This window comes from Macaca fascicularis, chromosome 1 (assembly GCF_037993035.2).
Source record: "Macaca fascicularis isolate 582-1 chromosome 1, T2T-MFA8v1.1".
Lineage (NCBI taxonomy): Eukaryota > Metazoa > Chordata > Mammalia > Primates > Cercopithecidae > Macaca > Macaca fascicularis.
The window spans coordinates 18672782-18816110 of NC_088375.1; the positions used below are offsets into that span (position 1 = coordinate 18672782).

The 143329-nt window shown below is 48.1% G+C and overlaps 1 protein-coding gene across 4 annotated transcripts; it reads left to right on the forward strand.

The window, feature by feature from the left end:
* The first annotated feature begins 10193 nt into the window (after positions 1-10193).
* PGBD5 (piggyBac transposable element derived 5) lies at positions 10194-117055 on the forward strand. Of its 4 annotated transcripts, none has more exons than XM_065547782.2 (7): positions 10194-10651; positions 78632-79059; positions 84881-85015; positions 100575-100755; positions 104704-104901; positions 113301-113406; positions 115081-117055. In XM_065547782.2, exons 1-7 carry the CDS (start codon positions 10378-10380, stop codon positions 115274-115276), a joined length of 1518 nt encoding a protein of 505 aa, XP_065403854.1. In that variant the 5' UTR covers positions 10194-10377; the 3' UTR covers positions 115277-117055. The 4 variants fall into 4 exon arrangements, with proteins under 4 accessions (XP_065403854.1, XP_045247772.1, XP_073855132.1 ...); XM_045391837.3 differs by lacking the exon at positions 10194-10651 and adding an exon at positions 11239-11710; XM_073999031.1 differs by lacking the exon at positions 10194-10651 and adding an exon at positions 13844-14166.
* The last annotated feature ends 26274 nt before the right edge of the window (positions 117056-143329 follow it).

Sequence of the window (143329 nt, forward strand, 5' to 3'; positions counted from 1 at the left end):
TAAATATAAAAATGAATATTATTTGGAATACTGATTCGCCCTCTATTTTGTCAAGATAACATTGTTCCCAACTTCATGACGTCAATGTAACATTCTCTTTTTTTTTCTTTTCTGAGACAGGGTGTTGCTCTGTTGTTCAGGCTGGAGTGGTGCCATCGTAGCTCAGTGCAACCTTGACCCTCTGGGCTCAAGTGATCCTCCTGCCTCAATTTCCCAAGTACCTGGGACTGCAGGTGCCACCCTACCTGGCTTTGTTTTTTCTTCTTTTTGTAGAGGAAGAGTCTCAAACTCCCAGGTCCAAGCATTTCTCCTGTCTTGGCCTTCCAAAGTGCTGGTGTGAGCCACTACATCCAGCCACATTCTCTTAATTAACCCTCACAACACCCCTACCCTTTAGATGTTACAATTAAGGTTCAGTAAGGTCCAGTCACTTGCCTAAGGTCATACTTCCAGTATGTGGCCTCCAGCTTTGGTTAAGCAGCCCCAGCAGCACTGGGGGATTTGGCTGGTTCTCCTTGACCAGGAAGACAAAGCCAGAGGATGAAGGCAGAGGCAGACACAGTAGAGTGGAGTTGCTGGGGGGAGTCTGAATTGGTCTTCTTGGGCTAAACGAAGGTTCCTTAGAAAGAGTCCTGTCACCCAGAGGAGGAGGCATCCCACTGGTCCAGAGTGGGCAGGAATCTAAGAGCAGAACTCTCCAAATTGTGGATTGGGAGTGGGCCCTCCTGGGAAATGCTTGGCCAGTAGGGAGCACTGCCTTCTCCATTCTGCAAATGTTGTAGGCTCTCTCCCACCTGATAGCTTTCTGCCTACTTGTCATTCTTCCCCTTAAACAGGGTTCTCAGGAAAAGGCCTGACACGTGCATCCAAACTGCAGAAATTCTGCAAATGGCATGCCGCATTGACCTATGCCCAGAGCTGTTGATTATTATGAGGGCGCAAGTAACCTTAAGAGAAATTAATACATTTTGAGCACCAGCAAAATGACTCCAAGAGTAATGTAAGGGCTGGCTATCATTATTGGACCAGAAATACTTCTGGGAGTTGCTCTTAACAGCGCCCCCTTCATTCTTCCTTCTCATCTGCGAGTGAATGCTATGATGTTTAGGTTTCCTGAAGGAAACATGGTTGACAGTAAACCGTGGGTGGCCTCTGCAGCTTAATTCATCCTGAACAACAATTAATACTAATGGTTTGAAGGATGGATATTTTCTTGGGCAGAGGAAAAAGCTGAAATGGAACATATGAATCAGCCCTTCTACCCTGGGTATAAATTATTAGAGCCAGCAGTTACCCCTCATGTGCAGCCACTGTGATTTAGAGATCGCTGATAGTCCCTAAGTAGGATAGGGAGCAGGTGACAGTCAAAAAACCATAGGTAGCCTCCATTAAGAGCTCAGTTTGGAACTGGACTGCCTATGCTCTTTTCTTTTCTCTTCCTTTTTTGTGACAGGGTCTCTTCGGTTGCCCATTCTGGAGAGCAATGGCGCAATCATTGCTCACTGCAGCCCCGACCTCCTGGACTCAAGCGATCCTCCTACCTTAGTCTTCCAAAGCACTGGGATTACAGTCTTGAGCCACTTTGCCTGATCTGAGTTCTAATTCTAACTCCATTGTCTACTAGTTGAACAACATTGGAAAATTGACTTCATCTCTCTTAAGTGTAAGTGTTGGCATCTACAAAATGAGGGTCATGAGCATATTGATCTTACAGGGTTTGTTGTGAGGGTTAAACCAGATACTCCATGTAAATCATTGGGCACAGTTTCTGGTACACATAAAGCATACATAAAACTTTACTTTTTTTTTTTAAAGCAACATCCCACTATGTTGTCTGGGCTGGTTTTGAACTCCTGGCCTCAAGGGATCTTCCTGCATTGGTCTTCCAAAGCCCTGGGATTACAGGCACAAGCCACTGCCTCTGACTAAAGATGATTATTATGTTTATGGACCTCCATTTTTTAGCCTTCAGTAAATAACCAAATGTTGTTTCTAAAAAATACCCACTACTGGCTGGGCGTGGTGGCTCATGCCTGTAATCCCAGCACTTTGGTGGGGCAGAGGCAGGTGGATCCCCTGAGGTCAGGAGTTCAAGACTAGCCTGGCCAACATGGTGGAAACCCCGTCTCTACAAAAATACAAAAATTAGCTGAGCATGTTGGTGGGTACCTGAAATCCCAGCTACTCGGGAGGCTGAGGCAGGCAAATTGGTTGAATCCAAGAGGCGGAAGTTGCAGTGAGCCCAGATCAAGCCACTGCACTCCAGCCTGGGCAACAGAGTATGACTCTGTCAAAAAGAAAAGAAAGAAAAAAAAAAAAACACTACTTAGAATGTTATGAGAAAGAGGTATCTGTGTTGACCTTTTTAGAATAAAGTGAGACATCCTTTTTGTTTAAACCTTGATGAAAATGTCCTAACCTCTGTTAATTAGTAGTGCTGCTTTGGTAATTAGAACAAACATTAGAGAGCAATGTTTTTCTGATAATTGCATTGCTCATTGTAATCAGGGGCATTATTAATCCCAACATTAATGCCTATAAAAACAATTACCGAATTGTTTATCAGTAATAGAGAAATAGTTGGAGGTTACACTAAATTTGATGAAATCCCTAATATGAGTGTTTCTTCTTGTGGTTCTATTCTCTTTCTCCCACCACGAGTGCAGTTGTGTTCCACCTAAGTGATGGCTCAGGTTTGCTACATGCGTTTTGTAGATGTCTAGCCTTTTGATGATGATTTTGTAGGAGCCATTCTTCAGTATTCTCACAGTAAGAAACCTGAGGGATAGATGTGACTTTATACTAAGTCCACAACAATATGTCAGTTCAAACCCCAGTGCTGGTCAGGCGCAGTGGCTCACACCTGTAATCAAATCACTTTGGGAAGCCGAGGTGGGCAGATCACTTGAGGTCAGGAGTTTGAGACCAGCCTGGCAAACTTGGTGAAACCCTGTCTCTATTAAACACACACACACACACACACACACATTAGTTGGGCGTGGTGGCTCACGCCTGTAATCCCAGCTACTCGGGAGGCTGAGGCAGCAGAATCGCTTGAACCTGGGAGGCGGAGTTTGCAGTGAGTGGAGATCACGCCATGCACTCCAGCCTGGGCAACAGAGCTAGAATCTGTCTCAGAAACGAAACAAAACAAAAAACAACCAACCAACTAAACAAACAAACAAAAACAACCCAGTGTTGACCTTAAGTTGCATTTGTGTCATCCATGGGGTCGTGAATTCATGAGTGCTATGAAAGGCTCCCAGCTAGAAGTATCCCTCTCTGCTTCTTAGAATACCTGGGATCCTACTGCTAAGCACTTTGTTCATTCATGTTAAGCACCAACCTGCAATTTCTCCTTTACAGGCAAATGCACTTTAGGGATGGTACTTGTATCAGATCCCTTTATTTTGTTGGAGAACAAGTAGAGTGGGGTTGGTGTGTTTAAAGTAAGAAGATGTAGCCAAGGGGACAGGGAAGAGACAAAAGACAAACTTACAAAACTGGGAAAGGGGCTTTGGAATCATCACTGACTCACTAAATTATCCCATTTTCTAAGAATAGGAAGATCTATAATAACTTCCAAAATGTTTTTTTTTCTTCACTCTAAATGTCTCATGATGTTTGCTTGTTGGAAAAAAAATTAATTTCAAACCCTGGGGAAAAAAAGATAGGTTGAAACATTAATCAGAGTTATTTGTGCTGCTTTGCAGGTGTCTAGCTGCCTTAAATTACTTTGTGAAAATGTTAATTATCTAAACAACTTAAAATAGAAAAAAAAAATCCCATGATAAAAAGCCATTTATCCACCTCCCAACAGTTTCCTTTTTTTTTTTTTTTTTTTTTTTATTGAGACAGGGACTGGGTCTGTCACCCATGCTAGAAGGCTGGAGTGCAGTGGTGAAATCATGGCTCACTGCAATCTTTGTTTCTTGGGTTCGAGCCATCCTCCCACCTCAGACCGCTGAGTAGATGGGACTACAGGCATGCATCACCATGCCTGGCTAATTTTTGTTTTTTGTTTGTCTGTTTGTTTGTTTTTTGGTAGAGATGAGGTTTCACCATGTTGCCCAGGCTGGTCTCGAACTCCTGGGCTCAAGCAATCTGCCCATCTCAGCCTCCCAAAGTGCTAGGACTTCAGGCATGAACCACTGTACCCACCTCCATTTTAATGTACTTTAATTCTTCCCCAAGTCCTCACTTCCTTCCTTTGCTGGCACAGATTCCATGCCCATCATTAGGATCAATCTCTCAAACACTCCTGCTCCGTCATACATATGTGTCAAAACCCCACTTTGGCAAAACCCAATCCATTGTCAACCCTATTTCTGAGCCTGACAACTGAATGTAGTTGGAGAGAAACATAACAATGGTGGCCCATTTAACGTTAAATTCTCAACCACAAACCCAGATATGTTTCTCTCTAGTCCATTGATCCTTGAACTCTCCTAGATAACTATTTTGACTATTCCACGCCTTTCCTCAAACTCCTAGCCCAGGGATCCTCAGTTCTGGCTGTACTGTTGAGTCACCCAGAAACCTTATAACACACCAGTGCCCAAGTTCCACCTCCAGAGACTCTAATTTCCTTGGTGTGTCCAGGTGCAGTGGCTCATGCCTATAATCCCATCACTCTGGAAGGCTGAGGCAGGTAGATCACCTGAGGTCAGGAGTTTGAGACCAGCCTGGCCAACATGGTGAAACCCTGTCTCTACTACAAATACAAAAATTAACCAGGTGTGGTGGTGGGCTCCTGTAATCCCAGCTACTTGGGAGGCTGAGGCAGGAGAATCGCTTGAACCTAGGAGGTGGAGTTTGCAGTGAACTGAGATCGTGCCTTTGCATTCCAGCCTGGGTGACAGAGTGAAACTCTGTCTCAAAAATAATAGTAATAATAATAATTTACTTGGCATGCATCAGACCCTGGATATAAGTGTGTTTTTGAAACTCCCCAGGTGATCCTAACATACAGCCAAGAATGGAAGCTAAACTCCTCGCCCTCCCTTCATCAGGTAGATCTCATGACCTGGCTTCTCACTTCACTAGAAAATCAAATCAGTAAGGAAAGAACACCACAGCAGACTTCCACTAAATCAAGGAATGTGCCTGCATGGAGTCTTTACTCCACTGCCTTCTACAAGAAGACAAACCTTCTACTTGTGCATTCCAACTCGCCACCATTCAAGCAATCAAGGATTTTGCTTTGGCAACTGTTCCCTTTCTCTCCAGCATCTCTCCTATCCTTTCTATTGAATTGTTCCCACAATCGTTCAAACATTTGATTTTTTTTTTTAAATCCCTCCCTCAACTCATTAGCCCTGTTTGGCACCTCCCCTTTCTTCCTTCCTTTTCAGCAAAACTCCTCAAACTTTATGTTGACTCAGTACCCCCATTTCTTCTCCCATTCTCAGATCCACTCCAGTCATAGTTTTGTCTGCTCACTGACAAACCCAGCAGTTAATTCTCAGTCCTCTTCCTATATCTCTTAGCAACATTTGACAGTTATTTGAAAGTATTCCTCCTTGAAGTACCTTCTTAGCCACCAGGACTTTACTTTGTCTCAATTTTACAGCCTTCTCAGTCTCCTTGAGTGATTCATCTGCTTCATGTTTAGACACCATGTGCTCTGGGAATCCCCCTCAGACCCATTTCCTCCGTATTTATACTCCGTCCCTGGTGGTTTCATCCAAGATGTATCTACTGCTGGGTCCGGTGGCTCATGGCTGTAATCCCAGCACTTTGGGAGGCCGAGGTGGGTGGATCATTTGAGGTCAGGAGTTTGAGATCAGCCTGGCCAATATGGTGAAACCCCGTCTTACTAAAAATACAAAACTTAGCCCGGCGTGTTGGCAGGGGCCTGTAATCTCAGCTACTTGGGAGGCTGAGGCAGGAGAACTGCTTGAACCCAGGAGGCAGAGGTTGCAGTGAGCCCAGATCAAGCCACTGCACTCCAGCCTGGGTTACAGAATGAGACTGTCTCAAAACAACAACAACAACAACAACAACAACAACAAAGCAAACAAGATGTATCTACCGTCTATCTGCTGATGGCACTCACAATTTTATGTCCAGCCTAGACCTGGATGAACTCCAGATTCCTGTTTTCAACTACCTGCTTTCCAGACCCACTCAGATGTGTTAAACTCTACATGTTGAAAACCAAGCTATTGTTCCTCCTCTTTAATCCTGCTGCTCTTGCAGTAGCCCATGAAAACAACAACAGCAAAGCCAAAACCATGGAGTCCTTCTCAGCTCATCTCTTTCTCTCACCGTCCACATTTAATTCTTTCATAAAAGTTGTGGGTTCTACCTTCAAGACATATTCTGATCTGACCAATTCTCATCACTTCCATCACTACCAGTCTGGTCCCAAATACCCTCTTTTATGGCCTGGACTATCGCAATAGTATCTGAACTGGTCTTGCTGATTCCACTTTTCATCCGCTCCAGTGTATTTGCCTCTAAGCAGCTAAAGTGAGGCCCTTAAAATGCAAGTCAGATCTTATTTCTCTGCTCGATGCTCTCCAGTGGCTTCCCATTTTACGCAAAATAAAGTACAAAATATTGCAAGATTTAACATCCAACTCTTCGATTTCATCTGCTACCATTTCCTCTCATCTCTGTCTCAACCACATCTGCCTTCTCATTGCTGACTGACCACAGCTAGTGCGCTCCTGCTTTGGGTGCTTTGCACTTGTTTCTCATCCTTGAATGAACATGGTTTGCTTCTTTAATCCATTCAAGGTTCTGCTCAAATGTCACCTTATCAGAGCAACTTCTCCCGACCAATTTATACAAGCTTGTGCACACACACACACACACACACACACTTCACCACAATCACAACCACCATCAGTCTCTGTCCCTCTGCTTTTTATCTCTTGTCAACAACAGGTATATACATACTTCCTGGGTTGTTTATTTTTTGTCTCTTCTCTCCCCACCAACAATTTGAATGTAAGTGCTATAAAAACAGGGTCTTTGTTCTCTTTCTCTGATTTATTTCCAGTGCCTAGAAGGGAGCCTGGCACATAATAGGACTCAATACATATTTGTTGAATTAGTGAGTGAATGAGTGAATGAATCAATCAATCAATGAAAAAGTCAGATCATCTCAATCTGAACACAAGGGAATTTTCTCTAGAGTTTCCCAGAGAATTGTCCTGTTTCCTTCTTTCTGCCTCTCTGTGTTGGCTCCTAGACAAATTTACTACATAAAAGCATTGTGAGAGAGGTTGGACCCTTAGGTCCCTGAGTTAGATATGACCCCAAATGTCACACTGTGCCATGCATATTCTCCTCTGACCTCCTCCCCAACATGTGGGCCACCATCCAGCAGCTGCACTCTTTCTCCCCCTACCCTCTCTCAGCCCCAGGAGCTTCTCCTTAGCTGTAGCCCCCTCCTTTTGGGTGATGAAGGCGACGTGGGGAGAAGCAGCAGTTCCACTGACTCCATCTCTGCCTTCTCCATTCATAGTGACTGGCAACATGCAGACTTCCCAAGCCTCATCTGGCCTGTGCAGTCTGGAGCTGGCCAGGGCACTCTCTGCCACATTAGCATTCATGTTCTTTTCTGTGTCCTGCCACAGCTTGACTATTTGCAAAATTAAGACTTGTAAAACTACCAAGGAAAAATATATACTGTATCCTATGGCTTCTAAGATGCCCTCTTCCTTTTTTTTCACATTTCACATCTCTAACATCAGGAATGTCTTATAATTGGTGCTGGGCAAGTGAAAATCCCTGTGCAGTTAACAGAGTCTGAGTCTATGCCAACTTCACTGCTATTCCTAGGGCATGCCTGACCTCATATACCCACAGGCCTTCTGAGAACCACTGGAAGAAGGAAATTGAATCTAGTTATTGTATGAAAACCTTGGATTAGGTAAAACAAAACAAAACAAACAAAACACCAGCATCAAGATCTTATTTCTCTGCTCTATACTCTGCAGTGGCTCCCCATATCACTCCAAATAAAATCCGAAATCTTGCAAGATTTAACACCCACCCAACTTCCTCTTTGATTTCATCTGCTACCACTTCTCTCTCAGCTCTGTCATCTGCCTCCTCAGTGCTGACTGACCACAGCTAGCATGCTCTTGCTTGGGGGACACACAGAATGGGAGGCCAGTAGCTTGGATGAGTTAAGAGTACTTGCATAAGAAATGCAGCATACCAAATGCTCTGAGTGACTTGGAGGAGCATATTGTGGAGAAAACCTGGGCATTGACAGCTCTGAGTTAGAAAGTAAACAAGGGTAGTGAGATTCTGAATGTGAAATTCGGAAAACTTTAACCAATTAACTTATATTTTATCTGTATGCATGCAATAAAGTGATACATAATAAAAATCTGTCCAAAAATTATTATCAAATAGCTTTTTCAATAAGTTTACATTATAATCAGAACAGAAAAGAAACCATTGTATCATAGTTTCCTATGGCAGCACTTTTTCCTTTTTGGTGATACATAAAGCAATGGTTCACTGTACCATGAAAGGAGGTTTAGACTTAATGAAATATGGTGATTAGCCCTAGTTACATAAAAGCATGAACCATTGGTTTAACAAAACCTAAGGAATCTACTACACAAATGAATGGCTTTTTACTACCTTGAGCTGTTTGGGAAAACCATAAAACCAAAAGGTCAATATTAATCTAAAATTATTTAATTATATTTTATAATTAAATTATTTGGAAGATGTTTTCAAATGACTCAAAGTTAAAAGATCTCAGTATGATATCAATTCTATAATTACTCTCAGAAATGATGCTACTAATAAAAGTTAATGATGTAGAATCAAAATGGTAATTATCAAATAGGAGGATGCCAGCCAGAGGAGAAAGTTTTTTGTTTTCCAATTGTTTTGTCCCCTCACTCCTTCTCTTACCACAGTGAGAAGCAGTCATCTGTTTTTAAAGGTTGGAATGTTTTTACTTTTCTTGTTTGGAAACACTGGCTTAAACACATGTATGTACTATATAATACTTCACTGTAAGTTGAAATATTCATCTAATTTTTATTGGACAAGTTTTGAAGTAACAATTTGATTTCTCAGTGTTTCCTTTGTGACCATATAATCCTCTCCTCAGTGTTGCATGCAATGTGAGCTACAAGCATTTGTGAGCCTAGGAAGCACAAGGTCTCAAGGTTTCCTGGGGATTAGTACTATACAAATGCAAATTAGGGACACTGGAAGACTCTGTCCATCCTTGTCACTGCTGTTGTTTTGTTCCCTGGTTCCTTACGGGTAGCAAAGCAATTCATTGTTTTTAAAACACATACCTTAGCTGTTGACTTTTTCATTGGCTAACTGGAGAAGAAAAGAAGGAACTCTTTCCTACAGATTTTAACTCTCTGAATCCCATTCAATTATTTTTTCCATTCAACTATTTTAAATAGATAACATGAAATCTTGCAGGAGCCTCACACGATTCCTAATTGTAGAATTTGAACTTGAGCTATGGAGTCTTATTCTTCTTCTTGCATCTCCAATCTATGCTTTACTATCACCCTTTTTGATAAGTCGGATTACCTGTACCCTCTTCAACATCTTTCAGCTGGTTAGCACAGTATATAGGTATGTTGGAAACCAGATATTTTCTGTGGCTTAATTCTTCCAAGGGAGTCGAAATGCTTTGCAAGCACTTCCACATTTTTCAGCCAATCCACATAGTAAGGAATATTCCATGAATCTTTTCCTTTTTATATATTTTCTATTAGTCATGATCATGAATCCATGCCTGTGCAGAGCCCCTGATTTGGAAGGAGGAACCACGGGGGCTGGGGAGGGGAGGGGATGAGTGAAGGTTCCTGCTCGACCCTAGAACTGACCCCACTTGGCAAAATGGTCCTTCACTCTTTATGCATTCTTAGAAATCGCAACATGCCTTCCCGTTTCATGTAACGACAATTTAGTTAATGCCCAGTAGGATTTGTAAGCCCTTCACATCTCTGAGGATTTATTTTATTTCAGAGTGAAAGTGACTTTATGGCCCATTTACCATTAGTGTGACTTATTGCATTATTCGAAGAGGGTGGAGGGGAGCAAGAAGACAAGGCAGTCTCCCTTACGTGTATCGCCATCAACAGGATGACCACCACACATTCCTGCCCAAGGAGGAGGGGCGGATGCAACCTTTCTGTGCTATTGTTTATGAGAGCACTGAAGCCTGGGTGATCATGCAATATTTTACCAGATGAGTGTTTCAAGTGTGTGTGTGAAGGAGATGTTAAAATAGAGATGTGAGAGTAATCAATATTTGGAAGTAATGGATATTTTGAGTTCAAAAGATGTCACACGTCAACGATGATGAGGAATGACTAGCTACTTAACTCCAGTGCTGGCACCCTTAAATTACAGGGATACTGAAGCGAGATGGAGTTAGCATCTGACCGGCGACCAGCAGTGGACCGGCGAGGCGGGCTCCTAATTAAAGCTAGATTCCCAGAAGCTGGACAGCCCCTGTATTTATGGGAGCATGCGGTGCAGCTGGCGGTGACCCCCTGGAAGCTTCGATCAGCCGCCGCGGGAGTAGTGACCTCGGGCCCGCCGCCTACCTGGAGCGTTTCGGCGGCGCCTGGTTCAGAACCACCGGGGCGGACAGCTCCCTGGAGCCGCACGCGGACTGCGGAAGCGGACCGTGAGCGGGGTGGGTCAGCGCTTTGTCAGCGGACCCGGACCGCTGGAAGCACCCGAGGCGCCCTCCCCTCCTGTTCCCCAGTCCCGCCCTTCCCACCCCGCGCTGCGCGTGGCGGTCCCGGGCTGCGCGTCCTTGCAGGAGGAGACCGGCCCTGCCGCCGGCGGCCCTCCCCCTTCCCGCGAGCCCCAGCTGCGCGCCCCGCCCCGCCCCGCCGAGGAGGGTGGGGGCGTTCCCCGGGCCGGGCCCGCCCAGCTCCCCCGCGGTCATCCGGGCCCGGCTCCCCATTGGCCGGCGGGCGGGAGGTGCGAGGGGGCGGGGCCCGCCTCCGGCGGCTCGCGCCCGGGAAGGTCGGCAGCCCAGCGCCGGAGGCCGTGGGGAGGGCGCGCAGGGACGCGGCAGGCGCGGAGGAGACGCAGCCGCGGCGGTGGCGGTAGCGGCGGCGCCTGGTCTCGGCCGCAGCCTTTGCGTCCCGCCCTCGCTGGGTAGCCCCTGCCACCCCCGCGCGCGGCTCGTCTCCCGCTGCGGCCCGCAGCCTGCGGCGCCCGAGCTCCGAGGGCGCTTTCCCGGGCGCTGGGCCCGAGGCGGCCAAGACGGCGGGCCGGCCGGGCACGGGGCGGCGGGCGCTCTGCTGCGGGCTGCGCTGGTGGGGGGCGGCGGGCCGCGGCGCGGGCCCGGGGCCCGGCGCGTGCGGCTGGGAGGCACTGTGGGGGTCGGGCGCGCGGGCGGCGGCCGGGGCCATGGCCGAGGGCGGCGGGGGCGCGCGGAGGAGGGCGCCGGCGCTGCTCGAGGCTGCCCGCGCGCGCTACGAGAGCCTGCACATCTCGGACGACGTGTTTGGCGAGTCCGGCCCGGACAGCGGCGGGAACCCCTTCTACAGCACCTCGGCCGCCTCGCGCTCCTCCTCGGCCGCCTCCTCGGACGAGGAGCGGGAGCCCCCTGGACCCGCAGGGGCCGCCCCACCGCCTCCCCGCGCCCCGGACGCGCAGGAGCCGGAGGAGGACGAGGCCGGCGCGGGCTGGAGCGCCGCGCTGCGGGACCGTCCGCCCCCGCGCTTCGAGGACACCGGCGGTAAGGGGCGGCCCGCGGGTGGGTGTCGGGGGCGGTGCTGGAACCCGGCGCGGGGGAGGCGTGGGTACTGGGGCGGGCGAGTCCAGACGCTCCGTGGGCTGGCTTGTGGGTGTCTCTCCGGAAACAAATGAGTCTGCACGAGTGGGGATCGGTCTGACTGCGCCTGGGGGCTTCGAACCCTTGGGTAGAGAGGGTGAGGCGGAGGCCGTGGTCAGCTCTTTTCCAGTGACAAGGTCGTCGGGTACCTTTTCCTTCACTTCCTGGGAGCACCCCAGCCCCTGCACGGGAAGCCTGTCACACCTGTGGGTCGGACTTTAGGGGTGGATTGAAGTTAGGCTTTCCTAGTTGAGGGGGCTTTTCTGAAAGCCCGGCGTGGCTGGTGGAGGCAGGTGGAGTCGTTTTTTCACTAACAGCCCAAGAGCGAGCCTTACGGCAGGTGACGGGGGCGAGGCAGGTTGCAGATGGCCCAGTGAGAGTTGAGGGAGAGGCCACCCGCGGTGTAGTTTTCTCCTTAATCGGAGAAACTTTCCCTGTCCGCGCTATTCCAGATCTCTTGTTAAGAATGGGGAGGAGTGAAGGAACCGATTGGGCAGCATTAAGGTGTTTGCTTTTCCGCCAGAAGGTGCTTTCAGGTGTGTCCTGCTTACCACTGTGGTCACAGACAAGGCCCGAATACCTGGAGAAGGTGGCTGGGGTGCTGGAAGCTGCTGCGGCTGCCCCACTTCTCTTCACTCTCTGTTTTTGTGGGAGTTGGCTGTTGAAATATCACCACTTCCTCTGCAGAAGCTCCGCAGCCTCTGCCTTCTTTGAAAGCTGCAGACCAGCCGCCCTCTCATGCTGGTGTTTCTTGTTCCACGGCCTTCTGTAGCAGGCCCGTGCTCCTGCATGCTGTGTTCTTCCGTAGAAGTGCGCGCAACCGGTGTTGATGAGGGCCAGGGAGTGGCCGCGGTGGGCATGATGCGGCTTTTCCTGTGGCCTTCTCTGATTATTGTCCAACCGGTCAGGAACACGGCACGGCACATGGGAAGGCAGGCCCAAGGGACCTCCAGCTGGTGCCTGGACTTGGATCTGGACATCATGCTGCAGCCTGCTGGGAGGCCGATAGGGTTAGCTGGACTCTCTCAGTAGGGAGTGGTCTGCAGACCTCTGGCAGGCTGCGGTGTGGATGCGTGGAGCTAAAGCTGGGCTTGCAAAGTCACAGTTAGCTGTGCATTGCTTTGGGGGTGGGTACATTTTAAAGCATATGCATTTGGGCTGTAGTTAAGAGCTTGGGAATTTTCAAAATCATTGACTCTGTATAGTCCTTTTATACTGTCCTGTATTTTCCAGGATGTCATTAAGGCCTCCTGGCCCTAGACAGCTGTTTTCGGTATTGGCTCTTTAAGAATTGTACCAGTCCACAGACCTGGTTTGGCAGACTTTATGCCGTGAGCATCTGTGATCTAATTTCGATCCTGGAAACATTTGAGATACAGGTCCACCTGGGACTGCACAGCAAGTCTCTCCGTGTCTCAGGGCAAAATAGAGAACTTGTACTAGGTCAAGCCTAGTTATGAGTAAGAATCCTGAATGTGCTGATTTGAGAAGGGTGGGCACACTGAAATAAATTTTAAATCCATTTTATATTTCTTAGTAACCTTGAAATGGGAGAAATTCTGCAGCAGAGCCATTTAATCCAGCCACCGCAGCACTTACGGTCATGAAGAGCAGGATCGTGTGTCATTTAGCATTAGGTTCAAACTCTGCTTCCTGCAGATGCCCACTGAGTTCACACCTGTACCAAAGAATCAGTCAGGCCCTTTAACCAAAGACATTAGTGGTTATTGCTGGTATTTTTACCCAGTTTTGTTTTCCTGCCCTGTGTGGGAGCTTGCCTTTTAAGTCCACATCTGATTTAGAATTTCCTCTTTGCAGATTTCACCCTGAGGGAAATTTGGAGTGGTGAGGAATGGAGGGATGAGGTTGATGGCCTGTTAAAACTTGAATTTGGATTTCCCCAAAACAATGGAATATGATTTATGGGGGCTGAAAATAGATGCAGAAGCGTGGGTTTGGTCAGAGAAAATCCTTGCGCCTACCAGTGTGGAGGGAGATGGATGTGTTTATTAAGAGGCTGAGAGCTGCACCCCAGCCACTCTGAGAGCAAAGAGGATCAGCCTGCTGGGGTTTGCCAGAGCACAGTATCTAAAACGCTCCGACAAGCGTGCGCTCCTCACTTGCAAAGAATGCAGCCTGGATCTCTCTTCCATCTTTGTTCCCCCGTTTATTAACAAATCTCACTGGATGGGTAGAGTGGGGTGGGGAGGAAAGCAAGCAGGTGGCATTTCTATCTCTAATCAGGCTTTATAATGGAAAATTTTTAATCCAAATTGCTCTTGCTGCTGGAATCAGATGAGGAAAAAACAAAATTCGAGATCTGATAGAGGCTTCCTGCCTTGCTTCTACTGTAAAAACAGGTATATGTGTATGTACATAAATGTGTATTTTATGGAAATGTGCAGGTATGTAAATGTGTGCATGTAACTGGGTATTGTATGCAAATGTGTATTGCTAGTGCTAGGTTTTTGGGTTTTTTTTTTAATCGGAAGGATGACCTAGAAACCTTTGCAGAGTGGCTGTGCATGAGGGAGGTAGACACTGGGGACCATTATGAGTTGTAGTGGGAGCTGCCACATCCCCCCACACCCACCATAAGGGGAGTGCACAGGGTAGGAGATACTTGGTGCCCAGCTGAGAGGAGGAGGGGAAGGAAGGGAGCAGTGCTAGTTCCTGCGCCAGCCCTAAAAGCACCATTTCTGTAGTTCAGGTTGGAAATCCTAGCCATTCTTCAGGCTGTTCTTGTCTTCCCAGCCCTTTCCTTCTATTTTTCAGTGTATTTAGCTTCCTGGATCAGCCTCTCCAGAAGTGCAGCCAGTAGTTATGGGTGGAGAGGGCCCTTGCTCACTCCTCTTGTCTCCTCTCTCACCTCACTTAGGTTCTGGTTGTGCATTGAGGTGTGGATCCTCTCGGGATGACTTAAATGCACACGCTGTGCTTGCCAGGCTAGCTGTTGGGCTCTTAACCCCTGTGGAGATGCATGATCTGCCTGGGAGCTGAAATGCCTACTGGGAGTGCAGAGCCTAGGACCTTCTCTTAACCAGACTTGCAGCATATATCCCCCCAAAATAGCCCCCTCAAGCTGTCAGCCTGCCTGCCCACTGTGCAAATAACCAACACAGCATGTGAGCTCACTCTTTGGAAACAGAATGAAATTCAGGCCCGGCTGCTTTTTGAGCCTCTGCCCTTTTGGTTTCTTATTCTGAGCAGTCTTGTGATTCGTTTCTCGGAGGAGGCAGAGGAACAGACAAGATTTCACAGATGCTCCAGGGCTTCCGTCTGGTTTGTCAGTCCTTTGTCCTGGCTGGCCGGTATCTGAGCTGCTCGCTCTTTCTATTAGAGGTTGGACTTCATAGAAGGGGGGTGGGGGAGAGAGGGAGAGGGAGAGAGAGAGAGAGAGAGAGAGAGAGAGAGAGAGAGAGAGAGAGTGTGTGTGTGTGTGTGTGTGTGTGTGTGTGTGTGTGTGTGTGTGTGTTCTCCCCCCATTTACCATATCAGCAACCCTCTAATCATTCAGTGGGGAGGTATGACCTTGAGCAGCTGGAGAGAAACATAAGGCATTGGAAATTAACATTGTTGAATGTTTTATCTTTAGAGTTTGTTGTTGGTTTAGAGCCTTTTTAACAAACAAGAAAAGAAAAATCTTTCTCTCAAAACCAGAAATAAACTGAGACCCTTGACTCCAAAGGGGTTTGTGAACTCAGAGACCTGGAACCCTTTCTATGGGGTTAAGTATAAGAAGCTGCTCCTACCTTCAGCGCTGTACAGGATTCTGTGGCTCCAGGAGGAACTTTGAATCTTGGTGCGCTGCAAGATAATCTTAGGCAAAGCTACATATAGTAATCAAGTGCAAGACTGGGTGTCATCTTGCAGTAGCTGCGCAGAAATCAGAGAAGGGAGCTTCCTGGGAGAGCTGTTTTGCTCTTTTCCCAGGAGTCTGTTCAGGTAGGGGGTGAAACTGGAGCTGCTACTGCTAACCCTCAGTTCTCATTTGTAACTTGTGTTTTCATGCATTATTATCAAACTATCTTCACAAGGACTCTGTGGCCGAGAAGTTGCCACTGCCATGTGACTGGGAAAGGAAGTTGCTGCCTCCACTTTCCTGGGGGTGATGAGATTACTGGGTTAAGTGATCACCATCTAACTAGTCAGACTCAATAAATCAGGGAATGTAGTGCCTTTTCTTTCTTTTACTAGAACTTTTTTCAGTAAAAAATATTTTTATAGTTATATATGAATTGCTTTTAGTTTTGGGGGAAAGGGGATACAGTTCTATGAGTTTTAACTCATGATTTGTGTAATCCATACCACAACCAGGATACAGAAGAGTAGAATCTTGCCAGGGTGTTTGTGGTATAGTGGTTGGCGTAGCTACTTTCCAGAAGAGGAGAATCTAGATTCTTCTCTAGCTCCCTGTTTAATCCTTGCTGCCCTGAGTTGTCCTAGGGAGTACTCAGAGCTGTTTTTCAGGAGGTGGGGCTTTGAATACTGCAGTAGCAGCTCCAGTTTCACCCCCCACATGAACAGACTCCTAGGAAAAGAGCAAAACAGCTCTCCCAGGAAGCTCCCTTTTCTGATTTCTGCGCAGCTACTGCAAGATGACACCCAGTCTTGCACTTGATTGCTATGTAGCTTTGCCTAAGATTATCTTGCAGCTCACCAAGATTCAAAGTTCCTCCTGGAGCCACAGAATCCTGTACAGAGCTAAAGGTAGGAGGAGCTTCTTATACTTAACCCCATAGAAAGGGTTCCAGGTCTCTGAGTTCACAAACCCCTTTGAATACTCTGGAACAGGTGGTGAGGTCTAACCCAGTTTTAGACTCTCAAACTCACTTTTTAGACTTCTTTTTAGAGGCACGGTCTCACTATGTTGCCCAGGCTGGACTCAGACTCCTGGGTCCAAGTGATCCTCCCGCTTCAGCTTCCTGATGAGCTGGGACTGAAGGCGCATACCTTGTTACACCTTTGTTTTTAAGGACTGTGATTGTACATTATTTTCTTATTAACAAGTTACATATATTCATTTTAGAAAATGAATAAGGAAAAGGATAAAAATTGTGTTACTCCATTTTCATGCTGCTGATGAAGGCATACCCAAGACTGGGTAATTTACAAAAGAAAGAGGTTTATTGGACTTATTCCACATGGCTGGGGAGGCCTCACAATCATGGTGGAAGGTAAGAAGGAGCAAGTCACATCTTACATGGATGGCGGCAGGCAAAGAGAGAATTTACCAGCAGGAGAAATACCAGATGCTTATAAAACCATCAGATCTCGTGAGCATTCACTCACTATCATGAGAACAGTATGGGGGGAACTGCCCCCATGATTCAATTATCTCCACCTGGCCCCGCCCTTGACATGTGGGTTTTATTACAATTCAAGTGAGATTTGGGTGGGGACAGAGAGCCAAACCACATCAAAAATTGTAAAAATCAAATTATCTTCCTTTTCCCGGAGATAATCGTAGTTGACATACTGAATATGTGCTTCATATATCTTACATGTTGTTGAGGGACCGGATTTTTCATTGTAATTAATATATTGTGAACATTTCCCATTTAAATTTTAGAACAATATTTTCATTGACTCTGTAATACTCTAGGGTTTGCTTTTGTTAGGACTGAGCTTATTACCCTACTTCTCTCTCCTCTTTTTTTGCTGTTAAATTAGTGCTGTGGTGAACATTGTTGAGACTTAAGTTTGTTTTTTTGTTTGTTTGTTTTTGAGATGGAGTTTTGCTCGTTTTGCCCAGGCTGGAATGCAATGGCACGATCTTGGTGCACTGCAACCTTTGCCTCCTGGATTCAAGTGATTCTCCTGCCTCAGCCTCCCGAGTAGCTGGGATTACAGGCACACACCACCACGCCCGGCTAATTTTTGTATTTTTAGTAGGGATGGGGTTTCACCATGTTGGCCAGGCTGGTCTCGAACTCCTGACCTCAGGTGATCCACCTACCTTGGCCTCCCAAAGTGCTGGGATTACTGGTGTGATCAACCATGCCTAGCCTGATGCTTAAGCTTATATACCCATCCTCAATTTACTCCTTAGCATCAAATGATAAAGCAATATTGAGGTAAGGATTTTGCACATTTTAAAGGCTTTTGATATCTTTTGTGAAAGAGTCTTCCAGAAATGTACCTTTTTATGCCCCTGCCAGCAGTACCCCAGAGAGTCCATTAGAACATCCTGTTTATAAGGCAGCAAACCAATATGTGATGCCCACCAGTAAGATGGCTCTTAGAGGAGTATTTTGTTTTATTTTAATTTGTATTTACTTTTCACCTTTTATTTTAGACTCAGGGGATACATGTCCAGGTTTGTTATAAAGGTATATTGCGTGATGCTGAGGTTTGGAGACTGATTGAGCCTGTCACCCCTGTGGTGAGCAGAGTACCTAATGGGTAGTTTTTCACACCTTGCTCCCCTCCCTCTCTCCTTTAGGAGTCCCCAGTATCTATTTTTGCCATCTTTATGTCCATGTGTACCCAATGTTTAACTCCCATTTCTAAGTGACAACATGCAGTGTTTGGTTTTCTAGTCCTGCATTAGTTCACTGAGGATAATGGCCTCCAGCTGCACCCATGTCACTGCAGAGGACATGATTTCCTTCCTTTTTATAACTGCGTGGTATTCCATGGTGTATGTGCACCATATTTATCCAGTCCACCATCAGTGGTCACCTGGGTTGATTCTACATCTTTGCTATTGTCAATAGCACTGTAATGAACATACGGGTGCATGTGTCTCTTTGGTAGAACAATTTATTTTCCTTTGAGTATATACCCAGTAATGGGATGGCTGGGTCAAATTGTTCAACTATCAGTTCTTTGAGAAATCTCCAGAGTTGCACTAATTTGCATTCCCACCAACAGTGGAATGATTAAGTGTTCTAGGGAATTACTTTATATAATGAAGCTTGTGTGTGTCATAGCACACATAGATTGCATGAGACATTCGTGCACAGCACAGTGCATTTTTACATGGGTATACCTATGTCACCACCACCCAGATCAAGGTAAAGAGTGTTCCTAGTTCCAGATGCAGTAGCTCATGCCTAGCCTGTAATCTCAACCAGCTGGGAGCTGACGTGGGAGAATTGTTTGAGACCAAGAGTTTGAGACCAGCTTGGGAAACACAGAGAGAGCTCGCCTTCCCTAAAAAAATATTCGGAAACATTAGCCAAGCATGGTGACGCATGCCTGTAGTCCCAGCTACTCTAAAGGCTGAGGTGGGTGAGGCTGCAGCGAGCTGTGTTTGTACCACTGCACTCCAGACTGTGGTACAAGCTGACAGAGACCCCATCTCAAAAAAAAAAAAAAGAAAAGAAACATTCTTAGCATCCTGAAGATTCCTACCTACCCCTTCCCCATCAGTACCTCCCTGTCCCCAGAGGTAGCCATGATTCTGAGTTCATCACCATTACTTAATTTTGCCCATTACGTTGTTTTATCTGTAAGATTCATCCATATCACATAGAGCAGTACTATCTTTATATTGCTGTGTAGTATGCCACTGTACAAATATACTAGACTTTATTTACCTGGTGTCCTATCAGTAGACTTTTGGTTTGTTTCCAAACCTGAAAGCTGCTACAAATGTTCTTGTACCTGTTTTCTTGATGATTGTATACATCACTTCCTTGGACATATATACCTAGGAGTGGGATTGCTAGGCCATAGATTCAGTGTATATTTACCCTTAGTACAAGGTCTTTCAACTTGGGCCAGATAATTCTTTGTTGGTGGAGGGCTGTCCTGACCATTGCAGGATGTTTAGCGGCATCCCAGGCCTCTACCCACTGAATGTTATTAGCACCCCTCCTCGCCAGTTGTAGCAAACAGACATGTCTCCAGACATTGCCAAATGTTCCCTGGGGGGCAAAAGCACCAGGTATTGAGAACCACTGCTTAGGAAGTGCTGCCAAGCAGTTTTCCAATTTACACTCCCACCAGCAATGGATGAGATGTGCCTCATATTAATTCAGCCAGCACATTGAGCCCTGCTGGGATAAAACGATAAGTTAGACATGTCCCCTGGGGTCCAATAGGAGAGACAGAGTGAAGGAAAAGAGATAAGCGTCTCTGGTGAATGCTGTGATCAGGGTAAACATGGATTTCTGCCGGATTCCAGAGGTGCCTTACTTCCTCCAGCTGGGCTGGAGAAGAGGCGGCGTTTCTGGAGGAGGTGGCCCCTGAGCTGCACCTTGAAGAACAAATAACTAGTCAGGTGAAGAGGAAGGAAGAGTATCTCAAACAAGAGAGCCATTTGAGCAAAGGGGAGAGAAGGCATGCATTTTGCTCATGGGCAGTTGCACTGGCCCCTAAACTGAGCTTCCTTGAGACTTTCGTAGTGAAAATATCTTAACATTTAACACCTGTGATTGTTACTATTGCAAGTAACTGTAGCTAGAATCCAAACTCCAGGTTCAGGCATGGATGTAGATTTACTTAGCAAACCTGGATCCCACAGGGAGGGGGATTTGCCAAGCATGTTGAGAAATGAGTACTTAGGGCAGAATCCATGGAGAAGCGCTGGGGTCCTTCCTTTAAGGAAGGAGGAGGGAAAATGACAGCAGAAGGGAATGGGATAAAACCTTTATTGGTGACAGGAACTACAACATGATCTTGGGGGTGGGAGAATACTGGAAAACCTGAAATTATCAGACTGTGGAGAAGTAATGCTTGCCTATCCTCCCACAGGGTATAAAGAGCTTTCCTTGCCCTCATTTGTGAGTTGCAGAAAGAATTATTACAAAAGAATGAAAAACTGGCCACATTTAGGTATATATTTAAGAAGTTACTTTCATGAAAAAGTTTAGAACTACAGATCCTTCCACTTCTTATATCATTGCCATTGCTGCCAACTTTAGCCAAGACAGTATCACCCCTTGGCCAGGCTGGTGAGGCTTTCATCCACTTGGATCCTCAGCCTCCACCTTTGTTGATTGTCCCTGCCCCAGTTTCACTTTCCCCAGGCTGTGCTGGAAAAGTGATGTTTTACAAACATGAGTTAATATACTCACTTCTCTGCTTAAACTCCTCCAGTAACTTCCCATCCAAACTGAAGGGAAATCCAGATTCCTTAGTGTGGCCTCCGGGTCTGTAGGTCCACCCTGGTCTTCCTCTCCATTGTCACCTTGTGGCACGTGTCCTACCATTGTCACCTTGTGGCACTTGTCTACCATTATCTCTGGCCACATGATCTTCTGTCTGCCGGGCCCTTACGTGGAATGTTCTTCCTGACTCTCGAACGGCAGCCCTTGCCTGCTGGCTTGGTCTTGGTTCCAATGTCACTGTCTCTACCCGTCTAAAATCACCACCTTCCCTCTGGTCTCTCCTAGCGCTCATTGTCACCTGCATAAGCTAATTTATTTATCACGTGGGTGGAGACCTTGGACATTCTGGTCACAGTATTTGGTAAAAATGTGGCAGGTGCTCAGTTATTTTTGAATGATTGAATGAACAAAGGAATAGATGGACGCAGAGGTAGATTTTTAAATGGGTACGGGATTCAGTGCCAGTAAAAAATGTTCACAAGCTGAGCATTTCCAACATCCAAAATAGTGGGACAGTTGATCAGGCAGCTCCATGAAGGAGTGAGTTTCTTACGCCGGAGGCAGCAATGCCGCCAAATACAAGGATTTCTATCCTGGATGGAAGACCAAACTTGATGGCTACTGAGGAATTTAATACAATCTTGGGCTTCTACAACCTGCTCACTTCCTAGTGGCCCAGAGACACCCAAGATAGGCAGGAATCTATTAGGAATTTACAGGGAAGCCAGCTGCTTGCACCCCTTTATTCATTTAGCAAATGCTTGTATATCACTTATTATATGCCAGATGCTTTTCTAAGCACTTTCTAACTTATGTAATCCTCACAACCATCCTGTCAAGTGAATACTGTCGTTATCCCTATTTTGAAAATGAGGAAGTGAAGCTACAGAGTGCTCAAGAGTAAACGGGTCCCTTTGGTTAGGGGCTAGGAAGAATCATATTAGAGCAATGAGTGTGGAACATGGTATATGTGGGTCAGATCAACTAATTTATAACAAGTCCCTTGCAAAGGGCTCTGAACCAAAGATGATCACTGCATAGCAAACCTGTCTTCCCCCATTGCCTCGTATCCTGGGCAGTGGCTGCACCTCTTGCGGTGAGATGGGACTGCTGCCTGGTTTCTGAACAGTGCAGTGTAAGCAGAAGTTCTCACCGAGGTCTGTCATCTGCCTGCCCATGGGAGAAGAGAGACCCCCACGGGCAGATAACAGGCCTCAGTGGGAAGTGGTCACTGCACTCATCTCTGCCAGGCAGCAGACAGGAAGCCAGTAGATAAATTCAATTTTGATGTTTCAAAGCCTCCAGCAAGCTCCCCTGGCAAAAGCAACTGCAAGTAACCAGAGGGGGAAGGAGAGACCTATTTTCTCAAGTTTGAGAAACAGGGTTACAAAGAGAATATAAAGGAACAGGATACAGGGAGATTTTCTGGGAGGAAAGACTGTCAACAAGTGGAATCACCCGGAGAGTGGTTAGTGGGCATCTTTCTTATTTGAGCACTTTTTTTTTTTTTTTTTTTTTGGAGACAGGGTCTCGTTCTGTCACCCAGGCTGGAATGTACTGGTGTGATCATAGCTCACTGCAGCCTTGAACTCCAGAGCTCACGCAGCCCTCCCACCTCAGTCTAAGACTGCAGTCTCAGCGGAGACTACAGATGGGTGCCACCATGCCCACCTAATTTTTTTTATTTTTTGTAAGGACAGGGTCTCACTGTGTTGCCTAAGCTGGTCTAAAACTCCTGGCTCAAGCCATCCTTCCACCTCTGCCTCCCAAAGTGCTAGGATTGCTTGCATGAGCCACTGCACCTGGCTTGTTTGAGCACTTTATGCATTTGGGGAAGGTGACATCTTCTACCAGTGCCATCTTAAATAAGTGTTCCCAGGAATTCCACTGCTGAGTTTGTGGGGGTGAGTCACGTGAAGACGTTAGGTTCTGTGAGTGACATTCACTTCAGAACACACATGGAAAGCAGTCTCCATCTCCTTCCTTATCTGATGTAATGACCCTTGCTTTCTTCAGGTCCCAGCATCGAAGGTAAATACAAATGTCCTATTTGGTTTGCTCTGTAGTGCTGGTATTTCAGCTGAATTGCCTGTGTGTTTTCCTTGGCTGCATTTTCTTAGGCGAGCTGGGGTGTTGGAACACAGCCTGTGGCATCTTAAGGGGATGTGCATTCAGAATGCCAGTGGAGACCTGGAACAGAACCTCACTGGAAATTGAGACAATTGTTTTTCTTTAAGATCGAAAGAGGTAAATTATAGGTAAATAATAGCAAAGGTAAACTCACACCTTGTATTATAAATGCATAGACTCAGTCTCCTTCAGAAGTATAGCAGAGAAGAAATACAAACATTTTGAAAAAGATTATGTAAGTTTAGGAAGAAGGCAAATTACATTGGGGAAATTGGAATAGTTGAAAGAGTGCAGCCCCCGTTTCTGAAGGTGGTGTGTGGGATGCTTTGGTGGGAAGGAGGGAAGCTCTGCAGCTGTCTTTGGTTCTGCCTCTCAGAAGGCATTGTGATGTGCACAGAGCTTTGGAGACACACAGACACTGGCCCCAGCTCTGCCTCTAGATTGTCGTCTCCCAGAGGGGTGACTCCAGGCACCGGATGGGATTATATAGGGTCCTACACAGGACACTCAGCCAAGTATCCTTTGCACGTCTCTTTTGGGCTCCTAAGAGTGATCCAATGTTTGTGATCCCACAGGACTAACCTAAGTCACATGCACCTTGGGGTGTGCCAACATTCCCTCACCCCATCAGTTGATTAGCTGCAGAGGTAGAAATTTTAACATGAAACTAAAGTAGAACAGCCCTGAAAAGAAAAGTTTTTCAGTGTAGGCTTCATATCTTCTTTCAAATACATTTCATACATTTGGCAGATATTTCTAGAGTGCCTACTCTGCACCAAGGCACTATGTTAAAAACTGGGGATTGATAAGAGGAAGAGGTTCTGGCCCTCAAACAGCATAACTCCTGGTGGTGAAGACAAACACCTGATCCACAAGTAATTGTGATGCAGTGTAAGAGTTGCTGACATGACCAGGTTGTCCTGGGTCCTAAGGGAGCACCTGGGAGGAGACAGTGTGAAGGCATCTTCAGAGCCACAGAAGACCTGATGGATGCAGACGGTACCAAGGGAAACCAAAAGACGACATGAAGTTTCATGCAGTGTATGTTTTTTTAATGATTTAAAAAATCTCTACTGCATTTGCTTTTTTATACCTGCTCTCCATCATAATCTTGCCTGTTTTTACACATCCTCCCTGTCTTCCCCTCCCCGCCCTTTTTTGAGATGGGGGTCTGTGCTCTGTTGCCCAGGCTGGAATACAATGGCGTGATCACAGCTCACTGCAGCCGCTACTTCCCAGGCCCAAGCAATCCTCCTACCTCAGCCTCCTGAGTAGCTGGGACTACAGGCGTGTGCCACCATACCTAATTTTTTGCTCGAAATTCTGCTCCTTAACAGCTCCAGAATATCTCCCTCTGAGACAGAATAGGGAGGTTGGCAAGCCAGGAGTCTGGCTCCGGATGGGAGTGTGGATGGCTGTGCCTGAGTTCTGACCTGCCACCAGTAGTCTGATTCATATTTCCATTAGGGAGTGCAACTAAAGGTAATATGTACCACAAAGTACAGTAAGTCCTCACTTAACATCATCAGTAGGTTCTTCTGCAACTTTAAGCAAAGCAATGTACAGCAGGCCCTTGAATAATGTCTTTTTGTTAGACTTATGAGGAAAAATACTGGTTTTCTTACATTATTTTGCTTGAAGTCACAATTTCCAAGAACCTGTTAATGCCTTACTGTATGTTACCCTGAAACTTGGACTGGGAAGGCAGGTGGTGGTTGTGCAGTTCAAAACAAAAGGAGGGCTTTTTATTAGTAGTTGTAATATTGCATGCGATCTGTTAAAAATTATGCATGAGAAAATATATACAGTTGATTCTTGAGCAATACAGGTTTGCACTGTGTGGGTCTACTTATACACAGATTTTCTTCCACCTCGGCCACCCCTGAGACAGCAAGACTTGCTCTCAGTCATAATCTTGTCTGTTTTTGCACATCCTCCCTCTCTTCCCCTCCCCGCCCTTTTTTGAGATGGGGGTCTGTGCTCTGTTGCCCAGGCTGGAATACAGTGGCATGATCACGGCTCACTGCAGCCTCTACTTCCCAGGCCCAAGCAATCCTCCTACCTCAGCCTCCTCTTGTGTACTCCTCCTCTTATGTCCTCCTCCTCCTCCTCCTCCTCCGCCCACTCAGTGAAGATGATGAGGATAAAGACTTTAGGATGACCCATTTCCCCTTAATGAATAGTAAATACATTTTTTCTGCCTTATGATTTTCTTGATAGCATTCAACAGTAGGCTATTAGTAGTTGAGTTTTGGGGAAGTTAGAAATTATACATAGATTTTCAACTGTGCTAGGGGTCAACCCCTCAACCCCTGCATTGTTCAAGGGCCAACTGTAATTTTATTGATAAGCATTAATATAATATTATACGTGGTTCTTGACTGGAGTCCTTTTTCTGACCCTTTTCCCTTTTTTGTTTGGAATTTCCCTCCATTCTCCTCTATCTCTGTCTACATAACCCATGTAGAAAACTTGGTGCTCATACATGACACATTTTTGCATACATGTGCGTGTGTAGGGTTTTCCTTTTAGGGGGAGTTCATTGTTTAACAAATACAGGTTCGTTTTATATACCTTTTGTCAAGCTCTTCTCATGAATAACTTCTATTTCTATTTTACTTCATTTTTAAAAACTCATTAAATGCCTTTTTAGCATTTATTGCTGTTATTGCTATGATTCTATAGTTTTTTCCGTATTTAATTTGTTGATGAAGTGAATTTTATTGATTTTCTGGTACTGAGGTACCCTTATGTTCCTGGGATAAACCCAGGTTGGTCTCAGTATGTAGATCTCTTTGATATACAGCTGAATTCTGTTATTTGCTAATATTAGTTCAGAGTTTCTGTAACAAATCAATCATAAGCCAGATTTGTTAATAATTTCTCATCTCTCAAGTTTGGGAATTAAAATTATGCTTGGTTTCATAAATTGGTTTATTCTTTCTTAATTGCCTTTTGCCATTTAATAATAGAATTACGGGTTAGATAAAACTCAGCTGTGAACCTGTCTGGTCATAGTACCTTTTTCTGATTTTTTCCACTTATTGAATCTGTTTGATGATTTATATTTTCTTAGGAAATCATCTGTTTCTTCTAAGGCTTTCAAATTTGTTGACATGAAGTTCCATGCAGTATATATTTTTAATGGTTTAAAAAATATCTACTTTATTTGCTTTTTTATACCTGCTCTCAGTCGTAATCTTGTCTGTTTTTGCACATCCTCCCTCTCTTCCCCTCCCCGCCCTTTTTTGAGATGGGGGTCTGTGCTCTGTTGCCCAGGCTGGAGTGTGATGGCGTGATCACGTCTCACTGCAGCCTCTACTTCCCAGGCCCAAGCAATCCTCCCACCTCAGCCTCCTGAGTAGCTGGGACTACAGGCATGTGCCACCATACCTGACTAGTTTTTTTTCCCTTATTTTTTTGTAGAGACAGTCTTGCTATGTTGCCTAGGCTGGTCTTGAGCTCCTGGGCGCAAATAGTCTTCCCACTTCAGCCTCCCAAAGTGCTGGGATTACAGGTAGTGTGAGCCACTATATCTGGGCTCTCCCCCTTTTCCTTTACTCTTTCCCCTGCCTTTCCCCTCACCACCCCCACCACACTCACCTTTTCTTTATCTTATCCTTAATTGGGCATTTGAGGGGTTTTTCTGTTTTATTGGTCGCTTCAGAGAGCCAGCTTTGGGCTTATGTGTCCTTTTTTATTTTTTATTAGTTTGAACTTTTATCTTTTTTATAAAATCTTCCTTTTGAAGTAGAAGCTGTCCTTTTCTAATTGCTTAAGATTAGTGCAAAGTTCCTTTTTATTTGTAAAATACCTTCATTAATATTGAAGGCATTTGACACTAAAGTCTCCTCAGAGAAAATCTTCTGGAGCGTTCTATAAATTTTGATATGAAGTGTTCTCTTTTCCATTGCTTTCAAGATATCCTCCAGTTCCCCTTTTGATTTCTTCTTTGATCTAAGAATATGTTTCTTAATTTCTAAGTAGTTAAGATTTTTTGGTTACCTGATTATTTAATCCTAATTTTATTGGACTGTGATCAACGAAGTATCCTTTAAATTTTTAATTTTAAAGGTTTGCAAAGGTTTTCTTTGTTGCCAAATATGCAGTTAATCTTTAAAAATGTGGCATAGGCATAAGAAAAAATGTATATTCTTATTTGAGGGAAGTAAGGGTATCTGTTGATCTGTTTCTCTTCTTCATGTCTTTATTGTTTTCTCTTTGGGAAATATTCTCATTTGAGAAATAACTTTTTGTCATGTTCTTGAATTTTAAGAATTTTTAGTTGCTGTATTATTTGGTGCATACATACATCTACCTTTTATATTTCTTCCAAAACCATGAGTTTAGTAATATCACTCTATCCATCAGTGCCTTTAAGCTCAAGTCCAACTTGTCTGCTGTTAATTTTGCCATCCCTGTCTTCTTCTTTGCATTTGCCTGGTATCTCCTTGTTTTGTGTATTATTTTCAACCCTATTTGTCCTTTTAGGTATGTCTCTTGAACAGCATAGATTTATATATATATTTTTAACACAACCTTATAGGCCCTTTAGTTGAATAAATCAATCTGTACACATTTAAAGTAATAAGAAACAGGCTTGATTTATTTCTTGCATCTTATTTTTATTGATTCAGCTTTTATTCTCATTTCCCCATTTTTGATGTTTTGATCAAGTTATCCTTTTTTTTTTTACTTGATAATATGGAAGTTCTTCACTTTCCATTTTTTTAGTAACAGCTTTATTATAAAATAATTCAGCCATTTAGTGTGTACAATTCAGTAGCTTTTAGTATATTCACAGTTTGTGAAACTATCACCACAATCAGTTTTAGAACATTTTCATCACCCCATAAAGAAACTTTAGCCATCTAAATTACCATCAGTCTCCTTTCTGTGTCTTTAGCTTTGCCTATTCTAGACATTTCATATCAGTGGAATCATATCACATGTGGATTTTTGTGACTGGCTTCTTTCAGTTAGTGTAATGTTTTCAAGCTTCATTCATGTTGTCACATGTCTCAGTATTTCATTCCTTTTTCTTGTTGAATAATATTCCATTGAATATATATACCACATTGTATTTATTCATCACTTGAACATTTGGGTTGTTTTCATCTATTGGCTATTATGAATAATGGCAAAACCTTTATGTACAAGTTTTTGTGTAGACATAGTTTTCATTTTTCTTGGGCATATACCCGGGAGTGGAATTGCTGGGTCATATAATAACTCTGTGTTCAACATTTTGAGAAACTACCAGGCTGTTGTCCAAAGTGACTGCACCATTTTACAATCCCAGTGGCAGTGCATGAAGGTTCCAGCTTCCTCATATTCTTGCCGGCACTTGTTAGTGCCTGTTGTTTTGATTCCGGCCTTCCTCGTGGGTGTGAAGTGGAAGCTCATTGAGGTTTTGACTTGTGTTTCCTGAATGACTCATGATGTTGAGCATCTTCTCATATGCTAACTGCCCATTTGCATATCCCATTTGGAGAACTGTCTATCAAAGTCTTTTGCCCATTTTTAAATTGAGTCATTTATCTCATTTTTAAATTGAGTTCTTTATATGTTCTGAATATTCCTTATATAGTCTTATCATATCTATGACTTCCAAATATTTTCTTCCATTTAGTGGGTTGTCTTTTCACTTTCTTGATGATGTCTTTGGAAGCACAAAAGTTGTACATTTTGTGACATCCCATGTATCTGTTTTTCTTTGTTTGTGTGCGTTTTTGGTGTCCTAGCTAAGAAACCATTGACAAGTTTCAGATCACTAAGATGTAACCCTATGTTTTCTTCTAAGAGCTTTATCATTTTACACTTAACATTTACATCTTTGGTCTATTTTGAGTTTTTTTGGTATGTGATGTAAGGTTTCCATTTTTTCTTTTGCATGTGGATGTTCAGTTGCTTCAGCACCATTAATTGAAAAAACTGCTTTTCCCCCATTGAATTATTTTGACACCTGTGTCAAAAATCAATCGATTGTAATTTATTTTCCATTTTAATAACTGTCCCTTTCTTCTTGACTACTTCACAATAAAATGTGTATTGCTCTAGAGTCATTTGAAAACAGTATGCTATTTCCCCAGGTAAGACTACTGTCCCCTGAACAAGACCTTCTATGTCATGAGTTCTTACTTAACTTTTATCATACTCAGTCCCAGAGATTGACTGCTGTTCTTTTACATTACATGCATACATACACACAAGATACATCAAATATACATTTTGTCCAAGTGAGTAAATGTTTGCTTAAGTCAAGATGAAGCCAATTATGGAAGGAATTTCTAGGATACAGGAGTACTGCCTGAACTTTTGTTTAAAAAATTTACACTGTATTAGATCCAAAATTATAAAGGTTGACAAGGTAGTATAGGTATAGTAACCTCTCATGCTGTCAGTGGCTTGATTGTACCTGTAGTCACTCTGCCACGTATTTGTGAAAATTAAGGGAAATTCAGTTGGGACTGGGGACTGGGCAAGGCAATTTGGGCTACAACTGTGAACACAGGGTGCTTCTGCCAGTGACGTCTCCACCATCCTCTCCAGCAGTAGCTCTCTGAGGTAAAGATTTACCTTCCTTTCATCTCCTAGACTTGAGGATTTGACCAGTCCACAGCATGATGCAGTTTCATGGACACAAGCCCATGAACAAATCCTTGGTTCACTGCTTAAAGGTATTCTTTGAATATTTTTAGGAGTAAATTTCAGGTGTTGCCCCCACTATAATTTTTACTTGTGATATTTCTGCATGCAATTGTTTCCTCTCACAGTCACTTGAGGAAAAACTAGGAATGTGGCAATGGAACAATACATCTCTCTTTCAAGATAAAATCATTTTTGAACTTCTGATTTTTTTTCTATGAACATTAGTTTTGGTGTCTTCCGTAAAGAGACAATAGATATCATGTAAGAAACACTTATGCTCTCATGACACATCAGTTTGGTTACCCAGAATTCCCTGGGCCAGCCAACCAGAAAGGGAGGGAGAAACATGGCTGATTTCCTCATTAATCCAGCAAGCAGGCTGTCAGACTCAAAGGCCTGGATGTGTTTGCACAGCCAAATGTCTGCTGTACAAGACACAGAAGGAGCACATTAATTCAAGGAAGAGTATTTTTTTTTTTTTCTGTAACATGGTTTCCAGGAGGAACTTAATAATCAGGATTCATAGCTTGGGCAGATCTCAGCAATTCTTCATCTTCTAACTACTGAAAATGATAATTTGTTCACGATAATCATTTTAACAGCCATTTTGAGTGTCGCTTTAGTCTCCATAAACTTAAAACTACAAGGAATTGTCTTAAGACATTGAGGTCTATTATTGAAAACAAACATTTTTCTGTAACTCTTTTCTTCAAGCTCTGAATATTGTTTTTTAGTCCCAGATTGAAAATGATGTATTTTGGGCTGGGGCATGGTGGTTCACGCCAGTAATCCCAGCACTTTGGGAGGCCAGGGCAGGCGGATCACCTGAGGTCAGGGTTTCAAGACCAGCTTGACCAATGTGGCGAAACCCCGTCTCTACTAAAAATACAAAAACTAGCTGGGTGTGGTGGTGCACGCCTGTAATTCCAGCTACTCGGGAGGCTAAGGCAGGAAAATTGTTTTTGAATGTGGGAGGTAGAGGTTGCAGTGAGCCAAGATTGCACCATTGCACTCGAGCCTGGGCAACAAGAATGAAACTCTGTCTCAAAAAAAGTGATATTGTCAAACTTGATTGTGAAATTTTTATCCCTGAATTTTTAAAGTGGTGTAGTTGAGTTTTTGCTTTTAACTCATCATCACCAGATGAACAATTCCCAAATAGGAATGTTTCTTGAAATAGTTATAGCCTGAATAAAATTAAATGACTATAAAATTACCCTAAGTAATTACTTAAGGGTAATTAAGGGCTATTTAGTATTATGAAAGCTAATATATGAAATAATTCTCCAAAGATTATAATTATGATATAATCTAAACTCTATTGTTCTGTCTTGTATTATTACTTAAATTTTATAACTGTCATTTCTAAAAGCATAAATATTCTTTCTAAAATTATCTGGGCAACATACTCATAATATTTCTGTTAACTGTCATTCTGTTTCTCAATTTATATACTTGAAGTCTTAATTTCTTAATATTTTTTGCCTATAAAATTAGCAGCTTTACAGTCTTTAATTATTGCAACACTTCACTCTTGCAATAATAACTAAACATTTCTACTTTAACTAACAGAATTTCAAACTGTAAAGCACCTTAGCATATTTTTAGTCGGAGTTGCATCTTAGAATTATCTGTAAAAATAAATACTGTGGCATTAATTTAAAAACTGAATTGCATGTCTTGTGCATATCACTGAAATGCGTTCTGCTTAGGCATGATGAGAATCTACACGATTAAATGACACTAATCACCCATCAAATCAAGGGTGTCAGAAACAACATTGAAATAGGCATCAACCATTCACCCCTGAGAAGGCCCAAGACCGTTCGGCTCGTTGGTCATCAGTTCTTTCTCCTCTTTTCTCACCATAAGGTCTTGGTTCTGGTCCATATATTTTTAGAGACCATTTTTTGCTGTTATCCTCAGCCATGGGGGCTGTTGGTATATACAGCTGGTGCTTGAACAACACAAGGCTTAGGGGAACTGACCTCCCACACAGTCAAAAATCTGTGTGTAATTTTATCTCCCCAAAATCTTAACTAATAACAGACTACTGTTGACAGGAAGCTTTACCAATAATATAAATGGTTAATTAACAAATATTTTGTATGTTATGTGTATTATATACTGTATTCTTAAAGTAAGCTAGAAAAAAAATGTTATGAAGAAAAATCATAAAGAGAAAATGTATTTACTGTTCTTTTAGTGGAAGTGGATCATCTACGCCTTCTTCAGGTTGAGAAGGCTGAGGAGAGAAGGATGAGGAGGGGTTGGTCTTGCTGTCTCAGGGGTGGCAGAGGAGGAAGGAAATCTGGGTATAAGTGGACCACACAGGTCAAACCCCTGTTGTTCAAGGGTCACCTGCACTCTGAATTTTTTCTTCATATATCTTTTTTTTTTTTTTTTTTTTTTTTTTTGAGACAGAGTTTCTTTCTCTGTTGCCTAGGCTGGAGTGCAGTGATGCAATCTCAACTCACTGCAAGCTCCACCTCCCAGGTTCATGCCATTCTCCTGCCTCAGCCGCCCAAATAGCTGGGACTACAGGCGCCCGCCACCACACCTGGCTAATTTTTTTGTATTTTTAGTAGAGATGGGGTTTCACCTCTTCATATATCTTTTTTTTAAAAAACATCATGATAGCTGAGTGATACCTTGCCTCGGGAAGCCATTCTTTTTTTTTTTTTTTTTTGAGACAGAGTTTCGCTTTTGTTGCCCAGGCTGGAGTACAATGGTGCGATCTCGGTTCGCCACAACCTCCACCTCCCTGGTTCAAGCGATTCTCCTGCCTCAGCCTCCTGAGTCGCTGGGATTACAGACATTCACCACCACGCCCAATTTTGTATTTTTTGTATTTTTTGGTAGAGATGGGGTTTCTGCATGTTGGTCAGGCTGGTATCGAACTCCCGACCTCAGGTGATCTGCCCGCCTCGGCCTCCTAAAATGCTGGGATTACAGGCATGAGCCACCGTGCCCGGCATTTTTTTTTTTTTTTTTTTTTTTTGAGATACGATCTTGCTCTGTCTCACACAGGCTAGAGTACAGCAGCACAGTTGCAGCTCACTGCAGCCTCAGCCTCCTGTGCTCAAGCGATCCTCCCCTCCCACCTCAGCCTCCCAAGTATCTCAGACCACAGGCATCTGCCACCACACCTGGCTAATTTTTTAAATTATTTGTAGAGATGGGGTCTCCCTATGTCACCCAAGCTGGTCTTGAGCTCCTAGGCTCCAGCAGTTCTTCTGTCTCAGCCCCTGAGTAGCTGGTGTGCATGTTTTCTCATGGCGTGTATCTAGAGCTTGGTGTCTTCACTGCCCCTGTTCATTCATCCCTTTTCCTCCCAGGTCTCAGGATGCACCCTCACAGTCTCATAGCTTGACGCCTTCCACCCTGCATCTTCCACTCTGTTATTTCCTGGTCTTGATCTTTTGAGTGAGTAATTCAAGAATCCTATGTGCCCACCTTCTTCTTCTTGAATAGTTGTTTAGTTGGGAAATCATGTTTTCTAGTTACAGGAAATCTTTTTTTCCCCTCCTGTGTATGTTGCAGTAGAATCCTCTTGAGCACTAGAATTATTTTAATTGAAATTCAAGTTGTCTGTATCCTCCAGTAGTTCCCTCTTTCTGGGGGTGTGTCTGTTTCTTCTGGGCTGTCCTCCTTGTATGTTGCTGAGACTCTTGGAAGGGGTTATCACTCTTTGTAGGCTCAGGGGCCTGGGTCTGGTGGAGCACTGGTAGGGTTGGCGGGCCTGCCATGGTGAGAGAGAAGGCGGCTCTTCCCGTGTCCAGAGCGGACCCTGCATGACCTTCCCTTTGCTTGTGGGCTCTGGGACTGGCAGCTCCACCTCCTGCGCAGCTGCTGCTTTGCCCCTGGAGCCTGGGAATCCAGGCAGAGCACTCGGGATGGGGCTGGTTTTCCTCCAGGGCCCACAGGTCTCCCCAGGTCAGCCTCACCTGAGGCCTTTGACTCTAAGATCCTCATCCTGAGGCTCTTGGGCTGGCCCCTCCAGCTTGAGAGGGAGGAAGCCCTACACTCGACCTCTCCAGCAGGAAGTGCACTGTGTGCACCCAGCCACTTCTTCTCGGTGCTGTAGAGACAGAAGGGGGACAAGTGGAGGGTGGGGGGCGAGACTGGGCTCAACCGTCTTCACTCAGATACCTGAAAGGCTTGATCTCAAGGAAAAGGGTAAGCATTGATAGGGCAGCACTCTACTTAAATTATTTTATTTCACACTTAGGTGTAAGTATTGTTATCCCCGTTACACAAATGAAACAGATGTTGGGAGATCAAGAAACTTCGAGAGGAAGTAGTAGTGGTGGAGTCGGGAATTGAACTGGGTGTGCTTTGGTCAAACTCTCAGGTGCTTTTGCAGCCACCCATGTTTCTGTTAGAGAAGAGGCCTGGAGGCATGCCTGCCATACAGTAAGCACTTGGTGTTCGCTGTTCTTGTCTGGTAGGACTCTAACGACCTCACAATGACACACCGATGGGCAGCTGGGAAGAAAACGATAGAGTGATGTGTGGTTTACAAAGACTTGATCTTGTAGTTGCTTGGATGAAGACAAGGATCCATTAAAAGCCGAAGTCTCCCTAACAAACCTCATTCTGGAACATCAAGTTCAATGGCCGTATAAGCAGTTGCTCAAACCTGCCATATCATTGGCAGAGAGTCACATATGTTCTACCAGACTAAATATATAATCATTGAGACATATTAAAATGTTGCTGGCTGGGCACTGGGGCTCATGCCTATAATCCCAGTGCTTTGGAAGGCCAAGGCGGAAGGACTGCTTGAGCCAAGGAGTTTGAGACCAGCCTGGGCAACATAGCGAGACCCCATCTCTACAAAAAATTTTAAAAATTAGCCAGGAGTGGTGGCATGTACCTGTAGTCCTACCTACTTGGGAAGCTAAGGCAGCAGGATTGCTTGAGCCCAGGAGTTTGAGGCTAAACTCAAAGGCAAGGCTCCCTCCTGCAACAGTGAACTCTCTTCACACCACTGCGCTCCAACTTTGGTGACAGATCAAGATCCTGCTATAAAAAAAAAAGTTAAAATGTTGCTATTGCTATCATTAAAAGCTTTTTGCTTTGGTCTTTAGAGATAACTTCTCACTCTCTACCTGGAGAACTGTTCCTGGACCTTCCCCGAGGGTAGTGAGGAGAGGCGTTAGGCCAGTGGACTCCTGTAGGCCTGCTTAGGCAGTCAACTCCCAGGCCCACTCCCTCTAGGGTGATGACTTGTGTGTGGACATGGATGTCAGTTTCATTTAGAATCAACTCACATGGACTCTGTGGCTCACAAGAAATGTGGTTACAGAATATGCTTAGTAATGCTTGGCATGATCATTTCTTGTTTTTAAGGAAAGACTGGAAAAATCTGAGCCTGAAAGGCTTCATCTGGACTCAAGTCAAAACTCCCTTCTCTCCCCCTCCCCGTCACCCACCACTTCCTGGCAGTAGCTTTGGCATCTGGGGCTGCTTCTGTCTTACAGTGGGAGGCACTTCAGGAGCCCTTGCCCTCTCCCTCTCCACAGCTCATCAGAGTCCATCCAGCTCTCAAAGGCCAGCAGCCCTGCCTCTCCTGGCCTGGGAGCAGTGGATGTCAGCCCTGTTGGCTCTCGGTGTACCAGGAGGTGTGCCGTATGGGGAAGTGAGAAGCACACTTGCCTCTGTTGCCAGGGCGCCTCCAAGCCCATGTGCAGGAGAAAACCGACCCCAGGAAAGAAAGCCCCATGATTAGAAGTCAGCAAATGTGACCGGAGGCCTGAGGGCTCTGATGTGGGGAAAGCCCGGGCAGCAGAAACCCTAGAAGATTATGAAGGGAAAAACCTGATTACTTGCTGAGGCCGGTGTGTTTTCAGTGTTTCTTTAATCCACTGGAAGTCAGAGGTGAGTGAAAATTTCGTAAAAGAATTATTTATTCCTTCTGGGTCTTGCTGCCTTTTGATCTTGGCATAGGACAAGGGTCTGCTCGAGGGTCCTTTCTTGGATCTTTCCTTAGTGCTGTTTGCTGTTCATGCTCCTCCCTGGCCCCAAGCAACAGGCCACATCAGGCCTTCATGGGACAAGTCGGGAGTTCCCCGTGAGAAGAGCCACCTCAACGGGGATGAGCAGTCGCTGAGCACGTAGTGCCTGCTGGAGGCCGTGTTATACATGTGCGCATATGCTGACCTGCCATGAGCGCCTCCTGTGTCCAGTGTGCATTGTCTGTGCCCCATAGCAGGTGAGGGGTGGAGCCAGGATGTGTTCCTGTGACCCAATGGAGCCCGTGACCCAGGTGCCAAAGCCAGCGTCCTTAACTCCCACCACGCAGCTCCCCTAACGGTGAATGCGGCCCAGTCCCCTGTCCTGACCATCTGCATAGGGCCATTCCTTCTGGTAAATGTTAGGTATCAGGTGGGAGGGACAGTGAATGAGGAAGGGGACAAGGACTCTCTTCAGGTAGCTGTAGATAATGTGCGTGCTTCTCAGGGTGTTGATAGAATCTCGTGGGCTTTAGTATCTAGGTCAGAATTCTGACTTGTTAGTTTGTAGTTATGTGTTCTCTGAGTCCGGTTTCTCATTTATAAAGTAGAGGAACTTCAACCTGATTTACTACAAGGTGGTCGTGAACATTGAATTGTGCAGCCTTTTTGTTGGAGATGGGATCTTGCTATGTTGCCCAGGCTAAAGTACAGTGGCTATTCACAAGTGCAGTCAGCACACTACAGCCTAGAACTTCTGGTGAGTGATCCACCCACCTCAGCCTCTCAAGTAGCTGGGACTGCTGGCACATGCCACCATGTCCAGCTTAAATTGTGCAACATTTATAAAACTTCTTTCTTAGTGTCTGGCACATGACAAGTACTCAGTAAGTATTGGCACTTCTCCTGCTACTGTTCTTTTGGGACCACGCAGTGGATAGTGAAGCACCCAAGTTTTAAGTCTTTACTGAGCACGCATTATGTCTCAAGCACCGTTTTGGGCTTTTAGAATACATCAGTGAACCAAATAGATTCTGGCCTGCATGATCTAGAGTGGGCAACAGACGATAAGCAGTGAACCAATAAGCAGATGGCATGTTAGAAAGGAAATGTTGTAGGAGAAGGAAACAGTAGGCGGGTTTAGGGGGCTTGAGAGTGATGGGGGAGGGGTGTAAGGCATCAGTTGCAGAATTAAATAGGGTGGGCAGGCCTGATTCAGAAGGTAAGATTTGAGCGAACCTCCCAGGCAGTGAAGGAGTTGGCCCAGTGCATTTCTGGGAAGTGGAGATCCCCGCCATCCAGGTGAGGCCTGAGGCAGGAGTATGCCTGGTGGGCGAGGCGCAGAGGAAGGAGAAAGGTGGTCAGAGAGCTGCAGGGTGGAGGCGGGGCACGGAGGGCCTTGCAGGCTATGGGAAGAACTTGGCTTGCACTTTGAATGAGATGGGGAGCCTTTGGTGGATTTTTAGCAAAGGGATAACATAGCCCTGTGTAAGTTTTAAAGAGATGCTATGAGTGCCAGGTTGAGAACAGACCCTAAGAGGACAAGCGTGGGATCTGGCTCCCACCATAAACTGGCAAGAGATGGTGGAGACGATGAGACGCCTTCAGATTCCCGACATGTTTTGAAGTTAGGACCAGCTGGCTGCCCCGATGGATTGCATGTTTCGTCCGTGGGAACCGAGTGTTGGAAGGATCTCCGGCAACGTGGGCAGGAGAAATAGGCGTCATTTTGTGAGTTTGGATTGAGTATCATGTGCCCTCAGCAGTGTCCTGCGGTCTGCGGGGATCCTTCAGTCACTTGACCCTACCCCCACTGCACATTCCTGTGGTCGTGACTGGTGACGGTGGGAGTAGCACTGGTAGCAGATGTCTGAGAGAGGACCAGACCAGAAGGCAGGCTCTACATGGTTTGTGATGGCTGAGTTCAGTGGTGTCGAGGAGATGGCATGTACCTGACTTCTCCTGTAAACATATAGGTAACCAGACCCATGGGAGGGCTTTGGAAGAGGGTGGGGCCATAGTGAGGGGTTAGGTCTGCAGGTAGCCACCTCCCACGGGAATCAGCTCCCCAGGGCATCCCTGGGCTGGACCTCCTGCTCAGAGCAGTCAGCTCTGTGGCAGAACAGACTCCCTGAGAAAACGCCAAGTGTATATCAGCAAAGCTGGGGGCTGTTCTCATGGAGCAGGGTTGCCAGACAGAATACAGGACACAGTAAAATTTAGATTTCAGATGGAGAATAATCGTTCAGCTTAAACTTGCTGGTCGTATCACATGGGCTGTATTTACATGTGAAAAAAATTACTTGTTGTTTATTTGAAATCCAAATAGCGCTAGATATCCTGTATTTTAATTTGCCAACTCAGGCTACTGTCTTGGTGTGTTCTTGCTCGCTGATGAGCTGCACCTGAGACTTAGCCGGCTCCCTTAGTAACCCGTGAGAGTTGCCAAGAAACAAGACTTTGAAAGAGCCATTGAATTTTGTGGGGAAAAGGTTCTGCTGGGCTCCTGGGTCTGTCTTTCCCAGTTTTCGGAGCCTGGCCCTGAGCTCATCGGAGCACTCTGCATCCAGCCCTTCCGTTTCTGAGACCAGCTGCTCTGGGGGACTCCATGCCGGCCCATGGCTGGGTTTTGAATCTTATCGAATGTGACAGTGCAGGCCCTGAGGGAGGTTGTGCTGTGGACTGAGAGCAATGCGATGACGCTCGAGATCTTCACCCGCTGAAAACCCAGTTCTGGGAGCTGTGGGGTGGGGTCACTGCCAGGAGCCCAGAGGTCTTGGGTGGGCTCTGCCTACTGAGGGCTTATGTTCTGGCCTGCTGGGGAGATAACCTTGCCTAAGACCCCTGTCTCTAGTTCTGTCCTCGAACTGCCTAGTTCTGTCTAGTTCTGCTGAACAGCGCCTCCCATCTGTCACAGGCTGAGTTGCGTCCACCCCAAATTCATATGTTGAAGTCCTAACCCCTAGTACTTCAAAATGTGACCTTCTTTGGAGATAAGGTCTTTAAAGAGGTGATTAAGGTAAAATGAAATCATATGGGTGGGCCCTAATCCAATCTGATTGGTGTCCCAATAAGAAGAGATGAGGACACAGACACACATGGGGGAGCCCATGCAGAGACGCGGAGACCGCCCTGTGTGAGCCAGGAGAGAGGCCTCAGCAGAAAACAAACCTGCCAACACCTTGGTCTCGCACTTCCCCCCACCTCCAGCACGGCGAGATAATACAGTTCTGTTGTTTAAGTCACCGTTCTGTGGTACTTTGTTATGGCTGCTTAGCAAATGAATGTACCATCCTATGAGACGTGCAAGGCTAGAGAGGAAAGCAAGGCAGGGATGCTGAATTCTGGGGGTTCAGATGGAGCGGTCTCAGCTCTGTGCCACTCAGTGTTTTGCCAACTGGGACTGTTTCAGGGTCCTGTGGGAGTTCCTGGGTGCCAGATGTGCCATTTCAGACTGGAAGGGAACCCATTAAAGCTGGCCTTGCAGATCTGTGAGAGGGGAATGACTCCTCCAGGGCACAGGTGGCGATAGCTTCTGAGCAAGAGGAGTCTGTGTGCCCACGTAGGGGACGCTACCCCCAAAGCCAACTCTGTGCTCTCACATAGAGCTGGAATCTTTTTCTTTTTCTTTTTCTTTTTTTTGAGACGGAGTCTCGCGCTGTCGCCCAGGCTGGAGTGCAGTGGCTGGATCTCAGCTCACTGCAAGCTCCGCCTTTCGGGTTCACGCCATTCTCCTGCCTCAGCCTCCCAGGTAGCTGGGACTACAGGCGCCCGCCACCACGCCAGGCTGATTTTTTGTATTTTTGGTAGAGACGGGGTTTGACCGTGTTAGCCAGGATGGTCTCCATCTCCTGACCTCGTGATCCACCCGCCTCAGCCTCCCAAAGTGCTGGGATTACAGGCGTGAGCCACCGCGCCCGGCCTAGAGCTGGATTCTTCCTGGCAGCAGCCTGTGGTTAAGCTTTAGAGAAGGCAAGGCACATAAGGAAAATGTCATCCGGCTCAGAAGCTCTGAGCCTGCTGATCTTCCTTGAGGAGGTCTGACTTTGCTGTGGGTTTGAGCTGTAACATGCCTATGGAAGAGATCACCATCTTAAATCACAGGCCCACAGTGTTTGCATCTGTGTATGCCCAGACATTCCTTGAGGAGATTTGGGGGAAAATATCCCAGAGCTATTTTTATGGCAGTGACATCTTTGGGTAATTAAAATTATTTTTATGTCATTGTTCTTAGGCATGAACTTGATAAATATTCTTAAATCTTCTCTGTTGCTTGGATTAATTTGCCATTTAAAGATTCATCTTTATAAAAATGTCACTTTATATGTCAAAAACTAGGAATTAGAAGACTGGGTAGATTTAAGGAAACGAGCAAAGCTTGATTCTGTATTGGTTTTGTTGTGCTTTAGAACTTCAAATGATGAAAGTTTTACTTTTGCTACTTGAATGCTGTGGTGGTATTTTTGCTTTGAATTCCATAGTTAGGGAGACAATTAGAAAATGTAACCAGTGAGGTTAGCAAAGCCAGGGTAGTAGTTCTACGTGGTAAATCAGTACAGCTTGCAAGGTGGGCCTCCAGATTTCTGAGCGGGAACAGTGGGAAGGAATTCCTCCACGGTGGTGGGGGCGAAGGCGTGGTGTGAGCATGCAGGCGTGTGTGCGGGTGGGTGATGGGAGGCCTCAGTGGAGCCTTGATTCCCAGCTCTTGGAATCGGGTCACAGAGAGCAGAGGATTTGGCATAAACCAGGATGATCTCCCTCCCTCTCCAGTGGCAACAGTGTGCCTCCCAGCTGTCCTTAGAAAGGACCCATGGGGTGTGACTCCAAAACCCTAGAAAGGGCCATAGGTGTGGGACATTTCCAGGAGTGCTCTGATTTCCAGCATGATTTTAAATGTGAGTGGCCACTGTACATAGCACCTCGCTTACAGGCTCTGCAGTCTGATCCACACACAATCCCATGGGGAGGGTGCCTCCCCACCAGTGTATGCTCCTGGTTTTAAATACAAGGAAATGGAGGCTCTGAGAGCAGAGTGGCCTTCCGGAGTCTCATGTCAGTACACAGTGTTTCAGGTGGACACCACGGTTTTGTAACTCCAAAGCCCAGGCCCTTCCTGTGATGCCCCCATGTGTGCCGTCCTCAGGTGCCTCAGGATAGGTGTGTCTCTGGGTTAAACGTGGTCTCATCTTCAGTAGCTTGTGGTCCATTCAAGATGAATGGGGGGCACCAAAATGTACTTTAGCTGCCAAGGGGGCTGGAAGGAGAACCTGACAGGAGTATGGGTGAGTGGAGGAGGACCCTGGCTGCAGAAGTAGGCGGATGTTGAGGGGGAGGAGGATAGAGTGAAAGGGAGGATGGTGGGGATGGGGGAGGAGGGTGGAGAGTGAAAGGGAGGAGCTTGGGGAGCAAAGGGGGAGGAGGATGAAGAGAGTAACTTAAAAATAGGGCGTAGAGGAGAAGGAGTGTGGGGGTAAAAGGGAGGAGTGCGGGAGTAAAAGGGAAGAGTGTGGGGGTAAAAGGGAGGAGTGTGGGGGTAAAAGGGAGGAGTGTGGGGTTAAAAGGGAGGAGAGGGGGGTAGAACAGTAGGAAGAGCAGAAAGAGGGAAGCAAAGGGAGGATGGAGAGTGAAAGAGGAGCTTGAGGTTGGGGAGGAGGGTGGGAAGTAAAAAGGGAGGAGCTCAGGGATGGGGAGAAGCATGAGGAGAGGAGGGTGGGAGTGAGGAGCTTGGGGATGGGGAGGAGTGTGAGGAGAGGAGGGGAGGAGGGAGGGAGTGAGAGGGCTTGGGGATGGGGAGGAGTGTGAGGAGAGGAGGGGAGGAGGGAGGGAGTGAGAGGGCTTGGGGATGGGGAGGAGTGTGAGGAGAGGAGGGGAGGAGGGAGGGAGAGAGAGGAGCTTGGGGATAGGGAGGAGTATGAGTGGAGGGAAGGAGGGAGGGAGTGAGAGAGGAGCTCAGGGATGGGGAGGAGCATGAGGAGACGAGGGGAGGGGGGTGGGCAATGAAAGGAGCTTGGGGTTAGGAGAGGAGGGCAGAGAGTGAAAGGAGCTCGGGGATGGGAAGGAGTGTGAGAAGCACAGCGGGAAGAACTTGGAGGACCCTGGCCAGCTGCGGGAGGAGCAGCACAGGGAGGGGCTTGGGGAGCAGAGGTGGAGTGTGGGCAGCAGGGGAGGAGCACCATTAGCAGTGCTCCACAATGAGCAAATCCTAGGAGTAGGCTCCCCCTCCTCACATTCGAAAACCGCCACTCCTGTAGCACAATAGAAGGGCAGAGTCAGAGTTGGTCCCTGTGGAGGCTTTTAGGGGAAACGAAACAGAGGTTCTTGAGGGTACTGGGCACGTTTACCTAGCATGCTTCGCCCTCGTCCTCAGGCCTGAGACAGGAGGGAGCACCCTCACTGGCCCTGTGGGATGATCCCCATCCAGGAGTGGCTGATCTCCAGGGAGATAAAATAGGCATTTTTTGTTGAATATGGGTATGGGATGTGGGGCGACGTTCTCTGAGGAGCCATAGGTAGAATTTGTATAAAAGAAGTCCATGTTTCTATAAGATCTGTAGCCTAATCAGAGGCGGAATGAGCCAGAAGAGCGGGAGAGCTGGCAGCCTGCAGAGGACACCAGCCTGGGGCGGGTGTGGCGGACTCTCGGGCGGGGAGCCAGTGAGGGAGAGAGCCTTGCGAAGCCACCTCTGTTTCTAAGCAGGCTGTGGACTGGCGGGCCCCGGGCCTAATTTCCTTTTCTGAGCTCCTTCTGAGTCTCCTAAAGTGGACACGACGATTGGGTGGAAGCCTCTGGCAGCAGAGACCCTCCTGTGTCCTGTGAGAATCTGTGAGCCACCTCCTTAAAAGTGGGATGGTGAAGTGTCCTAGGGTGAGCCTCCTAGAGTCTGCCTCCTTGCCTCATCCTCCCATCCCTGCCAGTGGTCTCCTGTGTTGAGTGGCTGCACTGGCCCCTGAGCACAGCACTACCCTCCCCCTCCCGTTTCCCTTCTCTTCCCTTTTTCCTCCCTCCTCCTCCTCCTCCTCCTCCCCCTTTTCCCTGCTCTTCCCCCTTCCTTCCTCCTCCTCTCCTCCTTTCCCTTGGCTTCCGTGTCTCCTCCCTCCTTCCCCCTCCCTTCCCCTTCTCTTCCCTTTTTCCTTCCTCCCCTTCCTCGTCCCCTAACCTCTCTTCTTTTCTTCCCCTTCCCCTTCTTTTTCCCCTTTCCTCCTTCCTCCTCTTCCTCCACCTTCCCCTTCCTATCCCCCTCCTCTTTTCCTTCCTTTCTCCCTCTCCCCCTTTCCTTTTCCCTGATTCCCCCCCACCCGCCCGCTCTCCCTTTCCTCCCTCTTCCTCCTCCTCCCCTTCCTCTACCTCTCCCTCCAGTTCCTCCTGTCTTGCAGCTGCAGTTGGAGAGCTGTCTCCGCCTGCTGCTCCAGGCTCTCTCCGCCTGCTGCTCCAGGCTCGGGCTGAGCCCCATGGGGTCTGGTGTGCTGTCAGCCAGGCCTGCGTTCCTGCCGCTGGGCTGAACTTCTCTAGCTCGGCCCCTGCTTCCCGGGCCAGAGAGCCAACCGCCGTGGGGCTTGTGTCTCCATCGTGAGGTGGACTCTCGGGGCCTCACGGGGAATCTCCTTGGGTGAGAGCAGGCCGCTGCTGAGGAGTGGGCGTGGAGCACAGGTTTTGGTAATGGGAAGTCCAGACAGTCCTCTGGTGAGGGACACGCTTGCAAGGAGCCCCAGAAGGACAGGCAGGAGGAGGCAAGGGCTGACAGCCTCAAAGTTCCAAAGCAGCTGCCCTCCCAGAGCTCCTGTGAGCTGGAGATAACAAAGCTCGGGTGCTTTGTAACTCAGCTTTGGCGGGGGAGAAGATCTGCCTTGAATTAACTGACATCTGAAGGCTTCCTGTCAAGCAAGCAGGCCTGTCATCAAAGCCTGGGGCTCATCAGCTGGCCTTGGGCTCTGGCCTTCCCCAGCTTGACTGTCACCCAGTGGGAAAGAAGGAGGGAAGATGCAGGGGTACGTGGGGCACAGGCATCCTCTCATCCTGGAGGGAAGCACCTCCAGGGCCGTGGGTCAGTGCTGATCCCCAATGGACCCCGACTTTCCCCCACGCCTCTCAGGGCAGCCCCTGTGTGGGGGGATGTGGCCAGGAAGCACTGAGGTTATCCGAAGCTGGTGGCAGCTGGGGATCAGCCCCATGACACATGACCAAGGCACTCTTAAGAGAAAAAAAATCAAAGCAAGTAGGATTTTCGTTTGGAGATCTGGTAGTGAAGCTTCACAGTCCTAGTAAGCCTCGGTTCAGCCTTTTCCTATAAAAAGTTCATTTCATCTTCTGTTCCTTTCTAACCACATCATTAAAATGAGCAAACGCCCAGCAGGACTCCTGTGTCGGGCTCCCTTTAGGGGAGAAGGGCAGCTTGGCCCCCTTCTCTGGAGCAGGCTCGGGCCACTGCTGAGCATGGAAGAAAGACATGCAGCGTAGGGCTTGTTTCTTATTGAATTTCACGAAGATCAGTGCCAGGCGTTTGGGGCTGCTTGATAAGTATAAAGCCTCTGCCATTTTTTGGCTACTAGAAATGGTGAGGAAGAGGTTTATTTTTCTGGAAATAGCACTTCCGCCTAAGTGCACCAAAATACAGTAGGAGCTGTGTTTTATGGATGACCAAATGCAGCTCTCTCTCCTTGGTACCTCACAGTTTGGTCCTGGCAATTGTTTTACTACAGGAAGCAAAAGCTCGTCACTGAGGTCTTAAGGTGTGAGGAGGAGGGAGAGGAGGAGGAGGGAGAGGGGTGAGGAGAAAGGGTCTGATTTGACATTTGCTTTCTGTGTCATACTTTTCCCTGAGTCCAGGAAATTCACACGTAAAGTGCACCTTAGCATATACCATTTTGTAATGATGCAATTTGAGAAATTCTCGATCTGTAAAACTTCTGTTACATCCCTGCAGGGAAGGAGACAGCAAACTCATCTTTTTTCCTAGGGGAGAAAATGAGGGGGCAAAATTGGAAAATTGCTAAACTATCATCCCATGTGCAATTTCTGAATCTTTCCTAAATGTTTTGATGACTAAAAGGAGGATGAGTCGGGACCATGTCTCAGGCCCTCGGAGATGTTACCATTAAGTCCCCATCTGCGTTGTTGCAGATGTCAGCGACGGTGACAGGCTGGTAGCAGCTCCCTCCCACCCCACCCCCCACACTCAGGCAAACTGTCCTACCTTGGCAACGTGCCCTGGTGCTTTCCTGATGAACCGAACTCAGTCACTATGACCAGTCGGTATGAAATGGAGGTGGATGAAAACTGGCAATGAGGCTGGGCGTGGTAGCTCACGCCTGTAATCCCAGCACATTGGGAGGCCAAGGCAGGCGGATCCCTTGAGGTGAGGAGTTTGAGACCAACCTGACCGACATGACAAAACCCCATCTCTACTACAAATATAAAAATTAGCTGGCTGTGGTGGCGGCGCCTGTAATCCCAGCTACTCGGGAGGCTGAGGCAGGAGCATCACTTGAACCCGGGAGGCGGAGGTTGCGATGAGCCAAGATCAGACCACTGCGCTCCAGCCTTTTTTTGAGCCTCCATCTCAAAAACAAAACAAAACAAAACAAAACTGGCAATGAGCCTCTTCTAAAACACACACCCAACCAGTGGGCTTCTCGAGATGTCCCAGCCAGCCTTCCCCGGCCCCGTGATTCTGAGCTGCTGGAGCAACCCAGGATCCCTGGAGTGGGCAGGTAGGGATGGGCAGGGCTTAGAGATGCTGCAGGTGATTCTGATGCCACCTCACCCTCTGGGTGAGATACCCGACCTTAGACTTGAGTTTGCCCTCACCCTCTGAAAGCCCACTGGGAAAGACCACCAGTAATACACCTATTGTCAAACAAACGTAGGCTGATGTAGTTTGCTGCAGCCAGAGAGGATGCACCCCAGAAGAGGGGTGAGATGTTCAGGTGAGGTGAGAGGGGTTGGGAGGAGCCACGAATGGGGTTTGGGCTTCTGCTGGTGATTCTAAGGAGGGTGTGAGGAAGCCGAAGCCAGCTCTGACGGAAGGCTGTGTGGACCCAAAGGCATGGGTGGGTGAGAGAGCATCTGAGTCCCTTTCACCTGGAAGACAGAGGCTCACCGTGGAACTTGACTGGCAGCAGTAAAGAAGCAGTGGTCACCCACTTATGGTGGGCAGAGCGAAGGGTATTGAGTTGTTCTTCTGGTCGCAGGGCTCCCCCCTCCCTGCTGTGTCCCACCATGTCACAGAGCAGCCTCGCCTGATGATTGGTACGTTGTGGGGCCTATCGCAATCTGACTGTCAACCTCTAACTGCAGAGCTGTGTTCTATGTTCTCACCCTCCCACCTTCTGACTGTGTGATTCAGGCAAGTCACTCATCTTCTTGGCCTCCATTTCCTCCTTTATAAAAGGGAGGGGAGCGAGGATGATACCTTTTCTACCCTAGGCAGTGTCACTTTGGGACAGGGTAATGTCCTCAGGTCCCATCCCAAATCGTTCAAACAGATTCCATTCTTCCACATCCTACACCACCTATACATTCTCAATAGTGTATAAGTTGAGTTGCTGTTGACCAGTTGGCATAAGGCTAAACTTTATTATTTTAATGAACATTTACTAATTGGATTTTTCAACCTACTTTTTATATTTTGGAGTTAATACCGCCTTATTCCGGGCTTGAACATTTCCACAGCTCTTCTAAACTTTATTTTCTGGGTACTGTTCCCACAGTGTCTAAGGAATGGAAAAGCCCTGCTTCTCTTCTGCAGACATCCTGAAGGCTGTGAGATCCTGCAAGTCCAGCGACAAGGTTTGGGTGTCGTCGGAGCCCTTCATATTTTATGGAAAGTTTTATATATACATGCGCATTGACGTTTATAAGGAAAATGTTGGCCGGGTGCAGTGGCTCACGCCTGTAATCCCAGCACTTTGGGAGGCCGAGGCGGGTGGATCACCTGAGGTCAGGAGTCCGAGACTCGACTGGCCAACCTGGTGAAACCCCGTCTCTACCAAAAATACAGAAATTAGCTGGGCATGGTGGCACGTGCCTGTAATCCCAGCTACTCAGGAGGCTGAGGCAGGAGAATCGCTTGAACCCGGAGGCAGAGGCTGCAGTGAGCCGAGATCACGCCACTGCACTCCAGCCTGGGTGACAAGAGTGAAACTCCATCTCAAAAAAAAAAAAAAAAGAAAAAGAAAAATGTCATCACTTGCATAGAACCTCCAAGGGTTTTGCATCATAGCAGAGATTTGCATCAAAGCCTTGTGAAGTGGAGCTTGAGGGAAGATGGTCCGTTGGAGGGCTAGGCCCACGCACTTGGTCTCCTTGCAGCAGCGGTCTGAGCCCAGGGCAGCTTCCTCCCAGTCTTTCCAGGGCATTGGGGCAAGAGATGGGCATAGGAGAAAGCCCACTCGACAAGACCTTGTGTCTGAGGCCCCCCTGGCTCCTGCCCTTTCCTGTCTCTAGCCCAGGAGGCCCCTCCTTCTTTCCCCATTTCTGTGACCTGAGTCAACCAGAGCCCAAGGTGCTAGCAGCTCCTCTGCTGCTTTTCCATCCAAGGGAGTCACGGCCACCCTGAGAGGTAAAACACGTGGCCTGCAAAGAAAGCAGCCTCCCATCCTCATCCTCTGTGCAGTTCATGCTTAGGCATTTAAAAATGTGGCCCACAGGCCGGGCGCGGTGGCTCACGCCTGTAATCCCAGCACTTTGGGAGGCTGAGACGTGTGGATCACGAGGTCAGGAGATAGAGACCATCCTGGCTAACATAGTGAAACCCCTTCTCTACTAAAAATACAAAAAATTAGCCGGGCGTGGTAGCGGCACCTGTAGTCCCAGCTACTCGGGAGGCTGAGGCAGGAGAATGGCGTGAACTCGGGAGGTGGAGGTTGCAGCAAGCCAAGATCGTGCCACTGCACTCCAGCCTGGGCGACAGAGCAAGACTCCATCTCAAAACAAACAAACAAAACAAAACAGAAGAAAAGTGGCCAACAAGGGGAAGTGGCCGCAGTTGTCCTGTGCATCCAGTGGACGATTTGGTGCGCGTCTGAGTGGGGGGCAGTGCCTGTCTCACTCAACCCCATCGCTGCTTGGCTTGCAGGAGGCCAGGGTTCTGCTCTCAGCCTTGTGGGAAATCCATGCACCCCAGCTGCAAAGCATGTCCGCTCTTGTCCTTTCCAAGCTACTCTCTGTGTCGGGCCTCCCTAAGTCTGTGATCTTCTAAAACTGCAGTTACCATCTTGGCCATCCTCATGCACAGCCCTTCAGTGGCTCTCCGTTGCAGTAGAGCAGAGATGCACATTTCAGCTTTCGGGCCAACGTGAATTGGTTGGGGAGGGGCTGCTGGGAGCAGCAGAGAGAGCTGCACACTGAGTTACATCCATCACTGGGGGACACGGGGAGCAGCCCCTTGATGGCACGCATTTGCTCTCACTGGCCTGTCAAAATACACAGCCCCTCCTTTGCTGCCACATCCCTCCACATAACTTCCCCTCCAATTATGTAACCTTATGGCTAATTCCTGAAAATATTCTTCCCCATGTGATCTGCTTGGCTGATACCTCGTTACCTTTTGGAACGCAGTTGCAGGCCCAAGCCTAGGAGCTTGTCGGAACATTCAGAATGAGGTTGTTGGACACTTCAGGCTTGAAAGTAATGATGAAGGTGCTGCTGAGACCATGGCTATTCCACTTCTTCCCTGGGGGCTGCTGATCTCCCTAACCCGAATCACCTGCCTTCTGCAAGCCATGGCTTCTCTGTGTCTCTGAATAGCTGGAAAGTATTGCATAGGGCAGAGCCCAGCCAGGTACCTGCCAAGAAACAAGGTGAGTCTCTTTTTTCCCACCAGGCCTGGATTAGTCACTTGAACTAACGGCCTGCCGAGCCTCCCCCCGGCCTGGCCTCCTAGATGCTGGGTGTGCACAGACAGCTCAGTGAGGGTGGGGCCACCTTGTATTCTGCCCCCTTTATTCTTTATTCTGCTTCTAAATCTAAATCATGCTGACTCCTTAATAAGTAATTGAATCAGGGTCAAGAGAGAAAGGTACTATCAGTAAGCCTAATTTATTGTTGGCTCAGAAATAATGAATCCTGGAAATGAGGTTATGAGGAAGACCATTTAGAAACATGAAAAGCTTTAAAGCACATCTCTTGTTATGTTTCTGCCTGCTTGCCATTTAGAAAGTTAAAATTTTATGTAAGTGACACTCTGTATACCACTTCCTATCTGCTAGACTATAAGGTTTATTGAAAAGAAGTGCTTCCAGCTCCATGCTCTAAAACAATCCAGCATCTAAAAATAGAAGGAAATGGGGAATGCTCCTTTTCAGAGCTCAGTGAGGCTCTTCTGGGCCCCTAAGGTAGCAGGGACACACCGTCTCAGTTTGGAGACGCTTGGTTAGGAGCTTGAACTCACTTCCAGAGGCAGTGCTATTTATGTGGGTAGAAGGAGGAAGATAGCAATGCCATACATATTCCCCTAATTCAGGCTTCCTTCTCCAAAATCCTTTCCTGCCATTGAAACGTAGCCCAGTGCTAGGCAGAACACCATGTTTGAAATCGGGGCTATATTTATAACACATTTCAAAGAGATAATGTCTAAATATATAGGGATGTCTTACCAAATCGAGAAGAAAAATGACAGTCACCTCCAAGGCAAAACCAACAAAGGACCTAAACAATTTGTTTAATCCAAACAAAAGGCCAATAAGTAAATGAATTTCTGTTTAACCACACTAATATTCAGAGAAGTTAGCCAATGGTGATGAAGTACCATTTATTTCTATCAAACTGTCAAAGGTTGATAAGGACAACTGTTAGGATTTGCATGGAAAATGGGCACTCCCACTACTGACAAGAGTGAAAGTTGGCAACTTCCATCAGTGCTCTTAAGAAAAGCATCTTCTACTACTACTGTGCCCTAGGCAGATTACCACACGCAGACAGGGACATTTGGTATAAGAATACACATCACAGCACTAATTAGAAAAGTGAAACTCATATATTCACATCATAAGAGGTTAGTTGCCTAAATTATACTGCTTTTTTTTTTGAGATAGGGTTTTGCTCTGTCACCCAGGCTGGAGTGCAGTGGCACAATCACAGCTCATTACTGCCTCAACCTCCTAGACTCAAGCAGTCTTCCCACCTCAGCCTTCTGAGCAGCTGTGACTACAGGCATGCACTACCACACCTGCCAAATTTTTTGTAGAGATGGGGTCTCGCTGTGTTGCCCAGGCTAGTCTGAAACTCCTGAGCTCAAGTGATCCTCCAGCCTTGGCCTGCCAAAGTGCTGGGACTGTAGGTATGAGCTACCGTGCATAGCCATAGCACGTTTGTAACATGGAATATGAGGGAGCCACTTAAAATGAGGTAGTACAATACTCCTTAAACTCTGAAGGGTGTACAAGTTGCTGGGGAACCTGTTAAAATGCTGATTCAGATTCAGCAGGGCTAGGGTGGGGCCTGGGAATCTACATGTCCAACAAGCTCCCAGGTGACGCTGCTGCTTTAGGGACCACACTTAGGGTAGTCAGGATGGAGAGGAGGTGTGCATTTACTGACAAAACACTTGTGTACTATGTGATGTTAAATGGGGGCAAAATCAGGTTATAAAGAAGAGGGCCCGCTCTTTTTTATATTTTAAATGTAAAATATACACACACGCTCTCCCTCATTTTATCTGGACAGATATTTACCAACATGCAAACAGTATATAGCTCAGAGTGTTGGGGATTTATGGTATTTTCCTTTTGCTTATTTGTATTTTCTAATTTCCCCTATAATAAATGAATCACCTTTGTGCGCTCTAAAAGGAGTTGGGGCAGGAATCAGCCTTGGCTCAGCACTGCTGCGACGCCTGGTGCCCATCCACACGGGCCGTTCTTATCTTGCCTTCATTTCAGTGGAATCTCAGTCATGAGTCCTTTTCCGAAAACCTTTCTGCATTAGGAAGGGAGGTGGAAATACTTTAAGGACTTATTTCATTTTTCCTGTCACGTAAAAGCTGTGGGTCTGGCTCTTTAAAATACTGCTTAAAATTCTCCCTTAAAAAGCAAGGCAATTACTTGCCAATCCCCCGCTGTAGGAAGGAAACCTTGTAATTACCAAGCATCTGTCTCTCAATTCAAAGTCAAGGCCCCACAGCCAGAAGACACTGTGATTCAGCAAACAAGAGGACAAAGTGAGTTCTGCGGGGGGATCTACACTGAAATCCTAAAATAACACGTGCGCGAGACTGAAATTGCAGCCCCAACGTTGGATGTAAATATATCATATGAAGGAGGAAAAAAAAAAAAAACAAAAACGCCTCTTCATGTGGCATGCTGGGCTGACTGGCAAAATGAAAGGCAGCAATTTTAACTGTCACCTTCACTGAAAGCAAAGTTGAGTTCGATGATTAAAAACATATTTACTGAAATACTTCTATAACCAGGGTCCTTGCTACAGCTTCAAGAAAAGTGAACAAACCACAGCAACTAAGAAGTCAGCAGGCCCTTCACCAACACCAGTATTTCTGGAAACAGCTTTTTAGAGCAATGGGTTAAGCACTACTAAAAGGAGGCAGGGAGGTAGAGAAGGGAACTAATATTTAATTAAGCACCTGAGTGCAGAGAATTTAACACACACAATACCCATTTTATAGACGAGAAGACTGAGGTGAAGAGGCAGCGTGGTGTCATGAGCGCCAAACACACCAAGCACTCTTGTTCTGCTCCTTATTGCGTGTGTGGCCTTGAATGAGTTCCTTCTATCCTTTAAGTTTTGTTTATTTGTAAAATGTGGATAATAAAACTACCCCCTGCTCCCACAGGGAACTGAGGGCACCTATCGCTGCTGTCCAGCGTGTGCCCAGTGCTCGGTGGGTGCTCAGCAGGTAGGAAGCTCTTTTAGGAGGGATCGTATCTTGCCCAAGGACACCTCGTTCAGCCTCACATGCCAGGGGCAGAATTTGAACCTGGGTTGGTCTCTCCCCAGAGTCCCTGTACACAGTCTCACTGCACTTTGCTGTGCCTGCTGGCCAAGTTTCCACACATACATCCCTCAGATCTCTTCTCCCTCCCCTATCTCCCACCTGGTGCAGTTCACCCAGTGATCCAGAGTCAGAACGTTGAAAGTATTGGCAAATGTTCCCTCTTTTTACTACTCTGGTTTGTTGTTTTTGTTAACATGACAGTCAGTACTACTTTTAAATTTAACCTAAATGGTTGAAATATATAGCATCCAATACTTCCCCAGTTGCTCCGACCCTCTTTGCAAAAAATATTCCGCCAAAGAAATCGGGAATCTTTCTGTCTGTGCAGAAAACCAGCTTGTTTTACGTTGGAAGGCTTTTCAACTGTGCTTGGACGGACAGGACAAGCATGCTGTTTCTCCAGGTTCCATCACCACTGTTGCTTATCCCCGAAGTCACAGGGGAGGACCGAGCCGGATCTGCTGTCTTCACCTGGGCTTCTCTCACCACTGGCTTCATCTCCTCCTCTGCTCACCCTGCCACCCACACAGCTTTGTCCAAAGGCATCAGCACAGTGTGTCTTTCGCTGGAAAGGTTTTGTTTGGGAAGCCAGAAATAGAGGCAAAAGCCAGGCAAAGCTCATGGGGCTCAAGCCCCTTCAGAAGCCACTGGCTCCCAGTGCTGTCTCTGCTGCTCTTCAACTTTGAGGCATTGGGAGTCTCTCAGGGGACTGTCGGGTCGGCATGGTGGCTCACCCCTGTAATCCCAGCACATTGGAAAGCCGAGGGGATGGGGTGGGGTGGGAGGATTGCTTAAGCCAGGAGTTCAAGACCAGCCTGGGCAACATAGTGAGACCCTGTCTCTATGAAAAATACAAAAAAATTTTAAGTAAGCCAGGCTTGGTGGTGCACTTATAATCCCAGCTATTTAGGAGGCTGAGGTAAGAGGATTGCCTGAGCCCAGGAGTTTGAGGTTGCAGTGATGCATGTTTGCACCACTGCACTCCGGCCTGGGGGACGGAGTAAGACTGTCTCAATTTTTTTTTTAAATTGCTGGGCATAGTGGCCTGTAATCCCAGCACTTTGGGAAGCTGAAGTGGGTGGATTGCTTGAGCTCAGTAGTTCGAGACCAGCCTTGGCACCATAACGAGACCCTGTCTCTACAAGAAAATTTTTTTTTTAATTAGCTGGGCATGGTGGTGCATGCTTGTGGTCCCAGCTACTCTGGAGGCTGAGGTGGGAGGATTGCTCGAGCCTGTGAGGTTGCAGTGAGCCATGGTTACTCCACTGCACTCCGGCCTGGATGACAGAGCAAGACCTTGTCTCAAATATTTACATACATACATACATACATATATACATACATACATAAAATAGAGACAGCGAGATGGCAGGGAAAATAAATAGCAAGATGGCAGAGAACCATTGCCTGGACAGCTGCCCCACCAAACTCTAGTCAGGGAAAGTTTTAAATACAGAGCCTGCATCCTTACAGTGAAGCAGTAACATCTGACATTTAAAGATCTCTCCCTGAACATTCCTCTTCTCCCCGCTCCCATAACCCCTTTCCTAGGACCCATGCCCCCATTCTTTCTGTAACCTCAAGAGAGTATATAAGCTTCTGTTACTCATTGAAATGTTGGGTCTTCGTTCTGAAGACTCCCACGTATATACATTCAATAAGTGTGTATGCTTTTTCTCCTATAAAATCTAAAGATACCTGAACACCTTGCACATGTTTTCGTAACAGACTCACCTCCTCTCAGGTGACCAACCACCCAAGTTTACCTAGGATTGCCCTGGTTTCAGAGCCGAAAATCCAGGGCCTAAGGAAACCCCTTTGTTCTGTGTAAACCTGAATAGCTGGTCGCCCTGTATCCAGTGGATCAGTGAGCCAGTTCTCTGAGATCAGGGGTGGCCAGAATACAAAAGCCAGAGTTTCCTTGCCCATCATCAGTGTGGCCTGTTCAGTGCAGTTCATGTGCTCACAGTTGGCCAGCTACAGGCCTGGCCCTCAGTGACTCTTCTCCTTACATGACCATGGAAAAGTCCACATGAGTGGACTTTCCTGAAGTTCCATCATTAGGATATCATTCCTTTACAGGACCCTTGTTTCCTGTTAAAAATTAAAATGCTTCAAAATGCCCAGGTAGAGGAACAAATCATTAGTGAGTACTTTCATCAAGAACCACAGGCGATTCTGCAGCAAGACACTCACGGCTGTCTCTGAGCATGTCCGGGCTCCATGGTTACATGCTGGGCTCCTGCTGGCCTGGGAACTGCGGTAGGAAGTAACCATGCGGGCTGACAGGGAAGAATCGGGCAGGACCAAAGCTTACAGTACTAACACCCAACAGTAGTCCACAGTAGAAAGTTAAACTTTGCATGAGAAAGATGTGAAATATTTGAGAATCCAGAGGAAGGAAGCTTTTTTTTTTTTTTTAAAGCTGTGGATGACAAAAGTTTCATGAAAAGGGCAGCAGCTGAGCTAGATTTTGCAAGCTCTGTGAGAGTGGATGTGGGATGGGAGAGGGACAGGAGTGGGTACTCTAGCCCAAGGGCACAGCACGCCGTGACCTCAGCATGCTGGGGTGAAGGGAAGAAAGGAAATGAGAGGGGAGGGGCGGCTCACACTCTGTCCCGGATGCCCAGCTGCAGAGTTGCAAGGGAGGAGAACGTAGATGGCGGCTCCAAGAACCCTGGGCGTGGAGGGTGGCTGGGACTTGGACTAGGCACAGAAGGGCTCCCCTGCTCTCAGAACAAGGAATTCAGCCAAGTTAGCAGTAAGGACACTGATAGGACGGAAGAAAGTAGTGGGTGGTTTTCTCATCCCACTGCTAAGTGCCTGGGCCAGCCAGGGAGTCTGCTCAGGCAGGGATGGGGGAAGCCTAGGCTGGCAGAGGGTCCAGCCTCTGATCAGGGTTGGGGTGTACAGCTGGTCCACTGCAGCGTGAGACGTCCAGTGCCGGCTCCTGGCCAGGATGCTGAGACTGAGAACAACTCCATCACGGCAGGCCATCCCGGAAGGAGGCTGCAGAGGTTGGAGCTGCTCCAGAGTGCAAGCAGCAGCAGCGTGTGCATGTTCCCCAGGGACACCCAGAGAGTAGGCTGGTGGCATCTGCCTGGGATGCCAGTCTGTTGGTGCCAGACTGTACCTGAGTGTGCTCACAACCCAGCAGCGGGACATACTGAGAAAGGAAGTGCTCTGGGCTTGGAGACAGAGAACTCAGGTTCAGTGCTGGCTCTAACTTTATAGTCCAGGTAAATTTCGCAACCTTGTTTGGCTTTCAGTTTCCTTATCTATAACGTGGGCAAAATGATAGGTATTTCAAGGTTCACTGGGAGAAAGGCAGGAGTGTGTGTGACAGTGGGTTTATAAACTGTAAGCACTGTGCACATGGATGGTGTTTGCCTCATTGTCACTCCTCTGTAGGGAGAACACGGCCACAGACGGCCACCCACTCCTGAGCTGGCCTCCCAGAGCCATCTGTGCCCACAGGATCTAGCACTCTGACTCTTCGCTTTCCCGTTTCTGGGTTGATTCCACCCATTGCCATCTCCTGGGCCACTTCAGCTGCTCCTGTCTTTATTCCACTTAAGCTTTCTCTTCCTCTTGACTGTCGAGCCCTTTGGCAGACAGAGCCGGGCACAAGCTGTGATGGAACCCAAGACACAGGGTCTTGAAAGCAGAGATTGATGCACCTGGTTCTTGAGTAGAGGTGTGGATGCTGACCTGCACAGCTTCCCTTTTCAAAACCGGGTGTGCATTTGCTCACAGGGTTTTCTTGGAAACCCTAAAGCCGTAACCTGGGCTTGGCATGGATAGTACCTTGCATCTCCTTTCTCCTTCCTGCAGATGCACAGATTCTTGGCAGCAAGAGTGAGGGGCTGTTGCTTATGTTGACTTGGAGAGCCGGGAGGAGAAGGAGGTGCTGTTTCTGCCCAAGACGGTAGTGGTGGGTGTCAGGTTTCTTCCACAAGTGACCAGCCTTTAGGGTGGGCTCCTGGAAGGGACGCTGCAGGGCCCCACCTAGGTATGCCCTGCCCAGAGGGCCCAGCACAGGGAGGCAGAGCACCCTGTGGCTGCCAGTGACACTGGTCTGGCATCTGATTTAGTAACTCACAATAGGATTAATTTCTGTATGTAATTAAGTAAAGGAAAACAGCAGGAAAGTACTGCCTGTTTCTTCCACACAGGGTTTTGATTTCTATCCCGTGATTATAAGGGAAGTCCATTTGACTTCATTAACTTAGGAAGTATCTAGCAGACCCATTCATCTGGGGCTGGCCTCCTATCTGCCTTTGGACAGATGCTTCACAAACTCCTACCACGTGTGTGACATTTGCTGAGTTCTGGGTCTGCAAATGTAAATAGCACCTGGCCCCTGCTCTGTGGAATTGCCTAGCCCTGTCCAGCTCTGCACAATAGGTAAACATGAAATCAGTAATTACAATCTAGTATGCTGAGGGTAGTAATGAAGGTGCAGGAGCCAGACTTCCTGGGTTCAAATCCCACCACTTGGACAAGTTCCTGAATCTCTGGCTTCAGTTTTCTTCATCTGTAAAATGGGGATGATGATAAGATTTCAGAGGGGAGGATGCAGATTAAATGAGCCAACATGTGTCAGTGCCTAGAAAAGCACCTGGCACTCCAGAGGACATGCTTGGTAACTGTTGGCTCTGTTTATCAAATCAGAGAGGCGGGTCGATCACTATGAGGGTGGAGAGGAGGTAGAAACTACTTCTGGGGTGTTGACAGGCTAGTTGGGCTGGGTATTGAAGTAGGAATGTGTGTGTGGAAGATGACAAGTTAACGATGCAAGAGCAAGGAGGCCTGAAGGGCACTGCATGCTGGTGAACATGAGTATTTTAGTACAGCTGAAACTGAAAAGGTACAGAAAGTGGAGGTAGGCATTGAAGAGCCAATGGGACATTTCAGTGAGGGGTGTGGTATGATGAGAATTGTGTTTTTGAAAGTTAATTCTAATAATGATGATGGAAACAGAGTCTGATTAGCAGGCTACTACAGTCAGCCTGAGGAGATGCTGAGGGGTCCTGGTGGGGAGCTGGCATCCTGGAATGGGCAGATGGGACTTGGAGAGAGTAATTTGAACGTGGAGCTTATGGATGTGATGTGAAAGTGGAAGTGAGGAGCAGGGGTTGAAAGGAGGTCTCCAGGGCTGTGGCGTGAATTACTAAGTGAATGGGGTGCTGGTCACACAGTGGGAGAGCAGGTTGGGCAGGCAGCAGGTGGGTGAGGTTTGGCATGCTGGGTGCAGTCTTTCCTCCCCCAAAGTTGGACATCTAAGGGTTGGCTCAGGACAGTGGCTAGACTGGGAGTAAGAATTGGAAGTCATGTGAGTGAGGCCATGGTTGGTTGTGAGGCCTCAGGTGGGTTCCCTTAGCTCCCCCCAAGTCCTTGGGGTGGCTTCATTGAGCAGAGAAAGGTTCCCTCAAGGTGGCTGCAGCCCTGCAGGCTCGTGACTTGGCCATCAGCTCCTTTCACCTTGTACATACATCACCTTGGGACCTCAGGCAATGGCTGCTTTCTTTGGGTTGACTCATCAGTGTCTATGAAAGAGTAATATCGAACCTATTCACAGGGTTATTGAGAAGACAGAAGGACTGAAGGCCTGTGAAAGGGTTTCTTATCTCATCCAGACATTATGGTCTTTGCCCATTTTAGGAAATGTTGGCCATGCTGAGATCTGCAGGCTGCAAGGGAAGCCTCCATGCTCAGGGCTGTACGGCAGCTCAGAGAAGAGCTTTTATGGGGGCATTTGTCCTTGCAGGGTTTGCAGAGAACAGACAAGAAGGAGGCAGTGGTTCAAACAGAGGTGGAGAGAGAGGTGGCACCTTCCTTCAGAGAACTACACACAATCAGGAGAAATCCCAGCTCGCATCTCCAAGCTGTCCCACTGATGTCATTTCTTCCCAGACCCTAAGGCATGCTCAGGTGCTTGTAGGTGAGCATATATGAACTAGCTATGTGGCTCCAGGTAACTGGGAGATTTCTGAATACAGAGAGAAAAGGGATTGAATTATGACCTTAGGGGATGGATGATGGGAGGAGGTTATTTTATCTTTGTACTCAGCATCAACTTGGCAGCAAATCCTGTTTATGAAGGAACCACCTGATGACCATTTCATTATAATCCCTGCAATGGCAGTGATGTGATTTCTTTGTGCTATGTTAGATCCTTTGTCTACCGGAGAGGCCAGGGAAGGTGGGCATAGAAGCAGTCCAGTACTAGCTCCCATGTGGTAGTTTAAAATCCTCATCAGAGTCCAGGAGGTACATGAACATCCCCAGATAACTTCTGCTGCTCTTGATTCCAGAAGTAAAAGTGTGTTTGGTATTTGTCTGCTAACCTGTGACATGCTCACCTGCTGAGCTTTCTGTACTTGGACTCAAAGGGGTAGCCAGAAAGAGCTCTCAATGAGGAGTGCATGTTTTCTATTTTTAGTCTGTATAAATATCACATTCCTCCTCCTCAGACTTAAACTCAAGCCAGAGGTGCATTCTTATTTGGCCTTACTGGTCTTTAAGAAAGAGCCTGATTACCATGTCTGCATTGGGAGACACATGCCCAAAATGTTCGCATTGCATCAGACGGCTTTTGTAATGATGGCCAGCGCTTATGAGCCGGATGCTGCACTGTGCTTTATGCACAGTATTTCATTTTATTCTCACAATGATTCTTTGAGACGGATACTCTAATCTTCGCCATTTTTCAGATGGGGAAATGAAGGCTGTGTGGGGTTATGTACCTTGACCAGGGCACGTGTTCGGTAGGTCAGATATGCCTGACTATAGAACTCGAGCTCTCCGTGCAAAGTGCTCTTGGGGACTCTGCAGGACCTGAGAGTTGCTCAGCATAGCGCTCCGCCGGGATATGCAGCCGAGCAATTCATTCACAGGTACAGCTGTCTTAGTAAGGCCCTTCCAGCTCTGGGCAACAGATGTTTTTCATCCTTGTGTTATTGGCATCATCATCATCATCATCATTACAGCTTCTGCCTTTATGAAGGATTTATCGTGTGTTGATGTCAGCATTTCACCTGGATGGCCATTGCTTCTTTGTGCCTATGACAGTCACTGCTCACCTCTCTGATTCTGCAAACCACAGTGGCACACAATGTTGGAATCAGGATTAAGTTGTCTGCAGGACATCTGTCCCTCTCTGCTGTTGGAGGTAAACCACCATTCCCTCTTATCTCAAGGCATTTGCTTCAAGGGAGTCGAACTCAGCACCTTACACCTGTGCATGTAGGAGCTCATTGATGGATCTAGGGACCGTATGCACTTGCAGTTAGGGAGGGCCTTTTTCTGCACCCAGCCAGACTGGCCTCTGCTCTGCACCAAAGGCAGGCAGCTCTATGCCCGGAGAAGTGCTCTTTCCTGAGTGGGCCCTTAACTTGCTAGCTGACCATAATTGTAGCTGCTGTTTATTAAGCACTTAGTCAGTGCCTGGCACTGTGTTAAGCACTTTACAAATGCCATCCCATGCCTCCTCCCGACAGTCTTATGAGCAAAGGAGGATTATCCCCTTCTTAGAATAGGAAGAGTAGAAATGAAGTTAGGGCCTGCTTATTGCCTGGAGAAAGCAATTCGTTTTTTTGAAGAGCCAGAAAGAACCTTAGACATCCTTAGTCCAACCCCTTTATTCTGTAGAGGAGAAAACTGAGTCAGCTGCCCGGTGTCTCACTGCTCATGGGAGGTGAAGCTGGACCTGAGCCCTCCTGTCTCCATCTGGTGCTTGCCTCCGCTCTGCTCTGCCCACCTGCTGTCTGAGCACACGACGCCACTGCCCAGCTCAGCCCCAGGCCTCGGGCACAGCATTCAGCCTCTGACCCTGGAGTTGTGTGTTTGCAGTGATCCTTGGGGTAGAATGAACATTCTGAACAATGGTGATAGGAGCTGACCATTCACTGACAGTGACTGCCCTGGGGGCAGCTCTGCAGAGGGCAGGAACCATCCAACGAGAAGCCAGAGGCCAGGACCTCAGGCATCTCATGCAGGATACACAGCCAGCAAAGGGCAGATTGACACCCAGGCTATTGGTGCCAGAATCCACTCAGCCACTGTAGCTGGTGTGGGAGGATCATTCTGAGGTGGTATTGGATGATAATTCTACTTTCTGCAGAATTCTGGGCTTCCAAGTGTGGAACTCTGGAACTTGGATAGAGCAGGTCAGGTGAGCTCAGTCCAGGAAGACAGGACTCCTCTGAGACAGGTGAGATAAGCTCCAGGTTTGATGGGAGGCAGGGAGCAGCCTCCTGCCAGCTTGGAGTCCTCTTCTTAGTGAAGTGTGCTAATAAATTACACAGCACATCAGCTCTGTCAAGTATTCTTGGAGCTGGGCCTGCATAGAAAGGAAGGACTCGATGCATCCCAGCTTGGACACCCCGTGACACTCTGCCCACGCTCAGCTCTCTCTTTTGCTCCCTGTCAAACAAAGAGGCTGTGGGATGACCATGAAAATAACAACAGCCGCGACAGTAGGAATAGCTGCTATTTCCCGAGCACGTGCTGATGTGCGCTCACTCACTCAATCCTTACAGCTCTGCAAGGTAGGCGGACTGAGGCATCTCACACGGGGCACACAACCAACAAAGGGCAGATTGACACCCTGGCTGTTGGTGCCAGCATCCACTCTCAGCTGCTCTAGCTGGTGTGGGAGGGTGGAAGGATTTAAAAATAAAAAACAAAACAAAAAACAGTAGAAGTGCTCCCAACAGCTGCCGACACTGGTACGTGTCTGGGGGAGGGAAGAAAAAAGCTCTCTTCTTCTGTCTGCCAACGACCTCCTGGATATTTTCTGCTTTCCTTGTGAGCTTCTTCCATATATTTAAAAAAAAAAAAGTCAAATAGAAAGCTCAGATGAGCTTGTGTCTTTAAAAAGTCAAAATCTAACCTGACCATCTATTTATTTTGCATATAAGGGATTAGGAAGATGCTGAGTTATTTTCCTTTGTGCGTCTGAAGCATACAATGCAGAAATTTCAGCTTGCATTCTGGGTTTAGGACCAACTCATGACTAATTGGAAGACGAGAGTGTAGTGCAGGAGGGGGTGACTTACTGGCATTTAGCTGCTGTCCCCCCACCGCCCTCCACCAGCAACTCATCTGTATACACTCCCCTCTAATCAGGGACCTTGCTTGTGTTTTGCCAACAACTGCTTTTCCTTCCCAGAGACTTGACAGGCAATACCCTGTGTTACGAAGATATGCATTTACAACCAATGGAAAGCACAAACAAGTATTTGACTGTCATATTAACATTTGAGGGATTCTTTTAGTTTTTTCAGCCTGATGAGAAATTCATCTCCTGATTAGAAATTCATCTTTAGAAATTAGAGGTCTCTACTGCTTTCAATCTCCACAAGTACAGATGCTTTTGCTTGTCTGCTGTCTTATTCCTCCTTGGAAACTTAGGTCAGGGAAGCGGGAAGTTCCAAAGAAGAAAGGGCCGGGCATCCTCTGGAAATGTATGAGGAGATTTCACTCCCTGAGCAGGCAGTGGGCTCAAGGAGGGCCAGGGCCTGGACCCCAGGCCTGCTGTCTCCTCATGGGCTCCTGTGGCCTCCTATTTAAGGAATAAAAAGCTTATTTAAGGACTAAATGTTGTCTAAGGAGTATAGGTTGACACTGAGGCAGACAAGGTGGAATACACAGAATATCAGCCATGGCAGGAAGAGAAACTTCCTGATCCTGCTTTCTGGTTTCGCAAATGAAACTGGCCCTTTACCTGGAAAAAGGTTAGAAGACTGTCGGGATCCCTAATGCCCGTTTCTTTAAAATAGCAGCTGTTGTTCTTTTTCTAGTCATAAAAGCCATATATTTCATGATACCAATTATTTCCAGAAATTGTATTGAGAAAAGCATAAAGAACAAACTGGAGATCACCTATAATCCTACCACAGCAAGGGGATCATGGCTGATGCTTAGCTTTAGATTCTTTCATTCTGATTGCATACCCACTTCTTAAAAGTTTTAAGTAAGTTTGGATCATACTATTCATATTGCTCTGTAATCTCTATAAAAGGTGTTCTCATGAATTTTTTTTTTTCTTTGTTGATACAGAGTCTTATGGTGTTGCCCAGGTTGTAGTGCTATGGTGCCAACTCTGCTCACTGCAGCCTCCACCGCCCGGGTTCAAGCAGTTCTCCTGCCTCAGCCTCCTGAGTAGCTGGGATTACAGGTGCGCACCACCACGCGCGGCTAATTTTTGTATTTTTAGTAGAGATGGGGTTTCACTGTGTTGGTCAGGCTGGTCTCGAACTCCTGACGTCGTGATCCGCCCATCTTGGCCTCCCAAAGTGCTGGGATTACAGGCCTGAGCCACCCTGCCTGGCTGAAAGTTTTTTTTATGTTCTTAAATATTCCTCAAGAACATTCCTTTTAATGTAGAGAGAGTTCCATATCATGGATGCTCCAGGCTTTTTTTGATTCATTCTCAATTTGTGGGCATTTCATTTATCTGCACGGTTTTGGTATTATAAAACTCACATCTGGCCAGGCGTGGTGGCTCACATCTGTGAGGCTGAGGCAGAAAGATTGCTTGAGTCTGGGATTAGAGACCAGCCTGGGCAACATAGTGAGACACCAACTCTACGAAAAATTAAACTAAAAATTAGCCGGGTGTGGTGATGTGCATCTGTAGTCCAGGCTACTGAGGAGACTGAGGTGGGAGGATCGCTTGAGCCCAGGAGTTTAAGGCTGTAGCGAGCTGTGATTGAGCCCGTATTCCAGCCTGAGTGACAGAGCAAGACACTGAATCAAAAAAGAAAAAACCTCACATGTATTACTGATTATTTCCTTCAGAATAACTTCAAAAAATAGGAACATTTTACAAAGTCATATCTCACCTTAAAAATTTAGTACCTGTTTATATTTCCACAAACACAAAATACGTTTCTTAAGCTCTAAATAACACTGGGAGCTGGTCTTTTAAGCACGCTCAAATGTTTGGAGAGAAACTGTCTTCCTGGTTTGTCCTCCCGCACTGAGCATGGCTGCTCCATGGCCCTTGGCACCCTGGTCCCCCTCACCATGGCAGTCATTGCTCAGCAGTCACAGGCCCCGGGCAGCTACTGACTACTGGGGCCAACACAGGACCCAAAACCTATTTGCCATCTCTGGATCGGGGATTGACACCTATTCTGTAGTGATGTGCGAAGTCCTGCTGTGCTCGTTCCTGAAGAGGTGAGTGTGTGAGGTGCAGGTGACACGGGTTGCACCTGCACAGAGTGGTTTTGGAAACACCACGAGTGATACTCCTGTGAGCACCTGAGCAAACGCTGAAATGCAGAATTGTAACCCTACTCACTGGCATTGCCCATACCTAGCGGCCACTGTGTTCTCACCCCACCACTGGAGTGATTTAGGAAGTCAAAGCCTTTGATATTCACGAAGCCTTGATTAAAGCGAAAACTCCTTTGGGAAGGGACCTGAAGGCTTTATCCACTGGTGTTTTGTTCTCCATCAAGGTCTCGGCAGAGCCGCATAGTTAGACTGGGAGGAGGCGATGTGTAGAGAGGGGGACCCACTACAGAGGAAGGCTGGGCCAGGGAGGAGGTGGGAGGAAGAAGGCTCCTGCAGGGCCCTGAAACGTCATTGCCCAGTGCCTCGGGTGACCACGGCAAGGATCTCTGAAGGGTCTCACACATCACTTATTCTGATCATCTTCTGTCCAGGAAATGAGTCCATGGCACGACGAGGGTGAGTAGAGTAAATAACTTCCATTTCCATCACTGTTTCCGTCATGGAGTCTGTTAGCAGAGAGCATCTCTAAGGAAGCTGTGAAATAATTAGGATTTATATAGAAGTGGGGCAGCCTTTCCCACTGTATCCACATCAGTTGGAGGGTTTCCGCTGGAGAGGAGCATTCTGTGTTCTTGGCATTTACATGGGGGTGCTCTCCAGGAGCAGCTCTTTATCAGATCGGAGAGCACTCGTGGGATGATGGTGGGGGGACGTTCTTCTTGCATGTTGCTAGGTAAGATTTATAGTGTTCTGCATCTAACAGCTTTCACTTTTGATTTTTCACTCTAGATTGTTTGTCTTTTTGCATGAAGATCAAGAATGGTTGTGTTATGCTTTGCAACTGACCTGTCTAAGGTGGGATCCCCTTTAACAGGAAGAGAATACAGAAAAATTCAGCAGCAGCGAAACTGCTCTGTAAACAGGCTCACAGTGCAATCTAACTTGGGTAATTTGATTTGTTGGAAGGTGAAAGCTGAGCTGCAGAGTAGCCTGCTTTTTCAATCATAAACGCCTTCAGCTTGTTCTTTTCTGGGCTGATGACATTAGAAATGCATTTGCTTTGTGTGTCACGGACAGTTCTCTTGGGCATTGCCTAGAAGACCTGCTTGCTATCACTTGTGCTGTATTGGAACGCTTAGATGATACAGGCCACTGAGTGTTGGTTGGGTAGGGCTTCCTGTCCACGGGAACCTTTTATATTCCCATCCCCTCCTCTTCCATTCTCAACCAGCCTCCTCATCCTCTGGGCTCAGGTAGCTTCCCCACAGGTTTTATTAGCACTTAAGGTACTGCACTGAGGTGGCGAGCTTCCATGGTAGGGCAGCATCATGCAGGAAGGAATCATGATTCAAACCCAGGCTCTGTCACTCGGTGGATGATGTTGAATGATTTGTGCAAGCTCTGTGCCTGTTTCCTCGCATGTAGAATTTCTCTTGGAAATATGATGTTATCCTACATAACTCCCCAGTGGTGTGGCAGCTCCAAATTAAGGTCAGTGTTCCCTTCACATACCGGACATCTCAAAATTAGTACCTTGTAGAATTAAAGAATACACCTTGGAGGCTGCCTTCACGAAGCAATAATCTGACTCTCGTCCAAGCTGAACAACTTTATTGGGAACAAAACAACTGCCCCTGGGTTTCTGCTCATCTGTTCTTTTAAGCAGTGAAATGCTTGTGTCCAGCAGCCAAGTGGCAGTAACCTTTGTGTCTTCAGTTCTTCCAAGAATAGGTGTTTCTTAATATCCCTGCTTGATTTAGAACTCAAGTCCCAGCTGGTTGCCTTCCACTGGCCAGAAGCTGGCTCTGGAACTGGCTCGATGGCCTGGCCAGACTATCTCAAGAAAGCTGCCTGTCCTCCTGCCCAGCATCTGCGTCTCATCTGAGGGCACCTAGTCCCATTGCTGTGTTCGTTTTTGTGAGAACCGCATCCTGAAACTGCATAATTTCAAGCTTAGAAAAAAAAATAGAATTGCCGTAAGATGGGGCAAAATTAGAATAGCTTTTGTGTTTGAAAGCTGAAACTCATTTTAAGTATGCACAGACAATTGTCAGAGCTTGTTCTCTTGCAAACAGAAGTCTTGGCAAGCTGAGGTGAGTTTAGACAAATAACAATCAGTCTCCCTTTTGAAGTGAGCAGGGACCGGACTGTGCCTCTGAAGAGGGTCTATGAGTACCCCAGTCCTGTCCAGACTCAGAAGAGAAAAAGGAGGCCCCGAGGTCATGCCAGGAAATGTGATTCGGCCAACCATGTTTTGCGTGCCTCCTCTGTCTGTGCCTGAGGGCTTTCGTTCTATCTAATACGTGGGACCGGATCACGGATAGGCAGCTTCGAGAGGCATATGCGAACACCAAAGGGGCTCTTGGCTTTCTGTGTCATTTCCATAGAGTTCTCCTTCAGTTCTTAGCCACGTGCGTTGGGGCCGTGAGTGCACTGAAGAGCACAGTCTCCCAGTAAGACCACAGTGTGGTGGTCAGTGGCAGAGACTCCAGAGGTGGACCATCTAGGCTATTTCTAGTTCTACCAGTTACAAGTTCTGTGACCTCGTTAGAGGCTAAGAGTTAAGGCACATCCCTTAAGCTCTCTGTGACTCAGTTTCCTCTTCGGATAAATGGGGGTTAAGAATAGTGCAGATCTCATAGGTTTGTCATCAAAGAATAAGTGAATCAAGTTATGTAAAGCAGACAGAACACAAGCCTGGACATAAACACGTAGAGCCATATGCATGTTGGTTCTACAAAATAAATATACATGATTTGCTTCTATTTATTGATAAATAAATAGGATGTTTACCTTGGTAACACTTCTGGAGCTGGGCTCTGGAAGTGTGACCTTGAGAAAGGGGAGGGGGCAGTGGGACCTGGAGGGCAGAGTCCCCACAGCTCAGGAACCACAGCGCTGACCTTTCCCTTGTTTCCACGGGGAAAATGAAGAGGATGGTACCAACTGCCTGGAGGCCACGATGGGACCAGCCGTGTCAGGGCAAGGCAGGTAGCGCCCTGCCCTGTCTTGACTGCAGCAGCTGAAGGGGAATGCAGAGCATCTTTCCTGCTCCCCTGCAGTTCCACCCCCGTCCTTTCCCTCTGGTCTCCTTTTCCATGTTACGTTCTGCATCTGCAGAGGTTCCTGTCTCTGTCATTAGCCCAACTCTCCTTGTGAGATGAGGAAGCTGAGCCCTGTGCCCTTGTCACTTACTTGCCCCTGGGCGGACAGTGGCTGGGCTGCATTATTTCTCTCCTTCCCATCACCCTGGTATCTGTGTCTCCATCCTAGCTACCCTTTTCCTTATCTCTTCCTTTTCTCTCATTCTTTCTCTCTCCCATCCTGGTGTGGGCAGGGATGCAGGGAATTCTAGGGATATAATTAGTAGCCAGGGAGAAAGCAACTCCAGCCTGCCTTGGTTTTTTCTTGGACCAGTTGTGGCGAGATAGGACCAGCACTGTCTGTCCATGGGATGCAATGAGCACCCCAGGGTTGTGGGAAGGGATCAGGACCCCGCCGGTGGACCCTCCCTACTGCCTCTGACCCCAGATATTCTGTGACACTCTCTCTCCCTGTCCCCAGCACACACACAGAAAGTTGGAGTAAGCACAGAGGGCCTGATGGGGGAAGAGAAGGAGCCAGGTGTGGGGTCAAGCAGAACAGGGCTGCGCAACTTCGGCAAGTGACTGGCATGCCTGTTAAAGCAGGTAATGGATTGCACCAGTGATTCCAGCCCTGTGCAGTGTGTTTCTCAGGATGATGCACCTGCCAGGCAGAGCAAGCTGCTTGGGATGGGGAGGGGAGCCTGTGACCCAGCCCATGCCCCTGGTTGTGGAGGGGTGAGCAGTAGACAAGCAGTCCCCCTGAGCCCTAAGCCTGTCTTATAGGCGTGGCTCCACGTGGATCTCGTTGATGTCTTCATCCTCCTAACATACAACCTTGACATTGCTGCCAAGGAGCTGCTGCTTAAGCGGGATTCCTGTCCTGGGGTGGAAGTCTTCAGGTCTCTCCTCCACATCCACGGTCTGGGTTCACCTTGTGATGTGACACTTACCTTTTCATTGGGGTTGGAAACAGCCAGACCCTTTGGGGCCTTGCAGTCTTCTGGCTTCACCTGAGATTCTCATTCTCTCTGGCCTGTGGTCAAGGCGTTCTAGAGGTCAAGACAGGGCCTGTGCCACTTCCTTTTTGTTCATTTGCTTCTTTGGCCTCCCAATAATTTTTACAGTACTAAGATAGGGTTACAAAAATGGTGGCACATTTTTATGTCCAACCAATTCTGTGTATCCCTGAGACCATGTGTTGAGGCTCACTTGTATATAAGTGAGTTTATATACAAGTTGGGGGCATCTTATAAGAACAAAGGAAAAGAACAAAGATCAAGACCCTCTTGATCTTGGGGATCGAGAGGTCTGGGCCAAGCGCACACCCTACCTCTGCACGTACACACTCACTCACATACACACACGTTCCCCCGGCCTCACCAGTGTAGGACCTGCCTGTACCTCAGGCTGCCGGAAGGGCTCCTCACCCTAGACCTGGCCCAGGCGTTACGGACGCTGTCCCTCTCTCTTTTCCTTTTCTCCCTCATCATTTTCTAGCAAGCACATTCAAGACTTCGACTTTCTCTGTGTGCTGCCGGGATGCTGTTGACTATCTTCAAGCCCTGAAGAGTCATCATCCCCCTGTGTCATTTCATTTCCCCACTCATTCACTTGCTCACTCACTCTGCAAGAAGTGCCCCTGGGGCCAGACACTGTTCTAAGCCCTGAAGATACAGCCAGGAACAGAGCAGACAGTGTGGACCTTAGACACACTTTTTCTTTTAACCCCTCCCTAGGGATTCACCATAAATGACAGAATCCCTGCTGACTTCCTCTAAAAATATTCAGAATTTCATGTTTGCCCTTTAGCAGTCAGACTCCTTGGTCCTGCCCTGCCAGGCCCCACACTCTTCTCGGTTGCTTTTGGGGGAGGGGCCACTTGGCCTCAGCAACACACATTTCTAAGCATTTATTTTAGGCATGGAAGAAATCCCAAGTCCATATATATTTCAGTGGTCAGCTTCAGCCTTTTTCCATCTCCCCAAGCCTTCTCTGTCCCCCACCTTATTCCTCCTCCACAGCCTCCTCCTCACCACCACCATCTGCGTGGTCAGAACTTGAGCACATCCGTGGAAAATCAGAAGCAACCACAGAGCTAGAAAGACCCAGCCTTCTGGGGAGTATTCATTCCTGCCTATGTGGGGTGCGGTGTGGCACGGGGAAGACAACCCCCAGCTCCTTGGTGTCTAGTTTGCAGGACCTTGAGCTCCTTGGTGTGCCAGCTTGCGTGACCTTGAGAAAGTTCTCTTCCCCGAGCCTCTGTGTTCACCTGCAGAGCAGAAGTCCAGTAGCCCTGTGCTTGGCTGTTGTGAGAATGAAACTAGACCCGAGAATGCTCTCTGTAGTGGTTGATATGATGAAGAGCCTCCATGGGGTATGCCGGAGTGCTGCTTTTCTGTCAAGGACATTCTTGGAGTATAATTCTTGAAACCTAGATGACGGAGCATCCTTTTTAAATTTTATTATTATTTTTTAAGAGACAGGGTCTCTGTCGAGCAGGCTGGAGTAGAGTGACGCAGTCATGGTTCACTGTAGCCTCAACCTCCTGGGCTTGAGCAGTCCTCCCACCTCAGCCTCTCGAGTAGCTGGGACTATAGGCACGTGCCACCACACCACACTATTTTTTTTTAATTTTTTGTAGAGATGGGGTCTCACTATCTTGCCCAGGCTGGTCTCAAACTCCTGGGCTTAGGCAGCCCTCCTGCCTCGGACTCTCAAAGTGCTGGGATTACAGGTGTGAACCACTATACCTAGCCAGCATCCTTTTTATCGCTCAGATTGCTCCCTACGTGGCTGGTGACATGATCCCTTTCTCCGTTGCCTTTCATGGAGGAAGGACTAGGGTGGTCCCTGGAGGGTGGGAGAACGTGTGCCATGGTACATGGTTTGGCAAGTTGAGGGCATCGGTGGCCTCAGCTGGGGCCCAGTGAACAAGAGGAGGCAGACCTGGGGAAGGAGCCTGAAAAAACAGCAGCCCAAGTGAAGGAAAACTGAAATGGACCCGATTTGATTGCGATTGAAGAGCTACAGAGGGTGTCACTGGAGCAATAAGCGGGGAGGGAGAAAGCTGTGAAGTCGTGGAAGAAATTAGCAAGTTACCTGGGTGGTCCCTCCCATCGCAGCGGGTCACTATGCGTGAAATGGGGCCTCTCCTCACCCCCACCTTCCTCCTCGTCAGGTTCCACGGAAGTGGGAAAAACACTTCTGCCGTCCTTTTGGTACCCAAGCAGAGGCTTTAAAAATACAAACTCGTGAGAAATAGACACAGTGCCTAAATGAAATATAAACTGTGGTGGCTACGGCTGCTGTTTCGTAACAGCCATCTGTACGTCGGCTCCCGGGAAGGGGACAGAAGCCTGAGATGAGGGATTAGCAATGCTGTCGTGGGTGTGATCAGATACCATTTATGGGGCATTACTAGAAATCAGGCACCATGCAAGCCATCTCATCCCACTTAATCCTCACACCAGCTCTGTGAATTCCACACCGTGGCTGTCTTCACTTTACCAACAAGGAGACCAAGGCTGAAAGAGGTGCGGTAACTTGGCCGAGGTCACACACCTCATGAATCCAGGAGCTGGAGCCTAGTCCAGGACCTCAGCTTTGCTGGACAGCAACTAGTTCAGAATAATAATGGGAGGCTTTTGCATAATAATTTACATTCCTCAAAGTACTTATGATTGTCTTATAATTAGTCTCAGAAGGTAAATAAGGCTAGGTAGCTAGGCAAGTTACCAGTGAAAAAACTGAAACCTGGAGACACTGCAGCTTCTCAGAAGTTCAGATAGCTAGTGAAAAAAAACAGGAACAGGATCCAGCCCCACCACCCACCAGCCCCATCTGCAGGTAATCTCCATCTCTCATCCCTGCAGACAGCACTACATTTTAGCTTTGTACTAAGGATGAGTGAAATCTATGGTTTGGGTAGCAGAGTATTAATATCTTACTGGATGAGCTTTCTAATGAGCAGCCTGGACTGAAGAGAACCATAGCACACATAGGCATGGCAGGACTCACAAATTGCCACGGATTAGCCCTGTCCCCTCCTGGCCTTTTAGTTTATTGCTGCTAAGGGAGTCAAATCACAATGGGGCTTTCTGTTTGCAGGTGTTCATTCATTTGACTGATGTTTGACATTAGAGGATTTGCCCTGCCGTCATCCCTGTGCTAGGCACAATGTTTGCAGCCCTTCCTGTGTTATCTTGCTGTTTACATTGAGCCCCAGATCTGGCTGAAGGGGTAAAAATCCTTCGTTCCATCTGTATAAACATGCATGACCTGATCTCTGCCCACTGACAACATCCAAACAGTCATTCATCCACATGACATAGAATGTCAAATGCTGCTACTCCACATAGAGGTGGGACCCCCATGGGAGGAGGTACATGTGACGGGGATTTTGATTGGAGGGTCCTCAGGCCAAGCATGTGGCAGTATAGTGCTCACCTTGGAGAAGACTCTGCCAGCCTTTATTTTCCGCTGCTCCATCGTTAACTTCGTGCCCTCAGAGATGGTCGAGCCTACCTCTGCCTAGCAGAGCACTCCCGAGACATGTTTTTAAGTAGGTCGTCTGCAGGTGGAAGGCACTTGAGTTGGCCAATCACACAGAAGTGAAATCTTACGTGTTGTGTGAGAATGGCTTTTTTATGTGTACGGGTGCCTTGTATGATAACTGGTTTTGAAGGTTAGCTGCCTTTAAATGGTTGGTACATTGGGTTTTGGGGGCATTGTCACTCATTTTCTGTTCACCAGCCCTTTGTCACATGACCTCTAGTCAAGGTTATGGATTTAATATCTATATTAGTCAATTGATTCGCTTTTTTTTTTTTTGAGACAGAGTCTCACTCTGTCGCCCAGGCTGGATTGCAGTGGCTTGATCTTGGCTCACTGCAAGCTCCACCTCCCGGGTCTACGCCATTCTCCTGCCTCAGCCTCCTGAGTAGCTGGGACTACAGGCACCCACCACCACGCCCAGCTAATTTTTTGTATTTTTAGTAGAGATGGGGTTTCACCGTGTTAGCCAGGATGGTCTCAATCTCCTGACCTCGTGATCTACCCGCCTTGGCCTCCCAAAGTGCTGGGATTACAGGCATGAGTCACTGCGCCCGGCCTTTTTTTTTTTGAGATGGAGTCTCTTTCTGTCGCCCGGGCTGGAGTACAGTGGCATGATCTCAGCTCACTGCAACTTCTGCTTCCCGGGTGCAAGCAATTCTCCAGCCTCAGCCTCCTGAGTAGCTGGGACTACAGGCACGTACCACCACGTCCAGCTAATTTTTGTATTTGTATTACAGGGTTTCACCATGTTGGCCAGGCTGGTCTTGAACTCCTGACCTCAGGTGATCCACCCACCTTGGCCTCCCAAAGTGCTGGGATTACAGGTGTGAGCCACCATGCCTGACCAGCTTTTATTTAAACCTTTAGGGACTCCATACAACTATTCTGTGGTTCATATTTCCTGTGAACAACTTCAGCTCAGATGCTGATTCTAAAGCTATTTTCTTTTTATTGCTAACTTCTTTGCCAACCACTGTGTTGTGTTAGCATGAGGAATACCTTCCAAGTGCACAGACACACGCGTGCACATGCATGCAGAGTTTATCTTCTCTGTTCCTAACAAGAAAGCCCTGCTGCTTGATACATTTATGCAACTGAAGCTGTACTTGACGTTTTCTGGCAGTTTCTGCATGTTTTCTAAGGGCTCTACGGAATGGTTAGCCACTTCAAATGTCCTTGGTTAGAAGATACCATTTAGGAGGTTAACACTAATCTGAACATAATTTTGGAATATTCGTAGGCATGTAGGTCAGACCTGTGCAGAAAGGGGAAGCCTTCACACTCCTCACAGCCATCCAGTGAATTAGGTGTAAGTTATTTCACCTTTCTACCCAGATTGAAAGGTGCCAAACCCAGTGGTGTCCGGAAGTGAGCCAGGACTCAATCCCGAGGGCACCTACCACTGTGGGAATACCCCGATAGAGCTGAGAATCAAGTTTGTTTATTTTGGTCACTTAGTCGTGAACAAAGAGGTTGAACAAGGGAAAAAGTCTTTGAAGCACTCAGTGACTGAGTGGCTGAATTCTACAGTTGCGACTTGAACCCCAGGTGTTTACTAAGTGGACAATAAGCTTGTCCTTCATCTCAGCCCCATGGGGGAAGGAAAAAGGGATGCGAGAGAAATGGTGATTACTTTAGCTGAAGATAAGGACCAGATGCAGCTGGCATTGAGCAAACAATGAGATTGGCTGTTTCCTACATTGTCCTTTTATAGGGTGTAACTTTGTGTCTGAAATGATAGGAATATTTTTGTGGTGTTGTAGAACATTCCTGTTATATTTTTGTACCTGTTTGATTTAGCCTGGAGATAAATGATTCCATCCTCTTAAGCCCTTCATTTAAAATATTGATTCTATCTGTATCGCAAAACGGCTGACAGTTTGAACCAAAAAATACCAGCGTATGCAAAATGCAAAATGCCCTTTTCACCAACCCCCGCAAAACCAGTGCTTGAGGCTCTAAAGGGCTGCAGTTTAGATGGCACATAAAGCCACCTTTTTTTTTTTTTTTTTGAGATGGAGTCTTGCTCTGTTGCCCAGGCTGGAGTGCAGTGGTGCCATCTTGGCTCACTGCAACCTCCACCTCCCAGGTTCAAGCAGTTCTCCCTGGGCCTCCCGAGTAGCTGGGACTACAGGCATGCACCACCACACCAGGCTAATTTTTGTATTTTTAGTAAAGACGGGGTTTCACCATGTTGGCCAGGCTGGTTGCGAACTCCTGACCTCAGGTGATCTGCCTGCCTCGGCCTCCTAAAGTGCTGGTATTACAGGCATAACCCACCACGCCTGGCCAGAGCCACCCTTTTCTTCCTGATGGGGTGAGGGTGGGGATTAGTCCCACCTGTGGGGTGCTCAGCTGGCCTCCAGATCTGAGTGAAGGGAGAGAGCAGGAGCGGCTCCCAGGACCTGCACTGCCAAGGCCTAAAGCTGCCATCTTGCCTGTGTGTGCGAGATCACGTGACCCTCTTACCCACTGTGGGGCGGTTCCCACTTGATCATAAAGAAACTGAAATGCAGAGAGGTTGTGTGTCCCGAATTCTCAGGCCATCTCTTACCTGGGACTCTGCAGGCCCACCCCCACTTGATTTCCTAGATGGCGTGGGCATCCTCAGGGACGTGACCAAGAGGTGTGCCCACCGTGCTGTCTTTCACTCCTCGTCCCACCCACCCACTCAGGCCTCCCCAGACGCACAGGTTTTCCCTGGCTGATGTAACCTTGTCACCCGGCATTAGCACGGGGACTGTTGCCATAGAGACCCAATGCTTCCCACTGAACTTAGAAAAGATGCTCCTCCCCTTGGGTGGGCCAAGGCCTCTCCCCTCCCCTTTGTCATCCAGTGGTCAACAGGTGTAAGAGGTAGACATGCTGTATACGAGGCTCCAAGGACACAGAACACACCAGCCTTGACCTCTGCCTTCACACTTTAGCTGGGGCCGGGGAACGGGCCACACAAGCAGACCAAAAACGAGCATGAGTGGCCGATGGAACAGCTGTGAACTGTGCTAAACCCAAGGAGAGGCACCGAGTCAGGGCTGAGATGAAGAAGCCGGCCTGGGGGTCAGGAGGGTCCCCCAGAGGGTGATGCTTCTTGAAGCTGGAGCCCCAAGAGGGCTTCCTTCCAGGAGGATCAGGCCCTGAGGTGGGAAAGAGCTTGCCACAGTCCAGGTCTGACACAGACTTCCCTGGTAAGCCTCCACAAAGGTCTGTCATCCAGGCCAGAGGCAGCGACTGCTGTGGATGGAGGCAATGGGCCTGCCTTGGCCGCCCTGTAATCCATTCCCGTGCCCTGCACACCTGTAGGGAAACTCAGTTCAGAGCATGGAGGTGAAGGAGCCGGTAGAGGAAGTTAAATCCCAGCCAGGTCTCATCTGACTGCGGGAACAGCCACCAGATCCTCCCCCAACCCCTTGTGCAGCAGATCGAGCCTGCTGAAGTTGCAAGAACATGGTCACGTGGTGCTCACAGTCCTTCACTGGCTTCCCGCACCCTTGGGCAAGTCTGAGCCCTGTGACAGCCACCAGGCCCTCACGCCCCACTGATGCCTCCAGCCCCACCCACTCCCCTTCCTGCTCAGTTGCTTCAAGGCATTCTCACTGGCCACAGGACCTTTGCATGAGATGTTCTCACTGCTGGAAATACCCCGAAACTCCCCACTGGGGCTGATGGCTTTTCACCAGTCACCCTTTTAAGCCCATCTCAGGGAGTTCCTTCAGGAAGCCTTTAGGATCCTGCCTCCCCTTAGGCCTGGGTTTGGGGCCCCTCTTGTGGGCACAGCTCTCCTCCAAGCCTGGATCCTTGTCTGCTGCCTGCTCCTCTTACTACCTGGTCAGCTCCTGGCAAGGGAATAGCGAATCTTAACTCCTTTCTACTTTCAGGATCCATATGGTGCTCAAATGCCCATTGAATGAGTGGTTTCCCTAATTGCCCTTGCGTTACAATCCCCTTTATAAACGGAACATCTCCTTTTCTAGTCACTGCTGAGGAGAGGGAATCTGTTTCCTCTCGGGGACAGGGAGAGAGGGGATCCCTTTGGGGGACTGGGCATTACCAAGCCACTATACATTGCTGCCCTGGGTCTGAGGGAGTGGGGAACCGAGGTAGGTGGTGTGATGGGTGCCTTGACATGAATTGCCTGGTGGGGCGGGGGGAGGAAAGGACATGGCAGAATGAGTTTTGTCTGGCAACGCACCATCAGCATGCAGAACCCTTTACCCTAGCCCAGACACCGAGGTACACCGAAGCAGCACCTCCTCTTCCTCCTCCGGGTCTCCCCCACCTCCTCCTTCCCAATTCCATTCTGCCTTTGATTTTTTTTTTAACCCACATGGGTTCTCCATTCCGCTTCAGAGTTACTGTAGCTGTGCATTTTCATCCTGAGTTATTCCCAGCAACACATGAGCACTGTGGAGGTGGAGGGAAGTGTTGGGTTTGGAAGAGGGAGGAGGATGGGAAGACCATCCCATGACTTCAGTTGTATGTGGGTACCATGTGTAGGAGAGCCGCATAGATGGGACAGAAGGGCTGCTGCTAATAACCGCAGCAGGTGTGCTCAGGCTGGCCTGCGAGGAAGACTTCCCCAACCGTGAGTCACTTAGAGTGGATGCCCTTGGGCTGCATCCTTCCAATTCTGAGGTCCCGTTCCCTCAGTTGCCAAATGGGATGATGCCTCATGTAGATGTTGTGAGGATTACATGGGTAATATCTGGGAAAGCTCTCCATAAACAGATCCGAGTCTTATCTTGGCTGGGAGTGCTGCCCATGCCAGGGCCATATTGTTAAATGGTCCTTGTTATTAACTTGTTGATAAGGAGTGGCTGTATTAGGCCATTCTCAGGCTGCTATGAAGAAATACCTGAGATTGAATAATTTGTAAAGAAAAGAGGTTTAATTCACAGTTCCGCATGGCTGGGGAGACCTCAGGAAACTCACAATCATGGCGGAAGGGGAAGAAAGGCACCTTCACAGAGCAGCAGGAAGGAGAAGTGCAAGCAGGAGAAATGCCAGACGTTTATAAAACCATCAGATCTGGTGAGACTCACTGTCACAAGAACAGCATGCAGGACCCGCCCCCATGATCCCGTCACCTCCCATGAGGTTCCTCCCCAACACGTGGGGATTACAATTCAAGATGAGATTTGGGTGGGGACACAGAACCAGACCATATCACTGACTCCTGACTAGCATTTCTTTCCTGCCTTCCCTCCCTCCTTCCCTCCACAGATCACAATGATTCACCTGTGCCAGGACTTTTCAAATCCCAGTAATCACAGCAACTCAAAGAGGCCAGACAGAATGCTCGTAAATCAAAAACAAACAGTTAAGAGGGAGCCGGCCGCTTCCCAGTATCTTCATGAAGCAGCTGGCCCAGGCCAGGGGTTGCATGTGAATTCATTTTGAAATGACCTGGGAGGCAAAATTACTTTCAACATAACTTTAAGCAGAGAAAGTTCCATTCTGCTTCATCAGCATGATGTAGCAATTAAAATGCCGGTTTTCCTCCTCTTTGAGCACTATCCTTGAATAATTGACGGCTACACCCACCAGAGGCTGCAAAGCTGTGCTGAAATAAAATGATTTTCATTAGGAGTAGGTGTGGAGCTTCAGGCTACACCTGCGGAATCGGCCCTCATTCTTACTGGCCTCATCTTCATGCCAGCCAAGACCTCTTCCTCCAAGACCTGTTTGGTGCCCAAAGAACAGTTGGTGGAAGTGATGTATGTGGTGCCACTTTATCCTCCAGGCCTCTGTTGCTTCTGTAAAATGCAGACAGTTAGAGTCTTCCTTGGAAAGCTCTCGGCCTGGCTGTCAATGAATTTCTGTTGATGATATCTCGATAAAAGTTACCAAGCCTCAGGAACCTCCCTTAGGGCCAGGCACCAGGCGAGGTGCATTATTCACATGATCTCATTTATTTCACGCTGTATGACAGCCTTTCAAAGTAGGTATTTCTATGTCCATTTCTACAAGAAAACTAGAGCTAGGAGAAATTAAGCAATTCCTCTAAGACTGTGCAGTTAGCTAGAAGTAAATTTAGGGTGTCAGAGCCCCAAATCCATCAATCTGATTCTAAAACTTGGGCTGTCTCATGCACATTATCTCCCTTTATTTTTCTGCAGAAACTTGTTTTTCAGAAACTAAATCAGTAATAAAGGAAGGTTGGAGAGAGTGATGATTAAAATCTGAAGAATAAGAACAACTTTTGTTAGAAATCTATATACAGGTGGGGTGCAGTGGCTCTCACCTGTAATCGCAGCACTTTGGGAGGCCGAGGCAGGCCAGTCTCTTGAGGTCAGAAGCTCGAGACCAGCCTGGCCAGAGATAGGCAAAACCCTGTCTCTACTAAAAATACAACAATTAGCTGGGCGTGGTGGTGGGCATCTGGTAATCCCACTACTCAGGAGGCTGAGGCAGGAGAATCGCTTGAACCCGGGAGTTGGAGGTTTCAGTGAGCTGAGATTGTGCCACTGCCCTCCAGCCTGGGCAACAGAGACTCCATCTCAAAAAAAAAAAAAAAAAAAAAGAGAAGAAAAATCGATATACAGATGCAATAGAAGCAAATTTTGTCTCCTACAAATCTCTGCATATAGTTAGCGTACCTTAGGTTACTACATAGAATGGTAAGCCATAGCTCTTTAAAAATATGTGTGTGTACACACATGCAGTCATGCTTCACTTAATGACAGGCATACATTCTGAGAAATGCATGTTAGGTAATTTTGTTGTGCAGACATCATGGAATTTATTTTACAAACCTACATGGCACAGCCTCCTACAAACCTATACTATATGGCATAGCCTATGGCTCCTAGACTACAAACCTGTGCAGCATGTGACTAGTGAATACAGTACAATAGGCAAGTGTAACATAATGGTATTTGTGCATCCAAACATATCTAAACATAGAAAAGGTATGGGAAAAATACAGTATTATAACTGTATGGGACCACCATCCTATATGCAGTTATTGTTGACTGAAACATTCTGGGTGTGTGTGTGTGTATGTATTCAAAGGGCTGCATTCGTCAAAAATTGTGAGGTTTTATCCTATATGTGAAATTATCTAAATAAGCCCCTTCAGATTTAGTCCATAGTCACCACAGAGTTACTGCATAGGGAATGCTTAATGAAAATTGCTTTTTCCTAGGTGGAATTTTTCAGGCCCCAAGTGGTGAAAACGTTTTACTTACAAAACCGCTTCAACTTACCAGAAAATGAAAGCCAGAAAGCCGTAGCCAGGACCCTGTATTAGAAACTCCACGTGTCTTTGCATCTCCTCCCTGCCCTTATGTGCCCTTTCTCTTCAGATCAGTATTTACCGAATGTGCCAGATTTGTAAGAACTTGCATTCTGCCCCACACTCCCAGGGAAAGCATGGCGTCTGCAGGGGAGGGAGGAGCCCCGTGTGATGGCGTGGCAGGAACAGGAGGGGCTGTTCTCTGCTGTCTAGGGGGAGTGTTGGAGTGCCTTTTGTTTTTAATTGTTTTATATATAAACATATTTATACATCGATGTATTTGTAATATCTGTATTTTTACATGCATATATGTGTATATGTGTGTGCCTGTGTATGTATGTGTATATATATGTATATATATATGCATGCTTCCTTATACAGAGAAGCACCCCAGACTGGCAGACGGTGCTTTTAATTTGTATGTATAAATATGCATATTTTAATTTTAAAACATGTTGATGTATACATTTATACGATATATATCTCTAAACATACACATTTATGTGTGTGTGTGTACATCTCTAGTTAAGACTCGGCTTGTGCCCCGAGTGTGTGAAACTCCCCAGACCGACACGGGTTCTGTGCTGCGCGGGTTCTGGCGAGCAAGGACGCGACTGCGCCCCCCGAGGGCTGTTCTCTGGTCTGGTGTGGAGATGCAGGCTGCACCTTGCACTCCGGATGTCGGGGCCGTTCGTTCCCGTGGTGTCCGGGAGGAGCCGCGCTCCCACACACAGCAGGAGAGCTGGCTGTTTTGGAGCAAAGGGGGATACAAAAGCTGCGGGAGCCAGCACTGTCGGGTGGTTGCAGCAGCTTCTGGAAGGTTGGAGGGGAAGACGGTAGCACTGGAGGCAGCGGGGGCACTCGGGCAGGGACGCAAGGATTGGAAATGCAGCCGTTCTGGTGTTGAGTCAGGGTGTGGCGGCCGTGCTAAGGAACGCTCCACCTGGCTTTGGGTTTCAGGTCCCACCCGAAAGATGCCCCCCAGCGCCAGTGCCGTGGACTTCTTCCAGCTCTTTGTCCCAGACAACGTCCTCAAGAACATGGTGGTGCAGACAAACATGTACGCCAAGAAGTTCCAGGAGCGGTTTGGGAGCGACGGAGCCTGGGTGGAGGTGACGCTGACGGAGATGAAGGCGTTCCTGGGCTACATGATCTCCACCAGCATCTCCCACTGCGAGTCCGTCCTCAGCATCTGGAGCGGCGGCTTCTACAGCAACCGCAGCCTCGCCCTCGTCATGAGCCAGGCCCGCTTCGAGAAGATCCTCAAGTACTTCCACGTCGTGGCCTTCCGCTCCAGCCAGACCACGCACGGGCTCTACAAGGTCCAGCCCTTCCTCGACTCACTGCAGAACAGCTTCGACGCTGCCTTCAGGCCTTCCCAAACCCAGGTGAGGCCCGCGCAGGAGGTAAGAGCTCGGCCAGGTGTCCTCGCTCTCTCGGCCTAGCCTTGTCTGTCGGCAGGGCTTTGGGGTGTCCTGCCTGCCCTGAGTTCACTTCAAGGTCACCTCTGCTATTCTTCCATTCCATTAATCCACATAATCCAAACGAGATCGAAGGGGAATAGTAATAATAGCTCCAGCCCTCAGAGAAGTCAGAATTCAGTGTTTTGCTCTGAGAGGCAATCTTCCTCCTCTTTTCTCCCTATCCTTCATTTAATTATACTTTCCAAATGATGTTTTGCTCAGGTGAATATTAATTTTATTGTCATATTCTCTGAGAATGGCCTCACCTGTTGGCGATGAAAGGCAGCTAGAAGCGTCCTGGGTGGCAGAGGGAGTGAGCCTGGAATTAGAACCATTCTTCAGACTATCAGGGGTTACTTATGGCCACACACAGCAGAGCCAGAGTCTTTGGATGAGGGTTTGGCAGAGTTCCGGGCATCACTGGTCTGATTCCCTAATACTCTCCCCAACCAATTCCAGAAAAAAAGGGTCTGCCTACGCTCAGCTCCTGAGCCCCTCCCTTCCTTCCGCTGGTATCCACTTGCACCTGGGACAATAGCACCTGGCCCTGGGGAGACAGAACTCCAGAATCTTCCTCAAAAATTGCCCTGCTGGTCTAGCAAACCGATGAGATGGCTAATTTCCAGAGATGTCTGTAACCCGAACCAGGAAGTTCTTGGCCCATGTGGGCCCCATTCCCTTTGATTTGGTCTGTGTGGCAGCAGAAGTTAAGTTCAATTTTATGTATATGTTTAAAGACCCATCGCACATCTCTCTCTCCCGTGCTGCTTCTAAGGCTCTTCTAAATAAACCTCCAATTCTTGTTGACATTCTCCTGTAGGTCCTCTCTCTCTCTATAGCGTGCCTTTCCCGCACACAGCTAAATATCACAGGGTTTTGTGGGGAAGGCAGTGCCCTATTTCATGTCTGCTGGAGCCTTCCATTCTCTCTGGATCATTCTCCCCACTGTCTGGTGAACGTGTTAGGCTCGTTACGATTTCCGAGTGTTTGCAGCATGCCTTCTGGCCCCTGGAACGCCTTGCCTTCTTCTCTCTGCTTTGCAAATGCATCCACTCTCCAGGGCCAGTGTAAGGCCCACAGTCCCATGTGGATTCCCTGTTATCTGAATTCCCCCCAGTAATTGATGGGGCAGCCAGATGCCACTGTGCCTCATCCTCCAGTGTGTCATTTACCTTCCTAACAAGAAGTGGAGACTTGCGAGGACATGAGCTCTGCCCTATAACAGGCCCTGTGATAGGCCCAAGGACGGGCCCGAGCACATTATCTTTTCTTTCACTGAATACTTGCTTGGTTGAAAATGAAGCAAATGAGAGACAGTTGCCTGGATGCAAGAGAAAAATAACATTCAGACCATGCTGGGGTCAAACATTTGGAGAGGTGCTGCAGAAGGCTCTGTGCACGCTGTGCCTAAGTATCTGTCAAGAGGTATCTGTAATGGAAGTCCAGGGTGAGTGCCCGGCCTCTCTGACACACTGCAGTGGCCACTAGGAATTCTGAGATTTGTGGGCCCGCCTCTCTGCAGCTCCCAGGCATAGGTACCCTGAGGGGAGGCCCAGCAGCGTTGCTGAGCCCGGCTGGGTGGGCAGTGGCTGGACTGCAGGTGGGCAGGTAGGCAGGTGTCCAAGGGAGCAACTCTGCCCTCCTTAGCATATGGCTCAGATGGGCAGTGCTGGATTAACAGGAACAGGGAGAGCCTAGAAGGATGATCGTGTTATTCTGCTGCTCGCCGCTTGTATTTGGTTCCAGGTGATGAGGCTTGCAGAAGCAGGGCCTGAGATGAGGCTTAATCTGTGGAAGGGCTCTCAGGTCATGTTTAGGGCTTTTTCCCCTTTACTTTTGCTTTCACGTTTCCACCTCTTCCTCCTCCCTCTCCTCAGGCTCATTCTGCTCTCCTTCTATTACTTTGTATTTTGTTTTTATTTTACTGTATATGGGAAATTACATTTTCTTCTTGCTACATTTTCTACTCAGTACTCCTCCGTGGCAGTGAGGATCCCAGCAGGACACAGATGCTGAGCTCTATCTAGAAGTCCAGCCGAAGAGATGCTGATGCAGGGACTGTTGCTAGGGGCGCAATCGGCATTAGGGGAGACCGAAGGGAGCAGAGAAGGCTGTAGCCCAGGGGGAGGCCTCAGGGCAGGTGGGCAGAGCTTTACCTTGAAGAAGCAGATCTATGGCCACTCCTTGGAGCCTATTTTTATTATGCCATTTCTTTTTTCTTTATTGTCTTATCATTGGGAAAAGTTATATAATCATGTTATCAAATAGTTGAAATAGAGGAAATAAGTTTGAAATAAGTTGAAGGGGTTGATTGTAGGTCCCTCCCCTTACTCCCTTGCTCTCCGGCCTCTTTCTGATGACTCCCACTTGGCTGAGCAAGCCAGAAACCGGGGGCAAAGAAGCTGGCTGGGATAGTTCGTAAGAGGCTGACCTCCAGGCCTCAGTGCGGGGTCCGCAGGATGGAAAGTGACCCTGGGGGGCAAACAGAGAACACCCAGCTCACCCCATCATACAGCCTGGGGCACGAGGCTCTGGGAGAGTCAAAGGGTTGACTGGTGCCACGCAGCCTTTTGCACCAGCTCCGTGTCAGTAGGCGTGGAGCAGGGTAAGTCAAAGGAGATGAAGTCATAACGAGAGTATGGGTGTTTACTGTGACCAGAACCTCATGCTTCCTGGGGCTTCCTGTACATCACCTGTGCCCTCCGTTCCCTGGAGCAGCAGCCTGCCCCATCTGCTGAGGATGCCCCGGGCTTTCCAGTTTGGGTGGGCCAGGCTCTCCCAGGGGCTTGCAGGCCTTGTCATTCCCCAGGCTGCCAGCATTGGCCCGCCCTGCTCGGCTCCTGCATTTATGCTCCTCTCAGAGACACATCTGCCACTTAAAGAAGGAATGGGGTTCTTGTCCTGATCCTTGATTGGAGAAGCTGGAGGCTCTAAAGGAGCCTTGGATTCCTAGCTTTCCTGCTCTGTGAAAATCCCTGTTGGACCCTGGAACGTTCAGCTCACAGAGAGGCCATGATTTGCTTGTAAGCCTCAGGGCTTTCTGGGAGGGTCCTTCCTCTCTGCCCGCAGACACAAGTCGGAGCAGTTCTCTTCCCATTGCCCTCATCAGGTGTGTGCGGATCAGAATCCCAGGAATCATTCTGCACCCGTGTCCCTTACACCATCCCTCGGGGCTGCACTCCAAACACACAGCACACTCACCTCACATACTCAGCTCACTCACACCCTCCAGCCTGCAGTCTTGGAGCCTTTTTATTCCAGCAGCTGTGACCCTTTGGTATGAGTTTGGTCTTAGAGTCTTCAGAGGATTCCCAGAATCTAGCAGTAACCAAAGCAGCTGGGGTGAGGGTGTGTGTGTGTGTGTGTGTGTGTGTGTGTGTGTGTGTGTGTGTTCCTACACAAATAAAAATGGGGAGACACTGCATCTCCTCAAAACTGGAGCCAGATTAATTAGAGAAATATTTTCGGGGAGGGATTATGCAAATCAACAAATGGATGTTTTGTCTTTCCCCTACCATACATAACCACCCTCCACACCTCAAACCACGCTTGTCAAGCACAGGAGGAGGCTCAGGAGATACAGTTGTGTAACAGAAATGCTGACCAATCTGTAGCCTGGAGGAGAAGCAAGTGGTTTTTCTGGCAGGCAAAGTTTTTGGAGCTTTGGGGAGCATGCTGTTCTGTGCTGCATTTAGTCATGACACGTTCAGAATTCATTTAATGATGGTAGAAAAGGAAAAAGATCATTGAGGGTCAGCAATTCTTGCTGGCCCTTTTGCTTTGATGAGGCATGTGATTAAATATAAATTTGCAACTGATCATATGTTCAATGCAAGTGGAACAGAGGTGCACTTTCTTTCTGAAGAGAATGAGAGAGGGCAATTTTCATTTTCTGTGGCCTCAGAGGACAGAGTAGGATGCACGTCTTCGGCAAGGATCGTTGGGCAGGGAAAGGACAGGCAGAGGGCTTTTTTATGCCATCTTTTCCCTTCTCCATCTGCTCCCATTCTCCCACTGTGTGGAGGACTTGTCCATTGCACTTGAATAGTTCCAAATAGGGCTTTGAATGTTTAATGAACTACAAAGAGCCAGCGAGTGCAAGAAGCCAGGCGTGAGGGCCAGGGGAGATGTTGCAGCCAGGCCAGCCTCCCAGCCTTCCCCTTCACAAGACAGGGGAGACCACAAGTGATGTCCCCACGTGTCCATTAGTAGAAAAACTGAGGAGGCAGGTATGCCTGCTAAGACTGAACAACGCAGGGCTGTCACTTTTCAAAAATTGAATGCAAGGTACCTGTGCTTTCAATTTGCATTCAACCTCCGCCCATCTTCCATTCGTAGAAGAATGGAAGGATATTGTCCACATCACACGTGGTAAATATCATCCTCCGTTCCATCCTTGGAAGACCTTTTTCTGCCATCACCTGGGAACTTGTTGGGAACACACAGTCTCAGGCCCGGCCTCACTGAATCACAATCCACATCGTAGCAGGATGCTCAGGTGACTAGTTTGTTGAAATTTTTTCTGTAAATAGCCAGACGGTAAGTATTTAGACTTTGTGTGGGTTGTGTGACTGATGTTGCATGTTGTCAGTTGTGCTATTGTAGCCTCAAAGCAGCCACAGACAATATGTAAACAAATGAGCATGGCAGTGTTCCAATAAAACTTTATTTACAAAAACAGACATGGGCCAGACTAGGCAGTAATTTGCTGACCTCTGATCTAGGGCATCGTGTAGAGTTCTGGGAATCATTGCCTGTACTCTTCATTTCTATTCCCTACAGATGCACACTCTAATTCTTAATTAAGCTTGAGTTGGGATCAGGGAGGGAAGTGTAGCACATCCCTGAAATTTACCCTAAAGCCTCCCAAAAGAACTTTACCTTGAAGAGGCAGATCTGTGGCCACTCCTTGGAGCCTATTTTTATTATGCCATTTCTTTTTTCTTTATTGTCTTATCATTGGGAAAAGTCATATAATCATGTTATCAAAAAGTTGAAATAGAGGAAATAAGTTTTAAAATTGCCTTGGGAATCTTGTCAGAAAGGACATGACAACCCAGAGGAGAGCCAGAGGCTGTGCCTTGCAACAGGCCAACAGGGAACTGGGTCATTTGATGAATGATTTATTAAAAGAGGAGGTTCCGCCTGGAAGAAGGAGGTTGTGGGCTGACACGAGGGCTGTCTTGAAAATCCAAAAAAAATAATAATAATAACTTTTTTTTTCTTTGTTTCTCACTGGACAGAAGTCACACCCTTAGGTTTAAGTTAAATGTAGATAAATTGTGGATCAGGGAAAGACTTTTTTAGCAGTTGGAACTTTCCATGAGTGAAAGGAGCTTCCATGAAAAGAAGTGGGTGCCCATCGCCAGGCATGTCCAGCCAGAGGACACGGGACCTGTGCCAGAGAGCCCTCAACCAAATGAGAGTTAGGACAAGGGACCTTAGGCCAATAATAATAACAATAATAATAAATTCCACTGATGAAATATCTTCTGTGTATCAGGGCTGGTGCTATTTTGCATGAATCTTACTGAATCCTTTCTTACTGCATCCTCTCTAGAAACAGTAGTGTAGATAATGATACTACCCTCCTATAGATAAGAAGGGTCAGGATCAGAGAGGCAAAGTAACTTAGTTAAGGTCACAGAGCTGCTCAAAGGCAGAGGCTGATTTTGAGCTCCAATCGGATGAGCCCTCAAGCTCATGCTGCCTTCTGTGAGCGCCTCCGCTTTTTCCCTCCTGGCAGGTGCTACATGAACCCCTGATCGATGAGGATCCTGTATTCATTGCCACGTGCACAGAGCGGGAGCTGCGAAAGAGGAAAAAGCGGAAATTCAGCCTCTGGGTCAGACAGTGTTCTTCCACTGGCTTCATCATCCAGGTGAGCCCTGGGCTGAGTCCGAGGAGGGTCGGTGAAGAGGGTTGGTGAAGTAAATCGGGGGAAGTTGGGCTCATCTGGTACCCAAGAACGTACTCACATACCCTTTTCACTGTGTGTCCAAGTCCACCCAGATGCTCCTGCAGAGGCCAGGGCTGGGCTGCTCCCTCCTCCCTGAGGCAGCGGGTAGCCGTCCCTGGAGAGGCTGCTGCCACACCTGGCCCCATTCCCTGCACATTCTTCCTGCAGACTCAAGCCCATCTGGGTAAATGACTCATCAAGGCTCAGTCCCTAGCAATGTTGGCTAGAAGTGTCACCCAAACAGTGGGTCATATGAGGTGACTACCATCTCCCTGGAGGCTGTCCCTCAAGACTTACGGACTCGTGGCTTTGAAACTTAAGGCTGTCCCAGGAGGCCTCCCCACTCCCACCAGCTATCTGCCCAACCTTCCTGTTTCCAGGATGCCTTCTTCAGAGACCACCACCAACAGCCTGCTGGTGAAACTGAATAGCCTTCCCCAGGAGCATGTGCCCGAGTCATCGGCCCTGGGAACCAGCGTGGCCAACATGGGTGCATGTTTTACAAGAGGTGCCTGAGCTCTGCTTTTTATGATGATACTCCCAGGAAAAGCATCCGAGGTTGAGCTGCCAGGAGCAGTAGGGTACACAAAGGGAGATGGTGGGGACAGATAAACACCAGAATGTGGTGCCTAGGTGATGCCTCCCTGCCTAGTTTTTCATCCGTGCTGCGCAGTGACACCTTCTCTCATCAGACAGGCAGACCAGCCCTGTGGTGACAGCTGACCGCACGCTCACTCGCTGCCCTTGCTTGACCGCATCTCCAGGCCCCAAGGCACAGGGTTTTTGCACTTCCATCTTTCCCTGAACTAGAGCAGGATTGTAGGAAGATTCCAGCGAACATCTCCTCCCCACATCCACTCCAGAACCACAGTGGGGAAAGTGTTACTTGCTCCAGGAAAATGTCTTCCCTCCAAAGCACCATCTTGGCTCCGTCTGCAGGTCTGAGGGACCTTCAGTTTGAGTTGGGGCCAGGATCTCAAGCCAGACTCTGGGGCTCTGCTTGCGCATAGGCATTGTTTGGGGTCTCGCCAGACTGGACCTATCCCAGAGCAGAATTCCCTCACTCCTGGAGGTGTAGCCTCAGCTCCTTGTCCGCTGACATTCTCCAGAGTCCTCTGCCATCTCTGTAGCGCCTTTTGTGATGATACGCCCATAGGGTACAGGTGCATCGGATTCATTTTGTATAAACTTTCCAAAGGGACATTCATTCATTCTTTCAGTAAATATTTACTGGGCACCTGCTACCTGCACACGTTGTGCCAGGCATTGGGATATGCAGACATGGTCCTGCCATCCTTGAGGTCTGCCTAGGTAGCTTTTTTGTTTGGTTTGATTTGGTTTGGTGTTTTTGTTTGTTTGTTTGTTTGAGACCAGGTCTCACTCTGTCACCCAGACTGAAGTAAGGCAGCATGATCATAGTTTACTTCGCCCTCAACCTCCCAGGTTCAAGTGATCCGGTCACCTCAGCCTCTCATGTAGCTGGGACCATGGACGTGTGACACCATTCCTGACTGATTTATTTTTATTTTCATTTTGGTAGAGATGGAGTCTCACTGTGTTGCCCAGGCTGATCTTAAACTCCTGAGCTCAAGTGGTCATCCTGCCTCAGCCTCCCACAATGCTGGGATTACAGGCAAGAGCTCCCATATCGGCCCTGTGTGGCTTTGGAACAAATGTTTACATGCAGATCCTGTGTGCATCTGGCACCACTTCTTTCTCCTTCTACAGTTAGTGAGGAGCTAGAAATCACATCTGTCACCAGAAAAGGCCACAGATCTCTCTCTCTCAGTTCAGATTCGTTCCCAATTTTATAGAATCTATCAAACCCACATCTAAAATGTAAGAAGTTTGGGTTGGTACCTTGAAGTTTCCTTTCATTTCTAAAACTCTTGATTCTAGGAGGTTTTGCAGCAGTGTGAAGGTTTGTTTTTAGAAGCCAGAATTGAAGCTGACAACTCCCAGTCAAAAGCAGTGTCGCTTCCACCATTGCCAGGGGCAGCCTTCAAAACGTGCTCAGAAGTGCAGAGCCAAGGAGGCAATTAATTACCCGGCAGTTTCAGGCTGTGCTGTGACAGGACTGGCATGAGAACTTTCTCAGCCCCCGCAGTCCCTCTTTTTGTTCCTAGGTCCAGCTGAAGGTGCCTGTGGCGGGTACAGAGCAGGGAAAGGACATCTCTGCCCGTGAGGAGCCAGGAGATGCAGAGGAGGAGCCACATGGCCTGGGGACAGTTGTTTTCATAGTGTCCTGCCCCTTTTCGTGGTTCTCCAGGTGCTAATCTTGGTTTGACAGCTTTTGAAGGTCAGCAGCCTGGGCAAGCACAGCCCTGGGGCAGAACAATACCTTACACCGTCAGAGCTTTCACACCTGCAGTTCCCTGATCCTCCCCACAGCCTTGTAAGACAGAGAGAGCAGGCAGTATTGATCCCATTTCTTACATGAGGTGACTTTGGCTCACAGGGCTTACCTGCCAGGCAGCTGGTCAGCGCAGAGCTGGCTTCTCCCATGGGCCTTGACCTGCCTCTTCCCTCATCCATCCCCAAGGCATCCACAGCCCCTGCTCTTGCATTTACCTCCCACGTGAACTAGCTGCTCAGTCATTGCTCTGGAACATGGAGTTGTCATCTAGAAACTCAAGGGATGGAATTAGGTAACCAGTGAGGTCCCTTCTATTGCCATTCTATGATTCTCTTCTTTGTAAACGTCATATGTGAGGTTCTATACACAGGCCATTTTCTTCATTGTAGTTCCTCAGATGCATTGAGCTCTCCTGAATGACTTAGCAGAGAAGCTCAGTTGCAGCTGGCCGTGTTAAGGGTCAGCTCCCACTGTGCTGTGCTGTGCTGTGCTGTGCTGTGCTGTGCTGTGCTGTGCTGTGCTGTGCTGCTAGTGCAGCACCTGCCCCACGCCCTCCTGTTTCTGAGGTTGGCTTTGGCCCGTAGGATGCAGGCAGCTGTGGTACGTGAAAAGATTGGAAGGGGCAAGTGCATACCTCTCCTTTTTTGGCTTCTCTGCCCTGGCCATGAGAAAATGACCAGGATGGATCACCTGGGTCCTGAAAACCTGGGAGCTTAGTAAATGTTTATTACATGGCATATCGATTTTGTGGTTGTTTGAGACCCACTGTAATTGACCCAGGAGCCTTATCAGTTAGGTCTGCACAGCTGACCAGATAACTTTCTTCCAGCCACCATCTAATGTGGACCAAGACGAAGTGTTGAAGGGGCGGTGGGTGTCCAGATGTGTTCCAGGAGAGCCCAAATGATGCATAGACGTTGTTGCCCCAGCTTTATAGTTTCATCCTGCCAAGACCCTGAGCCTTTGACTGGCTCGACTGCATTCTTCTGACAGGCGGGGCGACTGCGGGATGAGCTCCACTTCAAAGATTCTAGATGAAGGGGTGAGTGAGAAAAAGGAGTTCCAGATTGGCCAGTGGTCCCAGAAAAGGTCCGTGGGAAAGCTGAATGGGAACTCAGTACAGCCAGCTCAGATCATCAGGGCCTCAGGCATGGTCAGTTGATCCCCACAAGGGCATTTGGATGAGAAGGAAGAAACTAACAGTTGGGCAAAAATAATAATAATGGTGATGGTGTTTAGAAGAGCTCTAATAGATTAGTATATTTTTATAGGTGTAATGCTCTTGAATTCATTTGAAGGGAAGTCTTTGATGAAAGTGGTTAAAGATCTTAAATAATTTAACTAAGAGAATATAGGGAGGCATGTGGTAGGATAGAAGTGAGAGGAAGAGATTAAGTTAACTATAGTTCTGAAAATTAAGGTGCTAATGGCCTGCATTGCTGAGAACGCAGGAAGCAAACAGTAAGAGGTTTTGAGGAGAAATAAGTAATCAGATGAGAAACAGACACAGCTTTACTGCAGAGTGTGAGTGACACCACCCGTGAATGCCATCCCGCTCTGAAACCTGGTCTTGCTTATCTGTCCTCACATTCCTCTTCCTAGTCTTCTTCCAGCAATCTCTGAAAAAAGGCACTGGTTCGGATGGGCGGGCTTCATCTCCCACTTGACATTTGTAGGGCTGTCCTGCAGAACTGCTTATCTCAAAAGTCTTTGGATCCAAAATGTGCGTTTTGGTGTTTCACCGAGCACCCAGCACGTGGAAAGGAGTCAGTGGGCGAAGATGCTAACCTGCAGTGCTCCAGGCCAATGGAAACTGTCAAATGAGGCCATTCACGTTGCTCTGAGAAGTAGATTACCGCACGTGGATCTTCGGGTCTTTGGTAATTTGGTCAACTTTAATATGAGGAATGGTGAGAAATGAAATATATGTTGTGAGGGATAAAAAGAGAGGCATGGTTCTGTTATCAACAAGCATAGCTTTTTGTGGTGGTAAAATGCAGATAACATAAAATTTTCCATTTTCACCATTGTTAAGTGTGTGACTCAGTGGCACTAACTACATTCAGTGTTGTGCAGCTGTCACCATCATCCTCTCTAGAACTTTTCCATCATTGCAGCAGATGAGGGCACATCTCTTAGCTGCATAGCGCACTGATACCTGGAAGTGGTGGATCTCCCATGAGCCCAGGTGCCTTCCAGATTCCCTGTCAGTGCTTTGGGAGCTCGGAGGAGGGGCCCTGGTCTAGTTGCAAGCTCTACTCTGTCTCCCGTGAAGCTCGTCTCACTTCCCCGGGTCAGACTGGCCACGATCTCCCGCTCTCCCAGGACTGCGCGTGGGGCTCCCAGGGAGGGACAGATGAATGGCTGGGACAGCGCATGTGCTTCCTGGCCCTCAGCCCTGTCACCGTCTGTCTGTATTCCATGCAGGGGCAGTACTTGCGGTCACTGACTTGTAGCGTTGTTGAGCCAGTCCGTCCTCCGGCGTCTCTGTGGGGTGCAGGGATGCCTGGGAGTGCCTGTTCTTTACTTCCTGCCTGAGCCGGCTTTCTAGCTTTACCCCTTGATATCAGCCAGGCTTGGGGATGTGATGGTCACTTTGATGTCTCAACTTGGCTGGACCGTGGTACCCAGCTATTTGGTCAAATAGTAGTCTAGATGTTGCTGGGAAGGTGTGCTGTTTAGATGAGATTAAAATTTAAATGGGTGGCTTTTGAGGAAAACACATTAGCCTCCATAATGTGGGTGGGCCTCAGCCAATCAGCTGAAGCCCTTAAGAAAGTGATTGCTGGCCGGGTGCTGTGGCTCACGCCTGTAATCCCAGTACTTTGGGAGGCCAAGGTGGGTGGATCACCTGAGGTCAGAGTTCAAGACCAGCCTGACCAACATGGTGAAACTCAGTCTCTACTAAAAATACAAAAAAATTAGCTGTGTGTGGTGCCGCATGCCTGTAATCCCAGCTACTTGGGAGGCTGAGACAGCAGAATCGCTTGAACCTGGGAGGCGGCGGTTGCAGTGAGCCGAGATCGCACCACTGCACTCCAGCCTGGGCAACAAGAGTGAAAATCCATCTCAAAAAAAAAAAAGAGAGAGAGAAAGAAAGAAAAAAGAAAAGAAAATGAAAATGATTGCTGTACCCCGAGAAAAAGGGAATTCTGCCAGCAGAGGGCCTTCGGGCTTCAGCAGCACCTTGTCCCTGAGTACCCAGCCTGCTGGGCTTCCCTGATTTTTGGACTTGTCAGCCTCTGATTTGCATGAGCCAGTTCCTTAAAATAAATACCTCTGCCTCTTCCTCCCACTCTCCCACCCTCCCACCTTCCATACATAATTGTATTTATATACACACTACTGCTTCTGTGTCTCGGGAGAATCCTGGCTACTACAGGGGGCTTCCTCTGGCGCACCTGGTTTATTCAGGCCTGTTTGCTTCTCTGATTCTCACTGCTGTTGACCACCTGGGAGTCTGAACTAGAGGGCCAGGGCAATACTTTCTTCAGTCTTGCTTTTTTAAGCTAATAATCTCTATTTATTTTTATTATTTATTTATCGGTAAGAGTTGGACAAGTCCCTGTTTTCAAGAAGTTTTACAATAAAGAGATGGGAAGATAAGACTTGTACCAATGCAAATCTAGGCCTGGACTGTTTGGTTAACCACACCACCATAGACTGAGCTTCGTGCTTGGCCCCTCAGAACTAGAGATAGAGGGAGCCCTCACTGCCTCTCCAGTAGGAGAGATGGACACGTTAAAAATACTCATTGACGTAGAGTGACAAGTGCAGTACTGGAGGTGTGTCTGTACATCGCAGGGCTACAGGAAGGCCCCTGTAGGGGTAAGAAACACCCCCAGAGGCGTATGCGGCAGGGTGTGTGGTGTGCAAAGGAGAGAGCAGCTATGAGCTTTTGCCACAGGTCAAGCACCAAGACACCCAACGTTTTAATAGCAGCACTTAAGACAAGAATAAGCAGGCAGGGAATTATTTATAAGGTAGGGCTCAGGAAATCTTGAGATATGCTTGCTCCTTGGGTGCAGAATGCTGGGTATATATGAGGCCACAGCCAATGCCTTCTTTTTTGCCTTTCCCACTGCTGTTTACCCAGGCTGGCTTTCCCACTGCTGGTTACCCACTGCTAGATACCATGGTGCACTTAAGACAGCATACGGAAGCTCCTCGACTTATAATGGGGTTACGTCCCTGTGATAAACCCCTAGTAAGTTGAAAATGTCTTGTCAGGTTAAGCACAGTGACTCACACTTGTAGTCTCAGCACTTTGGGAGGCCAAGGTAGGCAGATCACTTGAGTCCAGGAGTTCAAGACCAGCCTGGGCAACATGGCAAAACTTTGTCTCCACAAAAAATATAAAAATTAGCTGAGTGTGGTGGCACACACCTGTAGACCCAGCTACTTGGGTGGCTGAGGAGGAAGGATCCCTTGAGCCTGGGAGATCAAGGCTGCAATAAGCCATGATTGCACCACTGCACTCCAGCCTGGGTGTCACAACAAAACCCTATCTCAAAAAAAAAAGAAAATGTCTTAAGTCAAAAATGCATTTAAAGCTGGGTGCAGTGGCAAGTTCCTGTAGTACCAGTAATGTGGGAGGCTGAGGGAGGAGACTGCTTGAGGCCAGGAGTTTGAGACCAGCCTGGACAACATAATGAGACTCCACTTCTAGAAAAAAAAAAAAAAATGCATTTAATATAACTAACCTACCAAACAGCATAGTTTAGCCTCGTCTACCTTAAACATGCCCAGAACACTTACATTATCCTGCAGCTGGGCAAAATTAACACAAAAGCCTCTTTTATAATAAAGTGTTGAATATTTCATGGTTGTTTACCCTCACGATCACCTGGCTGACGGGAAGCTGCAGCTACTGCCACCACCCAGCATCGCCACGCAGCATTGCACAGCATATCACTAGCCGAGGAAAAGGTCAACATTTGAAGGAATTTCTACTGAATGCCTATTGCTTTCACATGATCATGAAGTCAAAAAATCTTAAGTCAAACCAGTGTAAATTAGAGACTGTCTGTATTTATTCTGTGTCACAGGCCTCCTAAGGACTGACCTAGACGTCAAAACACCCTCCAGCCCTACCCTGTTTGCAGAGGGGGTGCAAGCATGGGAGCTAGCCAAGGTTCCCTTCCTCTCCCCTCATCTGCAGGCTCCCCTGTGAGCCAAGGAGATGAAAAAGGAGAGGTTTATACGATGATGAATCTTCCAGTGTAGGGAAAAGCCACCTAATTGGGCAATTGGAGTTCCTCGATCCAAGATGTTGTGGCTGCTCATCCTGGAAGGCTGTGCCCTGTCTGTGGGTGGAAAGAAAACCCTCCAGCAGTTCTCTGCAGAGACTGCTGTTCAGGCTTCACAATGTCAAAAAGATCGAGGATCCAGCAGGAAAAATTGGCCAACAGGTTAATGTTCTGTCGACCTTTAGTGATTAATGCAGCCCCAAGATTCTTTGGAGCAGGGAAAAAAAATGGTCCACTATTTTCTTTTAATGGTATAATCTAAAAGAGCAGATTTATCCTGTTTGCACGTGTTGGGCCAGGCACCTGCCTCTGCAGCATGAGACCAATGTTCCTATTGGGATGTTGACAGATGGACAGACACCGAGGAGGGGCTGAAGAGCAGATGCCTGGGAGGTGTCCTGAGTGAGGCTTGGAGGGACATAAGGAGGTGTCATCTGAAGGAAGACAGGACAGACTGTCTTCAGAGGACTGGGTGGCTGTCATGTCAAGGAGGCAATTCTGGATGACAGCCCTGCTCAGTGGAGGCAGGGATTCAGGTTCACGCTGGGCATTGACATACTCCGGAAGTAGATGGGCTTTAGAAGCCAGAATTCAAGATGGAACCCCCAAGCAAAAGGACCCCTGCTTCCTACCCCCTGCACACATCATGGAATCTGTCCAGGCAGAGCCCTCATGACATCTGTGAGGGACACTCTGAATGAGATCCGTGCGCCCCGTGTTGCTAAGCTAGCTGACCTGGAAGCCCCTTTCCTTCCTCAGTCTCATCTGTGGATTCTGGCAGCTGCTTCTGGCGTTCAGGAAAGAATAACGAACATCTACAGAGTGTGTGTTGTGGGCCAGGCTCTGTGCTTAAACACTTCACATGCACTATTCATTTTTCCTCCACAAGGGCCTCATGAGGCAAGTAATGTCACTGCCACTGTTTCTCGGTAAGGAAACTGAGGCACAGAGAAATTTGCTACTTTGCCTAAAATTACATCTGTAAAGCAGTAGACCTGGGATTAAACCCAGCCATTCTGACCTTAGATCCCACTTTCTTTTTTTTTTTTTTTTTTTTTTTTTTTTTGGAGACGGAGTCTCGCTCTGTCGCCCAGGCTGGAGTGCAGTGGCCGGATCTCAGCTCACTGCAAGCTCCGCCTCCCGGGTCTACGCCATTCTCCTGCCTCAGCCTCCCGAGTAGCTGGGAGATCCCACTTTCTTAACCAACAGGCTATGTTGACTCCCCCAAGGGAGAACTTTTCCTGATTTAGACAAAAAGCAAAGTATCTTTTATCCAGCTTGATTGTTGATAGGATAGTGGTCTAGCATCCATGTCACTGATTTCCCTTGTTTTGAGACATACTATTTATGTTGAAAGAATTTAAGGAAGGTGAGCTAAAGTGTTTTTTTGCTTATTTGACTCAATCTTTGTACATACTAAGTGAAATATTTTGCTCTTGACCGATAACTAATTGAATTGGCTCTAAAAGTGGGGGCCACCGTGGAATTAATTGGTTAGAGTGAATTTTGCTTGTGGATTCAGAAGCTGGGCAGGGCAGGACCTGTGTCCATTTGTTTAATTGTGCAGTGAGGAGGATGCTGGCATGAGATCCTATCCAGGTTGGATGCAGTAAGTTGAGGATGGGATTGGCTGAGGTAGAAGACATCACTGTGGACCTCTTTGTGTCCTTGAGCAAGTAGCTGAGAACTACCTTCTTTCTCCATCTTTTGAATGAAGTTAATCCACCCATACCTGTTTACTGTATAGGACTTCAAAGATGACAATGAAGTATTTATTTAGTGCCCAGGTAAGTGCACCAGGTACTGAGTGGATCAGATTCAGCCCTCGCCTTAAAGAACTTAGAATCTTCAGCTGCACGGACATGCGTGTGTACAGAGAGCCCACATGCTGATACATGTTCCTCCTCCAACCTGTCATTTTGAAAGAACCACCTCAGGCTTTGAGCTTTGGGATGAGATGAAGGCAAGGCTCCCACAGGGGTCAGCGGTGCTGAAGGTGCAGCCAGAGTGGAGAAGGACCATGAACAGACTCAGCACATGAGCTCTTCCTGGGCATGGTCACGGTGAGAGGCATGAGAGAGAAACTGGGCAATGAGAGATGAAAGTCATCAGTATGGTGATGACTTAGAGACTTTGCTGGAAGCCCCAGCTAATACACGAAGATGGCACAAGCAGCATTGTCCAGCAGGACTCTCTGCAGTGATGGAAATGTTTCATATCTGTGCTCTCTGTGATGGCAGTTCCTAGCCTCGTGTGACTGTTGACTATTTGCATTGTGACCAGTGTGGCCACAGGACTGAATTTTTCATTTTAGTTAATTTAAATGTAAATGAAAACAGCCATATGTGGCTGAAGGCAGCCACACTGGGAGCACAGTTATAGAGCTTTGCTATATTAAAAAATCACTTCTATATGCACAGTTTTCACTTAAAGACAACGGCCTTGCAGGGTGCATATGGCGGTGTTGTCCTTACAGATAAGAAAAGCAAGGCTCAGGGCAATTAAGTAACTTGCCCCAAAACCCACAAGCCAGTGAATGACAGCCTGTGCCCATGTATCCCAGAACTCACCCTCCCTGCCTCAGTTCCTCTCATGACAAGTGACTGTCACTTACAATTCACAGCTCTCTCAAGTGGCTGTCCCGTACAGATGTCCCAGGTGACAGCCGCACACACCCCCGATCTCATTCTGCATCTTCAGTGAGTGCAGATCATGCACTGCTGTGCTGTTTCCCCACAGATGAATTACTTACACCTTCATGGCTCCTTGCACACTAGCGATAAAAGACTCAAGGAAGGGATCACCAGTCCCTACAATATGATACCCTTCCCCCAGATCTGCTCTTCACTGAGGAAACTGATTCGCTTCTGTGCTGAAAGAGAAGTAGGGTCATTCATTGGTCAAGACTAGTATAGCTGAACTAGGCTTTCTCCACTTCTTTGTGTTGGAGAGGCAGGAGGGTGCCCCCCGATCCCAGCAACAGCTTAGTGGAACTATCAGCTGGGGAGTCAGCAGCTACTGCCACTAGCCTTACTGTTCTTTTGAGAAGTTGAGGGAAAAGATGAACTGGATCCTGCCTCTGGAGGTCGCGGGGGCATTTCAGGAGAGCTAAGATAAATGCCATGTGCTGTATGTGTCCCCCAGGGTGTTAACTGCTATAATCCATATTTCCTAAGATCCTTTTTGTTGTAATGTCAGTATAAAGTATGCAACATTGGGAATACTAGTCTGGGGCAAAGTATAATGCCATATAGTAATAAACTTTCATGCCTGCTTTCCTAAATATATGCATTTAAAAATTAATAAATCATAGGAGCAAAACAAAACTTTTTAGGAAAAGTGAAAAGCTTGGCAACCACCAAATGGTACATTTTCCTGCCCTAGAGATACTTGTCAAACAGTCTTGTAGCTCAGAAGTGTCTGTGGCTGGCTGCATTTTGCCCAGTGATAGGAAGTCATCTATGTCTACACATTTGGTGGAACCATATTAGTATGGTAATGCCTTCTCTAGAAATGTCTAGGGAGATATCTGACTTTTTGAAAAGCAGACCAGGAAGTAGTCACACATCTAAGTGAATGGTATTTCCTTCCGTGTTGTGTCTGGGGAGCTCTTGTAGAAAGTACCCAACCCAGCGTCTGAATACATGTGTGGGTTCCCAGTGATTCTGCTGTGTCTCAGATTACTGGCAGGATTCCTTAGGATAGTCCCTTAAACCTGGACGCAATCATTAGCATAGCTTGTATAGCTTAAGCATTTGTAGCAACAGGGCATGGATGGGATAAGACTTCGTTGGAGGTTGCTCATCCAACTAAGGGAAACAAGTTACTGCCTTTGACCACTGACGTTATTGTGTCAAAGCAAACCAGGACCAGTCGGGTACCGGACCTGCCTGACTGTCAGACCCAGCAGGACCTCTTGGACTGAGCCTTTTCCTGGCCAGATTTTGACTACCTTGCCAACAGTTTTTTTCTAAATCATGCCCTCAACTGAGACTTTCAAGGTTACCATCTTTTGTATTTATTTAAATGAAGGTCCTACTTTATGTTCACTTTTAGAAACTCATTATTTTATAGCAATGAGTGCCACACATTTGGGACTCTCTTTGGACTCTCATTGGTGCCACTTTTTGGCTGTATCCTTCTTCCAGATTTCCTAATAAGAAATCTTTGACCTTTGGCTCAGCGCCTGTCTCCTTTGCCTCAGTGCCTTTGGCTCAGTGCCTGTCCCCTTCTCCTGTGACATCCCAGTTGAGTGTCTACTTCTTCAGAAGAGACTGGCTGGAGTCTGGAAAAATGGCAGTTTTCAGAGATGCATGTGTAGACACGAGGCTGAGTAATTTCAAGACAGTCCTGCAACAGTGCTGCCTTCCGTATTCTACCCAGGAGTTGTAAAATCTCAGCTACACATCACTGGCATTTGGGAAAATATGTTAATTCCAAGACAGCAAGAGGCTGACCTGATTCTCAGAGTCATCATCATCTCCAGGTGTGGAAATGATGAATAACCATTCACTCAGACCCTACAGACACTGCAAATTCCAAATACTCGTATGCTTGAGTAATCCTGATAAGGAAGTTATTTTATAATTATTTTTAGTGGGTCTTTTTCTGATTAGGTTTGTATTACATATTTAACATCAAAAACGTTAAAAGTTCAGCATAACTGTCATTCTAATAAATGCTTTTTTTTACAGAAATAGCTGTTTGAGTGTATAGTCAACATATCTGTATAAACACACACATACACACACACTTGCACTGTTTTATAATCTGGCTACTTTACTTGCAATGATACTGTGAACATTTTCTATGTTATTAAATATTTTTTCTACATGACAATTTTTTAAAGTGTACCACATTCCATTATACCTACGTATATAATTTTAACCAGTCTCCTCTTCATGTAAGATAATTAGGTCATTGTTAATTTTTTTACCATTATAAAAAACCCTGAAATGGACACGGTATTTTATATATAAATCCTTTTAACACATTTCTGATTGTTACCTTGGATTGAATTCCTAAAAGTGAAACTCATGAGTAAAATAGCATGAATATTTTTAAGGTTTTTACAAGATTTATTTTTAAATTAACAAATAAAAATGGTATATCTTTATTGTGTACAATATACTTTGAAATATGTAGACACTGAAATGGCCAAATCAAGCCAATTAACATACACATCACATCAGATAGTTGTCATTTTTTATGGTGAGAACTCTTAAAATCAACCGTCTTGGCAATTTCCAAGAATATGTTGTTATTAACTGTAGTCACCACATGATATCATAGATCTCTTGAACTTATTCCTTCTAACAGATTTTGAATTCTTTGACCAATACTCCCCACTCCCACTTCCATCCCCTAGCCCCTGGTAACCACCATTCCACTCTCTCCTATTAGTTCAACTTGAAGTTCACATGTAAGTGGGATCATACAGTATTTCTCTTCCTGTGCTTGGCTTATTTCACTTAGCTTAATGTCCTCCAGGTCCATGTCGTTGCAAATGGCAAGATTTCCTCCCTTATAAAGGCTGAATAGTATTTCATCTTGTGTATATGCCACGTTTCCTTTATCCACTTATCCACTGATGGACACTTGTGTTTCCATATCTTGGCAATTGTGAATAACGCAGCAGTGAACGTGGGAGTGCAGGTATCTCTTAGAGCATCCTGATTTCAGTTCTTTTGGGTGTGTACCCAGAAGTAAGATTACTGGATCCTATGGTTTTTCTATTTTTGATTTTTTGAGGAACTTCCATACTGTTTTCCATAACAGCCATACTTCAAGGTCTTTGATTCATGGGCAAAATTTCCCTCCAGAAAATTTACACATATTTATACCAAGTCCCCACAGTGCTCATTTCCCCCACATCCTCACTGACGCTGAGTGTTTGGATGGGGAAGATGTTGTTCACTGTTGGTCTTCATGAAAGTACATTGAATCAGTCTGTTTTCCAGGGAGTAAAACTGACGTCATCTCCGCTCTGCTGGTTTCAATAAGGTGGGGAAGCAGTCCATTTCTCAGCTATCACGTTGTAGTTCTTCAGATGCATAGAAGTGCCTGGTATGGAAGCAGTGTGCCCCAGTGTGTTAGAACTCTAAGATACTCACAGGCCTCCTGCCCTTGGTGTGCACACACTTCCCCATTATTCGCTCAAACACTAATGTGGGTGTTGATGAGAAGGAATTTGGATTTTGCAAATGTGTTATGGTCCTAAATCTGTTAACAAGAAATTATCCTGCATGGGCCCAACCTAACCAAGTAAGCCCTGAACAGGAACCAGGCTCTTCCTAACAGAAAGCACAAGAGGGATGCAGCTTCAGGAAGAGTCCCCATTGCTGGCTTGCTTTTTTTTTTTTTTTTTTTTGAGACGGAGTTTCACTCTTGTCGCCTAGGCTGGAGTGCAATGGCACGATCTTGGCTCACTGCAACCTCCGCCTCCTGGGTTCAAGTGATTCTCCTGCCTCAGCCTTCCACGTAACTGGGATTACAGGCGCCTGCCACCACACCTGGCTACTTTTTTGCATTTTTAATAGAGACAGGGTTTCAACATGTTGGTCAGGCTGGTTTCGAACTCCTGACCTCAGGTGATCACGTGCCTCAGCCTCCCGAAGTGCTGGGATTACAGGTGTGAGCCACCATGCCTGGCCAATCATTGCTGGCTTTGACAATGGAAAAGGTCATGTGGCAAGGACTACCTGTTGCCCCCGGGAGCTGAGAGCAGTCCTTGGCTGATGGCCAGCAGGGACACAGGACCTCAGTCCTGCAGCCATAAGGAAACAACCTGAATGCAGATCCCAAGCACCAGATGAGAACCCACCAGTCAACATTTTGATTGCAGCCTTGTGCTGCCCTGAGCAGAAAAGCCAGCCATGCGCTGCTCAGACCTCCAGCCTACAGAACTATGAGCTCATAAATGGACGCTGTTGAAGCCACTGAGTTTGTGGTCATTTGTGATGCAGCAATTAAAACAACAATACACAGCATTTAAAAATTTGAGTGTAGATATCTGTATAGAAACCACAGGCAACATGTAGCTGTGTGTGTTAATGTAGAAATAATCTGTGGCGGGCTCAGATCCATCGAACTTCTCAAGCAGTTCTGGTTTGCAGTGACTTACTGTCATCCAACACCACATTTTCTGTTGTGTTGTGTTTTTGTTTGTTTGTTTGTTTAAGATATTCTCTCTAAGTCACATTTCTTGCACCTGTACTGGAGGATTTTTTGAACATGCTCTTCTTCAATCCATTAACTTTCCTGCCTCTACCACTTTGATGATGTTCGTGGAAGCAGCATGAAACAACGTTTAAAAATTGCTCGCACACATCCTCTTTGTTGGCCCTGGACTCTTGGGCAAATGTTTAGCCCTCAGTCCTGTCTCCTCTGCACCGTGAGGGGAATCAACCTCTTCTGCCTGCCTGATGGGGGTCACTGTAAAGAACAAATTAAACAGTCATTATGAACATACCTTGTCAATTAAAAAGCTGTATTCAAATGGAAAGTACACAGATACGTGTATTCCTAACAGGTGAGATTGCCTTTAACTTTATTTATAGTGAATTTAAGTCATTCCTGTGTTTGAAAGCTGGGGAATGTGTTTGCACAGTCCCATTACCCGCGGCTGCTTGTTCTTTTCCTCCTCCACCTTGACCTTTCCAAACTGAAGCATCTGGTGCTGAGTCACCAGTTGCCAAGGCCACGGGGTGTGCTTGGGGGTGACCTAGAGCCCCTGTGAGCTGAAAAGATGATGGGGGCTTTTCCACGGGCTCCCAGTCTGATGACTGAGACCCGGGAGACCCATGCTTGCTGAATACTCAGGCTCCCAGCCTGACACTGCTGTGAGCACGCTAACCTCTGTCTGTTTCTATTAAAGATTTACGTCCACCTGAAGGAAGGTGGGGGCCCAGATGGCCTGGACGCGCTGAAGAATAAGCCCCAGCTCCACAGCATGGTGGCCAGGAGCCTGTGCCGGAACGCGGCAGGCAAGAACTACATCATCTTCACCGGGCCCAGCATCACCAGCCTGACCCTGTTTGAGGAGTTTGAGAAGCAAGGTAAGTCAAGTGGGGAGCTAGTGGGGACGTGGCCCTGCCTCCCCCAGGAAAGTAGTGGAAGAGGTTCAGGTGGGGGTACAGATGCGTGGTGGCCAGCACAGACCACAGGATGCCAGGTGATGAGGCCTTTCCTTGAGGGAACAGATGCATCTCAGCCACCCTGTGTGCTGGACCCTGCTGGGCACTAGAGATTGCAAGGTGTGTGAGCCACAGGCTCAAGGTCTAGAGGACGTGTCTAGACCTTGCGCCAAGCTCTGCCCGGTCTTTGGGGCATTTCTTTGTATGTCCCCTGTTGGAAATCCGCAGCCATCAAAAGCCTGTGTCCCCTGGGCACAGCTCCTAGTAAGGCTCTAGGAAGTCTCTGGAACTCACCCATCCTCTATAATGTGGCCCCTTCCCAGGAGACAGACAAGAATTGTGTGAAGACAGGGAACAGTACAGTGAGCCTCAGAAAAGTCTTAGGTACTCTGGGTGCTCAGGTGCTTGGTGCATGTGTGGCAAAGACTAGGCAACCCTTCCATGGCTCTGGAGGAAATAGGGGCTATAGAAAAAGAAGATCTGGACCAGTTCAGGGAGCCCCGTGGCAAGCTGCCTTGGCCTTCACTTTGTCCTGCCTTTGGGGATTTAGATCTGGTCGACTCAGGAGAAACACAAAAAGTGCCAGCTCCCCTGCAGCAGCCACTAGACTAGAATTACAAACCTTTTGCTCAGCAGCAGTCAGACATCTGGCCTTAAAACTAGACCCTCTTAAGTAACGAGATGTAGACAGCTGACATCCTGGATCCCTGGCAGCTGCAGTGAGGCCGCAGCCCTGGACTTCACTTTTTGCTGGCCTCAGCTGCATCTTACTCATCTGCAAAGCCCAGGGCTCAATAGTTATTTGTTGGAAGAATCAAGGGTAGAGAGATCAGACGATGTGAAGTGGGGCTCTGAAAGTAAAGCGAGAGAAAATTGGGTACCTGAAGCACAGTACCCAGCTGCTTTGGAAGAATGGTGGGTTCTCTGTTGGAGCTCAGAGTGAGAACTGGGACTGCCATCTCTCCTGCCGACTTGTGCAAGGCTGAGTGCAGGTACTGTGAGTGTGATGTTTATGTGTGTTCCAGGGCCTGTTCCCTGCCTCACACCATCAACCTGGACTGAAAGTAGAGGGGATATATGTGTGTGTGTGTGTATGTATGTCTGTGTGTGTGTGTCTGTGTCTGTCTTTGTGTATGTCTGTGTGTGTGTCTGTGTATGCATCTGTGTGTGTCTGTCTGTATGTGTGTGTCTGTTGGTGTGTGTGTGTATGTCTATGTGTGTCTTTGTGTCTGTGTGCATCTGCGTGTCTGTGTGTGTGTGTGTTCATGTGTGCATCTGTGTGTTTGTGTCTATGTGTGGCTGTGGCTGTGTGTGCGTCTGTGTGCATTTGTGTCTGTGTGTGTGTCTGTGTCTGTGTGTGTACCTGTGTGTGTGTCTGTGTCCGTGTGTGCATCTGTGTTTGTGTCTGTGTGTGTCTGTATGTGTGTGTGCATCCGTGTATTTGTATCTGTGTGTGTGTGTACCTGTGTCTGTCTGTGTGTCTGTATCTGTGTCTGTGTCTGTGTTTGTGTCTGTGTGTATCTGTGTTTGTGTCTCGGTGTGTGTGTACCTGTGTGTATGTGTCTGTGTGTCTGTATCTGTGTGTGTATGTATATGTCTGTGTCTGTGTGTGCATCTGTGTTTGTGTCTGTGTGTGTCTGTGTACCTGTGTCTGTATCTGTGTGTGTTTGTGTGTGTCTATGTCTGTGTGTGAGTCTGTGTTTGTGTCTGTGTGTGTCTGTGTTTGTGTCTGTGTGTGTCTGTGTTTGTGTCTGGGTGTGTGTATATGTACCTGTATGTATGTGTCTGTGTGTGTCTGTATCTGTGTGTGTGTGTGTGTGTCTGTATGTGTGTGCATCTCTGTGTCTGCGTGTGTGTCTGTGTGTGTACCTGTGTGTATGTGTCTGTGTCGAGTGGGGTGGATGCCGTGCAGACAAGGTGGAGTGGGGATGCCGGAGGACTATCCCGGGCCATCAATATGATTCCCAAAGAGCTGGGTGTGCTGCTCCTGTGGTTCTGAGAAGGGGATGCGTCTTGGCTCAGAGAATTAGGAGGAGGATGGGAAAGAATCTTCTAGCTGAAAGAAAATATTTAGATATGGAATTTGGATTTTTTTCAAGAGAAGATTAGGTAAGAGATAAAAAAGATCTCCTTGCCTATTTTTAGAAGGGTCTAAACTGACTGAGCTCTTCACCAGGGCATCATCATGTACCTCCTCCGCCGTGACTGAGGGCAGTGTCCTCCAGCGTATCCGCAGGGAAGGTCACTAGTGGCTGCACCCTGCCTCCTCAGGACACAAATCGCATTGGTCGGGGCCAGTGTCCCCCCACCCTGGGAGACTCTCACAGGCAGCCAAGGTTGAGGAGAAGAATCGGAGCTGAGAGTCTGGTTGTCCCTCCTAGAGTCACACGGACCGTTGTAAAATAAAAGCCAGAAAGGACATTCCTAGAATAATTTCTGTGTTTATAAAGGGATGGAGTCATGGAAACTTGGGTGCTGCTGGGATATTCTTCTTTCCCTCTTACGAACATGCAGCTTCTCTTTGGCTGGTGGTGTAGACTGAGCCCCAGATGGGTGATTTCGGACACCCTTACCCTTGTTCATGTCATCCTCCTCCCTGTTTTTAAGAACAGATTCTCCTTTTTACATCTCAAGATGAGAGTAGCTTGAGTGGTCACGTGCGGTTGCTAGGAATGGAGCTGCGAGCAGCAGACCCCTCCTCTTTTCAGCAGTGAGACTCGAAAGCACCTCTGGTTGCATCTTCCTTCCCACCTGCTACCAGGAAAGGAGTTCGGAAGAGGGAAAGATTCTTTCAACTGTCCTTCTTCTGGTGCAGTGTGGGATGCGGGGATGAGGAAAGCAGATGCGTGGGATATGTGATGTGTTCAGATGACTGATGGCACTGTCAGTCCTCCAGGAGCTGAGCAGAGAGTAAAGGCTGAGACAGCTCCCAGGGTCTCTGCATCCCCTCTAGGCTGCTGGGGAGCAGCTGAGTGCCTGTGGCCCCTGTGGCCTTCTGGCCCAGCAGGGTGGGGCGGGCCCATGATGTGGAAGGACCTGAAAGGCCTCGAGTCCAGGATGGAAGTGAGCAAGTCCACGGTGGACGTTTGTTCATACCGGTGTCTACTGCCCACCAGCCACCGCATGCCAATCTTCCAGGCCTTAGAGACCAAGCGCAAGCTCCTGCTCTCTCAGGAAGCTCTCCACCCACTCATGGAAGGTCACTTGGTTTAGTTCACATTCTTTGATGGTTCTTTCCTTCACATTGAATATACCTCCCCAAGGAGATGAGGGCTCCATCTGACAGCTTCCTGGGGTGCGGTGTGGACTGGCTCAGCACTGGGCTCGCAGCCAGCCATGTCTTGGTGATGCCATTAGGATGATGTAACCATGGCCAGGATGCTGGACAGTCCTGGGCTTCATGCCTGTCTTTACCCTCCCAGCTGTGAGTCTGGGGTCCTCGCCCTTGTCGAGCCTCAGTTCTTCTCTAATGTGTGTGCCATAACCTATGGAGTGCAGAAGTTTCTTGAAGTAGATGGGATGATGAGTGCACGTGCGTAGTGCTGTGCTGGACACTGAGCGAGGGTCCAGGTGACAGCTCCTGCTGCTGCTGCCAGTATTGCTTGTGCTGTGATCCTACACGCAGTCTTAGCATACTGTATGTTCTTAGGGAGGGACCTGGGGAGATTGCCACAGGGAGAGACAACAGAGGGATACGAGACCTCAAAACTCTAGCAGTCTCTTCTAGAGGGATCTCTAGAGGGTCTGACTCCCAAGCATCAGCCTCAGAACCAGGCAGTCCCATCCTTTCCTTGAGGGTGCACGGGGTGGAGGAGCCACTGGCATCTCCGACCACGGTGAGTGTATGATCCGTCATCCCTCTCCCCCCAGGGATTTACTGCTGCGGCTTGCTCAGCGTGCGGAAGAGTGACTGCACCGGCCTCCCACTGTCCATGCTGACCAACCCAGCCACGCCCCCGGCCCGGGGCCAGTACCAAATCAAGATGAAGGGGAACATGTCCTTGATCTGCTGGTACAACAAAGGACATTTCCGCTTCCTGACCAACGCCTACTCCCCGGTGCAGCAGGGTGAGTGCCGGCCCGCCATTGGCACCGCAGGGTGCGCTGGGTTTGGTTGAGCTTGGCCAAGCCCAGCGCTGCGGTGGATGTGGCGTCCGCTGTGGGCTGTGCTGCTCTGGGACCAGACTACCCTCGGTTATTCACCAGCGTCTGGGGCCACGCTCCTAAGTGTGGCGGCTGCGTGGAAGCAGCGGGTAAGCAGCGAGGGAAGAGCTCCCCGTTCGTTGTAAGCTGTTGAGCGGTGCCAGGCTGACGGGGTTTGCAGGTGGCTCAAGCAGCCCCGGGAAGCCCGCAGGTTGTACATGGGGTGTGATAATGGGCTGCATTTGAATGGCATTTCACTTTATCGTCGGGGATTCTGTGACAAATCTGTTCTGATGGGAGGAAAAAAATCCATTCTTATCTTTCAAGGTCCTCCTTAGAAGTTAAGGATGTGCGCCGTCTGGTCCGTCTGCTGTTCCCTGATTTCTTCATTGATTTTACTCGGGATTTAAAATCCATTCATAACAAAGGGACTTACTTAGCGAGGAGCCTATGCTTAAAGTAACGTACAGTGAAATCATCACTAAACCACTGAAAAGAACACTGAAAGGACGAAGGGGCCCTGGCAGAAATGTTCCCGGCCGCGCAGCGCTTGGGGGCAGCCTCCCCTGCCTTTCCCGGAGGCTGTCCTCAAGACAAGTGACAGCAAATGAGGTAGAAAAGAAAGGCCCCTTTCCCCTTCACTAGTAAAGGGACACTGCCAAGGAGCCCGGTGTTTGTGTGCGGATTTGTGCTCTCACATGTACGTGTGTGTGGAGTGTAAGCTTGCCTGGCATGTTGTATGTGGTGTGGAGTGTGTATGTGATACACATTTGTGATGTGGGTGTGGTGTGTGTGTATATATTGGTGTGTACTTTGGTGTGGAGTGTGTATGCGGTATGGTATGTGTGGTATGGTGGGTGTGGTGTGTGTACATATTGGCGTGTTGTATGCAGTGTGGAGTATGTGATATGTATGTTTCTGTGACGTGTGTGTGTTTATGTGTGTGTGGTGTGGAGTGTGTATGTGATATGTATTGGTAGTATGGAGGGTGTGGTGTGTGTGTATATATTGGTATAGTATACTGTGGTGTGGAGTGTGTATGTGGTATGGTATGTGTGGTATGGTGGGTGTAGTGTGTGTATTGTTTGTGTGATGTGTGCTGTGTAAGTTTGCATGGTGTGTGTGGTCTGTATGTTGGTATGTGTATACACGTGTTTATGTTAATGGGCATGGTGTGTGTGTGGTCTGTATGGTGTGGTGTGTATATGTTTGCATGGTGTGTGTGTAGTCTGTATGTGTGGTGTGTGTATACATGTGCATGTCTATGTTATGGGTATGGTGTGTGTGTGGTCTGTATGTGTGGTGTGTATATGTTTGCATGGTATGGTATGTGTAGTCTGTATGTTTGGTGTGTGTATACACGTGCATGTCTATGTTATGGGTATGGTGTGTGTGTGTGTGATGTGTGTGTGTGGTCTGTATGTTTCTGCGGTGCAGTTTGTGCATCTGTGTTTAATGTATGTTGCTAGTTTATTCCCATCCTTCACCTCCTGCCAGCTTAAGTTGCATCATGCCTCAGTGGAGATTGCAATCGTTGGACCCCAGCAGATGGGCATCAGTACTCAATTTGGGTGTAGAGGGCTGCAGGGAGCTGTGCTCTTGAGTGCTGTGTATAGGATCAGTTGAAGAAAGGTTTGATCCAGGCATGGTGGCACCCACCTGGAGTCCCAGCTACTCAAGGGGCTGTGGCAGGACATTACTTGAGCCAAGGGGTTCAAAGCCTGCCTGGGCAACATAGAAAGACCCCCATCTACCCAGAAAAAAAAATGAGGAGGAAGAAAGAAGAAGAAAGAGGAAGAGGAAGTAGAGGAAGAAGAACAGAGATGAAGAAGGAAAAGAAAGGCTTGGAATTGGCCTTGCAAGCTGAAGGCTAGAGTTTGGGTTGAACTTCCAGACTCCCGTGATTAGGGTCTTGGTTCTGGGCAAGGGAATTTCCAGGGAACAAGTGTGAGAGTCAGGGGCAGGAACTGCTTCCCACCAAATTATTTTGTTTATTTATTTTGGGGACAGGGTGTTGCTCTGTCACCCAGGCTGGAGTGCAGTGGTGCTATCATAGCTCATTTCTGCCTCAAATTCCTGAGCACAAACAAACCTCCCACCTCAGCCTCCCGAGTACCTTGGACTACAGGTGCATACCACTGTGCCCGTTAATTCTTTTTATATTTTTTGTAGAGACAGGGTCTCACTATGTTGCCCAGGCTGGTTTCAAACTCCTGGCCTCAAGCGATCCTCTAGCCTCAGCCTCTCAAAGTGCTGGGTTTACAGGCATGAGCCACCGTGTCCAGCCCCACCAAATTATTTTAAGTGATGGCCTCTGAAAAGGTGTCTCAAGGCAGGACATCACATGCATGTGGGCTCAGTGAAAGGAGATAATGAAGAGAAAAGAATGCAGCTGGAGACGTTCAAAATCCTATCCAGGATTTAAGATGACAAATGTTAAAAGCCTATTTTTAAGGGTTGGAGCTCTTAAAGCAGACACCAAAGGAACATGTAAGGAGGATATTGATGGGGGAATTGATTTTTAAATCTGTTGAAATTTAGTGTGTTTAATGTACTTACAGTTTCTGGATCCAAAGTATTCTATTTTACATCATAAAGTTCAGAATCCTAGTATCCCTTAAAAATCCCAAAGAGTATGACCACAGCATCACTGTAGCCTCCCTCCCCACCTCTGGGGGCCCTTGTCCCCTCCCCTGGTACCTCTGGAAAGCACTCCGGGGAAGTTCACACTTGCTCAGTGAGCACTTCGGTGGGTGCTTCAGGTGGGCACAGACCTGGGTGTAGCTGAAATGAGCGGGAAATTGCCCGGGGGAAGGTAAAGTTCGTAGCTGCTCCTCCTCAGGAAATCTGTTTTGGGGTTCACATCTTAGAGTTCTTTTTCTCATGAAGAGAGATCATCTTCTGTACCTAGTATTCCTTCCCTTCGGGTGTGCCATAATTTCTTCAGCCAGTGTCCCTATCAGTGATCCACTTTTTCACAGTATTAATAATGATACAGTGATGTCTTCATACATAAACATTTGGGCACATCTTTGATCACTTCCTCAGGGTAAATCCAAAAGCGGAAGTGCTGGGTCAAAGGGTGGGACCGACGTCAAGGTTTCTGGTGATGTGTTCAAGGTTGCTGGTGAAGTACAGGCTGTACTTCTGTACCATCGCAGTGGGCACAGGGTGCGCCTCCAGCTTTACCAGCACTACTTTTTTATTCTGTATTTGTCATTCTGATGGGTGAAGATGCCCCCAGATTTTAAATATCAATCAGTCTTATTGCTGGAGAGGTTACACATTTCTCCATGTGTTGATTGGCTAATTTCGAGTGGTTTCTTTCTGTTCCTTACAGTTTTCCTTTTGAGATATTTGTCATGTTCTCATTCACTTGAAAGGAAGTTTTCTGCCTATTGGACATTGTTTTCTGTATTTCATTTCCTGCTGTTTTTGTTTATGATTAGTATTATTTAACATAAAAGTAGTTTTCATTTCTCCATAGGCGGATCTGTTGATTTCTTCTCTGCTCTCATGCTTTAGGTCTCTCCTCTGTCCCAAGGCCAGATAAGTATAAGTTCACCTGGCTGTTTTATGGTATAATTTTGTGCTCTTTACCATAATCCACTTCAAATTGATTTTGACGCATGACCTCAAGTGGGCCTCTACTATTTCGTTGTTGTTGTTAAGTGGCCAGGGTGGATTGACCCAGCAGCTGCACCTCTGTGCCTAAATCATTTATTGAGTAATTCATCCTTTTCCTATTTATTTTAAATCTCACTCAGGGCCAGGTGCAGTGACTCATGCCTATAATCCCAGCTACTCGGGAGGCTGAGGCAGGAGAATCGCTTGAACCCAGGAGACGGAGGTTGCAGTGATCCAAGATTGCGCCACTGCGCTCCAGCCTGGCCGACAGAGCAAGACTCTGTCTCAAATATGTATATATGTATCTCAGATAATAAACTGAAACATCATATATTCCAAAGACTGCTTCTCAGCTCTATGTTATATTCTGTTCTATTATGACCATATATACTCTGGTTGAAGTTGAGCAGAATTTCCAATTTTAGGAAATATGTAACTAGGTATGAACATTTTAGGAACTGGTTTATTATTTTTTACTCCAGATTCTAAGGAAACATGAACCTTTTTATCACAGAGTGTGAGCATATACACAGGCTTTTTATCCCTTTATTTTATTTTATTTTATTTTTTGAAATGGAGTCTCCCTCTGTCGCCCAAGCTGGAGTGCAGTGGTGTGATCTCGGCTCACTGCAAGCTCCACCCCCCAGGTTCGAGCCATTCTCCTGCCTCAACCTCCCAAGTAGCTGGGACTACAGGCGCCCGCCACCATGCGCGGCTAATTTTTTTTATTTTTAGTAGAGACGGGGTTTCATCATGTTAGCCAGGATGGTCTCGATCTCCTGACCTCATGATCTGCCGGCCTCAGCCTCTCAAACTGCTGGGATTACACGCGTGAGCCGCCGCGCCCGGCCTGCACAGGCTTTTTAAAAAGTTAAATGCAGGCTGGGCACAATGGCTCACACCTGTAATCCCAGCGTTTTTGGAGGCCAAGTTGGGAGGATCACTTGAGTCCAGGAGTTTGAGACCAGTCTGGGCAACATGGCAGAACCCCATCTCTACAAAAAATCCCCCCCCAAAAAAAATTAGCTAAAAAGTTAGCTCACCAACACTCGGTGAGTGGGGGAGAGTGTTGGTGAGGCACTGAGGCAGGAGGATCACTCGAGCCCAGGAGGTAGAGGTTGCAGTGAGCCGAGATCATGACACTGCACTTCAGTCTGAGCAACGGAGTGAGACTGTCTCAATAAAATAAAAAATGTTAAATGCTGTCACATGTCAAGGGGTATTGCCATTGTGAGCCAAACCTTTTGCTTTTCTTCCGAAATCCACCTTGGGTCTGTCATCTTCCTCCTGGAGTCTGCCCATTTAGGATTCAGATTCACTAAGACTAATGAGAATGCAGAATGTCTGTATATGAATGAGTCAGGTCTTGATTCATTCACTTAAATTTGCAGAAGGGTAGCAGGAATGTCAGTCAAACCACTAACAGCCGAGGAAGGTGTTAAGACAGAACAGCTGTTAGATGGGAAGACAGGGCCATGTGGATCTTGAGCATCACAGAGACAGACACGGAGAAGACAGACATGTGTGCAGACCCATATAGCATTGAAAACAGCGTCCACCACGAAGTCGTGCATGATGTACACGCCGTTCTCAGTGATTCACTCAGTCAAGACAGTCACTATCAGATTCCCTCTTGCTAATGTTGCCAATGTTAGCAATCAGAAGGTGTCACAGGACAGCTGCCTTGCCTTTTTCAGCTGGGGTACTATCTGAGAATCCAAAATATCATAGGGAGAGGAGAGTGATCTGGTTTATAAACTGGGGAAATGCTCAAGGAGAGGATGCAGATCTGGTGTGGAAATAGCTCAGTTTCAAGGTGAAACTCCCATGTTAAATTTAAAATGATGAAAAAGGATGGGAAAGAAATGAAGAGTTAAAGATGGTCTCCCGTGTCCCGTGGTGAGGCAGATTGGGACAGTGGCAGTCCAGGAGCCTCAGCTCTATTGGGCTGAAATCAGGAGGTGAAAAGCTGCGAGGTCGGTGGCTATGCGGACGGGGCTATGGGAAGCCCCGAGAATCTTCAGAGCGCAGCCCTGACTGACTCACCAGAGACACTAATGACTCAGAGCGGGGCATCCGGAAGTCCTGGGAAAGGAATTAAGGGGATTTCCGTTTCTTTATAGGGACGGTCACCTGCTCACATCCACGTGGAACCCTAAAGGGGCCAGAGCTCCTGAGACCCAGAGAAGGTTGTCACTGGAGGTCAGGCAAATCAAAACGTAGCTGGAGATGGGAGACCTGCACGGACCACGTGCTGGGGCCCCGTGTGTGAAAAGGGGTTCCTCCCACTCGGTCTTGGAGGCAGATGCAGCTGAAATAAGGTGCCGGGACAGGAACCCTCAGGAGGGGCATTGGAGAGAGAGACGGCAGTCCTCGGGTACTGCAGGCTCACACGCCCTCCCTCGAGCCTGGCACGCTGAGCCCTGGAGAACCCCCCACTGCAGGCCCCCGACAGCAGAACGTCTCTCAGGAGGAGGGGCTCCATAAGCAAGCGAAGGAGGCCATTGTCTCCTGCCCGGAGAAAGCTCCAGTGTGGGGGCCGCCGTGGTTTTCTGGCCCTTGGAGAGCTTTAGGAAATGCATTGCCGGGGCCGCTTCCCCGGTCCTGCATCTCTAGGGCAGGCCTGACAGCTCAGGTTCCCACAAGCTGGCCAGTGTTTCTTCCGTGTGAAATGCTGCTGTTTCTGAGGAAAGAAGGAAAGAGCCCAGCTCAGTGTATATAAGCGGATCTGCGTGACCCTGTTCTCCTCAGCCACAGTCCCTCAGTGAGAGTTGTGGGGGCGGGAGGAGGCTAGACCCAGACGAAGCTCCGGTGGACCTGCAAAGGACATGCCCATTTTACTTTGACCGTGTCCATTTAAGTATTGCTGAAATTTCACAATCCTGTGAGCTAATCCCTTAAAAAAGAAATACAGAAAAATGGCACTGTGCCCATAGTCCCTTGCTGCTGTGAGGGAAGGCCGGTTCGAGGAAACGGTAGGTCAAGTCCAGCCACCTTTGAATGGCCGCGGCTGTGTGGAAGAATGCGTCCTTCCCATCTTCCACGTTGTCTGTGGTGGGTGGCGCATACGGCAGGCCTTGGAAGCCAGAATGGCCTGTAGTAGCTTGACAGCGGGGCAGGGAGGGCTCATGGGTCTCCGTGTGCTTCTCAGGCCCTGCCGATGGGATTTGTTCATCTTGCCGTGACCTTCCCGGTGCCCCTGGGATACATTCCCAGCTGTACTTAGTAGAGGAAAAGGTGTTTGAGGGTGTAGGGCCCCCAAAGTTCGAGGAGGCATGAAAGGATGGAGCTGGAGGATGGGAGGGTTGGAAAGGGCAGCTGCCTCCTGCTTCTGAGCCTCTAATTCCTTTTGGCTGAGCATGGAGGCTCGCACGTGTAATCCCAGAATTTTGGGAGGCCCAGGCAGAGGATCACGTAAGGCCAGGAGTTTGAGACCAGCCTAGGCAACATGGTGAGTCTCTATTTAAAAAAATTGTTTTAATTAGCTGGGCTTGGTAGCACATACCTGTGGTCCCAGCTCTTCGGGTGGCTGAGGTGGGAGTATCCCTTGAGCCCAGGAATTTGAGGCTGCAGTGAGCTGTGATCATGACACTGTACTTCAGCCTAAGTGATAGAGCAAGACCTCATATCTCAAAAAATAATGATAATAATTACACCCTTTTGCTTTTTTATTTTTTATTTCATTTTGAGACAGAGTTTCGCTCTTGTCATCCAGGCTGGAGTACAGTGGCAGCAATCTCAGCAAACGGCAACTTCCGCCTCCCAGGTTCAAGTGATTCTCCTGCCTCAGCCTCCCGAGTAGCTGGAATTACAGGCACCCGCCGCCATGCCCAGCTAATTTTTGTATTTTTAGTAGAGATGGGGTTTTGCCATGTTGGCCAGGCTAATCTTCTGGCCTCAGATGATCCGCCCGCTTCAGCCTCCCAAAGTACTGGGATTACAGGCGTGAGCCACTGTGCCCAGCCTCCTTTTCTTTTTTAAATTGACAAACAATAATTGTACATTTTCATGGGGCACATAGTGATGTTTTGATATAGATAATGTATGGTGATCAGATCAGGGTAATTAGCATATCCATCATCTCACACACTTATTGGGAGATTTGTCAAAGGATGCAAAACCACAACTTAGGAGGAGTGAGGTCTAGTGCTCTGTGTGGGGTGACTCTGCAGTCACCCTGTGTGGGGCGACGAGTTGCCGACACCCTTTGGCTTTGATGAAGGCAGGTGGAAAGGGCTCCGTGGTGCTCTCTGACCTCATCCACCACCTCTTCTTCCCAGCACCCCTCACCCAGCCTGGCAGAAGGGGGAGGGAGGGAAGAGTGAGTCCTGTCGCCGCTTTCACTCTTTCAAGGCCCAGTCTGGTGCAGCACCCTTTCCCATGCTGCTTAGAGCCCCTTCAGGCCTGCCAGGGTCCTGCAGGCCTGCGAACCCCCATGACTTGGGCTGCTGTGTCTGGGCTGGCACATACCGTGGCATTCACCTGACTCTGATGCTTTCCTCAACCCCTCTGAAGCACCTGATGGTTGGTGCTGATTGTTCTTCTTCAACTCTCCCTCCCCTTCTCCTCCTCGCCATCCTCCTCCTCTGCTCATTCTTAAGTCGGGGGCAGCTAAGCTGAATGAAGATAGGCACATTTATAAATTGGCATTAGGAGGAGGTGCTGAGGAAGGGGCTTATCTTGTCTCTCGCCTTCAGGAGTCATCATCAAAAGGAAGAGTGGGGAGATCCCATGCCCCTTGGCCGTGGAGGCGTTTGCCGCTCACCTGAGCTACATCTGCAGATACGATGACAAATACAGCAAGTAAGTGGCCAGGTGCCTCCATCACAGAAGGACTCTCATAGTTGTGCCATCTCGGCATAGATGTCTTGGCAGATGATCACTAGTTTCTGCAGTGTTAGAACTGCAGGACGAAGACCCTGGGAGGTAAGATCCTGCCCTCAGTCTGGGCTTCTGGCCTCACCTGTGCACACCTGGGCTTACGTGGAAGTCCTCTGCCCAGGTACTCTGCGTCCTCCGCTCTCCCAATGCCAGGTTCACATTCCCTGTGCCCAGAGGCACCCTTCCCTTTGCTTACCTGAACCGAGCTGTCCCTCAGCAGTGAGCTCAGACCCCAGCCATTGGCATCGCTTGCCCCAGTCCTCTGTCCTGAATTGCTGTCCTCCCCCACACCCCTAACACACTGGGCGTCAGCTCGGGCACTTCTACCCCAAGTCACATATCTTCTAGCATGGGTGCCTTAATTTTCTCAAATATGGATGCCTGTTTAGATCACCAGATGTGGTCTCATGTTCAGTATACACATAGTATGCATAGTTTACACACAGCATAGACAAGATCCACAATGTGCAGACGTCCAGACACCCATGATGCCACCTCCGACCTGGTGCCATTATAGCCACCATCATGGGAACTCAAAAAATGATAGCTGTTGAACATTAAAAGTATTAAATCACGGGGATTGAGCCTGACCACTTAGAACAGGGTTGGACTAACTCAAAACCGGATATTGACTGAACCCTCTTTGAGGGTAACCTATACTTCCTGGCCTTTTTCATGATAAAGAGGGAAAAACAAGGACCTGGTTCTCTCTGGAAAACAGCCTGTGTGTGAAAGGTAGCCCCACTCCTTAGTGATTCATCAAACAAACCTTTGTTGAACGCCTACTATGTGCTCAGCACCTTGCTAAATTCCATGAGGTTGTTACAAAGACATTGGCATTTAGTTCACTGAGCACCTACTATGTACCGGCACCCTCCTGTGTTCTATGAGGTTGTTCTAAAACAGCTGGCATTTGTGGAGTAGATGTCTGTGGTGCCTGCTGTGTGCTGGGCATTTCAGTCATCGTGAGATATTGAGGACACTGATCCTCCCATACTTTATACACGGTGCTGAGGCAAACTCACAAATGGAGAAGACAGTGCAGTGAGTGAGGCCTGAGGCTGGTGCTCCCAAGGAGGCCAGTGTCCTCAGGGTCCAGGTGGGCTTCCCAGAGGGGCGACCTCTGTACTTCCATCTGCAGGGATGGCAAAGGTACACTCGGGAACAGGGTACACCCTGCAGGGGCCTGGAGCTGAGGAAGAGCTTGGCCTCGAGGGAGTGGCAGCTGCACAGGACACACAGAACACAGCCTTGCAAGGAGCATTCAGCAAGCAGGGAAGCTGGAGGGGCTGCCAGGTGCCTGTCCACTCCGGGGCTGTGCACCACCCCAGCACACCTGCCACCTGGCTTTCGGGTTCTCCTCCAGCAACCTTGTTGTTTTTCACTTCCTTGGTCTTAAGTGAAGTTTATTGTGACAAAGCCCCCAGCTAGAGCTCACCTAACATCCCAAGCCTGACTCCTGCCCCCACAGCCCTCCTGCTTCTGTCGGGGGCGAGCCTGCAGCGTCGCACGGGCCGTGCTGAGGGGGGCGTTTGGGATGCATCTCCGGGGGCCGTGAACCATCAGGTCAGCTGTTCTTCTCCCCTCTGTCTTCAGGTATTTCATTTCTCATAAACCAAACAAGACCTGGCAGCAGGTGTTCTGGTTCGCCATCAGCATCGCCATCAACAACGCCTACATCCTGTACAAAATGTCAGACGCCTACCACGTGAAGAGGTACAGCCGGGCGCAGTTCGGGGAGAGACTCGTCAGAGAGCTGCTGGGCTTGGAGGACGCCTCTCCGACCCACTGATGCTGGGGGTGCAGGACTCGGTCAGGGGAGGGGTGAGAGGGGGAGGAGAGCCTGCCATTCCAACTTGCCCATCAGAGACCCGGAGATGGCCTGGTGTATGGTTTGCTGCCTGGGAGGGATGCACGGGGCCTCTGGAGGGACAGGACGGATCTGATCAGAGGACGGTTGCTGTCCTTATTTGCATTCCAAGAAGAGCACGTCCTCCCTCGGGAAACAGTGCCGCCAGCGTGGTGAGCACCTACACCCAAGTTCTCAAGGGCAGATTCTCTCCTGATATCCGTGGAGCTTGGGAGGCAACGTGGACTGTGACTGCAAAGGAAGGCCCTGTGGTGGAATGAGCTGGAGCATGCTCTAAGAGAGGCGTCTGCTTCCTAAAGATCTGCAGTCGTCGGGGACGTGGTTCAAGTTCGTGACTTGAAGGAAGCAAAGACGCCCTGCTTGGTTACAGTGGCTTGGGTGTCGGGGGAGGCCGGGGAGTTTTCCAGCACTGGCCTCATGTGAGCACCTTTGAGCCGGTCTCTTAGAAGAAGTCACGCATCCTGGGTATGCAGTAGTGAAATGGGGAGTGGGTGCCCATTCTGAAAAATGAGGCATTCCTGCTCATTCCCTCTGCTTAGCTGGTGGGCAGGGGAGAAAGGGAAACGCCAAAAAATTGGAGTGAAGGGTGATGCTATTTTTTATTTTTAAATATATCTTCAGGTTATTTTCTTACTGTTGCTTCAGATCTAATGTAAAAGGCAGATGTCCCCTCCTCTCCACCCCCCTCACCAACCCCGGCCTCAGTCACGGCTCCTTGCATGACCACAGTTCTGTGTTCTGGCCTGTGGCAGGGCCAGGAAGGGCCGCTGGCTTCCGAACAGACGTGGTTGCTCTCCACGAGGCCCATGGGGAGCCCGCGGGCCCTAAGCTTTGTCGCAGATGTCATCATTGGCAGAATTACTTGTCTTGAAAAATATGTAGCATTGCTGAAACACACAACCGAATTCTCTGCGATGGCCATTTGCTCATTGTCTTTCCTCCGTGTGTAGTGAGTGACCCTGTTTGCCTTCTCAGAGTGGCCCCTCAGAACAACAGGGCTGGCCTTTGAAAATCCCCAAAACGGGACTGTGGTGACCACCCTGGTCAGGTGTGATTTGACACGAGGGCCGGAGGTGGTTGCTGACCGCAGGACTGGAGAGGCTGCATGCCCAACGCTGGCAGCGAGGCTCGTGTGTCCCCAGGCAGATCTGGGCTCTTTCCCAACCCAGGTTTATGCGTCTCCGGGGAAGCCTCGGTGCCAGAGTGGTGGGCGGATCTGACCGTCCCCACAGACCAGAAACAAGGAATTTCTGGGATTACCTGGTCCCCTTTCAACCCAGTTTATGTAACCACCTCATTTTTTACAAATGCAGAATCTATTCTACTCAGGCTTTGGGACTCTGTTCCTCGTCCTCACTCAGTTACTGCGAGTGTTGCTGTCCGCATGCTCCGGGCCCCACGTGGTTCCTGTGCTCTAGATCACGGTGACTCCCCCACCCTGTGGTTGGAATTCGATGCCACGGATTGCAGGCCAAATTTTAGATTGTGTTTCCAAACACCCTTGCCGTGCCCTTTAATTGGATTGAAAGCACTTTTACCACATGGAGAAATATATTTTTAATTTGTGATGCTTTTCTACAAGGTCCACTATTTCTGAGTTTAATGTGTTTCCAACACTTAAGGAGACTCTAATGAAAGCCGATGAATTTTCTTTTCTGTCCAAACAAGTAAAATAAAAATAAAAGTCTATTTAGATGTTGATTCTCTGTTAATACGTGAATTTGTTTAAAAGGTCAGGGAACAGACAGGGTGCGGTGGCTCACGCCTGTAATCCCAGCACTTTGGGAGACCAAGGCGGGCGGATCACAAGCTCAGAAGATTGAGACCAGCCTGGCCAATATGATGAAACCTCATCTCTACTAAAAATAGAAAAATTAGCTGGGCATGGTAGTGAGCACCTGTAGTCCCAGCTACTTGGGAGGCTGAGCAGGAAAATAGCTTGAACCCGGGAGGTGAAGGTTGCAGTGAGCCAAGATCGTGCCACTGCCCTCCAGCCTGGGTGACAGAGGGAGACTCCCTCTCAAAAAAAAAAAAAAAAAAAAAAAAGCCTCGAGTTTGAACAATGTCTTCCTGTGGTCCATGGGACATTATACTAGGGTCATCTTTCAAAAGTCAGGCAAGTCATATGGAAAGTCTTGGTGGCCGGGTCATTCTGAGCAAATGCATCCAGTTTACTGACTAGATCAGTCCAGTCCTGGTCACCAAAATTGAGTTAACTCTGCAGCGTGCAAGAGGCAAGAAGATCGCAGGCCCCCAGGACAGAGCCTGGAAGGTTCTGAATCCTTCCTGTGTGGCCCATGTGTCACCATCCTCCCCAGGGACCCAGGCTCAGCCCCCAACAGTGAGGGGGGTCGCCAAGCATCAGGCTGAGAGGAAGCCGGGCAGGCCCGGGAGGACCATGGGGACCTGCCACTCCACAAGCCCACTCCACATTCTCCTCCAGTCTGCATTCATGGCAAAAAACCTTCTCCCCACTGGCCTGGGACTGGGGCGAGAACAAGTCAACGGCACACTGATCAGGGAGAAAGGTGACCTTGGGTGTGGTGCCTCCCAGATCTGTCTCCTGCACCCTCGAGGATGCTGTGTTGGAATGAAGGGTGTGACAGTGGTGGCTAACAAGCAGGCACACTTCCAGGCGGCTTGGGGTGGCCCCTCTGCCCCAGAGCCTTACTCCTCACAGGGATCCCTGTGGGTTAGGCATGGACTCTCACCACGCCCAGGTGGAGAGGTGCAGTGGCTCACCTAGGTAAGCAGTCCCGGGTTTGCCTGATGCAGGAGGCTGCGTCCTAACTGCTGTGGGCACTGGCTGTCCCGATTCATCACGAGGATGGGGAATTTTATCCCTGACTTACCTGACACCTTTCTAGGGGATTTTTCTCCTTTCCATATCCAATCCTCTCTGCTGATCCAAATACTGTAAACACTCATTATGAGCTCTGGGACATCACCCTCCACCTGGGTCCTTTTCTCATCCTAGATGGAGGTAGGTGTTTTGGGGCTTAGCAACGACTGAAGCTAAAGTTCGCCTGGTAGGGAAGCCACCATCCTGGGGGGCATTTGGACACGGAGAGTCCTTGGCTGCGCCAGACCCTGAGCCAGAACCACAGCGCTTTCCTCACCCAGACGGCCCCAGCTCGCAGCATGGGGAGAGTGGGATGGGGTGGGGAGTGGAGCCAGCTATGGGTCTCATCAGAGTGCCCTGGGATCTAGGCCAGAGGCACTGTCTTCACCCACATGCCAGCTTTGTGGTTCTGATCCCTCTTCCTTAAGCAAGGGCTTGCCAAGCCTTGGCGGTGGAAAGCCTTAGCCTTGTGTAGTGAGAGTACGAAATGAAAGAAGTCCCCAGAAGTTCACAAGGTAGTGGCCAGGGAAAGCGCCCCAGTGCCCTCGCCTCACCGGTGGCCTCTGCAGCCCTTTGGAAAACAGTTCTGTGAAGAAATCTCTCCCGTTACGGCCCTGTGTCAATCGATGCGGGCTTGGCTGTCTACCCAAACACCTTCCGTCCTTATCAGGAACATAACTGAGGCTTCTCACTTTTGACTGCATCACTTAATCCCTTTTTCTTTGTGGCTTCTGTGTGTCTCATCTTCAAGAGTATTTCTCAGCCTTCTTTGCAGGTATGTCATTCTCTCCCAATAAGAACTAAAGAGTATCAGGTACCAAAGTGCCACTTAGAGCTGTTGCCATAAAATAGCACCGGAGAGTGAGCAAGCCCTCTGGCTCTGCAGCTCGCTGCCATTTAGCCATCTGTGTGTCCCTCCCTCCCTGGGGTGCCCAGTCCACAGCCCAGTTCTCCAGCAGCCCAGGCACATTCTCCTGGCTCTGACCTCTGTCTGGTGGTGGCCAGGCAGCCTCTCTGAGTGTCGGACGGTGGTGCTGGCCCTGGTGGCGGCTGTGTGTGAACTGTGTTCCGTGGGGGTGGGGCACCTGCACCCTTCCGTGTATACCCACGTTCAGGTCTTAACAAGGAGACTCCCGCCGCAGTTTTGATTGTGCACTCCATCTCACTAGCTACTCTGAGCAGATACCATTTTTCAGGTTTTTTCCTTAGTTGCTTGGAAGCTTGACCTTTTGTGCATGTATTTGGAGATGAAAACAGAAAGGGCGGGGAGAACCTGGGCTTGTGTGAGAGACCTAGGAAGGCGATGGAGGAGTGTGTGCGGCTTCACTCGCATGTCAAGCCTCCTGGCTCCCTCAGGTGGGAGGGGCATCTTGTGGCCAAGGAAGTTCAGTGAGGAGTGAAGGAGTGAAGGGTGAGGCTGAGCCCAACAGAGAAATCGGCCTCGGCCCTCCCCTCCCCAAGGGTCCCCCCCGGGCAGCGCACCTCTGTTCTTGGTGCGCTAGTCTTTCATTCGTTCTTCTGCTGTCTTCACCCAAGCCTCGCTGGACTAAAGGGTGATGGTTAGTGCGCAAGGAGGGTTTCTGTTCCAGCAGGTCATGCAGGTCATGTCTCCCTGTATGGTTACTTTGCTGAGTGCTCAGCATTGTCCTGGGAGTTGAGAACCATCGGTCCCCCTTTTGTGATGGGAACGTGACGCTCCGAGAGCCATGGTGACTCTACAGAGTGTGCAGCCAGGTTGACCCTCACTCCGTCTGCTCCAGGGCTTCCTGGCTCTCGGCCACTACTGCCTCTGAACTGCTACAGGCCAGGCGTTGTGCTGAGAACTAGGCACACGTTACCCCAACGTGATCTGTGCCCTTGAGGGTGCCATGACTGAAGCCCATGGGGGGCACAGAGCAGGCTGATTCTCCACTGAAGGAAGGCTCCAGCCAGGGGCCGAGACCCCGTGGGGGGGAGGTGGCAGTCGGTGTTGCTGCTGGACCTAGCAGCCCCCGGATGCTCCACCTTGCTTGGCAGCCATCACATGCATCTGGCTTAGCACATCCCTGCAAACACAAGAGTCTGAGCCTCCTCGAGAGGCTGCAGTCACACTGCGTTTGACCAGGACTTACCAACCTGCAGCTCGCCCTGAGAGCCAGGTATGCATGTGTTTATCTGGGGAGTACGCCCCAAACATGAGCAGGGACAGTGTTCCCAGCTATCCGAGAGGTCATGCCCAAGCCAAAAGGAAGGCTCTAGCTCCTAAACACGAGTAAGTTTATTCCTTTCACTTCCACAGTGTCCTATACTTGCTTCTGTTTTCTCAAAGGAAGTATGGTGCCCACCTCCTCCTCCAGCCTGACGATCCATGTGAGGGTTCCTTGTTCCCAGCTCAATTCTCATGTCCACCTTCCTCCACTAAGAAACAGCCAAATTTTGGCAAGAGTCGTGGTAGGAAAAAAAACCCTAACTGGGCAGATGAGCATTTTTTGCTTTTTGGTTGGTTCTTTCTCTAGGCTTTCCTGTCTTTTTAAAACTACTTCTAGCTTCCCCCTTGAGAACTCCCTCCCAGTGGGTAGAACACAAAAGGGATGAACAGTGGATGGAAGCAGGGGACACAGTCCCTGTTATTTCAATAGATTATAAAGATGGGCCCAGAACAATTGCGTACAGTGTTCAGGGTAAATTGAAGATCTGGAGTTTCAGGATTGTTGAGGTAATTTTTAGTCACTTTGCTCCATCTAAACATAATGCCATAGGATAGTGTGACTTTTTAGGTTCATCACCTTATCCACATCAGAAGTACAGTGTCCACTTAATACATATATACATATATATGTATACATATATAATACATATATGTATGTATATACATACACAGTGTGTGTACATATATGTACATATATATGCATATATATACACACACACACACAGTGTCCACTTACTATGTATATATCTTGTATGTGTGTGTGTGTATAATACACACACACACACACACACACACGATAAAATACAGAGTCTACCGCACAATGAGCCTCTGCTGGGTCCTTAGCAATCAAACCACATGTCCAGTCCTGGCCGCCGTTCTACAACAAAGCACGTGGGCCAGTTTAGGGGTCCAGGAGGGCAAGGATGGTGGGTCCGCATAGAAACCAGGTGAGGGAGGAGCAGCCCACAGGACTGGGGTGATGAGCTGGTGAGGCAGTGTTCCAGGAGGGGAACTGCCACTCACAGGGCTCTCCTGGTCACCCTTGGGATACAGCCAGACTTGATGTGAGTGGCTCCCAGGGCCGAATGGGGACCACTGGGTGCATATCCCAGGAGGCAGCCTTCAGCTCAGTGGGGAAAGCAGTTTCCAACCTTAGAGCTGCCCAACACTAGCACAGGGCACCCCAGAAAGGAGGGGCCCCTCTGCCTTTACTCAGTGTCTCCCACTAGAGGCAGCTGGTTCCTGCAGGGAGCTCTGGCAGGGGGTGGGGGGTGCAATTCCCAGTGGGTAGGGGTGACCCTACTGGGCTCAGTGGGCTGGCAATACTGATCCTCACTAAGAAGAGATGAAAATAGCCAGGAAGCTAAGCCCTGGCTCCTGGGCTCCTGGGCAGATGCTTAATGAGGAGGAAGAAGGAACCAAAATCATGAACACAACTGGCTCTCTCGGGGAAGGCCCTCACCCTCCACGATCTTCTTCCCCTTCCTCAAATGGAGATTCACACTCCCTCCTAGTTCAGGAGAGCCGCCATTCACAATGAGGAAATCCATGTCAAAGAATCCGGAAAGACTGCTATTCATTGTGAGAATTTTGTTTCCACCACTACATTACATTGTTTCTTCTTGTTTTCCCTTCCAATTTCCAGTTAAGAATCTTTCACAGAAAAATTTTATCAAAAACTGCACAGATAGCACACAGCTGCACCCCCATTTGGTGACACGAAGCATACCCTTCTGTGAAGATTTTGACTTTACGCCAAGGCATGATTTTTTACGCCAAGACATGATTTTGACTTTACGCCAAGGCAATAAATTTTTACAAATTGTGTATAACAGGAGCTGAATTCTGGGTTCTCAAATGTGAAATATGGCAAAAAAAAAAAAAAAAAAAAAAAAAAGATTCAGGCATCTTGTCATGTGGTACTTATTTCTTCAACCAAGTTTGTTTACAGTCACTGCCTTTGAAATGCGGTCAACTACATTCTGTTTTCTTCTCTCTGGTAGTCTTTCTTTGTGGGTGGCTGATGAGGGAGGGAGGATACAGGACAGGACGCTCATGAAAGCATGAGGAGGTCTGTGGCTGGAAATGAATAGCGAGGGAGGTCGGCCAGGCCTGGGAAACCCACCCTGGGGCTCTCTGGATGATGAAGAGGGAATGACAGGGCAGGGGGGTCTTCAGGGGGCTCAGGCATGTGCTAACACCTTAGCTTCCTCAACCCTGCTCCCGATCCTGGGAAAAGTCAAGGGGATCCCCACAGGGGTCTTCCTCCTCTCCCCTCCCATCTTCCCTCCACCATCAGACCGGATTCTGCAGCCTGTACCTCCTCTGGCTGCTGTCATTACCACGGCCCTATGGGTCTCTGCTATTCTCCTCCCCCTCCTCAAAAGGTTCCAGAATCTGGGGTGAGCGCTGTTGTCAGAAGCAGGAACAGGAGGAAGCAGTGTTTAAGAGCACTGGTGTATGCAGAATGCCAGGACTCCAGGAGAGCTGCAGCTGCCCACTCGTGACTGGACGTTCACCATGTCCCCGGTTTCACCAGCAAATGCCACCCAGTCAGATGCTTTCATTATTGCAGTGCAGAACGATGTTGGCTTTAGCAGCGTTATCCCGACAGTCACAAAGTGTGCATTGTTTCTCTTATCATAGAAAATCTCTATATAAAGTGAGATGACGGATCCCATTTTCCCAGGTTTTTTCTGTTTTGTTTTTTTAATCACAAATGATTTTGAGGGCTGAGCACAGTGGCTCACAGCTGTAATCCCAGCAGTTTAGGAGGCCGAGGCAGGAGGACCACTTGAGGCCAGGAGCTTGAGACCAGCCTGGGCAACACAGTGAGACCCCCATATCTACAAAACAGAAAAAAATTTGAGATGCTTGTGCTTCTTAATCTAACATAGGAATTCAAGTGTTTTTACAGCACAGTATAACAAACATTATTCCTTGTTTTTCTATAAGCCAAAAATAATTCTCAAACACTCTTAAAATGTTAATGAGTTCAAATCTTTGCAGACTCTTTAGTAAGCACTAAATTTACCTTTACTTTTGTTGTGTTTATCCCTGATATAATCATTTATTTTATAAAATCCGTGCCTTCCCTTCTCCGCTATCTTTTATATGTCTGCCCCTCATTTTCTTTTCCACATTTCATGGCCGCTGACTCTATTCTTCGCAAATAACTATTCTTTCTCTTCCTCCCTCCTCTTCCTCCCTCTGTTCTTCCCTTCCCCTCTTCCCCTCCCCCACATTCCTTTGCTGAGCACAGGATATTCCATGTCCCCCTCTGGATGCCCGTCCCCCAGCCCATCACCTGGCATACAGGTTCTCGAGCCTCAGGGTTCCCACAGTGCACAGGGACCTTCCCCTCTCAACAGTAGTAGGGTGAGGATGTAACCTTTTGTATCCAAGACATTTTGAGGATAGAGACATCCAGAATGAGGAAAAACTTCAACAAGGAGGATTCAAAAGCCGATTTATAGATGAATGTGATGATGGGATTTAGTTTACTGATCCCAGGGCCCAGCCTGAATGCTGATCACATCTTCCAGTGGTGCTGGGGTGCAGTAGCTCACGCCTGTAATCCCAGCACTTTGGGAAGCCAAGGAAAGAGGATCACTTGGGGCCAGAAGTTCCAGACCAGCCTGGGGAACATAGTGAGATACTGTCTCTTAAAAAACGAATAAAAAAATTAGCTGGGCTGGATGCTGTAGCTCACACCTGTAATCTTAGCACTTTGGGAGTCTGAGGTGGGTGGAACACTTGAGGTCAGGAGTTCAAGACCAGCCTGGAAAACATGACAAAACCCTGTCTCTACTAAAAATACAAAAATTAGCTGGGCATAGTGGCGCACGCCTGTAATCCCAGCTACTAGTAAGAGGCTGAGGCAGGAGAATCACTTGTACCTGGGAGGCAAAGGTTGCAGTGATCCGAGATGGCACCATTGCACTCCAGCCTGGGTGACAGAGCAAAACTTTGTCTGAAAAAAAAAAAAAAAAAAAAAACCAACCTGGGCATGGTGGCATGCACCTGTAGTCCCAGCTACTTGGGAGGCTGAGGCAGAGGATCGCTCAACCCCAGAAATTCAAGTCTGCAGTGAGCGTTGATTGCACCACTGCACTTCAGCTTGGGTGACAGAACAAGACCCTGTTTGTTTAAACACGCACACACACACACACACACACAAAAAAAAACAGAACCATCTCCCAGGGGTGTGGGCCTTGGGGGGCATGCACAGGAATAAACAAAAAAAAAAGAAAACCAGCTGTTTTCTAGTTTGAACAGAAGAATAGTACAGGGCAAGTGGACTAAGTCACTCATTTAAGAAACTTTCATTGAGCTCTTCTAAATCAGTAATCACTGTGCTAAACACGAAGGGGATAAGCAAGGACAGTCTTTGCCATCAAGAGCTGTCAAATAGTAGGAGAGACACAAACACATTATCTCATGTGGCCAGAATAATAATAGTATGTAAAAATTAATCAAGGAATGATGCCCATATTTTCTCAACCACGAATGGGGATACCTGAATCGTGTTCTGTCTCTGGGGCAGAATATTTTAAAAGTAATTGTTATGGGAGACTGATCTGGCCAGGGAGAGGTCAGGTGTGAATGTTATTCTACAAAATGAGTAGACTCATTTTTTGGAGCAAACCCACGTGTCACTAGCTGATTTAGGGCCAAAAAGCTCAAGGATTTGTCACTGGGAAGATCTTGGGCCAATAGATATGAGCCTGAAAATTCTGCCCTAGTTAAACCAACCTGACGGTACAAGGCAAGACAATGTGAAGTCTGTACACATTAAAAATTTCTGGTTCCAATTACTGGGGAGGCTGGAGCAAGAGGATCACTTTAGCCGAGGTAGTTGAGGCTGCAGTGAGCTATGGTCACGCCACTGCAGTCCAGCCTAGATAAGACACAGTGAGACTCTGCCTCTAAAAATTAAAAATTGAAAAAGAAATCTGCCTAAAGGAACAGTAACCAGTCTGGAGGGAGGAGGCTCTGGATCCTGAGGAAGCCAAAGTTAACTGGACATGGGATTTTTCTGTGCCAAGCATTTCCCAGTTAGGCTGTGGCTGATTCACCTCTCTGTCCCCCTCTCACACTCTCCCCAGTCCCAGGAACTAGAAAAAGATGGAGAGTTGTCCTTCGCCGAGTTGCCCCAGCCCTTAGCAGCTGTCTGGCCTTATGCGGCCTGAGTGAGGCCCAATGCTGGCAGTGGCTCTGTTCACACTCACCCTCCAGCAAAGCAAAACGTCGAGAGACCAGGAGAGGGGAGTCCAACCCCAAAACGGGGAGCCAGTACCTGCGAGAATAAGTGTATTCATGGAGTTAACAGGATGGAATACTTCAAAATCCATGATGCCCTGAAACTGTATGTACATCTATTAGGCATCAATTAAAAATTGTCTTAATGAAAAAAACAAAAATAAAAATCCAGGATTGTTGTCCTGGCATGGATGGAATGAAGAAGGGCCCAGGAGAGTGGGAAGGTGTAGGCAGCTTTGTCTGATTTTAACAGTGTTAAAACAAAAAATATGCAATTAACAACCTGCTCTTCAGGGTCCCAAACCAAATGTTCACCCTCCCCCTTTTCAGAGTCTGTCTACCTTCTTTGAGATGAAGCCTTTCCCATGGCTTCCCAGCAGAGGGCAGCAGAGGACACCTTATGAACCTCCACCCCCTGCACACCATAGCGCATTCTTTCAACAAATGCCTTTTGAGTTTGGAGTGGACAGTGTTCCAGGCACTGTGGACACTGCCCTAAATAAGACAGACGAGGTCTCTGCTGGTCCAGAGCAAGAGATGGAAACAAAAATCAAAGTCATCAAGACTATAGAACCTAAAGCGATGGGGACAGGAATGGAAAAGGGGCTTGCTGAAACACATTTCAGCTTCCAGCCAGTGTTTACCAGGACTTGTTAGGGGCAGGCACTTCTGGGGACAGTCACCAACACAGAGGCCCCTGCCTTCATGGAGCTTACATTCCAATGGGAGGAGAGAGCACCATAAACACAAAAAGGGTCACAAAATCTTTTTTTTTTTTTTTTTTTTTTGGAGACAGTTTCGCTCTTGTCTCCCAGGGTGGAGTGCAATGGCATGATACCGGCTCACTGCAACCTCCACCTCCCAGGTTCAAGTGATTCTCCTGCCTTAGCCTCCCAAGTAGCTGGGATTACGGGCATGCACCACCACGCCTGGTTGATTTTTGTATTTTTAGTGGAGATGTGGTTTCACCATGTCCGCCAGGCTGGTCTCGAATTCCTGACCTCAGGTGATCCACCCACCTTGGCCTCCCAAAGTGCTAGGATTACAGGTGTGAGCCACCACGCCTGGCCTCAACAGAATCTTTTGAAGGACATCGAGTGTTACGGAAAAGGAAAACACGGAGCAGGATCTGGGGAGTGCCAGGGAGTGGGGACAGCAGGCTGGTGTAGCCAGGCTCCCTGAGAGGCCAGATTGAAGCAAGGTCTAACAAGAGGGACTGCCAAGTGACTCCGAGGACCCACCCCAGTCCAGTCCTCAGCCGTTCTGCGTTGGAATCACTGCAGGTGCCTGGGTTCCCCTGAGGCCTAGGTTGAGGACCGCTGGTCTAGAGCAAGGCTCCTGGACAGCGCTGTCTCTCGTCCCTCATGACTTCCTCTCCATTTTACAAATGAGAATAGCGATGCTCAAACATGCTCTCACCTCCCTAAGTAAAGGACGGTCAAGATTTGAACCTAGAACTATTTGAACCCAAAGCTCCCGCATTTCCTCAACATCACACCCTCTCCCAGACCATGTGACTCATCTCTCTTTTGGAAAATATCTAGGAGTAAGCAGCTCTTCCTGCCACTACTCCCAACAAACATCTGGATTGTTCTGTGTCATTGGTTAACTTGCAGGGACACAGTCAAGGTGGTAAAGAGGTCATGCCTCCTGACCCGGGACAGCTCAGCCTCTCCCTGACCCCGTATGACACTGTGGGCCACCAACAGGCAGCGGGGACACAGTGGGGCCACCCAAGCTTCTGAGGTTTTTCCCTTCTTTGGACCTTTATTGCCTCCAATGCACAAGACACCAGGGAGCTAAGGTTGCGCTCTCAGAAGGAGGCATGAGCTCCAAGACAGGACGTCCAAGCCCACCTCCAGCCCAGTTGATGTTGGCAAAAAGACTTTAATTAATTTCTTTATTTTGGGGCACAGTTCCAGCAAGCTTAATTGGGGAATTCATGTCTCATTTGCAAGCCTTTCCTTAGCCAATGTGGTGGCATGTGTGGGAGACAGACTGGCAGCACCCACAAACTGCTGCGAGATGGTGAGAAGTGAAGCCGGGCTGGGGGCTGCAGGGCTCTCCCAGGACCCGCACCGCCTCTGGTGACTCTGGCCATGCACAAGAAACTGTGGGGCACAGAGAGCAGGTGGCCTGGGGCCTTGTCAAGCCACAGTGCTTACTCCCAGTGTGCACTGGGATTCTCACTCGGCTGGCTGAGCCCTGAGGTGCTTTCAGTGAGGACTCTAGTACCTGGGAGCTCCAGTTCCTGATGTCTCACAAGGACCCTGGGAAGAAAGCTGGGCAGGTATTCTTGTGCCCACTGTGTAGCGGGGAAATGAGGCCCAGAAAGGCTGTTGACTCCTTTAGGGTTCACAGCATGTGCAGTGAGTCTGAACCTGAACTCAGGGCTACGGATGCAGTCTTGAGCACTGCCACCTGCATGGCCAGGTTATCCAGGTATCACAAGTCACATGCAAAACCCTCAGGACACCAGGAAACCCAGGAGAGGAAGGGTTCCATTGGCCGAATGGTCTCGCTCCCTCCTGTGTTGAACACACTGTTAGGTGGCACAGCCCCAGGGCTCTCAGAGGCCACAGTGATGTTGGTTCAGACTCAGCTGCAACCACAGTGGGCAGTGCTCAGCCCAGGGGACCCATCCCACTTGAGACCCTTATCCAGGCCCGCAGCCCATGGGGCCAGGTGGGATCTGTCTGGCTGCTGCTCTGGGCCCCGTGCTCTGGCCTCTCTATCTGAAAGGCAGCACCAGAAAGGGCATGGAGGGGAGTGAGGGGCCTGGAGGGGCGTGGAGTGGTATGGAGGGGTGTAAGGGATGTGGAGAGGAATGGAGGGGCATGGAGAGGCGTGGAGGGATGTGAAGGGATGTGGAGGGGTGTAGAGGGATGTGGAGGGGCGTGGAGGGATGTGGAGGGGCGTGGAGGGATGTGGAGGGGCGTGGAGGGGTGTGGAGGGATGTGGAGGGATGTGGAGGGGCGTGGAGGGATGTGGAGGGGCGTGGAGGGGCGTGGAGGGGCATGGAGGGATGTGGAGGGGTGTGGAGGGGTATGGGCCGCTTAGGTTAGCTCCAGCCAGTCCTGTACCGCCTCCATCCCCAACCGGCCTCCAAGGCGCTGGGAGGCTGGCTTTCCTGGGCTCTGGGCAGGGTTGTCTGCCCTTGCCTGGGGCCAAGTCCCGCCAGGAAGGATCTTCCTAAGATGCCCCAGGATGCCTGATGGCTCTTCCTGTGGCCCAACTGCAAGAGAGCCCTGGGTAGCTCTGGAACCCACCCCCTCACCCACTCAGTGGGAGGAGGCCCCCCAACCAGTGTCGAGGGGGCAGGAAGCCCACAGCACCCTGACAGCTGGCACAAAGAGGTCGCCTATCCCCCAACTCTATCCCCAGTGTTCCAAGGGGGTGCTAAGCCCTGTGCTGGGGCTGGGACCGACCCACTTTGCAGGGTTGGGGGCTCAGCTTGTTCTGCTTGGTCTTTAGAGACACAACTGAAATGGAAGCAGAGCCCATTTTCACATGGTGCCGGTGCCCTTGGCCTCCAAAGTCCAGTGGAAGTCAAGGACTGACTGGTGTGGTGGCTCACACCTGTAATCCCAGCACTTTGGGAGACTGAGGTGGGAGGATCACCTGAGACCAGGAGTTCGAGACTGCAGTGAGCTATGATGGCGCCACGGCACTGCAGCCTGGACAACAATGCCAGACTCTGTCTCTTAAAAACAGAAAGAAAAAAAAATTCAAGGCCTGCTGGAGCCAGGCAGCACTGGGGAGGGCTCGGGACAGGAGGGTACAGTTCTGGAAGCTTAGCACCTCCAGAGCCTGGCCGGGCAAGACCATGGAGGCTGTCTGGAGTGGCCCCACACTCCTGCCTCCCTTTCCCTCTTTCTTCCACCTTCCTTGTACCTATCTGAAGAGTCGTTGGTGTGGGAAGACAAGCCCCGCACCGTGTCCCCTTTCCCAGGGCCAGATAATGCAAGGTAAAGTAGAAGAAACATACCTTTAGCCTAACATGGATCATACAGGTCATATTCTAGGAAGATGCCAATATTTTTGGTATGAAGGCGCTAGACTTTCTAAAAGATTCAACTCCAAGGAGGCTGTCTTCCGTGGTCTCTTTTTCTTCCAAGCCACCCTCCCCAGCCACAAGCAGCAACAGAATCCAGGGGAGCTGAATGATAGGCGGTCCAGCCCAAAGTGCAGTGGGGACGGGGACAGCAAAGGTCTAAGGGATGTGGGGAGGGGACATGAGAGCCATATCTAGGACCTGGGAGAGCTGAGAGGTGCAGAATAGATTTTGGGAGCCAGTCCTGGATCCCTCCTTCCTCCCGCCTCCCCACCCCTAGCCCTGCAGGGTTCAAGATCACTTGAACCCTAAGAAATCCCTCTGCTCTGAAATCTGTGTGTGCCACCAGCTGCCCCTCTTTGTGGAGGGTCCATCCTTCCTTTTGGTAATAAGGGACACTTGCTACTTAATGATTGACTAATGCCTGCAAATCTCCTGGTTCAAGAGTAGGGGCTGAGAACTCGGTGGATATTCCAGAGAGGGATATAGCACACCCGGTGGGCCCAAAGCTGACTGTCCACGTCCAAGTGATTATCCAGGAGGCACTGCCTCCAAGTCAGACCAGAAGGCTTTGACTAGGTGTGATGACTAAGACTGTACCACAATAGGGGAGTGGACATCAGGACACAGGACCTGGCCGCCAGCCACCTGGCAGCCGGACACTAAGCAGGATATTAGACTCCTGCTTGGCTCTCACAACTAAATCACAAGGTGCTTCCGCCTTTGCACAGGTCTAAGTGCCAGGGAGACAGAGCCAGCAACAGGCACAAGCGTGGTTAGCCCAATAGGACTTTGCAGGGAGGATGATGCATCTTCTTTCCGAATGTCTTTTTGGTACAAGGGTAAACAGCATTCTTTCCAGAATGGTCCAGGTTAATCTTGCCGAGAAATAGCAGCCCAGATAGAGGGACCTCCTCAGGGATTCTCCATTATCTGAGGATTGGCTCCCACAGGAGGAGTGAGTTACAAATAACAGATTCTTCCTTTGCTCCTGCAGATAGTAGACCTGATTGACATCGTGAGCTGCATGCTGGAAGGAACCCCAGGCAGCAGGCACTGCTTCCCCTGATGGGATCTGAAGGACCCTGAGCATTCTCTCTACTGAAAAGAATCACCACCACTGCTCCCACCTTAGATCCTCTCTGCTTTCACTCTCTAAGCGTCTCTTATTTAAAACTATCCCCAAAGGTAACATAGAAGAACTTTCTTCCATTAACTATTTAATGATAATTAGTTGCTTGCTGTCATTCATTTTCATTCACCTGGTTAGTTATTCAAGGAAGAAGCAGCTTTAACGATTTCCTGAATGCCCAGCATGCCGTGACCAGTAAGACCCAGGAAGAGGCAGAATTGATTGGCTACAGTGTATTGCGGTGAGTTCCAGGGGAGTGACCAGGAGAAAACTAGGATCTGAGGGAAGCTGAGCCAGCCAGGAAAGTGGAGGGAGGGAAGGCCTTGGACATAGACAGGGAGTGAGCGAAGGTGTCGGGTAGGGAGCCAATGAGTGAATGGGGTTGGGTGGGAGAGGGAGTAGTTGGGAGTCAAGAAAGTGGATTAAGCCCCAGTGCTGAAGGGCCTCACTGGCAGGAAAATCATTATTTCTTCCGTAGGGCAGGAATTCAGGGCTCCAACTGCAAGGAAAATATTGTTTTATGTATGTATATGTGACCTTCTTTTTCTTTCTGGGAAGAAGTCCATAGATTTCATCAGATTTACAAAGATTCCATCAACCTGCAACTGTTTAAGTGCCCTTGCCTCAGACTTTGAATTTTTTTTTCTCAGTAAACTAAAAGCATTGACTTGTTTGTGACGCTTCCTGTTGGGCTCCAGGTGAGGTTCGGGGATACACTCTTGGAAGGCTACATCAACTCTACTTAGAGATGCTTTTAATGTCTCCATGAGACCAATGAGTTAAACTCCTGTCATTGTAGATGACTGTCAATAAACATCCTTTCTTCCCCGTTTTGCTGTTGGCACAACCTTTTTTTTTTTAATTACCAAAAGGTAATTGGACATGTCATCATAAGAAATTCTCATTAGTATTCATGCATTTCATAAAATGATGAAATTGACCTTCACACATCTTCCTTCCTTCCTCCACTCCCACCACGACAGGGCATTGACTGCTGCCCTCTGAGTCTGGGAGAGGTGACCACTGTGCATCAATTGAGTTTTACTTTCAGAGCTTGATATAGTTTGGATATTTGTCACCTCCAAATCTCATGTTGAAATGTGATCCCCCTTGTTGGAGGTGGGGTCTAATGAGAGGTGCTTGGATCATGGGGTGGATCCCTTAGGAATGGCTTGGTGTCATCCCCATGGCAATAAATGAACTCTCGTTCTATTACTTACCTTGAGATTTGGTTGTTTAAAAAGAGCCTGGGGCCAGATGCGGTGGCTCACGCCTGTAATTCCAGCACTTTGGGAGACCGAGGCAGGCAGATCACTTGAGGTCAGGAGTTCAAGACCAGCCTGGCCAACATGGTGACACCCCATCTCAACTAAAAATAGAAAAATTAGCTGGGCATGGTGGCAGGTGCCCATGATCCCAACTACTCAAGAGGCTGAGGCACAAGAATCACTTGAACCCAGGAGGCAGAGGTTGCAGTGAGCCAAGATTGCACTACTGCACTCCAGCCTGGGTGATTAAATGAGACTCAGTCTCAAAAAAAAAAAAAAAAAAAAAAAAGCCTGGGGCCAGACTTGGTGGCTCATGCCTGTAATCTCAGCACTTTGGGAGACCTAGCTGGATGGATCACTTGAGGTCAGGAGTTCACGACCAGCCTGGCCAACATGGTGAAACCCCATCTCTACTAAAAATACAAAAATTAGCTGGACTTGGTGGCGGGCGCCTGTGATCCCAGCTACTCAGGAGGCCAAGGCCTGAGAATCTCTTGAACCTGGGAGGCAGAGGTCGCACTGGGCCGAGATCACACCACTGCACCCCAACCTGGGTGACAGAGTGAGACTCCACCTCAAAAAAATAAGTAAATAAAATAAAGAGAGCCTGGCATGTCCCCCCCTCTCTCTCTCTTGCTCCCTTTCTCTTGCCATGTGACATGACAGCTCCCCTTCCCCTCCCACAAAGATTGGAAGCTCCCTGAGGCCCTCAGCAGAGGCAGATGCTGGTGCCACGCTTCTCTGCAGCCTGCAGAACTGTGAGCCAAATAAACCTCTTTTATTGATAAATTACCCAGTGTCTGATATTCCTTTATAGCAGTGCAAAATAGATTTATACAGAGCTCTTTCTTGGCCTTTCTACATACACACAGCCTTCTTTTTCTTTTTTTAAAACATTAATTTGATCAGATTATACATATTTGTCACCTTTTCTGTTATCATTGATCTTTATTTATATGTGTCTACACTATTTTTAAATGATGTAATACATGCCACAGTATATATGTACAAAGATATCAAAATGATTCCCCCACTGATAAGCTTTTAGGATACCTGGCTTTTACAAAACTTGCTGCGTGATCCCTGGCAGTATGTATTTTTGTATCTATTTTTTAGTTTTTTTGTATGATAGAGTCCTCAGGGTGCAACTGGGTCTTGAATTTTCTTGTATTCTTCCGTGTTTTTTCTAAAGGCTATGCCAGTCTATAGTTATATTTTCACTGATGAGAGTACCCATTTCCACTTAGCCAAAACAATACTGAATACCATCAGTCTTTTTAGGTTGTGCCAAGATAAAGGATGTCAAGTTTAGCCCAGAGTGGTGGTGTGCACCTGTGGTCCCAGCTACTTGGGATGCTGAGGCAGGAGGATTGCTCGAGCCCAGGAGTTCAAGGCTGCAGTGAGTTATGACTGCACCACTGCACCTGCACTCCAGCCTGGTTGACAGAGCAAGACCCCTTTGAGGATAAAGGGTGTCGAGTGTACTCTCATTCTTATGATGAATGTATTTCTGCCTCCTTGTAAGTCACGCATCTTTTTCTATGTTCATTGGTCAGTTTTATTAGTGGGAGATCAGATGTTCGGCATAGATATTTCCTTTCAGTATGGAGTGCAGACCCTGTCTGTGGATGTCAGCTGGTTCAAGTGACCGCAGGGAGTGTGGCACGGGGCAGGCTGGTGTAGCAACACCCACCCCAGGAGGACCCTGGGCGGGAGGCAGAGTCGCACACTAACTGCGCTGCAAAGCTACTTGCGTTTTTAAGTGTGGAAGCAGCCTCTTGCTTTTTTAAATATGGAAGCAAGCTCATCTCTTTTCTTTTCTTTTTTTTCCTTTTTTTTTTTTTTTTTTTTTTTGACGGAGTCTCACTCTGTCTCCAGGCTGGAGTGCAGTGGCGCGATCTCGGCTCACTACAACTTCCACCTCTCAGGTTCAAGGGATTCTCCTGCCTTGGCCTCCCAAGTAGTTGGGACTACAGGTGTGCAGCAGCTAATTTTTGTATTTTTCGTGGAGACAGGGTTTCATCGTGTTGGCCAGGATGGTCTCGATCTCTCAACCTTATGATTCCCCCGCCTCAGCCTCCCACAGTGCTGGGATTACAGGCATGAGCCACTGCACCTGGCCCTCTTGTCTTTTTTAAAATAATTTTTTATTTTGAAATAGTTCAAGACTCACAAAAAATTGTAAAAATAGTACAGAGAGTTCCCTTGTACCTTCATCCAGTGTCCCCCGACGATTATATCCTACACAACCATAGCACATTTTCTAAACCAGGAAACTTGTTCATATACTCTGTATCATTAACTCAGGCACACGCCATCTTAGGGTTTCACTCCTTTTTTTTTTTTTTTTTTTTTTGAGACAGAGTCTCACTCTGTTGCCCAGGCTGGAATGCAATGGCATGATCTTGGCTCACTGAAACCTCCGCCTCCCGGATTCAAGCGATTTTCCTGCCCCAGCCTCCTAAGAAGCTGGGATTACAGGTGCCTGCCACCACTCTCGGCTAATTTTTGTATTTTTAGTAAAGATGGGGTTTCACCATGTTGGCCAGGCTGGTCTTGAACTCCTGACCTCAAGTAATCCAAACACCTAGGCCTCCCAAAGTGCTGGGATTACAGGTGTGAGCCACTGCACCCAGCCCCACCCATTTTTAAACTTTCTCTCTCTTCCCTCCGTCCCTTCCTCTTGGTGTATAGATCTATGACATTTAATCACACATGTTGACTCCAGTAATCACCACCTCAGTCAGGACGTGAAACTGTCCTATCTCCCCAAAGAAACTCCCTATGCTACTCTTTAATAGCCTGGACCGATATGTTCTTCTTTCTTCTTTTTATTAAGATGTAAACATGTATGATAAATTGTGTAAATTGTACTATCAAACATATAAACTGTAAAATAAAAAATAGTTTAAAAATTCACTTTTACATAATGGTTTTATTGAGCTATGATTTAGAAGCCAAAAAGCCTACCCATTTGAAGTGTAAGGTTCAGTGGTTTTTTGTATATTTACGAGGTTGTGCAATCATCACCATAATCTAATCTTAGAACATATTTTTTTATTCCCCAAATAATCCCCGTCAGCAGCCACTCCTCACCCCTCATTCCCTCACCCTCTAACCCTCGGGAACCGCTCGTCCACTTTCTGCCCCTGCAGATTTGCTTATCCTGGACATTTCATGTACGTGATATTGTATAACGTGTGGCCTTTCGTGGCTGGCTACTTTCGCTTAGATTCTTCCACGCTGTGGCGTGCATCAGTACTTCAATCTTGTGGCTGAATAATATTCCCATGTAGGCCTACACCACATTTTATTTATCCACCCATCATCAGTTGATAAACATTTGGTTGATTTTCACTTTTTGGCTATCATGAATAGTGCTGCTATGGGATTTGTGTACAAGTTTTTGTGTGGATTTAATATATTTTCATTTCTTTTGGTAGACGGCCAGGAGTGGAATCTCTGGGTCATGTGGTGACTCCACAGCTAATCTTTTGAGGAACTGCCAGACTGTTTTCCAAAGTGGCTGCAACGTTTCACGATCTCACCAGCAATGAATGAGAGTTCCCATTGCTCCTCATCTTCCCCAACCATTGTTATTGTCCCTTGGATTCTGAGTGAGTATGAAGTGGTGTCTCACTGTGGTTTCAATTTGTGCTTCTCTGATGACTAATGATGTCGAGCATCTTTTCATATGAGATGTCTTTTCAGAAATTCACTTTAAGCCGGGTGCAGGATGCATCCCTGTAGTCTGAGCTACTCGGGAAGACCACTTGAGCCCAGGAGTTCAAGGCCAGCCTGGGCTACATAGCGAGACCCCACCTGAAACAAACAAACCTTACTTTAACTCTTAGGTGGAGAAAGTATGGAACAGAGGCAAGTGTGGCTGCAGAAAAGCCAACCTGCTTCCACCAGGCATGAGAATGCCAGTGCTGGGCCTGGACTCACTGAGGAAGACAGAGGGAAACTCATAAACTAGGATCTATTTTGGAGGAAAGAGTAAGAAAGGGCAATTCCCAGGCCTTGGGGAGTCTGTGCAGACTGGAATCAGAAGCTGAGTCCCTCACTTACAGAGTAGCACAATGTCCTTTACTCTTATTTAAGTCACTTAATCTTGCCTTGTCACTTAGAGCACCACCGAGAGCTTTTGGAAGAGTTCCTCAGTGTCAAAGATTTGAACCTGCCGTGAGGAGAGGACTTGGAGTAATTCAATGTACAGTTTACAATGGTCAGAATTAGAGGCAGATTTGGGCTCCATACAAGAAAATTTTGTCTAATGGTCTGAACAATCCGCAATGAGTTTTACCACTCCAGCTGCTGTGAATCTGTTCGCCAGATGGTGAGCTGTCAGTGTGTTTTAGAGGGGCTGCCCTCAAAGGAAGTGATGGCCAACTTGGTGGATGGTGAGGTCTGCTATGACCCCAGACTCACCATCCTTAGGATGAAAGTTGAGACTACATACTGTATTAAGACAACCGGGTGCTTTCACATGGTGCTATAGTATCTGGATCTGTAAATGATTACTGACTGGGAGACAGTGGGTCCTCAGCACAGTTCTGGGGACTCTGGGGTTGCAGAGAAGCTTAAAGATAAAAACAGCTGACACCGTTTTAATGCCACTTATTAAGAACCACACATTCTACTAAAGGCTTTAACACACATTAGCTCTTTTTAATCCTAATAACAACACTTTGAGGTAGGCACTCTTATGATCGCTAATCGGCAGATGGACAACTGAAGCACAGAGAGGTTAAGCAACTTGCTCAAAACCACACAGCTCGTAAGTGATCAAGCCAGGATGTGAATTCAAGCAGCCTGATTCCATGGCCCATACTTTTAATTATTACACCACATGGCTAAGATGTGGTTGCAGGTAGATTTCAGCCAGCCTGTAAAAACCTGCTTTCAGTCTGTGGAACCACTTAGAAAATACACAAGGCAACATGAAATTCAGAGGTCGTTATTGTGGCTTCTTAAAAGTGCAATTGGAATGGAGAGAGCGCAGAGCTCAAAGTATGGCCCCCCGAGTTGATCTGCAGGAGGAGTGAGTAAAGAGGCCGGATCTAGAGGAGGGGCTGTCTCGGGTGCATCCCACCTGGAAGGAAGCTTCCGTAAAGAAGTGGGAAAACTGGAAGGGCCTTGCCGAGGCCTCCAATCAGCTTTAAAGATTTGAACCTGCCATGAGAGGACGACTGGACTAATTCAATATAGCTCAGGGGTCAGAATTAGAGGCAAATTTGGGCTCCATACAAGAGAATTTTGTCTAATAGTCTGAACAATCTGCAATGGGTTTTACCACTCCGGCAGCTGTGAATCCATTCTGTGAATAGCAGAGCTCTAGAGAAGGTTCTAGAAGGAAACCCAAGAGACGGCCGGCAATTCCAGCATGCTGCGGTGCTGGAGGTGGACACCCCAGGCACTCTTTACCCAGAGACCTTGTGGAGAGAGAGGGCTCTGTGACCTTCCCACCGCTCTACTGCACGGAGACCCTGTCCGACAAAGAGCCAGAGATCCACGTGCCGACATCGTGGACAGGCTGCCCTGACCATTGGAGCCCAGCTCTCAGTGCCCTCAAAAACACGGGACACTTAGCTCATTTAGAGGCTTTGAGCCTGGGTGTGGTGACTCACACCTGTAATCCCAGCACTTTGGGAGGCTGAGGCAGGCGGATCACTTGAGGTTAGGAGTTCAAGACCAACCTGGCCACCATGACGAAACCGCTCCTCTACCAAAAATACAAAAGGATGTGGCGGTGGGTGCCTGTAATCTCAGCTACTCAGGAGACAGAGGCAGGAAAATCGCTTGAACCCAGGAGGCAGAGGTTGCATTCAGCAGAGATCGCACCATTGTACTCCAGCCTAGGTGACAGAGCGAAACTGTATCTCAAAAAAAGAAAAAAAAAAAGAAAAAGAAAAAAGAGAAAGAAAAAGAAAAAGAAAAAAAAAAACAAAACGCTTTGAGTTAGATTCCAGAGGGAAAGCAGCCCCAAAGCCCACAGGGTGGCCTGCCTGACTGGGGACCAACCAACCTGCGGAGACGCCAAGGTCAGCCTTGCCAACCCTGTCTCACCTTGCTTGAACTGTGGTTCTCAGGCCCTGTAGGTGGTCAGGCCCTTGGAGGCCACAGCACTTGTTAGAGAACACCAGGCACCGTTGACAGGCCACTGGAAATACCATAAATGTCTATGCACCGCAGACACAGAGCCGCACCGACTCCGGCATGGCCAGGTGGCTGCCGATGCTGAACACGGGACACGCTTGTGGGAGCGGAAACTCCATGCAGAGGAAGGCCCAGCTGGTCTTTCTCCTTTATTATTTTTTCAGACTGGGAAAATAAAGCCATTATTCTGTCACCCCCGTGGAAGTTCAGAGTTTAAGGGAGGGGACTGGAGAGCAAAGGCCTCCAGAGAGCAGGTGAGGGGCTGCCAGAGCCACTGAGCCTCAGCAGGGTGCTCGGCCACCATGTCTGGTCTGGACAGAGCTTGGCCCCCCTCCTCGGGCTTCCTGGGTGTGCCTCCTTGATTCCTCCCTGCCCTGTCCCACTCGCGCCTGTCAGCGGCCTGGTGGCGAAGGGGAAGCTCTCTCTGCTCAGTGGGCCGGGCTGTCGTTACGCCCAGCCGGGTGCGTCCTTGCTAGGCACTGAGTTGACAGTGTGACCACCCCGGCAAAGCTAGTGTCTCACGCACTGCAGAACAAGCATCTTCCAGCAAGAAGAGTAAGGAGGTCCCCAGGGTCTTTCCAGCACCCCTGGGAGAGGCGGGAGTCTATGAATAAAGCCTTGGGCACAGCTGGAACAAAGAACTTTTTCTTTCAGCACAACTAATGTGAGAACACCATCACCTGCTTCCGTCTCTGGGGAATGCATTTTCTGAACTGGTGCTGGCCCCGGCCCTCCCCGTGCACACCACCTCTGCTTCAAATGGGAAATCCAAACCTCTCAAGGCCCAGAGGCTGTTTGTTTCTCTTTTATTTCTAAGGCATCCACCCAGGAGCGCTAGAGAAACCTACCTTTCCTGCTGTTGGAGTCTTCTAGGACCTCCCTCTCTCAGCAAACTATGACCAGCACTGTGCTCGTGATCAGCAGGCTGGTGCGCAGCGGTGGGGATGGCATTAAACCCCCACTGCCCAGGGAACACCCTCATTTCAGTAATGGCCCATCATGATGGCAGGCCTTAATGGGAGGTGTGGGCAGAACGAGGAGCCCCCCACCCCCAAACAAAGAGGCCCACCTCCTAGTCCCCGGGACCTAAGCCTATGTTACTTTTCACAGCAAACAGGAATTCAGATAGCAGAGGAGTTCAGGTAGCAATCAGCTGACCGGGAGACAGGGAAAGGACCCTGAAATATCCTGTGGGTGCAATGTCATCACTAGGATCCTTGTGAGGAAGAACCCTTCCCAGCCGTGTTCACAGGGGAGACGCAGCTGTGAAGAAGGCAGGAGGTGCAACATCGCTGGCTTTGATGATGCACGGAGGATGTAAGCCAAGGGGCATAGACAGTCTCCAAAGGTTGGGAATGGTGTGAAGTGGAATCCTCCCTCAGAGCCTCCAGAAAGGACTGCAGCCCTACAGACGCCTTTACTTTTGCCCAGGCAGGCTATGTCAGACGTCTGACCTCCAGAACTATAAGGTACTACATTTGTGTTGTTGAAGCCACCAAGTTTGAGGTCATTTGTTACAGCAGCAACAAGTAATCAATATGGAGGTGATTTCAGGCCCTGGAGGGCTTCTGAGGGCAGTGGGCACATTCAGGAGTTTCGAGTCAGCACAGTGGTGACAGGCGCCCAGCACCTTACTCCCTCGGGTGAATTTGCAGAAGAGCGGAGAAAGCAGGTTTCATGCAAAGAGGAAGAACCAGGGAACAGTCACATCAGAGCATCTGCTTTTGTCCTTTCCGAATGCACAGGCACAGATCAGCTTGGAGAACTCGCTTTTGTGTTTCTGGTTCAAGGAACGAAGCCCTCATTTCTCCCTGTGCTCGTGAGGAACAGGAGTCAAATGAAAGTTTAAGAGGATGATGCGGCTGGAAAAATCTTTGTAATCATGAGTACGGTCTCAGGGGCAGACTTTAGACTTTGCCCAGTTTATCTGTCATTGAACAAAGGATCATAACAGGAACAGGTTTACTGTGATCTGTCTGCTGGGAAGAGCCTCACAACCAGTGTGGAGACACAGAAAGGACAGTTGGGAAGCACGTGGTTCACCTCCCTCCAGGTGAACCGCTTGGCACGGGGCCACTGTAGGAAGATCTGGCACCCCCGGGCCCTTTTTCTGCCTCTTCCCTCCCTCAGGCTGACCCTGCATTTAAAGCAGTGGAGGCAGGGCCTGGTTGTCAAAGTGACAGCACACATACCCAGAGAGAGGGAGTCACTCTCCAATGGAGAGAGGATCTCTGGCCGTGGAGTCAGTACTTGTGAATTTCCACCAAGCTCTGTTATTGATGATGATCTCGAGCAATCATGGGTTCCCCTTAAGCCCTGGGTTCTTTATCTTTTATGGAAAGAAATGACTGACTGCCAGGAGTGGCTGGAAGGGCCTGGGTGCTTGCTGGGTGCCCAGCATCGCATTATCAAATGAGATAAAAGTGTGTGCAAATGCTTTGTATAAAGCACAGTCTTCATTTCCTAGGGCTGCTGTTAGAAATTACCAAAACCTTGATAACTTAGAACAACACAGAAATGTTCACAATTTTGGAGGCCAGGCTTCTGAGGCTGCACTCCCTACAGAGGCTCAAGGATAATCTGTTCTTCGCGTTTTCTCACTCCCTGGGGCCGCTGGCGTAGCCCAGTGTTCCTTAGCTTGTGGATGCATCTCTCCAATCTGTGCCGCCATCTTTACATTCCCTTCTCTTCTCTGTGTGTGAAATCTCCCTCTGTCTTTCTCTCTTTTTGAGGCAGGATCTTGCTCTGTCTCCCAGGCTGGAGGGCAATTGTTCAAACATGGCTCACTGCCGCCTCAACCTCCTGGTCTCAAGTGATCCTCCTGCCTCAGCCTCCTGAGTAGTAGGTACTACAGGAATGTGCCACCATACCTGGCTAATTTTTTGATTTTTAATTTTTTTGTAGAGAAGGGATCTCACTGTGTTGGATAGGCTGGTCTTGAACTCCTGGGCTCAAGTGATCTTCCTCCCTCAGCCTTCCAGAGTGCTGGGAGTGACAGATGTGAGCCACAGTGCCCAGCCTATCTCTCTTTTATAAGGAAACTTATGGTTGGTTTGAAAGCCCATTTGAATCATCCAGGATCATTTCTCCATGTCAAGATAATTAATCATAATTGCAAAGAATCTTTTTCCTTATAAGGTAACATTTAAGGCTCTAAAAATTAGGACCTGTGATCTGAGAAACCAAAATAGACACCCCTTTATCAACTAAGACAGACCCTAATGTTAAAGAAACAAAAGGTACCTAGGAGTCGAGACAGACCCTAATGTTAAAGAAACAAAAGGTACCTAGGAGTCGAGGACTCGGAGCCCAGGTGGGATGGCAAATTTCTGAATTCTTACAGCCATAAGGAAAACCTCTGTCTTGCAAAACTCCCTAACAATAAGAGCTATCAAGCAAATAATCAGATCCTGCCTAACTCGGCTTTACTCCCCAGACCACTACAACTCTGTTGGACAGAGGACTAGCCTTACAAATGTCCTTTTCTGATAAACACCTGCGGACTTGAAGCCAGTTTCAGCAGCTTATAGAGGCTGCACACAAACTTTGTGTCCTATAGTTCACCTTCTGACTTGAGCCAAATGCCACCTCATTTTAATGCTAAAACCTTGCCCCAAAATGAACATGGGATGTATGTTATATACATGGTTACCCATTGCATATGTGCTCAACTCCCCTCATAAACATGCATAGCTTTTCCCCCAAACCTGCTGAATATGTATAATTTTTTGGTGCAATGAGGACCTTGTTAGGCATAAACCCCAGCGTTTCCCTTCCCCTCTGAAGACAGCACCTTCAGTCCACACTGGAGATGATCTTTCCCGGTTTGCAAGCTGATGCTAGCAGTACAGCTCTCCTTCCTACTAGTTAGCCGTTCTGATGGTATTTTGGATAACAGACCTAATATCTTTGGGCAGGCCATTATTCAGCCTGCCAGAGTCCTCCCTTGGGTCTCCAAAGATTCATGTCTGTTCCACATGCAAAATATATTTACCCCATTTCAACGTTCCCAAAAGTCTCAATTCACTACAATCCACTCACGTCCAAAATGTCATCTAAATCTCATTAACTCAGAAATTCCAAATCACAGCATCTAATTAAGATATGGGTTAGACTCTGGATCTGATTCATCCTGGAAAAAAATTCTTTTCTATCTCTGGACCTGTGAAACTAGAAAATTACTTATTTATTCCAAAAGCAATGTTGGGACAGGTGTGGTATAACAGTAAAACAATGATAGACATTCCCATTCCAAAAGGGAAGAGTGAAAGGAAGAAAGGAGTCACGAGTTTCACGCAATGAGGGACTCCAGCAGGCGTTCCAGCAGGGCAGGTTCCATTAGGGCTCGGGGCTGGCGATAACCCTCTGTGGCTTGGGCCTCTACCCTATGGGCTCCTGGCTCCTATATGAGATCTAATATCTTTGTGTGGCAAGTATTCAGTCTACTATAAATATAGGTTGGTGTAAAAGTTACTAAACGTAATGGCAAAAACCCCAATAACTTTTGCACCAACCTAATACTATCCAAGTGTTAGCTGATATGATTGCATCAACTGTATCAAAGTGTATCTATTTATTTGTTTATTCTTGTAGAGACGAGGTCTTGCTGTGTTGCCCAAGCTGGTCTTGAACTCCTGGCCTCAAGGGATCCTCTTGCCTCAGCCTCCCAAGTCTCTGGGACCACAGGCATGAGCCACCCTGCCCAGCCTCAGAGTATTTGTTTTACTAACAGTAAAACACTTTCAGCACAGTTGTATCTTAGTGATCACCAAGACAAGTCTGACTGAAGGGCATTGCTCAGGCCATCTGGCCTTCGTGGAACTAAACTTTCTGGCCCCTTCTTTCTTTCTGGCCTGCAGGTCAGCTCTGGCTGATGCCTGGTGTGGGCGGGATTATGAACAGAGGCAAAGCTGACTTGAACTGGACGCACCATCTCTGCACAGCCCTCCACAAGCCGTTTCATTCCTTGAGCACATTGTACCATTCCAGTCTCTCTCCAGGCCCCTCTCCCCGAATGCTTGGGAGCAGGATAAGGGATTGAAGGCTCCTGTCCTGAAGCTGTTTACCTAT

What these genes read in the sequence shown, in the direction of transcription:
- PGBD5 (XM_045391837.3), top strand. Translation starts at nt 11,380, where the DNA reads ATGGCCGAGGGCGGCGGGGGCGCGCGGAGGAGGGCGCCGGCGCTGCTC. An exon ending in GCGCTTCGAGGACACCGGCG is followed by an intron (nt 11,711 to 78,631) that starts GTAAGGGGCGGC and finishes TTTGGGTTTCAG; the next exon opens with GTCCCACCCGAAAGATGCCC. An exon ending in CCACTGGCTTCATCATCCAG is followed by an intron (nt 85,016 to 100,574) that starts GTGAGCCCTGGG and finishes TTTCTATTAAAG; the next exon opens with ATTTACGTCCACCTGAAGGA.